The 144,179-nt window shown below is 39.2% G+C and overlaps 1 protein-coding gene across 1 annotated transcript; it reads right to left on the reverse strand.

Moving 5' to 3' along the window:
• Window positions 1-29,160: 29,160 nt before the first annotated feature.
• Window positions 29,161-82,718, reverse strand: STMN2 (stathmin 2). Its single transcript, XM_022554993.3, has 5 exons — window positions 82,557-82,718; window positions 53,734-53,829; window positions 49,807-49,979; window positions 39,173-39,364; window positions 29,161-30,928 (listed from the first exon to the last, which is right to left on the reverse strand). The coding sequence occupies exons 1-5, from the start codon at window positions 82,573-82,575 to the stop codon at window positions 30,869-30,871; spliced, it is 540 nt and encodes a 179-aa protein (XP_022410701.1). The 5' UTR covers window positions 82,576-82,718; the 3' UTR covers window positions 29,161-30,868.
• Window positions 82,719-144,179: the final 61,461 nt, after the last annotated feature.

Consider the following 144,179-nt stretch of genomic DNA (forward strand, 5'->3'; position numbering starts at 1 on the left):
AAAATCAATCCTCTTATTTACAGGAAGTTGGCATGAATGTCATCACGCCACAGGAGTGGATGTCCTCAGCCATTTGGGTCAGTGCTGCAAGCTGGCAGCTCCTAACAGAGGGCACCTGTCATGTCTGTGCTCCATTTCTCTTTTACTCATCTGTCTGTGCCTCTGTCTGCCTGCTTACCTGTCATTCAATTTACTTATGTACATTATTTTTCCAACAGTTTTAAAAGGGAGCCCTAGGAAAATATTGTTATACATCTTTATAAGTAGAAGACATGAACAATTGGTTGCTTAGGGTCCTGTCCTGCTGGATTCACTCACCTGATCCCTTATTCTGGAATTGCCTTACCTGTGCACTTTCTTTTTAAAATTTTTTTTTAATTTTAATTTTTTAAATTGAAGTATAGTTGATTTAAAATGTGTTAGTTTCAGGTATACAGCAAAGCGATTCAGTTTTTTATATATATAAAATATTGAGTAGAATTACAAAATATTACAAAATATTGAGGTTATTACAAAATATTGAGTAGAATTCCCTGTGCTATACAGTAGGTCCTTGTTGGCCTGTGCACTTTCTTGTGTCTCAGGACTTACTTACTGGTCTCTCACTGGAACCCCCTTAACCACATATCCCAGTTTACATACCACTGGCATGCTTCATGGCCCACTACCAATGTTGCCTTCTCGGCGCACCCCTGCCATCAGAAATGTAATCTTTTGCATTTTTGAACTGCTGTAACACTTGCCCACTGTGTCTTAAAGCACTGATCGCTTTGCACAGCAAGCAGGTGGATGTCTGAAGATATGTCTGATCTCCTGGTCGTGGATGTTATTGGTGGCCTATCAACCTCCCATTCACTTTGTGACAGACTGCGTTTTCCAAAATAAGTCGCAACAATCATTCCGGTCTCATGTATTTTTCCAGAATCCTGCCGTGGAACCAGCAAGATGTGGAATTTATGTTCCTTCCCCTTGAATCTGGGTGGGCTCTTGTGACTTCTTGTACAAATAGAATGAGACGAAAGTGAGGCTAAGTTAGAAAAGGCTGCACAGCATCTCCCTGACTCTCTCTTATCTTGGGATAGGTGTCTTCAGAGCCCTGAGCTGCTCTGAAGAAATCCAGTGACTTGGAAACTACCGTGCCGGGGAAACGATGCAGTGGCTACATGGAGATAGAGAGAGATCCTGAGGGGCCCTTAGTGATCTTCAAGCAGCCCCTTCCCCCCAGATGTTGCTACATGGCCCAGATAAGAGCTGTCCCCACTGATTCCTGCCCAAATTGCAGATCTGTAAGCTAAGTAAGATTGTTTTTAGTCACAAGTTTGGGGTGGTTTGCTCTGCTCATACATAGCCAGGACGTTACTTTTCTTACTTCCTCTCAGTTTCAGTTTTGTTCAGCTCGCTCCCACCAGCTCTTGCACCCAGCCTAGAGAAAGCTTGGCACATCCTCAGTTCTAGGGGGTGGTTCTATTTGGTCTAAGAGCATAGGAGCAGGTCCACTTGCCAATGATTGTTTCAGGTTCAATTCAGACCCAAATACAAGAGGAGACGTTTGTTGGGGGCTTCTTGTTATGTTCTTTTTCTCTCTTTGGGGAAAACTTCTGGAAGCTACTTTCTCCCTCCCTCTGTAGATTTTTGTCATGTGCAGATGTGAGCTTCAGAACCACTACACCTGTATCATCACCAGCTCAAGATGAGTCTCCATCATGGAGGAGAGCAGAGGCCAAGGGTATCACAGAGGAATAAAGCCAGAACCACTAGATCACACCACTCCTGAAGCTCATCCTACTGCAGGACTTCCCGTTATAGGAGTATATCATTTGGGTCAGGTTTTACTGTGCATCGTGCAGACCTGAAATAACAATGACTTAAACAGGATGGATGCTTAATCCTTTTTCATGGAAAAGTGTAGGAAAGCAGATCAGGGCTGGTGTGGCAACCACCATTCTTTGAAGTCCTCAGTGGCTCAGGATTCTTCCAGGTCATCACTCCACTATCTCTAGGATATGGACCTTGTCCTTAAGGTCTAAGATAATGGCATCCGTTTTCTAGGAGGCTAGAATGAGGAAGGCATAAGGAAGAAGAGGTCGAAGTGTATGTATCATCTGCCTCTTGGGGAAGATTCTTAGAAGCTGCCAAATAGACTTTGGCTTCTATCTTGCTGCTAAAACTTAGCGTGAGGGAGGCTGAGAAAGTAGTTTTTATTCTGGGTGGGCGTATGCTCAAGTAATCGTGGGAGTTATATGGCTATGGGATATAGGGGGACAATTCAGTCTCTGACGCAGTGAGGCAATAAACTTCTTCACCATTTAAAATGAGTTTATACTGGATTTTCTGTTAACTTGTAGCCAAAGGAATCTTGACCAATACACCCTATTTCTAGTGTATAATCTAGAATACTCTTCTTTCACCAGTCTCTTTGGCCAGAAGTTCAAGTCCTGGGCACCTCGAATCAACAGAGAGAAAGAGTAGTTGTGTCTGTTTCCCTCATTCATCTTACATCTTTTTAAGGGAGAAGATGGAACGGCTTGTGGATAGTCTAAGTCAAGGATGGAAATATCTTTCGAATTAAATGCCAGCCTCATCATACTGCCCTTGCAAGAGGGCAGGGACCATATCCTATATTGTTCACTGTGATAGCCTAGCATGTATTACAATGCCTGGCACATAGTAGGTGCTCAATGAATATTTGTTGAATAAATGAGTGACTAGTTGAGTTGTGACATATTGATATAGATTTGCCTGAGGAGCTGTGTGGGGGATTCCAGGGCTTTGTCTTGGCTGAGCAGCAGATATCACCAATATGCTGTGGCTGGTGATTGATGGAGAAATACCTCAGATGATTCTTTATAGCAAGTGTCTGTTATTATGCATCTTACACATACTATGCATACTTATTTTCAATTAAAAACCATCTTTTCCTATAAAATGACATGTTTTTCCACATAAGAAATCCTGCCCCAGAAACTTGCCCGTGGCAGGAATCAATCAATATTTGTTAAGTATCAGTTATGTTTTTCCACAACAGTGACATGCACTCAGTGTGCAATCAATCAACCGCCACTGACTGATGTGTTTGAATTAAATATTTCTACATATGCCTTCATGTGTATTTATCCAAACAAACATCTTTTGAACCTAAAAAATATAACCAGCACCTCACAACTTGGAGGTAATGCTAAATTGAAGGAGTAGCAAATATCGGTGAAGGACTTGAATCAATTAAAAAAAAAACCTATGTGAAGATGTTTTTTTTTTTTAGTTTCAAGGAAAATAATTCAAAGTATATATTAAGCTCTAGGAGCAATGACAAGGACACAACTGTTGAAGTAGTCACGGTGACAATGGGAAGCCAGTGAGATCCATGTGTGTAACATGATCTCCTAGTGGGAGAGAGCAGGGGTCTTTGGATGCAATGCCTTATGGAGGAGAAAGGGCCAGTCCCCCTTCTCAGCATCTTTTAGGTGCCAATGCATTTAGAATGCCACGTCTGGTCTTTACATCCATGTGTCCCATCTTTAAAGAGGCTCATATGAGTCGAATAAAAAGAGAAATGCACATGAATAATAATGGTTCACAAAAGCCAATATTGATCAAGGTCTTTCTATGTGCTGGGCCATACTCTAGTGATATATTTATGTTTAATTTAGTTCTTATAAAAAGCCCATGAGGTGGCTACTAATACTTTAAGGAACTAGGGATTGATTTATGAGTAAAAATATAAGGAGAGCGTCATGCATAGCTCAGTTGAGAAGGATCAAGAAAGAAGTCAGGGTTGTTGACTCAAGAATACACTGCAATTATTTAAGACCAAACGAGGGTCACACGTATTTGATATAGAACATGGAGAAGAGATGTGCTTCAGAAAAGGAACTCAGGCTGCATGCTGTAGATGGCATTATAACGGCAGTAGGATGGTCCAGATTGGTCCTCAGGGTCGTGCCGTTTTGAGATGAGATGCTGGACTCTATTAGCATGGATGGAATGGGCAGCGTCTGAAGGTGTTGAGTTTCCCTTCGGTAGCATCGCACATAGGATATGCCCCTCCTCCCAGCCCTCTGCCAGAAAAATGGTAGAAGAGACGTAGGTACAGAGAGGTTTCTTTGAGGTGATATTCTATGATCTTTCTAACCCTTAGAAGTTATACAATAGAATATCTCCAATTCTATTTTATTTAAATAAACGTTTCCATTTCTTCTTCTATCTCTCATTGTCTTCTGTGTCATCTGGTTTAAAGGCAAGGATGGTGCTTGAAGCCCAGTTCCCTTCCTCAGGGAAGCTCTGGGTTACTCCGGGCCAGTGTCTGAAAGTCTTTAGAGAATGTCTAACTCGATGCTGTCCATGAGCTATTAGCTTGTGGAGGAGACTCTGAAGAGTGATTTCAGTGACGGAAGAAAAGAGGGCACACGTGATCAGGAGTAGAGGAAGTCACTTAACACCTAGGAGGTAGAACGTGGGCTAAGAATTTAAATCCTGCTGTCATCCTTGGACAGTTTCTCTCCAGTGTCCCAGCATCTGCCAATTAACTGACCAAATAAGGGCTGTGACTCCCTCTCATGGTTAGAGCTCGTGATATTCTCTCGTGAACTTATAAGAGAAATGAACATAAGGTGGTATCTGTTCCACACGTTCAGAGGTTTTTGAACTAAAATTGCTGTAAAATAAGAGTGATTGAACAAATGTATGAGATTCCTAAATGACTAAAGGGATAGACTTGACACTAACAGGAACTGAGTAACACAGAGGGGATGGAAGTGGAAGCAGAGAGTTGCCTCCTGCCAAGTGATGTGAAATAGGAATCCAGTACGAAGACAACTGGCAAAGAAATTATTTTGGAAACAACTTACCAGCCACCAAGCACATTTTGGGATCTCTTCCCTTCTGCCATTTGGACCTCTAATCATTTGAGATCAACACCTCCAAAGAAATTTTTTAAAATGTTGATTGACTTTCAGGACTCTCTGGCTGCTGGTGGAGAGACTAAGGTGTGACCTTGGGCTATTTGTCAAGGCTTTGATGTCTTCCTATTCTCAGGTGCCAACTGCAAACATTCCTGCTCTGAAGGAGAGATTTCTGTATGAAGAGTCAGAATAGTTAAGGGACTCAGTTTTGGCAATAAAATAAAAATGCAATAAAATAAAAATGTAATAAAATAAAATGCTTCCATTCTTGGAGTCTTTCCTCTGGAGTTCTTGTACGTTTTAGGAGCACTCTAATGACTTAAACATTAGGAATAAAATCAGATCTTCTTGAGGTCTGCAGTGTTATCCCCAGTGATCTCAGTCCTATGCCTGAGCCCTTCTGCTTTTTCTTTCCTTTATCTGTGGGCTGAACGTGACTTGGACATTTTCATTTTAGGAAAACGGAGCCTGTCTATACCAGGGCGGGGTGGGTGTGCACAGTGTCAGGGCTTCTGGGGGCAGAGCTAAGCGCTCATTGATCGCCCCCAGAAGCCCTGACACTGCATGCCCGTCTGCTGCAGGACTGGCCCTGCAACAGTTGCATTTTAACAGAAGCTGTTTGAAGAGCTCTCTGTACTCACTTGCTGATTGTTCTTTAGGCCTAGCTGTGGTTCTTCAGAGTCTAAACTCAGTGTGCGGGGGCAGTTCCGCATTTCCCCCAGCCTCTGTTTTTTTTTATTTTTTAAATTTTTTTAACATCTTTATTGGGGTATAATTGCTTTACAATGGTGTGTTAGTTCCTGCTTTATAACAAAGTGAATCAGTTATACATATACATATGTTCCCATATCTCTTCCCTCTTGCGTCTCCCTCCCTCCCAACCCTCCCTATCCCACCTCTCTAGGTGGTCACAAAGCACCAAGCTGATCTCCCTGTGCTATGCGGCTGCTTCCCACTAGCTATCTACCTTACTGTTTGGTAGTGTATATATGTCCATGCCTCTCTCTCGCTTTGTCACAGCTCACCCTTACCCCTCCCCATATCCTCAAGTCCGTTCTCTAGTAGGTCTGTGTCTTTATTCCTGTCTTACCCCTAAGGAAAAAAAAATGTCATGAAGAACCTAGGGGTAAGACAGCCTCTGTCTTTTCTCTGGCACGAGAGAGTCCCCACAGCCCCCATTCAACCAGGAATCTAGATTCTTTGTTTTTCTTCTTTCTCCCCTCCCTTCCACCCTTCCTCCCTTCTCCCTTTCCCCCCTTCCCCCCTTCCTTCCTTCCTTCCTTCTTTCCCTTCCTCCTTCCCTGTCCTCTCCCTCCCCCCTCCCTCCCCCTCCCTCCCCCTTCCTTTCCTCCTTCCTTCCTTCCCTCCCTCTCTTTCTCTATTTCTTTCTTTATTATAGCCAGCATGTTTTACATGAGATCCTCAGACCGTATTCATCTTAGAGATGAAAATCTGTGCCCTTTAACCAATGTCTCCCTATTTCCCCCCAGATAAGAATCTAGTTTCTTATCCTATTTTTAGTTGTTAAGTGGGTAAGTTTCAAACTAGATTAATGTCTCCTGCAGCCTCTAAATTTAACCAGGTTTCCAAGTTGAAACCTGACACTGATTCTATGATACAGGTAACCAAGAGGCAATTGTTAGGGGTGGGAAGCAGCTTCTGTGGCAAGAATTCAGAGGCTGAGAAGAATAATAATGAGTTTGACACCTGGAGACTCCTCTAAGGTGAGGAAGGAGCTTGGGATTCTCGAAAATAAACCATTGATTCCCTCCCCTTCCAAATCAGAGGGGTGATCAGTGACTTCATTCCTGCTGGGAGTCAATAGAATTTTTTTTAAAGAATTTATTAAATTTTCAAAACAATGGAAAGATTTCCTTCTGTTTGTTTCTTTTCTTTTTTCTTTCATCTTCCTCTCTCCTTCCCTCCCTTCCTTCTTTCTCTTTTTTTCTCTTGTGCCAATATTTCCTAATGTGAAGAATCCAAGGAAAGTTATTTCTTCATTGAAAAGTAGAGGATCTGGGCTTCCCTGGTGGCACAGTGGTTGGGAGTCCGCCTGCCGATGCAGGGGACGCGGGTTCGTGCCCCGCTCCGGGAAGATCCCACATGCCACAGAGCGGCTGGGCCCGTGAGCCATGGCCGCTGAGCCTGCGCGTCCGGAGCCTGTGCTCCACAACGGGAGAGGCCACAACAGCGAGAAGCCCGTGTATCGCAAAAAAAAAAGTAGAGGATCTGCACAAATTATCCATTACATTTTACGATGCCCTGGGTGCTCTAGTTAAACCACATTGCTATATTATGATGCCTACCAAGGATTGTGGGTACAGGCATTAGGAAAAATTGCCTTTTACGTTTATTCATTTCATAGTTCCTCCACCTACTGCCTTGACTTCCACATATAATAGGCAAGAAATAGAACCTGGAAAGATATGGCATACCAGGCATTTAAAACTCAATGTAGCCACTCAAGGGGACTCTAAGGCTGTCCCTGACAGCAGAGGCCTTGCCTTATACACTCTGGTGCCCTGGAGAATCCAGCCTGGCATCTTACACAGAGTGACATTCATTGAACTTTGTAGAAATGGAGGATATTAGTCTGAACTGGCCGTCTCCCTCACTCTACTGTGATTTTCTGGAAGGAAGGAACTGCGCCTTCAAAAAGAAGAAAAAAACCACAAAACTTTAGGCCCCCCCCACTAGATATTATGTAGCACAATAGTTAAACTATAGTACATGATTTGCGCACGATAAGTTATGAGAGAGTTGATTTTTAGGTGTATAAGCAACTCCTGGATTGCTTATACACCTAAAAATTGCTTTTGAGAATACACACACACACACACACACACACACACACACACACACAGAGTGTTAGGTAATGTTTATTCTGCTATGATTTTAGAAAAGGGATAAAAGGACACCAAGATAGTTATAGCTTGGGCTGTAACAATCTAAATGTGCATGACCAGCTTGGGTATTATTTTAGTTATAATCCCATGTTTTAGAATTCAGTGACGGTTGCTTATTGGCTTTTCCCTGTAGAATCCCCCAGAAATCTCCAGCCGTGAATAACTAGCATGAGAGCTTCAGCAATGCGTGAGCTGTGTGTGCAGAGCCCTGCACGGATGCCGTGTATGAAGGGTGAGCAGGGCAGGAGGAAGAGCAGACACCAGATAGACCGTCACAAGACAGCTCTTTGGCTTCTGGAAATTACAATCTTGCTGGGTGAATAGAAAACGCAGGCAAACCCATCACTGCTCACCACCTGCCCATGCATATATGGCTGTCGACTAACCTCATCAATAACCACAAAGAAGGGCTTCCGTGGCGGCGCAGTGGTTGACAGTCCACCTGCCGATGCAGGGGACACGGGTTCGTGTCCTGGTCTGGGAAGATCCCACATGCCGCGGAGCGGCTGGGCCCGTGAGCCATGGCTGCTGAGCCTGCGCGCCCAGACTCTGTGCTCCGCAACGGGAGAAGCCACAACAGTGAGAGGCCAGAGTACCGCAAAAAACAAAACCCACAAAGAAGCTGTTTTGAGGCTGTTGGAATGTGGTTTCTTGAAGCAATGAGAGACAAACTCAGTTTTTCCAGATGGAATTGGTATTTGCAGGTTCTGGCTGTGTGGCTGAATTTTACAGATGCACACACACTTGTGGTTTTCTTTAGTTAGGGTGGGTCCCTTTTGGCCTTGCCTGAGGTTTGTCACATTCTTTCACACACACAGTGACTACTAAAGATATCAGGTTTTCCTCACAGCTCCTGGCAGCCCCTCAGCTCTCAGCAGGTGTGGTTTCAATTTATATTTAGTCTCTTACATACTCTAAGCAGGATCATTCTCACCTTGAGGCAAACGACGTGGGAGGACCATACTATAAATCTCCTTCCTGAGCGTGTTCTCAGGGAACCACTTCTAAGGAAGAGGGTAAGGGCAACGGGTGGAGTATTTTCTGCCATCAAGTTCAAAGCGATTGTAGACAAAGCCCCATTGATCTCAGCACACCTTTTCTTCAGAGGAAGGTGGGGTATCCTATTTAAAGGGAGGGAAGCTGAGACACAGGGGTGAAGTTACTTTCTTGAGGCTGTGGAGAGCTTGTGACAGGAACAGATGCCTCCAGCCGAGTGTCTTCTTATTTCCAGCCTCCTGCCGTAAGCTTGGGTCCGGCAAGACTGATTTTGATTCAGAGTGGGTTCCCTTCCCTGATTCTCCATCCAAAAATGGGAGTGAGGGGACTTCCCTGGCGGTCCAGTGGTTAAGACTCCATGCTTCCACTGCAGGGGGTGTGGTGGGTTCATCCCTGGCCGGGGAACTAAGATCCCGCATGCCACGCTGTGCGGCTAAAAAAAAAACCCAACAAAACAAACAAAAAAGACAAAACCAAAAATGGAAGTGATCTCTCCGGAGCCAGCCTACTTCCCTTGAAGTCCAGGAAGAACTTTCACACTTCGGGGCTTTGGCCGATCAAAATACAGGGGTTTGATACAGGAGATCTGATTGCCCAGCTAGTGGGACCTCTTAATAGCTGTGTGGTCTTGGGAAAGTCACTTTACTATCTGAGATTCAGCATTTTATGTGTCAAATGGGGATGCAATATTGATGACAGGACAGAATTTCTGTGAGGGCCAAATGGGATAATGCACCAGAAAGTGTTTTCATTAAAAAAAAAAATTATTTTGTGTGTTTATTTATTTTATTTATTTACTTTTTTTGCAGTACGCGGCCCTCTCACTGTTGTGGCCTCTCCCGTTGCGGAGCACAGGCTCCGGACGCGCAGGCCCAGCGGCCATGGCTCACGGGCCCAGCCGCTCCGCGGCATGTGGGATCTTCCCGGACCGGGGCATGAACCCGTGTCCCCTGCATCGGCAGGTGGACCCTCAACCACTGCGCCACCAGGGAAGCCCTGTGTGTGTTTATTTTTAAAATGGAAAACTTTATACCAACAGAAATATGCACATATTAAATATTCGCCCCCTTGGGAGCATGAACATTCTGTAGGAATCTATTTATTTACCACTCACTTTCTTTGGCATTTCTTGGAATCAGGATTCTTTTCTTCTGTGTCACCCACTGACCTTCACTCTCCTGAGGTCTTTCCCAAAGAACTTGTCTAGTGGTTTGTGTCTCCACGTTAAGTCTTCTAGAATAATGTGGCTTCTGACACTTTTCAGGTCTTCACGGTTACAATTATTTATTTGTATTTTACCAAAAAAAAATCCCTTAAAATATATGCATGTCGTAACAGATCAACCTGTGCCCAGAAGTATATAAAGAAAAAATTAATCAATTTCCCTCCCTTTGCTCTCATCCCACTCCAGTAACCAAAATTAACAATTTGATGTTTATGCTTCCCCTCTGATATCTGTACTTATGCAAATGCATTTAACTCTATATGCATAAACAGGCATTTAATACAGAAAGGGAATCATACAATAAATATGGCTTTGCAACTTGTATTTTGCTTTAAATTATAATATATCTTTTAAATGGATATATTCATTTTAATGGATACACAATATTTCATGGTATGAATATGCCATAATTTATTCGATTATTTTCTGATTTACCTGGATTCAATTTTTCAAGTCCCCCCAACGACCAAAAAATGATGCAAAAAACAATCGAATACAAGGATCTTTAGATATATCGGTGCTTTTACTTCTATGAGATAGATTTTCAAAAGAGGTGTCATCGGGTCAAAGGTATGTGCATTTGAAAATTTATTAATGCTGTTAGATGATTATCAAAAAGATAGTACCAAATTACACCTCCACCGACAATAAATGAAAAAGCCTTACTTCATGTTGGACTCCTGGCCAGCACGGATGCCATCAACATTTCTGATGGGTTTTCTTTTGCATTTCCTTGGTTATTGATGAATATGAGTATTTTTTCATACATAAACTGGCCATTTTCAGTTCCATTTCTGTGAAATTACTATTCATCCTTTTTCTATGGAAGATTCTTTTCATATCAATATCAACTCACTGCCATATGTAGCTCAGATGTTTTCTTGTAGTATATTGTTTGCTTTCTGCTCTTATTTATGGCATCTCTTGCCACATGAGAATTTTTAAGTAATTCGCTCTGTTTTCAGAAACCTTTCTCTTATCTTCTGTGGTTCTGTGGTGCTGCAGTATCTCTGGTTTCTCCCTTTTTCCCGGAATGATTCCTTTTCCACTTATCTCTTTGTTTCCTCTTCTTTTTCTTCATTTCTCCCATAGCTATGAATTCTTCCCACTTGGTCTTCTTTGTTTTTCCTCCCTCAAATTTAGGAACATCTATCAATTCTTTGTCATTTCTCACCTTTATGTTGATGACATCCTTGTCTACATCTCTAGCCTTAGGTGTTCAGTTGCCCATCAGACATCTCCACTTGGATCTTTCTCCCTCAGAAAGATCAGCTTGGGTAAGAACAAATTCTTTGTTTTAACCCCCTAAACCAGTTCTTCACACCAACTTCCCTGAATGTCTCAATACAACTAGTTCTCTGTCACCTGGACTTGAAACTTTGGGTTCACCTTCAACTCTTTTTTTTTTTTTTAAATCAATTGTTATTTATTTATTTATTAAATATTTATTTATTTTTTGGCTGCATCGGGTCTTAGTTGTGGCACATGGGATCTTTCATTGTGGCGGGCTCTTCATTGCGGTGCATGGGCTTCTCTCTAGTTGTGGCTCACGGGCTCCAGAACGCGTGGGCTCGTTAGCTGTGTCGTGCGGGCTCTCTAGTTGTGGTGCCTGGGCTCCACAGCACGTGGGCTCTGTAGTTGGGGCACATGGGCTCTCTAGCTGTGGCTTGGGCTTAGCTGCCCCGTGGCATGTGGGATCTTAGTTCTCTGACCAGTGATGGAACTGGCATCCCCTGCATTGCAAGACGGATTCTTAACCACTGGACCACCAGGGAAGTCCCACCTTCAACTCTTATAGCAAAACACTTATTCCAGTTGTGTTAAGGCCAATCTTTTTCTTTCTGTGTCCAATGCCCCCTCCCTGTCACCTTGTGAGTAAATACTCTCAGTTTTACAGGCAGGTAATTCCTCCCATCTGGAAACAGTGTTTGGTATAGTGTATCAGGAAATGCTCTTGTACTTGGAAGAGTGAAGACACACTTCAGGGTGAAGGTTAGGGGCACAGGGATTCTGGACAGGAAATCTCACTGGTAGAATGAAATCGTGTGATGTCAACACCTGGGGAACAGGTGGACACTCATATAAATCTGTGGAAATGAGGAAGGAGGTCTTCTCTGAGTTAGATGTCTAGGTAGTTGCTGTGTATCACATGTTTTTTTTAAATTAGGTTTTACTGGAGTATAGTTGCTTTACAATATTCTGTTAGTTTCTGCTGTACAGCAAAGTGAATCAGCTGTATGTATACATATATCCCCTCTTTTTTGGATTTCCTTCCCATTTAGGTCACCACAGAGCACTGAGTAGAGTTCCCTGTGCTACACAGTAGGTTCTCATTAGTTATCTATTTTATACATAGAAGTGTATATATGTCAATCCCAATCTCCCACTTCATCCCACCCTTTCCCCCTTGGGATCCATGATTTAAAGATAGTTTTACCACATGGAACAAGCTAAAAGGTGAGGATCTCAGGCAAGAAGCATGCAGAGATATCAGCCCTTGGGGCGAGTATAGTATTCAGAGGAAATCATGTAGAACAGGGCAAGTTAGCTAGAAAAGGATTAAAGGCTTGTGCTTCACAAGTCAGATTTCTTTTCTGAGTACTCTTCCTGTGTTTCCATTTTGTTCTCCTGTATGATTTAGTAAAGAGTCTTACAGGGGTTGGCTTGTGTCAGCACTGCAAAGAGACAGAGCCGACCTCCCCTAGAATCAGCATGGTGGCTGTGGGTGAGCTCAAAGGGAAGGTACCAAGTCAGAGCAGCCACAGTACTTGGGAGGCAATGTCGTGAAGTGACTGAAGGTGTGGCTGCATAGTCAGACTCCTGTCCCACCACCACCTGGCCGTAAGAACTTCATCGAGTTGCTGAACTCTTCCTTGTCTGCTTCCTCATCCATAAAATGACAACATATACTCAGCAGGTTGCTGGGAAGATTTAATATATTGATGTTTGTAATGTGCAGAGAACAGTGCCTAGCATATAATACATATTATATCAACCTTTCTTTTCACCAGGAAACTCTACTTTGGGTACTAAATTTTGGCGGTTCCGCATTTTACTTTCTTAAGGGAAATGACATTATCCTACACGCTTCATGACTTGAAAAATTTACTAACCTCCCATTTGCCACTCTGATCCAGATTTTCTAGTCTCTAAACCATGTGTTGCATCTTATCACCAGGATACTCTTCCTTGGAGCCCATTTTCACCATAACCTTGGATTCATTCTGTCTGTGGAGCATCACCTTTTTTTTCTTCCCGTTTGCTTTGTTCAGGGTGGTCTCATATACTGTCCTTGTTCCTACCTCTTTGTTCTCATTCAGAATATTTCTTTACCTGGAATGTCCTTCATTCCCAATTCTTTCCGCCTTCCCTACCTCCCCTCAACTAACTCTACCTATTCTTTTAGATCTAAATTAGTCCAAATTTTTTCCAGGAAGTATTCTATGGCCACCTTAGCTTTCAACTATTTATAGGTCATCTCCATTAGATGGTTCGCATGTACTTTGAATTCAACATATTTAGACCTGAGTTCTTTATCCTCCACTCTTCCTATTTATTTTCTTATAGTTTTTCTTTTATTGCTGCCAGCCAGGGTGTGTGAGCTGAGGACACCAAATTATGACCCAGTAGAAATTAAGAACATCCAATAAAAATGCATCATCATTGATCCTGATCATATTTTATCCTCAGTATCAATTGGCTACCATGTTGTCTTGGTTCTCCATCCTACGTAATTCTTTATTCCATACCTCTCATTAGCTTTTGTCTTAACTACTGAGATAGACTCCTAATCATTTCCTTGCCTCTAATCTTGTCTTAGTCCAAACCATCTTCCACGCAGCAATTAAGATAATCTTTCTAATACACAATACAATTGCCCTAGTCTCCTCTTCTGATATTTTAAAGGCTTTCTATTGGGTAAAGTTGAAATCTCCATCCCTATTGCCACCTGGTTTCTGCCTCTCTACCATTCTCATATCCCATCATTGCTCAATTTTTTTTTTTTTTTTTGCTGTACGCGGCCTCTCACTGTTGTGGCCTCTCCCGTTGCGGAGCACAGGCTCCGGACGCGCGGGCTCAGCGGCCATGGCTCACGGGCCCAGCCGCTCCGCGGCACGTGGGATCTTCCCGGACCAGGGCACCAACCCGCGTCCCCTGCATCGGCAGGCGGGCTCTCAACCACTGCGCCACCAGGGAAGCCCCATTGCTCAATTTTTACTCTGACTTCAGCCCATTAATGAGCCACCATGCCATTTCCTGACTCAGTGCCTTTGCACACTCAGTTCTTTCTACCTGGAAGATCCTTCACTCATGAGTCTACTTAGAAAACACCTTCAAGACTCTCCTCAAATGCCACCTTTTTTGTGATGTTTCTTCTAGTTCTCATGCTCATCTTAAGCATTATCTATCTATCTATCATCAATGTAAATTTTCTATCTATAGATAGATAATTATAGGTATTTGTAGTATCTATGTACAAATAGTTCAATCCTCAAAGTAATAAAAAATATATATTACTACACACATGCACACATGCACACATACACACACACACACACACACACACACACACACACACTACAGTAAAAGTAAACAATTTGTTTACAGTCTGTCTCCCCTACCAGCCTGAGTTCCTTGTGGATGGGATTGTGGGTTATTCATATCCCTCTTGTTTAGCAAGATGCTTCATATGTTACAGGTGGTCCATTAATCTTCATTGAACAAATTAATAAACAGAATAAATCATACTCTTTACAGCGAGAGTTTAAAGTCTGCAAGGGAGAGCACAGTGCCTTTTACATACACTCTTGCAGCTCATTCATGTTTGGAACTTCGTAGGCGATCAACAAATATGTATCGAACATCTCAGTTGAACTCCGCCACACAGAAGTAGAATCTGTTTTATATTATTATTAACAAATATTTTTATGCATATATGCCATGCTCTCATAATTAAAGTTCCTTTAGGGTAAGGACAATATTTTACACACTGCTTTCCCCGCAGTGATTCATGCAGTGCTGTTTAATGAATGTCCATTAATTGAATAACCAGGTAGCAGAGCCTAGATTATTTCTTTCCAACTCTTATGGCTTTTTGTTTCCTGGAACAGTATTTGGTCTCTCCCATTAACGGTTCCTAGTGAAGAAGTTGCTGAGGCCTCTGGGGACAGCTTCGTTGGGCCAAGCAGGGGCTCTAAGCTCTTTATGAGTGTTCTGATGTGCTCTGACAGGAATAATGTCTCTAGGTGTCTCAGATGACACACTCTTGAAAGCACCTGGTCATTGACTTTCGTCAGGAAATGGCAGTGCTCCAGGGCCTGTTCATTCTGGCTAGCAGCGAGTTGAGTGAATTCTGGGCAGCCTGTCAAACGTGGGTGGCCATTTTCAATTCTGCCCGCACCAGCAGAGCGCTCCTCTGCATTTCCTTATCTGCCAAGCAAAAATGATAATTGCCTCTCATCTATCTCAATGAGTTATGATGAGGCTAAACCAGACTATTCAATGTGAAGGAAGCACCCGTTGGAAGTGCTTGAACAGCATCAATGCTGAGTAGAAACCGGAAAATTCCTTCTCACCCGATATTAATACCTGCTGTGACCTATAGCTGAGTGATGAAAATTATAAATGATTAGGAAGTAGAGATTTGTTCCATTAGATAAGGATAATTATAGAATTATGAATATGGAAACGCCTCTTTTTTTCTTCCTTTTTAATACATTTTAATCCAATTACTATATTTGTAATCTGTGAGGATTATGTATTTTATTAGTCATGTAAAAAGAATGAATAGCGTTTTACGCCCATTTTTAACAGACGGGGCAGGCAGGAGTGGCTCCCATACAAAATGATTGCCAGGGTCAGAAAAGTTGTTGTCACACGTGGTTAGACACTGCCCCCTGGTGGTCCAAAATGATCTCACATTTCCTCCAGGAAGGAAAACCCGCAATACAAAGGCAGCACATCCTTAGGGGGTCTGAGGGTCTCTCTCTCTCTCTCTCTCTCTCTCTCTCTCCTCCTCACACACATAAAACTTCTTTCCCTACTGTTCTCCCTACTCCACCATGTTATTTACACCATCATAGCTGCCATGTTATAATTTTATTTTTAAGAAATTTATTTATTTTTGGCTGCGTCGGGTCTTCCTTGCTGCGCCTGGGTTTTTCTTTAGTTGCGGAGAGCAGGGGCTACTCTTCGTTGCGGTGCGCGGGCTTCTCATTGCGGTGGCTTCTTTTGTTGCAGAGCACGGGCTTTAGGCGCGCGGGCTTCAGTAGTTGTGTCTTGAGGGCTCAATAGTTGTGGCACGTGGGCTTAGTTGCTCAGTGACATGTGGGATCTTCCCCGGACCAGGGATCGAACACGTGTCTCCTGCATTGGCAGGCGAATTCTTACCCACTGCGCCACCAGGGAAATCCCCATGTTATAATTTTTATACATAAAAGTTTATGTATAAAAATCTAAGTCTAATTCCAATGTAGGCTTGCTGAGCACAGTTTTGAAAGTTAAGGAAACAATTACTCAGCACCTCCTATGTGCCAGGACTTTGCCTCCACCTCAGATAAGAATCTTTGGACAACTTTATCTTCTGTATCCCTTTAATCTAACAGAGTATGAATCTCATCATTTTCATGGCCATTTCCCCCAAGTTGTATGAATGTATCTATATGACTTATTTGTTGTCAATCTCCCCTCACAACCACGTAAGATCCATGAAAGCAGGAATCACATCTGTTTTACTCAGTATTGTATAGTTAACAGCTAGTCAAATATTTGGCACATAATAGTCCATCAATAGTGTTTGTGGAGTGAATGGGTAAGACTGGGAGAAATTATTTCAATTGCAATGTGATAATTGTTGACACAAGCAAACACAGGGAGCTACAGAAGCAGAGGGAAGAGTCAGCCAATGGGGGGAAGCGGGAAGGGATGGATACGTGTTCAAGATAGGTTCCTAAAGGAACCAGTGGGTGTGTGAGCTGTAGAAGAAGGCAGGTAAGCAAGGAGATAGAACAGCACAAGCAAAAGCATGAGCCTGAAAATGAGCATGGCGTGTATGAACTGTGCTTATCAGGAGGGCACGTGCTTAAGACCAGCCAGTGGGCAACGGGCAGCTATTGTAAGAATGTGAGATAGCTACCTTTGTTTTTTAGGCAGATCACCATTTGAATGGCCTCACAGCTGAGGATCGGGTTCTATTCACTTACATATGCAGGGCTTGGTGTGCACGAATCACTCTCTAAATGTTAAATGCAAACATGAATCAGTAAGGACAGGAGTAAGAGAAGGACAAGCATGAGGATGGTTGATGCAAGTAGAAAATAAGTGAAGAGAATGGGCACAGGTCTGTGTGTAGAAGAAAGAGCAAAAGATGGCGAATGCATGTGATAGTTTTCTCGATTGTGTAAACTCCATGCTGGATCCTCAATGAATGTTTGCTGAATGACTCAGTGAACTGGAGGGCTTGTTACCAGAGAAATAGTGAGCTGAATGTGTTGCAACACAATTCTACAGACTGTGCAGTTTCAATCCCCGTTTACCATGTGCCAGGCATTGGGCCAATTGAATTAATCAAGTTCTACCTTTGTTCTCGGTTTGGTGTTGTAGTGCTCATTCCGTGGTGCCTTGGTTGTATATGCCATTTAAAGAGCAAGACCCTTGATTTGCTTAGATGTAACTTACTTTTCATAAGGTTTCAACTGTGAAGTGAGTGAGGAAAGCCCCCTGAAATCTGGGTTTCACTTCTGGAAATTGATCCCTACTTAAAAGTTTAGAAGCTTTGTTCTGAGTGTGCTGCCATGAAAATTACGTTTTGGCTTATTCATAGGGTAGGATCTTACCTTAAACCTATACATAGAACAAAATCTACTTTGGAGTAGTTTTTCGTACATGTTTTTCTCTTTGTGGAATCTAGCTGAAATTCATGGGTCTCTTAATAAATATATTACTTGAGAGTGAATTCCACCGCATGGCAAGCCCTTTCTAGAATTTATTGCAGTTTCTGGAGAATCTGAAAATTTAAGAATCAAGCACAACAATTTACAAGTGTTCTGGATTTTGTGACTTTTTAAGGAATCATCTGTTTTTACTGAGGCTTCCTGTATTCTTAAATTTACTGAACTCTTTAGTGATAAGATAGTGTGGAAGGAGTCTGATAAGAGTCTTGAAAAGAAGCTCGATTTGAACTGCAGAGAGTTTCTCTTTATAAATAACACTTTTTTTGGATAACATTTTCTGAAAAGTTCCAAATTGTTATTACTTTTGAAAAGACCATGACTGGTAAAAAGTCAATCAGAAACTATTTTAATTATGTCAAACTGAAAGAGATTTAAGGGAATTTGGTGTTTTCCAGAACTTTGTAAGTGCTGCGAGAGTGAAAGTCAGAGGCACTGTAGCTGTGTGGTCCAGAAAATCAGGAAGTGGTTGTTGCCATGTAGGAGTCTGGAGACAGCAGGAAAGGCCAGTGTCCATGGTCACAGTTGTCCTGAAGTAAGGCATTGTCAGAGAAATGTGACTGCTACAAAAGATCATCTTTGCTTTTCCCCCCAATTCCAGGGGGGAAAGAATGACTTTTATTTCCCTTCCACCTTCCAAACCTAATGCAAGCACATATCATTGGCAGAATCTATAGAGTACCAGGAACTCTGCTGGCAAAGAAGACAGGAAGTGTAGTTCACAGGCTTGTAGTCCTTGAGGAGAGTGTAGAGGGATGAGAACGATACCGAATGATGTTAGACAATATCAAACATATTCATCAACAATAATTAGAAGACATATAAATCTTACTGGCTCCTTATATTGACAGAGTATATCCTTGAGTAATTTTCTCAGAAATTGGGCAATACCTTTTATGAGCTCTTATATGTATGAAAATATCTTTATTTTGCCTTTGCATTTGATTGATCATTTGATGGATGTAGAGCCCTACCTTATTTCCTCAAGACTTTAAAGATATTTCTCCTTTATCTTTTAGCATTCAGAGTTGCCAATAGGGACTCAGAATCGATCTGATTTTCACTCCTCTGTAGGTAAATTATTTTTAACTCTGTTGGCAATTTAAAGGTTTGGATGTTTCCAAATTTCAGCATTTGTGTGGGTGCAGTCTTTTTGCATTTGCTCTGTTTAGCACTTAGTTGGTTATTTCTATCTGCTGATTCATGTTGCTCTGTAGTGTTAGGAAATTTTTTTCTGTTATGTCTTTATCTCCTACACCAACTGCTCCCCCTCTCACCCAAGTAATCTAGAAGAGCTCTGAGATGAATGTTGGAACCCTCAATCCATCTTTCTTCTGTTCTTTCTTTTGGTGTCAAATCCAAAATAATCATTGCGAAGATTGATGTCAAGGAGCTTACCTTTGATATTTTTTTCTAGTAGTTTTATGTTCAAGTCTTTAATCTATTTTGAGTTGATTTTTGTGTATGGTGTAAGTTAGGGGTCCAGTTTCATTCTGTTGCATGTAGTTGTCCAGTTTTCCCAATACCTTTTATTGACGAGACTATGCTTTCCTCATTTATATTATTGACTCCTTTTCCATAAATTAATTGAGTATATAATACATGGGTTTGTTTCTGGACTCTTTATTTGGTTCCTTTGATTTGTTTTTATGCCAATAGCATACTGTTTTGATTACTATAGCTTTGCAATATAATTTGAAATCAGGAAGCATGATGCCTTCAGCTTTGTTCTTTTATTTCAAGATTACTTTGTCTGGTCAGGGTCTTTTGTGGTTCCATACAAATTTTAAAACTATTTGCTCTATTTCTGGAAAAATGTCATTGGAATATTGATAGGAATTGCATTGAATCTGTAAATTGCTTTAGAGAGTAAAATGCGTTTGAGTGTGTTCCCTCTTCTTCAATTTTTTTGGGGGAAGAGATTGAATAGAATTTTCATTAATTCTTCTTTAGATGTTTGGTAGAATTCATCAGTGAAGCCATCTGGTTCTGGGCTTTTCTTTGTAGGGAGGTTTTGATTATTGAGTCAATCCTTACTTGTTATTGATCTGCTCAGATTTTCTTTTTCTTCACAGTTCAGACTTGGTAGGTTGTATGTTTCTCAAAATTTATCCATTTTTTCTAGGTTGTCCAATTTGTTAGTATATAAATTGTTCATAGTAGTCTCTTATGATCCTTTGTATTTACTGGCTATCAGTTGTAATGTTTTCTCTTTCATTTATAATTTTATTTCGTTGAATCCTCCCTCTTTTTTTCTTGGTAAGTTTAGATAAAGGTTTGTCAGTTCTGTAAACTTCTCTCTTAGAAATACTCCTGTCAACCGATAAGTTTTGGTATGTTGTGTTTCCACTTTCATTTACTCTAATTTTTTTTTTTTTGCCTCTATGTCCTTAGGGCTCACACTCATTGTTTTAGTTTGAATACAAAGATAGCGTTGTCTATCTCTCACTAAAGCCTGGAAAGTGGAAAGGAGTCAGCTGGCCTACATACTCAAGATATACGCTCTCAGTTAAACACTCTGATACCTGGTTGCCGCCCCACACCTGTTACCTCTTGACTCTGGACTTAGAACTGCCCCCAGCTGCATCTACCTCTGAAGTACATGCCTTCCTCGAGCTGGATTTCTCTACAGATCTGAGTCCAACTGGTCTCCATTTTTCAAAGTTTGCTCAAAACTTCTGGCTTATTTACAGCACTTCTATTTTCTATTATTGCAATGGAATTACTCTGTCTTAAATATATTTTATGCTATTTCACGGATTTGGGGCAAAAAATGAGAAATGAATGTATCTAACCCTCCATCTTGATCTAACTGGTGACTTCTCAATTATGTTTTCCTAAAGAAATAGTTCCTTAAACCATTTATGGTGTTGCTCAAATAAGAGGAAATCACCCTTTGCTTTCAGAATTTTAATTAAAAAATTGATTTTCAAAATACGTATTCAAAATTATTATCTCGCATTTACAACACAACAACTAAAAAGTTATTGTTCTATCTGTTCTGATACATTTTGTGTAGACCTACTCAATGACGGAGAAATCAATTTGTTAATCCTTTGAGATTACTTTTGATTCTGAATTTTTGTTTTGTTTTTTTTACTCTCCGTACTGTTAAAATGTTGTCATCAGCCATGTTTGTGGGCTGAGCCGTGAAAGGAGGGAATGAATCAAATCATTAAAAAAATGGAGATGTTCCCTTTGCTTCATTCATTTGTTTTCGATTTTTTTTTTTTTTTTTTACACTCCACAAATGTTTTCAGGCACTCTGTTAAATGTTGGGAGGAGACGATCACGGTATTTTCCAGAAACTAAAGAAAGTAAGGTTGTTACATAGATTATAGGGCTATGATGATAAGAGATGAAAGCAGTGAGACCACAAGTCTGTAAATTACACTAAGGAATTTAGAATAACTTCAGGGCAATGAGAAGCCACCAAAATATTTTAAGTGGAGAAGTGACCCAATCAGATATCAATTTTATGGGCTCCCACCTTGGCTGTAGTATGTAGAACAGACTAGAAGTGGGTAAGATTTTTTCTTTGCAAAAGAGTGTCCTATTCTTACACGTTTCTCTTGCTCTTCTCTTCCATTTACTGTTAGATTCATTTTACAAAAATGAAAATCTAGCCAAGAGAATACAAACCAGTTTAATAAGAAGTTTGCATGTGATTCTGTAATCGATCTTCTATAATGGACATTCTATAATTGCTAAAGTCTAATAGATTTTTCCCATCCTTTTTGTGATAATATATAACTAGGCTTAGTTTATAGCTCTGGACTAGAAATGATGTGTCTTTCTTCTGTAACTGTCAATTTCATATTGAATGTATGAAACATTAAAAGTTTCCCAAAGAGGTATTACTCAAAATGTTAATCTCTAGGGGAAACTTTGATGTACTCTGTTGCTTCTCATTATTTCTTTTCAGTATGTAATTTGGTAATTAACTGTCCATCTCCCAGTAGTAACGAAAAAGACATATAGGCAAAATATTGTGGTTACACAAGTGCTTGTTAATGAGTAAACAAATAAATTACATATAGAAAGTTGCTGACAACTTCTTAAATTTATAAGTGATTCTTATTGTTGTGTTAAATGTTGTGTTCCTTCAGCAGAATAAGTATATTTTACTAATATGTTTGGGCTTTGTGGCTACAATAACTGTGAGTGGAAATATATTTATTTAATGCCCTACTCTGTTCCAAAAATCATCTGAGATATTTATATGTGTACATATAAGCTCTCATTGCAGGCAGAGAAGTGTTTGAAAGCTAAATCTGTAATAAAACTTGTATGAAAATCAAAGTGGCCTGGGTGTAATTATAAAATGTCTTTCAAATAGCTGTTCGTGACGAGTTTAATATAAAGTTCAGGACAGAAAAGTTTGCATTTCAGTTCCTTCTAGATAAAAAATAACCAAATAACTAATACTTTATAAATAGTAAATACTACTTCCTAGAGGTTAGGCTTTTCTTTTTAGCGCTTAAAGTTGCGAATTCATTTAATTTTCACTATAACTTTATGAGGTCGGTACTATTATCATCCTCCATTATATCTGAAGAAATAGAGGCAGAGGCGTTAAGTTATTTGTTTACTGACACCTGACTGATAAGTAACCAAGGTGGGATTTGAACCCACACACTTTGGCCCCATGTTATTGGCCAGCACACCGTGTTTCTACATTGTTAGAAGGCTATCTCAGTAATCCCAACAAATGATGAAGGTAGATTAGACGAAGGTGATAAAGTATCTATCTATCTACCATCAATCATCTATTTATCTATCTATCTATTGATTCTGAGAATAGAGTCAACAAAATTTTCTGATGTTTGCCTATGGAGTATGAGAGAAAGAAGGGGATCAAAGGTGACTACACAGGGGGCTTCCCTGGTGGCACAGTGGTTGAGAGTCCGCCTGCTGATGCAGGGGACACGGGTTCGTGCCCCGGTCCAGGAAGATCCCACATGCCGCGGAGCGGCTTGGCCCGTGAGCCATGGCCGCTGAGCCTGCGCGTCCGGAGCCTGTGCTCCGCAACGGGAGAGGCCACAACAGTGAGAGGCCCGCGTACAGCAAACAAACAAACAAAAAAACAAACAAATGAATGTGGGAGCTTCATCTATGTGGATATTATCATTAACACAGAAATAGAGTTGAAGAGAGTAACAGTGATCCAATATCTAAAAATCATAGAGAAATGTGGGACCGTGACCTGGGGGTTTGTAGTGAACCCCAACAATGAAGAAAAGAGGTTGAATAGTCTGGTGACATGAGATGCAAGAGTGGGTATTTTAGGGAGGAGTTAGAATGATCTGAATGTGGAAAACAAGAACACACTCCTTGAGAAGCCTACAGAGGAAGCAGAATCCCCAGGGGAGAGAGGGAAAGACATTGTTTCCATTGGGAATTTCCATTGGGAAAGACATTGTTTACCTGGGAAATTTAAGGCTTAAAGGAGACAATGCACGTACAGTATTCAGCACATAAATGCCAGGAATTTTTTTGTCACCAGACCCTGAAAAATGTGCCCTTGCTGTACTTTCCCATTTTGGAAGAGAGTTCAGTTTAATTAGACTCCATTTCCTCAGGAACAAATGGAACTTCAGGCTTCAGAGCCCTGGACTCGCTGCTGCTTTAAGTGGCATGACTTGCGGGCAGAGTCAGCAGCCCATGTGGTGTGACCTGCTGGGACCAGTGTTGGTTTCATGGTATGTTGCTGAAAGTGTTACCATTAAATTCCTAATTAAAGAGTTGCCTCCAAGTGATTTTATTGTTTTTCTCTATGGTTAGATGTTAAAAAAGTTTTCCCTTTTTTGCGGAGGTTTATTTTCCTGATCATCTAAAATGGTGTTGTATACCTAAAGCTTAATTTCAAGCTCAAATAATTTGAAACCAAGAAGACACTATTAGACTATAGAGGAAGGAAAGAAGATGGGAACTCATATTAAGCGTTGAATATGCCAAGCACTGTGGTAAGCATTCTTCTCATTTGAATTCATCGATTCATTTTGTTCATTCATTCATTAACTCACCAAAAGTATGTCTCTGTGTGTGCGTGTGTGTATTGAACCCTTGCTAAATACTAGGGATTCAACCATAAATTAGAAGAGGACTCTCTGCTTTGGAGGAGCTTATGGTTAAATGAGAGAAACAGCTAAGCAAACAAATTATAATATAGTGGGATATATGTTAATGATAATTATGGAATATTTACTATGCACCGGGTGCTGTGTAAAGATCCTTTACATTAGCTCATTGAATCTTGTCAGCAGTCTTCTCAGACACTACATTAATCATCTCATAACAATGCTGTGTTTCAAACCATTTCAAACCTCAGTGGCTCATGACCATAAATATTTACTTTTCTTGCATATATATATATATATTTTTCTGTTTCAGACTGTTGGTCAGCTGGGCTTGGCTCCAGGCTTTTGACTGCGTTCGGGTCTGCTCACGTGCCTCCACATTCTCCTTGTTTACGACAGCTCCTCCAGGACATGTTTCCATGACGGATCATAGGAGTATAAGCTGGCAAGCCCCTGCTCGGTTAAAGCCTTGACTCATAGCAAATCCAGTATTATTCCATTGGCCAAGGTCTGATGTGTAGTCAGGCCCAACATCAGTGGGTGGGGAAATGTACTCTGTCTTCTCCAGTGAGAGGTCCTGCAGTCGAGTGAAGAGCTGAGACAATGATTCAGTCAAATGTAGGTGTTGACTATGAGATCATCCCCAGCTTCCCGGTAAGGACATTGAAAGAAGATAAACAACTTGCTCAGGGTCAGAGAGCTAGGGACCTTAATCTCCAGAGCCCATGCCCTTGACCACTACCCTATTTTGCACAGGGTGCTTTGGGAGCACATAGGCGATGTGGCTCACCAGCCTATTGGGGCGTCAGTAGGGAAGGAAGGGACTGGAGCTGATCCTGAGTAGTATTTGGCCAGACTGGGAGTTTAGTAGCAAAGGGGCCGTTGGCAATGGTGAAAGCAGTTTCACTGGAGAGGTGAGAGCAGAAGGCAGATGGTGGTAGGTTGAAAGGTGCTTGGGAGGTGAAAGAAGAGAAACAGGTTCTAGAAGCTTGACTAAGATGGGTAGAAAAAAAAAATGACGATAGGATTGGAATAGGATAGAAGATAGCATTTTTTTTTTTTTCTTCAGAGACCTGAGTGCTTAATGCTAACCTGACAGTTAGTAGAGAGGCCCCGTTGGATTGAAGTTTGGCTTCCAACACATCTTTGCCCCTCCATACGAGATGACCCCGCTGGTGGAAGGTGAGGGACAGAGAAGAGATGAATGTGACTCAAAAAAGAGGGAGGGGGGACTTCCCTGGTGGTACAGTGGTTAGGACTCCACGCTTACATTGCAGGGGGCACAGGTTTGATCCCTGGTTGGGGAACTAAAATCCCACATGCCGTGAAGTGTGGCCAAAAAAAAAAAGAGAGAGAAAGAGGATCATTTCAATGATTGTATGTGCCATTGCATATAACATGTAGTCTAGCTCAGTGTCTGTCATGTAGCCTACAGAATTGAATTGATACATTTATTTAACTAGTATTTAGGAAACATCACAAGCAGGTTTTAAAAGACTTTCTGGGAGTCCCCATTAATTGAAATGGAATCCTTCACAATATTCCATGCTGTGTCAGGTTAGTCAAACGTATTACTTCCTTTCATACACAAAAGTGTCTACTGAAGCCTCAGTCATGGGAATATGTGTGTTAGGAAAACAACTTTTAGAGGTAGTTGGCACAAGTATGTATGTGAAGATTTTTGTATGCTAGAATTTGTATAAGGTTTTAAACGTTTTTTCTCTTATCTTTTAAAACACGGGTGACTATAGTTCAAAATAAACCAATGAAAAAATTCAATTTGCCTTTTCATATTTGAGATAAATAGCTCAGTTGGTTAGGTCAGGCCCCCTTCCCAATATCATAGTGTTAAATGGTTTCTTTGCCATTTAAGACTCAAATGAACTGAAAATACGTAAGCCACTTGAAAGCTGTTGAAACATTCAATTTCAGACTGGGGATGATGTGGCTGGCTAAAAGTTACGGTGTGTGATGGTAAAAAGAATTTCAATTCATTAATAGTTATTAGTGAATAACAATCTCAGAGCTCACGGGCATAAAACAAAAAGAGTTTACCCCATTCCTGATACATGTCTCTCACAGATGGGGGCTGAGCTCTGTTTTCTTCTTCCAGGTCATGGTAGCAGGGGGGAATCGGGCCTGGTGAATTGTGCATTTCCTCTTAAGTTTTCCACCTGGAAGGGGCAGAGGTTACTCCCGCACAACGTGCACTGAGCAAAGGGAATTACACAACCACGCCTAACTAGAAGTGTCAGGGAAGCAATCAATCCCAGAAAAAAAGAAGTCAGAAATATTTAGTGAATAGCACTAATGACAAAAAAATGGAAGGTATCCTAGTTGTCATGAGCACTGTTCTCTAATTCTGTCGGCGGTCTGTACTACAGGTTGCCATATACTCTGTCCTTCCAGATTCTCTTTCTGCCTTTCTTCATCCTACTCAGCCCCAGAGACTGACTTCTACACACTGCCTCACCTGGGCTCCCTTGCCATCTGGTTTCTTGTTGGATTTGGCCACTGCGAGTCCTGGGCTACAGATGGAAGAGTAAGAGAAGAAAGCTGCTCTATTCTGTGGATCCCTCCTTGCCGGGTTGCATCTGTTAGAGGCTGAATTCCTCTCTTTAAGGTCATAGCCCCTGATCAGACAGCCTTCTTCTACAGCTACAACTTTCTCTTGGATCTATAGGCCACAGGTGGAAATGGCTTCTCTCTGGGTGGTACACACTAGGTCCTTCACCATCGTTTGTTGGTTTCTTTTAATCTGTCCACATCCTCATAAAAGAATCTTCATTAAATATACTTCATTTACCCCTTTATAATATGCCATCTATTTCTTGCCAGGTTGAGGACTAATATGTGAGGGTATGATAGTAAAAACATAATGAGTCTTGGATCTACAAGTTTGGTGGGCAGCAAGATGGCAAGGGGCTGCTAAGGTTCCATGGAGGGCATATTCTCCAATGCCCCAAGGAGAATAAAGGAACAGGAAGATCTGCTTAGTTGACAGAGCCAAGAGCCATGGAGCGGGGAGTCCCTCTCTGGGAGTAGAATAGAGACAGAAGCAAGGAACGTTCCCTATCCCAAAGGAGGACCCTCATAATCACTGGCCAATGGGTCACCAGAATTTCTATCTTCAGTGAATGCCATGTATTCCCTATTGTTCCCCTTTAGAACAAGCTTGTTTATTGTGATTTATCTGTCCTCATTTCACCACCGTATATTGAATATGTTAGGGAAGATAACTTGCATTTTAAATTTATTTGTCTCTTGTCAGGAGGACTCACATCCACATCTGTCGGAAAGAGTACTGTGTACCACCGAGATCCTGGACATTGAGCTCGATGTCATGGACAAGTGGCACTTGGGGATTTTATATCTTAGGAACAGTGTGAGTGTACTTTACACATAGGGAGGAGAGTCAGCCTGCTATTTGGTGACCAGTAGGGTGGTAGTCATCGGTGCTGCTTACCAAATATTTCTGGCTTTCCTCCTTCTGGGCTTATGATGGGATGGAACTTTTCCTGATCGTTTGGAATCAAATGTGGTTGTACCACTTTCTTTGACCAATGAAATATAACTTGTGCTACTTCTGGGAGGAAGCTTTAAGAGAGCCAGCACGTGATTGGCCATGTTTACATTTTTCCTCTTCTACGGTGGCCAGCGATGTTCCAGATAGAGGCAGTCCTTGTAGGCCTTTGGCCCCAGAGTGAGCAGTGAAACAGAGCAGCGTCCACTGTGACTCATGTTGGACATGTACAGCAGGAGAAGGAAATAAACTTTTGTGGTTTTATTTCACTGAGATTTTGGGGGGTTTTATTACAGAGCAAGCTAGGCTCTTGTGACTGACATTGTAGTGAAGATAATTCTAGACAGAGAGTACAGCATATGCATGGAGGCCAGACATTTCATGTCATTGGTATGTCAGGATGCATGGTTTGGTGTCTAAGGAAAATGACATTCTTGAGAAAAGAGAGGTGTGTTGGGGACAATTTAATGTCATGTAAAGAAGTGCAGATTTTATTCTGCTGGTAAAGGGGAGGTGGTAGTAGAATGTGGGAGGGACCCGATCAGTGCGTAGAGGAGGCTGTAGACTGGCACGGAAGAGACTTCTCAGTTGGCTCCGGTAAGAGTCTGATAGCATCCAAATTAGGGCAGTGGTTATGAAAGCAGAAAAGCAAGGAATGAGGGGCAACTTGGAAGTCAAATCAGTGCTGCCTGATGGTCACTTGGAGGTGGGCAGTGGGGACAGAGGGGAATCTAAGATGATCTGGGATAATTTGGGGGAGCTTGAGGATGTTAGTTTTGCTTTAGGCTCTGTGTTTGCCTTAGCAGTTTTCAGCAAATTGCCTGATTAGAAGTCAAGGACCGTTGTCCTGTCCAGCCTGGGAGTGCAAGAGGTGATTGCTTGCTAAAGTCAAGGGTGCCGTGTCTCCCTTCTCATTCTCTCCCTCAGTGGGAGGGCTGATGGGAGGGTTAGAGTACAGCTATCAGTGCAAGTGTTGTAAAGTCTGGTGCCTGATCCAGGGAGGAGGATAACATTTATCAGTCCTCCACTGTTTCACACATTTTTGAGAGTAGAAGAGATGAGAGGAGGGTGAATCTTCAAATCAATGGGATTATGTGAGTTTTCTTTAAAGAACATTTCAAAGTCATATACGCAATTTAAACGTAATCCTGAGGAAATCCAGGGCTTAATCACAGGTTCTGGCCCAGTGGAAGCCCTTCAAGTAATGTTTACTGAATTAAGCAACATAAAAAGCAGTGTGAAAGTATAGTTTATTTTATGCTAATCAGAAGCTCTGATTGACTTCTGAAAGGAAGATCATGGAATTCATGTTTTTAAGGATGTGTATCAATGGTTGCAGTGTTAGATGCCCACAAATAAAGGATATTCAAGATAGGGACCAGGTGGCCTCCACCTTAAACTTGGCTTGTTAGCACTCCTATGGACAATAGCTCAGTTTGTTTATTCATAAGTCTGTGTGGTTTCAATTATTTATGGTTTTCTGCTAAAACTGGATGTGGTTCCTTTGGTCCTGCAGTATCCATCTGGGTCATTGACACACCCCCGCTGTGTCCGTGTGTGCAGTGTGTTTATTGGCAGTGCAAAATTCGGCAGTATGGCAGGGAAATCACATTTTAACAGGCTGGGGAAGGTGTCCTGTGGCCGCGTGGGAGAACGTGAGGCGGTGCCAGGAAGCTTCCAAGCTCTTTGAGAAGGGCTCTCTCTCCTGCAGAATTATCAGTCTAAACCTGTGGTATCTCCTTCAATTTTGAATGTTTTTTAAGGGGAACAGATTGAAGCCCTCTCCCGCTGTGTTGGACTGTCAGAGGGAGAGAGAAAAGTGATGCTTCCTGCTGCTCCAGAAGGGAAGTGAATCAGCAGGGCCCTGGTTTCCTTCAAACTCTAATTACTGTCTTTGCTTCTGAGACTGCCTAATGCAACGGCTACCCTTTTAAAATCTGAACTCCAGGGTCTGACACACGGAGGGGCAAGAGAACAGACCAAACCTGTATTAGTTCACAGAACTCCAATTCTTTATTAATCACAGCTTGCTCACAATGACATACAGGAAAATAGCACTAATGAAGAGTAAATATGCAGGCAGCAACCTTCGGGAGTTGGGAGTTGGGGGAGAAACGACTTCAAAACTGCGATAGGTACTTATGGTGGGTATCTGTTGATTCTCTCAGTTGGCACAAACGCCCTGCCTAGCCCCCTTGACTGCGTCAGCCCTCATAGATGGAGTAATATATATAAATATTTTTTTAAATAGGCAGGATTGCCTCACACTGGGGAAGAAAGACCAGCTTAAGTGAAAGTCCGCAGTGTTTTTGATTTTGTTTGCGTGTGTGTTTGAATGCAACAATCAGCTCACAGTTTCCAAGTGGAAAAATATTCAGTAGCATCATGTACTTGTACTATAGGTAAGAGCTTAAAATGAACATCATCAATCATGGCATCCACAAATAAGCCACCTGACACATTAATTCATTCCATCAAAAGAACTTAAACTAGAGAATAAGCCCACTTCATGAAAAGCGATTTCACGGCTGCTTGAACCATCTGGGTTAGGATCTGTGTTCAGCACTTTAAAAGGTTCAGCTTTTTGCTTCTACCCAGATTGATCTCAGATCTGTCTTTTTCATCCATCCCTTTCTAAAGCCAAAGCACATTTGTAGCACATAATCCAGTAGAAGCAGAAGTAAATGCTACGAGTAGTGGTTTTTCTTAGCCTGGTTTTGTAGTTCTTAGGCAGTTAGTAGATTATGAGCGGACAAATGTGGTGATTTGTGTGGAGTTGTAATACCTGTGATCCAGGTATGGTCTCAGTCAAGTTCAGAGATTACCAAGCTGTCTAGGTCAGTAGGCAATGGTGGGTTTCTAGCACCAAAGACTGTCTATTGACCTCATTTTTCTGTTGGAATGAAAAGGGCAGGGAATGGAGTCAGACATGGGGAGCTTCAAAAAGAACAGACCTAGCAAATTCATTTGAGTGGAAAGACACAACATCAAAAGCCTGTTACAGGACATGTAAGATTATGAAATAACTTGCATAATGCAATACTTGTATTTTTTAACAAAAATGTAAGTATTTACAAAATAAGATCCAAGGTATTTTTTAAACATCAAGCAAAACATTCTGCAAAGAGACCGCATTGATTTTTTTTTTTTATTTTTGATTCTGTTTTTTGTTTTTTATAATGAGTTCTTTTTAAACCATGTCATACATTTCCCATACTGATATCGCATGATCCATTATAATATAGGCAGGGGGATTTACTAATGGTGGGGCGTGCCATACCCTCCGTCGCTTCAGCCAGACAGTTCGACCTGGAGTTCCTTGTTCCTGCGCACCTCCGCAGCATGCCTCTCCTGAAAAACACCGAAGGGAGACGAGACATCAGGAGCCTCGCCTGGTCCACAGGGAATTAGGAGGGCCCGCCCACTAATTTGGCTACTATGCGCTTGACTGGAAGTAACCCCCTTTAGCGCCTACCTTTAGGAAATGTTCTCATTTCAAAGAAAGGAAAACGTGGAATGCAATAAGGGTCACATTACAGAAGATCATAGAAGACTAAAAGTGTCTAAAAAAATTTTATCACTGTATTTGATTAAAATGATGAACAAAAGATCATATGATTAAGAGAATTTAAAAAAAATTTTTTTGATTAAGAGAATTTTGACTATTAGGACTACTGTATAAATCCAGAGAATAGCAATAAAGTATCATCCTGTCTTCTCTATCATTTTGAACGGTGTTTTTCCTTTTCCCTAACATTTTAAGGGATTTATAATTGCCAGTGGACACTTTGGGAGGATGAGATGCAGGAACAAGACTTTTTGTATACTTCCTAAATTCTTCACCCCTTAGTCAAGGGCTTTCAAAACTTGAGTCCAAATGACCTCTCCAGTCTTACCCTCCACCCTTCTCCTACGCCTGCTTGATTTCTCGGTTTAACGGAATTGTCTTTTTTTTGTTTTTTTTTTTTTGCGGTACGCGGGCCTCTCACTGTTGTGGCCTCTCCCGTTGCGGAGCACAGGATCCGGACGCGCAGGCTCAGCGGCCATGGCTCACGGGCCCAGCCACTCCGCGGCATGTGGGATCTTCCCAGACCGGGGCACGAACCTGTGTCCCCTGCATCGGCAGGCGGACTCTCAACCACTGCGCCACCAGGGAAGCCCCGGAATTGTCTTTTCCTGCACTTTTCAATGCTGGAGATTCCAAGCCTTCCAGTTCCAACCACCAGGATAGTAAACAGACTCTTTAATCCCTGTAGCGGTTGTCTCTTTCTCCGTGAAGACTTTCATGAGACTGAAAACTATCTCACTTTCCATTTGAAAACCTGCATTAATCTTCCCTTTTTATGTGGCAGCCGTTTTATTCTAGCTTGTGCTTTGGTCATTTCTGTTCTTATCTCATCAGCTCTCTTAGGCAGATGCTTACTCAGAAGCTCGCTGAGGGCCAGGGCTGCATTTTCTCACTTTTGTTGCACTTGCAGGGCCCAGCAGGTTCTCTTGCACATAGTGCATGATCAATAGATGTTTATTTACATGAGGATCTGGGGCACTAAACTTGATTTGGGAACTAAACTCTCTGAGAAGGGAACTGATAGGAAAGGTGGAATTCTATTTTTAGTACACAGTTCTGCCTTGGATGATTATAAGCACATGGTCTTGCCTATCACAGGTGATAAATAAGTGGGTGTTAAATTGAAATTGAATTTTTAAAATATTAATTGTTATTAGTATTATTTATTTTTCTATTTAGAATATTATTTATATTGCTACTTTACTCCCCTGCAGCTCCAGAAATTTCTTGTGGCTCTATAGCAGGGGTCCCCAACCCCCAGGCCACAGACAAGTACTGGTCCGTGGCCTGTTAGGAACCGGGCTGCACAGCAGGAAGTGAGCGGCGAGCGAGCGAGCGAGCGAGCGAGCGAAGCTTCATCTGTATTTACAGCCGCTCCCCATGGCTTGAGTTACCGCCTGAGCTCTGCCTTCTGTCACATCAGCGACAGCATTAAATTCTCACAGGAGCGCGAACCCTACTGTGAACTGCGCATGCGAGGGATCTAGGTTGTGCGCTCCATATGAGAATCTAATGCCTGATGATCTGAGTTGGAGCTGAGGCGGTGATGCTAGCACTCGGCAGCTACTGCAAATACAGATTATCATTAGCAGAGAGGTTTAACTGCACAGAGACCATAATAAATCAACTGCTTGCAGACTCATATCAAAACCCTATGAGTGAGTGGCAAGTGACAATTAAGCCGCATCTTACAGAGTAGACTGGACATAAGCAACACACTTCGGGTGTCACTGTCTCCCATCACCCCCAGATGGAACCATCTAGTTGCAGGAAAACAAGTTCAGGGCTCCCACTGATTCTGCATTATGGTGAGTTGTATAATTATTTCATTATATATTACAATGTAATAATAATAGAAATAAAGTGCACAATAAATGTAATGCACTCGAATCATCCCAAAACCATTCTCCACCCGCCCCGGGTCCATGGAAAAATTGTGTTCCACGAAACCAGTCCCTGGTGCCAAAATGTTGGGGACTGCTGCTCTATAGATTCCTTTAGTTCAGAGGCAATGATCTTGACCAGCTATAAAGTAAATCTTATCATTAAGCTCTATTAATCTCAAGTAGTCTCTGCTTATAGATTCCTTATAATACTAAGCATTTATTAGGCACTTAATATGTACCAGTTCTGCATAGGTACAGATTTTACCTGTATTAATTCCCTTGATCCTCGAAACAATCCTGTGATGGAGGCTCTATTCTGGTGCCCATTTTACAGATGAAGAAACTGAGGCACAGAAAGGCTAAGTCACTTGCCCAAGATCACAAAACTAAGAAGCAGCAAATCTGAGACTCCAACCCAGGGAGTCTGGCTATACAGCCCCCATTCAACCACTGCTATATAGCCTCAATGTGAACGTGAGGAGAAAATTTTATAGTTGTATGGAAAAATATGTCTTTTCAAATGTAGGTTCTGGGAGAGAAAGGCATGTACAGCCCTACATTTCCTTCAAAGATACAGAGTTAGAGTAAACAGGAAGTTGATTCTAGAGAAAGAGTTTAAAAGCAATTTTATTTAATTGGTTTAAATGAGCTTTTTGTCTGTATTCAAAAGCCATGAAGAGAAGAGGGAAAAAGCATGTATAGAGAAATCATGTCCTGTCTGGAAATGTCACAGGGGAACTAGGATGAATGCAGCTGACTCTTCTTTCTTTTTGTTCTGTTATGGTGAGGAAAAAGATGCCATAAAATCTTTTTCTCATACAGAAAGAAACTAATTAGTAAGACCTGAGCTCTGACAAAAATTGAGAGGGAGCCCAGACCATCACTATGTTAGGAAGAAAACCAGCCTCAAGTCTAAAGATTCATATAAACTCAAATTTATAATATAACAGGAAAGATTATAATCAGTATTATTAGGCTACTTTGGAGCACACTTCTTATTCAGCTCAAAATTAGTTGCAAAGAAATGGATTTTGCCATAGGAAAGAAGAAATATAATCTGTGAGCTTGAGATAACATGAAAAAAAAAAGGAAATTTAAATAAATGCTGAGCTTCTGGGAAAAATATTGTTTATTTTCAGGCATTCTAGTAAATCTATTATTTGAAAACCTTACATTCAAATCTTCAAATATATACTCAAAATTGTAATGTGATTTCGTATAAAAATGTGGGAGAATCAAAGGCAGATAGGCAGGGGGCGTGTAATTTTCAACATAGTCTGTTTTTTTTTTAATCAGCAAAATGTTGGCAATTGTCAGACCTTGAGTAAGAGGTTACTGAGGAAGTTGTGATGCTCTGAGAAAGTGCATCAAGAGGTCAAGTCTATTCTTTGATAATATTCATTTCATTATTGAGCTTCTAATATTTGCCAGGCACTGTCAGACATGCCGGGTTAGACAGAGTGAAGCAGATCTAAATTTACAGTGTTCTCTACAACTTACCCCCTCGCTCCCATCAATATAATAGTGCTTAAGCACTTGTATGCAACTATTCTTTTGATATGCAAAAATGTGTAAGAGATGGTTTTAGGAAAAAATTCTGATTCTTGGAGAAAATCTGATTAGAGAGATTTCTGTACTGGAAGCGAAGAAATATGAGGTCTTTCTTTTACTTTACCTTTAAATATCCCCTTCACCTCACTAGGTATCAAATCTAAACAAAAGACTTGAACTAGATGACCTAGGGTATCAATTCCAATCCATGAAATCCTATTATATGAGTATTTAAATGCAAGATGAGATTCAACGTCATCAGAATCCTTCTTTTTGCTAATAACTATGAGCTTGCAATGCAAAAGAGGGGTCAGGAGTGAGTCAGGAGTGCAGGAAAGCACATTTTCATACATGAAGAGGATGTTGGTCATGGGAGCATTATCAACATCCAATGCCACTGCCAAGTCTGCTTACTGTGCAGTGTTTTAGGATGGCCAAAGTTACAACTTTAGCTTAGTATAAAAGTTTGGAGTCAAAAAGACATGGGTTCAAACCGAGACTCTGCGATCTGCTTAGCTTTGTGATCTTGGCCAAATGGCTTAACCTCTCTAAGGACCAGGTTCCTTAGATGCGAAATGGGAATGATAACAGTATTTCCTTCTAGGGCTGTAGTTTGGATTAAATTCCATAGTATGTGTCAAATGCCTGGCCTACAGTGAGAAATCAGTGAAACCTAGTTTAATCCTCTTTTCCCTTTCATTTTTCATTTATCAGACATATTCCATAGGAAATAGTTACACAAGTAGCATTCGTGAATCAGAATGATAAAGAAAAAAAAGTCAGATGAGAAGCATGAAAGGTTACAACAGACGGAAATTGATAATGGTTGAAATCTCTGTCTAAAGGGTTATATATCATCAAAATCATCTCTTAGAAAAAGAATCACAGAATGTTACTCCCTGAAGAAAAAACATTTTTTATCCTTTCTATATCCAGATTATTTTGCCTATGTCTTTAGCCTTCACGCAATTAAAAAAAAAAGGAAACTGTAAATCATAGCTAATGTGATATAGGTGTGGCTAACACAAGGAAAAAGAAGGACATGGAACTTCAATTTACTGAGCCATTTCTCAGACAGGTCCTGGTCCACATTCAAAGGGTGTAATTAGAAGTACATTTAAATGTTTGATGTTAAAGTTATATGTTTAATGAATGTATCTATGGTCAAAATGATTATACATGCTTTAACTGATTTTTCAAAACTAGCTATTCACTACAGTTCCTGGTTGGGTTTGACAAGAGAGCTGCTACGACCCAGGGTTCCAAATGGGTCAGGTGGTGGATTTTCTGTGGGATACTGTCTAGTGGGTTAGGGGAAGAAGCACACGTGGGGGAAGGAGAACGTGTCTCTTATCCTTTCTGTATGGCGAGAATAGGTGTTGCCTCTCTCTCTGTCTGTCTCTTTCTATTTTTTAGAAATAGAAACTCCAAGAATAGAACATTTTTAATTTTACTGCAGGGTCAGTCATAATCCGCAGTGTAGTCATAGACTACAATTTTGAGCCCTGAGCATGACTATTCATGTCACTCAATTTGAGTGACTGAAACAGGTCAGACTAATGCAGGTCTTTGTGGCACAGGCATCTTTTTGCTCACACCCTCTTCATTTGATTCTTTTCTATATAAGTTGGAGTGTTGAGATGAAGTGCTAAGGAAACAGAAACGGAAATTTAGAAACAGTGTAACATTCAAAATTGTACTGAGCACAAAGCTAATATGTGTCATGTGTTCAGTAAATGTATCATCATCACAACTACATTTATTACCATTAATAATTATTAACCGAATGATTAATAAACTAATAATCATAGGATATGTTCTCATATAGGAGATAGCAGAAATTGTGAGAGGCATGAGGAATCCTGGGAATAGAATAGAGAGAAAAGAGAGATCATGAGCTGAAGTATGTATGTATGTATGTATGTATTCAAAAATATTTGTTGAGTTCTTCCACATTCTAGGCACTGTGTGTTCAGTGGTGAACAATATAGACACAGTACCTGCCCACATACTACCCACATGTTAGTGTTTTTATATTTTTATAGGTGCTCATTTATTCAAGAAATGAATAGTAATATATGTTAAAAAAAAGAGTGTAACATTATTGTTGAAGGAAGAAAGAACATGTTTACAGAACAAAAAATCAAAAAGATTTAAATATCATTTATGACAACATAACAAAACATATTTAAGAAGGCTTTAGCTCAGTGCTTTTCAACCCTGGCTAAATATGAGTGCTTATGGGTAAGCTTTAAAAATGCTGATCTCTGGGTTCCGCCCCAGACAGCTACATCAGAAGCTCTCATTTTAAAGAGCTCTTCAGTAAGTTCTAAAGTGCAAACGGGATTGATTTTGCTTTAGGCTTTCAGTCTTATCTAAAGGCTTTGTACTAACATGGCTGGGACTCTGAGAGGTCTGTGGGAATTCATCAGTGAATTACACTGAGGATACCATCGTAGCCACCATCGAGGGACATGCTCTGCTCAAATGCTCAATTCGATTAATTGAGAAGGAGGGAGACTGAGGGCTGGGTGGTAGGCAGATTGCTGCAAAAGCTCACGTGGAATTGTATCACATCTCTTGGCTAATCGGTAGGGCCAGTGAGGGCTGTCAAAATGGTGGGCACTTAGTGTGGTCGCCTCATGACTATCTCACTAATAGATGTCATTTCAGTAATAACCATCTTTTGACGTGGGAGATTCCAGAAAAGCTTATGTTATATCGGCAGTTTCATGCACTTTCAGCATAATGATTATTATTGATCCTCTTTTTAATTTATAACTTCATTGCAGTAATTTCATTCAGAAAAAATCAAAATAAAAAACTAACTTTGTCTTATTTTAGGAAGAAGCATAGTAGTTTTAGTACATACAAACACATATACCATATGTCAACAAAAAACTACAATGTACTTAAAATACATCAAATGGAAGTAAAGTTAGTATGCTCTAAGGAGTATCTCCACTTTACTGAGAAGATAACAGATCTTGGCTGTCACTGGTCAAAGATTCTATTAGATTTGAAAAGTGTCTCTTTAGCTATGGAATACCAGGGAAAATGTGGCCCTAAAAATGATGTGGGCTGCATCACTCAGCACAGGATAAAATGCTGTCAGCTGAGATTTACATCAGAAAAAGCTACAAACCGCTAGTTCTCAAACCTGACTGCATACTGGAATCATCCAGAGAGTTAAAAAAATATATGGATGCCTGGGTCCCACCCCTGGAGATTCTGCAGCTTGATGCCAGGAATATTAAGCATTCCACAGGTTGATTATTTCCAGGACAAACTGTATGTATGCATGTATGTACGTATGTATGCATGTATGTAGACATGCAAGTGTGTATGCAAGTATGTATGCATGGAGGGAGGAGACCAATTCTTGGTGAGAGTGAGAAGAGAGAAAAAAGGAGCTGGCCAGAGGGGTGGGTGAAGAAAAATACACAGAGAGAAATAAATTGCCCGTTAAAATCCAGCACTTCTAGAAATAATAGTTAAATATGCAAATTTTATGAACTATTTTACAACTGAAATCAAGAAGGATCTGCTGTGTGTTTGACTATGTGTAATTTTAAAAAACAGTAATGCTCCTGGATAGCCTTGGATTGATATGTCTTTTTTAAATTTAATTTAATTTTTTTAAAATTTTATTTTATTTTTTTATAAGCAGGTTCTAATTAGTTATCTATTTTATACATATCAGTGTACATATGTCAATCCCAATCTCCCAATTCATCCCACCACTTGGATTGATATAAATCTTGCACTGGATATTAAAGGTCTAATTGCCAATCCTGGAATAAAATCAGCATGCCCCATTCCTAGCAATGCCATTTGCTTTTATTTTTTTAGGGCCTAGGATGAGAGATGAAGGTTGATTCACAATTATCCTGAGTAAAAGATACAGTGGTTCTGAGAGAACAATTTCTAGAGGATTTCCGGGGCTGTTCATCCTGACTGATGGGAATAGTTATATGTTCAGGTTGGTGAGAAGAAAGGCACCAGGAAATTGAGTAAATGAAGTTCCCCTACTAGCTTTTAGTGTAGATTTTCCTACATGGAGAGAATGGGTTTTCCGCTGTTCGTAAATATTCTGTCCTTTTCTGACGAATATGTTTTTCCAAGTGTATGGAAATATGTCCAAATATATTTTGACAAAACCTTTACATATTTAATATTAATTATTAGGCTACATATTAAATTTATTATTTTACTATATATTATTGTCTTTTATTACTGATTGTATGAAATATTTAATATTTCCAATTTAATATTTTTCCAGTAGATGGGTTCCTAAGATTTGTACCGAAGTCTGTTATACATTTGAAAAGCAGGAATCAGCCTCCCTCAAACTATTCACCACTGGAAAATCTGACAGAATTCCAGCTTTAAGTCCTACTCTCATTCTTCAGCCATGTTGCAGTGCCCACTAAGGCCATGCTACCCCGGGAAACCCTGCCCAGGGGGTTAGGTGCCTTAGCACCTAATTAGCAGAGACTGATTAAGTCTCTGGTGCCTGGGCATTTGAGAGTTCATCTGGCTGTGTTGCATACGAATGTGTGCATCTGCTCAGGACTCTGCTATGATTACCTTTTCCTGCAGACGTTCAATAATAGCAGCTAGATTAGCCTCACGGTTTTCCTTAATTTGTTCCATCTTCAGGATCAGCTTCTCCTCTGCCATTTTGCTGAAGTTGTTGTTCTCCTCCAAAGCCTTCTGGAGGACCTCTCGCTCGTGTTCCCGCTTCTCTGCCAATTGTTTCAGCACCTGAGCCTCCTGAGACTGGGGAAGAAAAACATATCCATCTTAGAATCACCCAGACACAAACCTGGTGGAATAATGGTCCACTGATTCAAGACAGCATTCTTTTCAAATGAATAGTACTTCTAGCCTTGAGCACTGTTGTCAATTCCCTGCTTATCTGCATGCCTTAGAATTCTCTATAGAATGTGCTGAGTGGGGAAATGTAGTGAGCTGAATTTTCAGCTGTGAGTTTTTCAGACAGATTGTTTTAGAAGAAGAAGCATTTTACCCTCCTGGAAGAGTTTTTGTTTTCATAGGTTGCTGCTAAGCATTTATGCCACAGGGAATGCTGTAATTAATCACCTGATGGCAACATCCATGGAAGCCTGAGGAAAATAGGTGAGGATTGGGGCACGTTCCCATCTTTTTCCTGCCTCATTGTTTTTGATCAGTTGTAGGCTGGGCTGTGCAATGAGCCTTTCAACTTTCCCCAAATTGTTAAATCCACTTTCTCATTTTATTCCATGCCCACCTCTGCTCTTCTTTTTTTCCATGCACCAAATTCTCTTAGGAGACTTTGGGAACAGTGCAAACTCCATCTCCATATGGCCACAGACAACAGAAAGTCCTTTTCCGGCCCCATCTTGAATATGCCAAGGCCACCTGGGTCACCTGTGAAAACCTGTGATTGCTCAGTGATTACAGAAGAAACGTCAGAAACCTGTGTACCCCACTCCTGCACGTCCCACACATTTTTGCACACCGTAATTCTCCTGCAGCATCAGGAGGCTATACGGTTCTTTATGTTAACAGTCAGAGGGGTGCTTGATAATTATGCCGAGGCCCGGTATCCACCCACGGGATTCTGACTCTGCAGTTCTTTGGTAAGACCAGGAAGCTATATTTTTGATAAGCAGCCCTAGTGATTGTAATGCAGGCAGTTCACAGCCTACTTTTTGAAAAATACACTGGCATGCGCTTTGGCGTCAGGTCTGTGTTTAAGTGCTAACTGTGTCAATGACCCTGGATATATTAACATCTTTCCACATTCACCTTCTCCTCCAATTATGCAGCTAAGAGCAGTCTTACCCAATACTGAACTATCTAGGTTTAAGACTAAATTATTACACATCCATAGTTCCTGGGTAATTCCTTGGGATCAGCTGGTCCTCCGAGGTGAGGCTTCAGAGGATTCATTGTAAATGTGAATATCTAAACAATGGTAGATCAAACAAACATTTCATGGGCTAAATATTGGTTACCATTAAAAACATTAATAGGAAGATATTTCAGTTGATGGCAGTGGTCGTGGGCCCTTACTGGAGAGATTGTGATGTATAAACAATACGAAGTCTGACAGGGAAAGAAACTTTTCTTTAGATAAAATTCTACAGGAATGGTAAAATCAGACAGCCTTAAGAGTCTTTGTTGATGTGGTTATTCTGAAGTTTATCAGGAATATGTCTAGTGACTCACTGGAGATTAAACAGACAGTTCTGGGAACCAGCCCCACTTCTTGTTTTAACCCCGTAATCGTTTCACTGACATCTTTAATGGACCCATTTCATTCTTGCTTTGTTATAGCTTGCAAAAAATCTACTATGAAAAATGATAAAATGTTAACACAAAGTAAGTTCAAGATCAAATGGAGCCTTTCTGGAAAAAACATGAAAAAATATTTTCTAGTTTATTCATCCTCCTGCCTCTAGGTGGGGCTATTGGTAAAACATCCTACATGGATTTTGCTTATCTACTGCTACCGGGACTACTGAATCGTGACACAGGGAAAGAGAGACTGACAAAAGGTGTGTGAGTGTTTAAAGTTTCTCTCTGAGCAAAGTCTTCACGAAATTATTTTTTTGGCATATGCATAAAGATAGTAGCTATCTCATAGGACTATTTGTCAGCATCAAATGAAATAATGTTTGCTAGGGATTCAGCACAGTGTCTAATATGGAGGAAGTTAGTACTGAGCAAACGGCAGCCATTATTATTGAAAGGAAAACTCGAAACACTTGTGACAGGAGAGGACGGCAATTGAACCTCCTGCTACACCTAAGCTCAGATGTAGAATCTTGGTTATCTCACGAGTGCAGGATATCTGTTCACATTCCTTTTGGTATTGACGGTGAGTAGATTCAGGTGTCCTCGTGGTTGGTGACAGTCAGCCCTTCCTTAACTCCGTCCTCTCCACCGGCACACGTACACTGAATGGGGCTGTACGGCTAAGAATTTTCACGGTTAAGGAAGCACCACAAAGAAGTAAGAGGAAATGACTTTGATCTTTCATTTCAGAAAGTTCAATTCAATTTACGTAACCTAAGTCCAGAAAACTTTTTGAGGGAGAGAAGTCTGGGTTATCACAAAACAAGGGTGCAATGTGTCCAAGAATTATGGATAAGATTGGGGCCTTAGGTACCTCTTGTAATGGGCAGAAAACGATGGGGCAGCTTCAGGAAACCAAAGAACACCAAATCAATCAAAATAAAGCAAAACAAAATTTTTCAAAATCCTCTATAGCAGTGCTTTTAGACTGTATTCCTCTGTACGACATGGTCCATCAGCCAAGGCTGCTGAAGCTAGTAGATACATGAACTTTCTGCTCCGTATGTTAGTAAGTCCCTTTCCCCTCCTCTTTCTCCCATAGATCAGTGCTTCCAGCGCTGCCCTGGATAGGATCTACCTGGATTTTTCTGTGGCCCTTTCTCGCAGAGTTACCGTGGATAGTTATCCAGAAGCAACTGCGTCGTTTTTAATTTTCAGATGCTCAAATTAACTTTGGCACTTTGTGAAATCGTGTTGTAACTTGATGTTTATATTTGTGCTCTTAATTTTCTTTTGTGAAAGAGCCGAAACCAGTCGGGAGACAGCAGGGGAATAGGATTGAGAAGGGAAGGCCTTGGCATTGAAAGGGTAATAGAGCAATACATTCCTTTTCAGATCTCTTGCCTTGGTGGGACACATTTGGTCTGTGTGAACACAGACTCCCTCGGGGGCCCATAATCACGAAAGGAGGGAGGCCTATTGCATTTGTGGAGTGTGGCATTTGGCTCAGTTCGAAATGCCTCAATTAATGGCATTAGTACTTTTGCAGCCACTGGGGCTAAATGAGATTACCCAGCCTAGGTGTCAAGTGCATTCCTTTAGCACAATTAATGGGGTGAAACAGAAACAGAAGGCAGTACAGAACGTTCTCACGTGAGGCCGCGGCTCAATGATGAAGACCTGCCTAACTGGGCCAGGCCACCCTTCAGGGCCACTCCATGGAGCCTTTCCTTACGCACTGGTAGGGATTGTTATAACCACCATTGCCTCAACTCATGCATTAGTAGGATCTAATAATTATATATGTTTCAAATATTTAAAGCTCAAGTCCATGGAAAAAAAATACAGGATGAGAAGTTGATTATGGAAAGAATTCCTCACCAAGAAAATACGTCTGCCTCCCTGTTTTGATTCTTCCTCATACGTACTCAACTCTTAAATTCTTCCATGGAGCTAACAGCCCTGAGGGCTTTGACCTCAGTTCCTAGGATCTCTGGAACTCCACTGAGGCAGAGAGTCATAATTCTTCTTCTTCCTTCTTACATAGCCTGGCCTCCAGATATCACCACCTATAACCTCTAACTTTGTTCCTGGGGAGAAATTGATTCTATGAATACAGCTTTAATCCCCCCAGTCACAGCCTCACTGGTCCTGATTCTAATATTTCTATCAATAAGCAAATAAGTATTTTGTCCAGAAAACTGCCTTAAAACAGAAAATGAGTGTGAGGATGTGATATATAAAAGTAGAAGCATTTTCCTTCATTTCAATCGGAGTAAAGTTTTTGCTACGTGGTCGAATAGGTATTCTTACTTTATTCCTTGTTTGGGCAGATTAGCAGAAAGGAATCTTGATTGACTTATAGGGAGGCTGGAGAGGTGGGATTTGCTAAACGTTGTTAAAACTAAATTGTTTAAGGGAAAAGGATCTGACCATGGAGGAGCATTTCTGAATAGCATGTACCTAATGTTGAAGGTCACTGAAATGCGGAAATAGAAAATGAGGGCATGATGCAGGTATAATGCGAATGTCAAGGCAAAGTATTTATAGAGCTAAGACATCCAGCATGATGTTCTGGAAGATGAAGATCATCTCCATCTTGCTATCGTAATAGCGGAGCCACAAGGATGGTGAACACCTATTCTAGGCATAAATTTCCTCACACTGAACTCAGTATCACTGAAATAATTACAAGAGACATACGTGAAGGGAAAAATAATGAGATGGTGAGAAGAATTATTGTACATTTAGGAACACTTTATATAATTTTCCAAAGAGGTTCATTACCATTTCTTATATTACTGAGTATAAGCATTTAATTACTGTATAATGAAATGGAAGATAAATTTGAGTTAAGTGGTATAATAAAACTCATTTTACTTTGTGTACACAGAGGAGATTTAAGACTATATTTTAGATAGTGCTAGTTTTTATTTCTATGTGTTCTGAAGTATACACGTTTCTACCTCTATTTTCTTTTAAAGTATTTTTTTGGATATGGACCATTTTTAAAGTCTTTATTGAATTTGTTACAATATTGCTTCTGTTTTACGTTTTGGTTTTTTGGCCGCGAGGCATGTGGGATCTTAGCTCCCTGACCAGGGGTCGAACCCGCACCCTGCGTTGGAAGGTGAAGTCTTAACCACTAGACTGCCGGGAGGTCCCCATACCTCTCTATTTCTTGTCCCTTTTCATCATTTGGATACATTTCTTGTCTTCTAGAACCATTTATCTGACGCTAGATCTCCTAGTACCTAAGTGCTTTTACGGTAGTAGGTTAGATGATGTGTCTCTAATTATTTGCTTTACTGTTAACAATGAAAATACATTATTAATCCAGCTAAAGTCACAAATAAAGCCTTGTTAAATATGATGATTGGGTATAATTATGTAAAACAAAAGGGTTTAAAATTCACTTTGTGTTGAAGAATCAGAAGTATAATAAGAAATTTAAAATGAGTGAAATCTAAACACCTTTAGAATGAGTCCTTCTGCCAGAGTCTGTAGTGCATTTACTGTGGTTAACTCCTAGAAAAAGAATCACGGGGGTGCTCTTCACACACGGGAAGAGTCTGTGGACCATATGTCACATTCTCTAAGGAGCAGAACGCTTCCTGAATGTTGAATTGTGAATAATCCAGCACTTTAGCTCATAATCACTGCTATACAAACCACCCCTCTTTTACTGGATTCGACTTTAGTTGCCATCTACAATGTGAGATGCTGACAAATGGAAAAGGTAAGTCTATCATGTTTGGTGACAAATGGTCCACTTCGAGGCCATATTATTAAAAATAAGCAACACAGATTTCTTTCGGAGGTTCGATGACTTTGGAGTTGATTGTGCCAGTATTGTCAGTATGCCAATTATAGTTTACTGGAGTGGTTTGAATAACTTTCTTTTTAATTTAATTGATTTTAGCATGAGATTTTATCAATATCATTCAATTCCTTAAGTTTTCATCATTTTTTTTATAATACTAATTTTTTCAAGCCACTTTTAGTTGGGCTGAACTATTTATATATCTGTTACCTATCAAACCACCTTTGTAATTTGATAACTAATATTTTATAATGTTTAAAAATATTTATGAAATGTATTATACAGTAACATTTCAGCATCTGTGTTAATGAGAAGCTTTCTTTATAAAATCATGAGTTTGCTAGATCATCATCTCTGTGAGGTTGGAATTGGATGTGTTTTTACACAATAATAGCTGACACTTTCACAGTGCTTGTGATATGGAATAACTCTTTTAATTCTCACCATAACTCCAGGATGTAGGTCCTATTGTTAGTCTCATTTTACAGATGGATAAAATAAGACATAGTGAGATTAGGGACTTGCCCAAGGTCACACAGCTATTAAGTGGCGAAACCAGACTTTGATCACAGGCATTCTCTTAACCATGTGTTCTTAACCACTATGCTTTTAAAGATGCTCTTAAACACTGTGCTTGTCTTGCCATATCACATAATTTATTGTCCAAACTGGGATACTTATGAGATTGAGATAATAATGATAACCAAACAGTAGGAATAAGCTGGGGTTGTCCTGGGCCAACTGGAATGTATGGTTAGCTTAGTTCTGCTGCCTCTCACTAAATAAATGTTTGTTGAATGAATAAGTGGATAGATGGATAGATGGATGGATAACCGAAGAGTTCATATCATTTCATCCACATGGGTAAGCTGCTGTATGGAAACTTTAATTTCAAATAATGAGCTTCAAATCTGACCTCATGAGGTAATGTGGTCTCATGGAGGTGAATACTGATTCTCAGAGATAATCAAAGAAGGAAGAAAAACATCAGGAAAAGGACTTATTCCTTTTATAATAATCTTCTACCAACTGATCAATGGAGCATTAATTCTGGTTCAAAGGAGCCTAAGGGAGGAGCATTTAACGTAGTGATCAGATGGTCAGTGCTGCAATAGTATCAACAGATGGAGTGAGGAATTGGGGAAACTGCCAAAACATCGAACACAAAGTGAATTGGAGTCCACACGGAGATGAGTCAGTGGCAGCCCTCCAGCTCTAGATCCAGCAGGCTCCAGCAGCACGGCCGAGGTAGGTCACTGTTTCCCAGACATGATCTCTAAATTCAGGTCCCAGAAGCAAGTCTTTCAAGGGTACTAATGGACGGGAGGGGTCTCGTAACCTTTTTGTTTTAAAAGCCCTATCAGGAGTCATATTTCACCTCTGTGAAATACCTCTGTGTCTATCTTAACCCTTACTTTGAGTTAGAATTATGTTAATTCAGTGAGAGAATGCTTATTTTATGATAATCAGAAATAGTAATTGGCAGTTATAGATGCTTTGATTATAACCATGACAAAAGGAATTGATTAATATGTATTTAAATGTATTATGTTTGGTAGGCGGAATCTTTACAAACTTTTAGCTTGTAGGAAAGGAAATGGAACCAGGGCAATATAAATGCTGCCGGTCACTCGGCTAGGTTGGACATCTGAGTATTTTTGAAAGCCTTTAGTCACTCCTCATTTCTTAGATAAAATGGAGTTTGAATACCTAACCTGGCATTGAAGGCCCTCCACAATCTCACCTCACTACTCTCCAACTCCCTACCCAAGGCCACTAGCCCAAACTACTGGTCTACCCACTGCCCTGAAAACACACTTTCTGCGCTCTCACCTCTGGGTATCCTTAGTTCTGGGACCATTCTCTACATCTAGCACACTTTCATGTCTTCTCTATTTATCTAACACTATTATTTTTCTAGTCACCCAGCTTTTTAAAGCAGATATTTCTTTGAACAGAGGCTGTGATTCACAAGGAGTGAAATGGTTTCATCTTCCCAATGAACTTCTTTTTCATTTGAAGTTAGTGTCCTTAAAAATGCTACCTCTAACCTCAGTTCCTACCTCAGTCTCCCCTTGCTCCTTCTGCTCCCACCATACTGCCCTCTGTGTTATCTCTCGAGTAGTCCTAGCATACTCCTACCTCAGGGCCTTTGCACTTGCTATTCTCTTTACTTCAAACTCTGTCCCCCAGAGAAGAGTCCCATGGCTCACTCCTTACCTTCTTGCCTTTTTTTCAAATGTTTTCCCTCACTATCTTCATGCTTCTTTTCAAATGTTCTCATATTCAAGAGGGCTTTTCTGACCACCCCATATGAATAGCACTTTTCGCCCCAGAACTACCAATTCTCTTTGTCCTACTTTATTTATTACCATCTTACTGGGTTGAGCATGTGACCTGGACAGGTCACTGAGACTCAATTCTAAGACTTCTGTTAGAACTATTAGGAAAGAGAAGCTCTCTTTCTGCTGGAGTTGCTAATTTGTGAGAAAAATAATTTGGGACTGACTGAAACAAAAAATCCTTGGTATTGAGACCAATTAGTTGCAGAAATAAATGATAAATGTAAAAAGAAATATTGAGCTCCTGGATCAAGCTGTGTTTGAAGCTGTAACCACTCTGAGGATTTTAGTCCCATACCCTCTTTTTGCTTCATTTAGTTGAGTTGGGTTTTGGTTATATGCATGTCCTCACTTAGATAGTTACTGAGATATATGCACTTGCTAAAGGCTCTTTAAAGAGAATTAAAGAATTTAAAGAATTCTCTTTAAAGAGAATTAACAGTTCTTCAAATGAGTGCTAATTAAGTCAGTACAACCCAATAGAAAAAATCAATTAATGATTTCTTAAGCTGTCACTTTGTGTTAATCAGTTGTATTTTCTTCTAATTAAAACCCTAGTACCTGGACATAATCTATATAATGATTTTTTTGAAAATCATTTTTTTGAAAATTTTAGTAAGAGCAGAAATGTGGTGGAATACTGATTTTAAAGGGCTCCAAAGAATATTTTTCCTGGGTGTCGCAATGCTGGATGATTACATTTGTAAATGTCTTTTAGCCACGTGGCCAATTTCTAGTTAAATTCAATGGTTTAAATGTGTAATTGTTGATAACTTGTTGTTGTCAGAGTACATGAATTTTACCAGAATCAGTAATTAGTTAACTCAGGGAATTTTATGAGAACATCCAGTTAATTTTGATCATCTCTGTGTTCTTTTTCTTTTAATAATTTCCTTCAAATTAAATATACCAGCAACATTCTGAACTATGATGTTGAATTTTCATCTTTAATTTTCAATTTCAGGTCAGTTACTGACTTCTAATCAAGTCATGGCATCTCTATATGTCAACCTATGACCTCTACTTACAACTGTTAGCTATAAGATGCCAATGCTTCAGTGAGAACTTAAATTACCTTGACTGTAACATGCTCTCTACTATTGTAGTTAGTTATTCATATTTGTTGGCGACAGTCTCAAAGGACTGTAACTCTGAATATGTTAATTCAGTTTTACTATAAGAAGAAAGCTATAAATGACAACAAAAAAAATGATAAATATTTCTAAAGCAACTTCCTGTATGTCTGCTTGGGTTAGTAGCTTAGTTTCCTTCCTTTGAAATCCAAATTTATAACAACAGTAATTGGTCAAATACAATAAATAATATGTAAAGAAATACTCACTGGATGCAAAGAGAACTTCACCTGAGTAAAAATTGAAATTGTGATCAGAAAGTTACACAACATAAGAAGATTTTCCAACCACAAAGATGAAAACAAAAAGCATTTTTGGTTCAGAAGACTTAATCTAGGATTTATAATCTCTGAGCCTTGTTATTTGATGCTATAGTTATGTATGTACATATGTGTGAGTGTGTTTGTGTGTGTGTGTGCATGTAGGTATATATAAACACATATACATACACACACATTTGGGTTTGTTCTGCACTCCCTGTTAGAGAATTCAGTCTTTAGGAGAAGGACTATTTTCCTTTTCTTTGTAAGTATCCAACATAGAAGTGTTTAATGTATTGGCTAACTTTTTATAAACATCTAAATAAAACTTAAAAATTATTATAAATGCAGAGTTTCCATTTAAATCATGAGACCATGCGTGGAGCATATTCTTAGGGACTACATGATTCTAAAAATATATCATGATAAAGTCAGTGGAAAATACAACATAGGAATGGATTACCTGCAGTAATCCATTTGGGTTAATCAAGAGCGTCTCAATGGGATGTACCCCCATAATCACACAGCTGATACGCACATATTCAGACATAACTTCTGTCTCTATGTATACAGTCTTAGGGATTTCTGTATGCCCTCCATTTTTAATACCCTTGGCTTTTCTTATTCAACTGATTGTGGAAAATTAAAGATTTAGCTCTGTAAGAAAAAGCTCTTTAATACAAACAAGGACCAATGGAAAAAAGAAAAAAATGCCATCAAGGCTTAGAAATGGGTAGAGGAAGATACTCATATATTCCCGAGAGGGTTCTGATCTTGGAAGAACCAACTTCAAGGACAGGGAGTGAGGCCTTGGGGACAGGGGCAAGCTTCTGGCCCTTACCCTCGGGTGAACAGCGTTTCTGGGCAGGAAATATCTCAGAGGGAGTATCTGGTGCTTTCTAGTTCCGAGGAAAACCATGTACTATGCTTTGGGGCAGGACGCAGAGTCTGAGAGCAAGGACTCACCACTTGGGCACCTCTTTCCACCACAACCCCTGGAGTTACGGTACCTAAGGCTGTGCTTTCTTGATAGCAAGGATAGGCTAAGGCAGGGAGGCTTTTATCAAAATGGGTCCAAGATGGAGGGAGGGCACTAGGGCACTGAAGTTCTTTCAGTGCCTGAGATCTTTGGTTTTAACTAGCCTCAAAGCAGCAGTTTTTACTTGAAGTAGCCTGGATCTATGTCTAGAAGACCTACATGTGCAGGTTCAGGCATCATTGTCTCCTGGAACTTCTGATGGAAGTGTGTGTGTGTGTGTGTGTGTGTGTGTGTGTGTGTGTGAAAGCAGAGGGGTTGGGGAGGGGAAGGGAGAGAAGAGGAGAGAGAGAAGGCAGGGAAAAGAGAGAGCAGAATTTAAAAACCTATGAAAAAAGTTACCTTTCTTCTTTCCTCTGCAGCCTCCAGTTTCTTCTGGATCTCCTCCAGGGACAGATCTTTCTTCTTGGGAGAAGCTAAAGTTCGTGGGGCTTCTGAGATAGGAGATGGTGGCTTTAAGATCAGCTCAAAAGCCTGGCCGGAGGCACGTTTGTTGATTTGCTTCACTTCCATATCTGAGAGATGAATATTTGAGAAGGTTAAGCACACAGAACACAGGCATGGGTTTACTAAAATAATTTGAATTCTGGCAATTAAAAGTAGCCTTGTTATTCTGGCAAAGATGAGTAAAATGCTGCATATGATCATATACTCTACATTGTTTGAACATATAAGACCTCTTTTTTTCGTATAATTATAGATATATTTTAACTGGATAAATATTTACAGTGTGGGGAAATTCAATAATGTCCATAGGGAGTTGAATCATGGTAGGCGTGCCCAGAAAAAAATAGCCTGAATCGATTTTAAACTAACTTTATTTTCCTTTTGAATAAATATGAGCTTCATATGAAAACCAAGGAGCACAGATTTAGATTTATTTATTGTTTTGGAAACTAGCATAGCTGGAAACACTTTCAGATTACATAATGAGGAAAATAACAAAGTCCTCCAGTTCTCACACCTAATCCTGTGGTTAGAAATCACAGGAGCTGTGTTGGAACCGTTGTAGCTCCCTGAATGGTTGGAAATACCTGCTGCAGTCAAGGCTCATGTGCAAAGCATCCTGCTGGTTCCTGTTTTGCCCTTCAGTGTGTCTGTTGATCTGAGTCATCAAGCAGTGTAATGTCCACTCTGGGGAGGACACTGTGATGGGGGTCCCTGTCTTCAAGGTGCTTATAGTCTAATGAAGACAATAAGACAGGGTACCATGGTAATCTCTTTGCTTCTACTTTGTTGCTACTTAGAATGTCCTTCTTCATCATCCCTCAGCTGTAGACAGGAACCGGGGGAAGAGGCATTGTAGTAGGGGAGGGAGGGGGCAACATCTGCTTATCTAATTTATACACTCTGTACATTTTAAAACTATTTAAACTCAATAGCTGTATAATATGCATAGTAATTAAATGGGCAGAAACCTGAAAATGCATAATATAATTTATAATGTAATAAATTATAATGTAAAATAATAATTTATAATGTAAAGTAATATCATTTATAATATAAAATAGAGTGATAGCTAGCACCTGCTAGGATATTAGTGTAATTACACAACTTACAGCTTAGTAAAATATACTGATTTTTAAAAGTTCATTGGACAGCTCTAACTTTTAGATGAGTGTTTTTTATTTTGAACCCCAGACTACACCCCTCTCATTTCGGCCCCCCAGTCCTTGTTTTGTCCTCTGAACCCACCCAAAGTCAGGCCAGTCTCTGTTGTGCATCACAATAGTATTTGAAAATAGTTATGATTTTCCATTTCAAATTTTTTCCCCAATCTAAAGCATCCTAAGTGTCCTAAAGTGATACGGTTTCTAGATATTTGTTACTGCATCACTCCCTAACCTCACAGGGCTCACTAATTTATTAATGTCTCTTAAAAGTTGTGGCAACCAAGCTGGCCAGGTCTCCAGGCTAGCTCTGACTAGAGCAGAGCAGAGAAGAATTATAAATTAGCTTCCATTAATGTTTTTTTAGCAGCCTGGTTAGTGTACTTTCAGTTTGTGGTCAGGTAAGACACCAGGTGAACAGGAACTGACCTTACTTACTTAGATCTGTGAATGCTAACAGATCATATAGACAAAATCAATTCAGTAAGTATGTTAAAAATGATGTGGCTTTTTTCACAAATATAAAAATATTTTAAATCTTCCTGAAGGCATCCAAATTTGTACTTATATCTTAAGTACAATTCTATAAAAAGTGTGTAAATTTATGGAAAAGGATTTCAAGAGAACAGAGGCAGATAAAAATCGCTTATTTGATGAGGTGATGGGATTTTAAATGGATAGAGTTAGAGACACTGAAATCAGAACTGCCTGTATTTGCATCCAAATAGTAAGCCCTGCTTACTAGGGTGTGATACTGGGAAGGTTAATTCACTTCTTTAAGCTTTCATTTCCTCAACTAAAAGATGGAGATAAAAGGCACCTTTCTCATAAGACTGTTGTGAAGATTAAAAGATGAAGGATACTTGTCCAAATTAATCAAATTATATACATTAAATATGTGCAGTGATTTGTAAGTTACCTCAATACAGCTGTTAAAAAAATTAAATTGTAAAGGTGTTCCAAAAAAAAAGATATAAAGGATACTACATGTAAAGCACGGGCCATAGCACTTAGTGTTCATAAATGTAAATAATAATGATTAATTCTTGTGATAATATTTGTCTACAATAAACACTTCACATTATTACCTAATATAGAAAGAGAAGACAAGGTTACAGACGTTGGGAATTTGAAATTCTCTACCAGTTCTTTTAGGAAGCAGTTAATGAGCTATGTTGAATTGTCTATTTGACTTCTAAGACTCAGCTTATATATAACCTTTGATTTTCGTTTCCTTCTCTCCAGTCCCTAAGAGGGCAGAAACCATCCCTGTCTTCTGTGTCCTACCAGTAAATGCTGCCTTAGCAAATAATCACACTGAGTTCCACTTACTGGTTATCGGTATGTTGTAATTCTCTTCTACTAGGCCATGAGTGCCTTGAAGAAGAGGCCTGAGCTGCATTCTTCACTGGAGCCTCAGTGACAACACATGGTGAGATACAGTCTCAGAAGAAACATAGCTGGATTGCTAGTCACAGCCACATTTAGCAGATGAAGGAAGGACCAGTGTGTTTGTTGACTGAATGAACTTATAAGAAGTAGGCGTGGGACCTGCATTCTAATGAGAGTTTTGGTTGGAAACCAAAATCTTTTTGCATGAAAGACATTTCCTTGTGAAACAGCTAATTCATATTTATGATGCTTGTGCCATGACAGAATCAGTTTGAAAGAAAAACGTCTTTGAGTCCTGGAATATTTTAAAGGCATAGAAGGAGTTAACTGCCATAGATCCTTTCACCTTACCTTTAATGTATTTCCTTATACATGTGGAAAAGAAAATCGTTGTGAGCCAAACAGGTAGCCAGATATGCCTCAGCTTTATCTACTACATATGTAACTGCACCAAACATTTTGATTAAATGGACTGAATTACGTAAAAATGGTATTTTTGATAATGTCAGCTACCATTTTGAATGCTTACAAGAGGCCAGGCTCTATGCTAAACATGAAACCATTTAAACCCAGCAACACCATTGGGAGGAAGATATTAGAGTTAAATTGGGCTCAAAGAATCTAAGTTACTTGCCCGAGGTCATGCAGATACTGGCAGAACCAGGAAGGTAATAAAATTAAGTAGTATAAATCAGGATAAATCAAATCAAAAGGGTTTTACTGCAAAATAAGGTTCATAGCTATGCCAGTTCTTCAGGATTTTCTTTTAAAATCCTCTTTATCTGGGGCTTCATAGGTCGGTTTTACTACTGGAACTTATTAGGTTGTTGACAGCACACACAAAATATGGGGATTTTATAAAGATTACACTAAAAAACTGTGATGGTGGTTGATTTTCTCTCCTGAGTTTTCTAACTACAAAGCATTTTCTTGCAAACTGTGATCTCTAATTACAGCTTAGCATATCATGTTATTCGCAAAGAAAAGCCTCGGACACATTGTGGTTGTTGACATGCTGGATGCGATGGCTAATAAGCACTCAGCCATGTTTCTTAAGAGACATTAATGTGCTGTTATTAACATCAAACTCATACTGTTTTGAGCAAACGGCAATCAATAAGACCCATTAGCTAGACCCGGCAGGCCAACAGTAATATCCACAAAATATTGGTTTAATTATATCAGGAACTTTGAGACAGAAACAAATATATCCAAGCTTTGCCAACTGATCCAGCCAGCAGGGGCATTTCTACTGTAGGCATCTTACCATCGTAAGTATAGATGTTGATGTTGCGAGGTTCCGGGTAGAAGCAAGAGCAGATCAGTGACAGCATGGACAGCTCCTTCATTTTTTCCTTGTAGGCTGAAACAAAAGGCTCAAGATTAGTATCTATCATTTTCTGAATTTCCTCTGAACGTTTCTTTTAACCTGAGTAATAATTGTAGCCTCCTGCAGAATGAATGTTGCCAGGGACACTGCTCTCTTTCACAAAACATAAATGAACGAAAGATGGAAACGGACTCTGGGGTGCATATTCCTTACTACAGAGGACATAAAACACAAATTGTTGCAGGTTAGATAAGAAGTGAGAGAAAGGGAGCTAGAGAAAGAAAGGAAGGTAGAAGGAAATGAGATCCAGCAGGGTAGGAGGGAGAGACAGGAAGATACAGAGGAAGCAGAAACAGACAAAATGGGCAAAGAGAAAGGTCCATTCCAGTACATTTGCACGCAGGTCTGTTGTATATAAATCAGCTTCAGGAGGTGTCCTTTGCTGGTTGACCCTGAATGGCCACATACACATTTGGAGAGAGTCAGAGAACTCATCAGGATAGTTATTAAGCAAATATCGATATATCTTGCAGGGGCCAATGTTGCTTATTTCTCTTCATCCCAAGTGCACTTTTTTTTATCTCCCTCTTTCCACACACACCAAAAACCTGGACCTGAGATCCGATAAGGATGTCTCTTCCTCTCTGCACACTCAGTTTGGATGCCAAGCAGCTGCTGGAGTTCAGACCTTCCTCCCCCTTCACTCCCCCCACCCCCCCATTTCATCTTCCCCTTTGTCCTTCAAGAGGCCTCCTGTCTAGGAAACCTTAGCGGGCCTCTTATCACGTTGGTCATCACCGGGACAAGTGACCAGATGGGGATAAAGAGATGGGATCCTCTCACCTTTGTTGGTTATATAATTAGCAAAATTAATAAATTAAGGAAAATGGAAGAAAAATAATAGAGATAATGTGCACTGACTTGTGAGAAAGTATAAACAAATGGTGATGTCCTAACATATTGAACCTCACAGGGGGCATGTACCTCTTGGCAGGGTCTTCTGATCGTTATGTAACCCATGGAAGAGGAGTACCTTGGCAAGGCGAGAATCTGCAGAAGATGGTTTGGGCATTATTGCCAGGTGCATCTTTGGTTAGCCAGTAGGAAACAGATTCAGTATCTGGATGTTTTAGAGCTACAGAAATTTAGGTTGGGAAGATTCTAAGCGATCATTTAGTCAACTGTCCACCCATTGTACCATCAATTTTGCAAATGAAATGGCCCACAGAGGCTGAAGTCATATATGGCCAGTGACAAAGTTGGGATCTCTGGATAAAATGTAGTAAATCAATCCATCTTAAGATTGCCAAGAGGCTTTCTTCTAGCTCTACTTTCAGAATGAGATTCAATGTGCCAAGAGGGCTAGGCATGCTTGCACACCGTTGAACCATACACAAAGACCAATAGTGTCATACTGCATATGGTTCAACCTAATACATCCAGAGCATCTCTCTAAAAGAATCTCCATCCCTATTTAGCTTATTTCCTTAAAATAAGCAACACAATTTGCCTTGTGCCAGAATAGTCCTGCCAACACCCATTCTGAGAGATTTTTACTGGATGCCTTTGGAATTTTAGAAGGCTGAAACCATATTTCTTTGTCCTATGTGTCTATTTAGTTAATAAAATTATGTCACTTATAAAGGTCCAAGCCTATCTTCACATGGATGTTCAGCGTGAATCACAATATCTGTCACATAAAAGCATTTTGTGGTTCAATGCATTTAATTCCATGAACTGATTAAAACCAAAACAGCAAGCTTTGTAGGCTTGTACCTTTTTCTGGTAAGAGGATGCCAAATGCTACCCAAAATATTTTGCAAAGTTAAGCACATATTAGAAGCACATGTTAAAGACATCAACTTTATTAGAGAAGGGCAATCCAAAAGCAAAATAAAAGATATTCTGTCTCATAGAAAAGGGAACCTTTCTATACTGTTGGTAGGGATGTAAATTGGTGCAGCCACTATGGAAAACAGTATGGAGTTTCCTTAAAAAAACTGAAATAGAACTACCGTATGATCCAGCAATCCCATTCCTGGATATCCAGAAAAGATGAAAACTCTAATTTGGAAAGATACATGCACCCCAATGTTCATAGCGGCACTATTTACAATAGCCAAGACATGGAAGCAACCCAAGTTCCCATCCACCAGTGATCGGTTTAAGAAGATGTAGGGAGTGTATATATATATATATATATATATATATATATATATATATAATGGAAAATTACTCAGCCATAAAAAAGAAATATTGCCATTTGCAGCAACCTGGATGGACATAGAGAATATCATACTAAATGAAGTAAGTCAGAAAAAGATAAATATTATATGATGTCTCTTATGTGTGGAATCTAAAGAATAATACAAAAGAATCTATATCAGAAATCTAATCTAATCTAAAACAGAAACAGACTATCTAATCTAAAACAGAAACAGACTCACAGACATAGAAAACAAACTTATGGTTACCAAAGGGGAAAGGGAGGGGGCAGGGATAAATTAGGAGTATGGGATTAACAGATTAAAAACTACTAGGCATAAAATAGATAAGCAACAAGGATTTACTGTATAGCACAGGGAAGAATATTCAATATCTTGTAATAACCTATAATGGAAAATAATCAGAAAAATATATAAAACAGAATCACTTTTCTGTACACCTGAAACTAACACAATATTGTAAATCAACTATACTTCAATAAAAAAAGATTTTCCATTTTATAGAGAGGTAACAGATTAAAGCTGTAATAGAAAATGAATTCCTACTGAAGAAATCATTCCTCAACATGTCCTCAGTTTCCTGGAAATGAAGTTCACCAATTTTCAGTAAGGTCACTGATCTAATTAAGATTGATAAAGGTGTAAACGTTGTCAGGAACCAACACATTTAGAGCCCATGTGTAATATATAACTGTGACTGATAAAAATGTTTGTTCTTTCCTCTCTTAAGTGGTCTGGGGACAAACCCCAGCTCGTCTCCGTGGGTGCCTTCTTTAATGGCATCCTTACTTTGATTATGTTTTTTAAACATCATGGCCTGTGGCTCTACATGGCACGACTCTATCCAGTAGCAGCCATTGCATGGATTTTCGCTGATATAGTTGCTCTGAATCCTATGGAACCCCGTAAAACCAGTTGCAACCACAGCGCAAGCAAATTCTGATTGTTTCCATGCAGCAAAGGCATACTGTGAAGATAGGTCTCCTTTCCACTTGCTGCAGTTGCCCAAGACTTTCCCCAGACGGCATTACCCTTCCTAATCGTTTCCACTCATCTACATCCTTCCCAAGATCTGAATCCCAATTCAGATCACCCCTCTTCAGCGTTTCCCTCTCTTTGGGATACTCCCACATTGATCCCCTGTTGTCCTTAGTAGGCTATACTACATAATCACGATTATACACTGTTCTACTTGATTATATACTGTTTCAGGTCATTCACTACTGGTTTCTGATGCTTAAGTTTTGTTTACTAAACTAAACTCTTTGAAGGCAAATGTTGCATCTTACTCATTTATGAAATAATTTACAGCATGGTTCTGAATGGAACAGAAAGCAGTTGCTTAATAAATAGTTGTTGGCTATTTTGCTCACTGATCTCCCGTTGTGGAGCACAGGCTCCGGACGCGCAGGCTCAGCGGCCATGGCTCACGGGCCCAGCCGCTCCGCGGCATGTGGGACCTTCCCGGACCGGGGCACGAACCCGTGTCCCCTGCATCGGCAGGCGGACTCTCAACCACTGCGCCACCAGGGAAGTCCTGATTTTAAATCAATCTCTCAATTGACAAGTATCAATATTTATGATCACCACCCATGGTCAAGAGTTTCTGTGAGGCATTATGAAATTAAAAAGATATATATGTGTCCTCATTCTTAAGGAGCTTTCAAGTCAGGGAAATGAAGTATATGGATATAAAAAGCGATAGAAACACATGCAAAATAGGGTAAGTGTCAAATAGAGGTAGGTGATTTGTACTAGAAATTCAGAAGAACCTCAAAGCCCTGGGGCTGTAGGGAGGGTGGTCAGCAATGGCTTTACAGTTAGAGTTGCCAGATTTAGCAAATAAAAATACCAACACCTAGTTCAGTTTTAATCCAAATATTGCACGGGACATACTGAAAACCATTCCTTGCTCTTGCAAAATTCAAATTTAACTGGGTACCTTTTATTTTATATGGCAACCAGAGCAAATGGACCAGGGTCATAAGACTGAGTAGGGTTGAGGAAAGCAAAGAAGAGAGGAGGTATATTTGTTATTGTTGACATGGAAATGGGTTTATAAAGAGACCATATGGAAAACTTTTGTGAGTGGAACAGTGAGTTTACATAAGGGTGGATGACTCAACTCAACTTCAGGGAGCATAATTCAATTCCAGGTCTTTGCGAATGGCCTTCTCTGTTTCAGGAGACAGCTTTTTCATAGACTACACTACAAAGGGTTTTTAGAAGTTGTGTCCTGATAGTAAGTCTTCTTTGAGGTCAATTTGGCTCCAAGATTTTGGGTAAGATGTTCTGCTCATGTAAAAGGGTTGCTGGGACTTAAAAACATTATGTGTACATTAAAACATGGATATATACAAGAATGTTAGAATTTCAAGAATTTTAAATGTGTAAACTTAAAAGAAATTTGAATTTGAGAGTTTAGTTTTGAGTCCACCCTTAGGAATATTTAGGTGAGAAAGTTTGAAAAGCACAGAGTTGGCAATGGGTTGGTTCACTGTTAAGTCCTGGCTTGCCTGCATCGTTCTGGTTTGAGCCCATTAGTAACATTAATGACATCCCCATTCACGGTTGAAACGTTTGGCTATTACGAGTCATCCTAGGAACAGGAAGCCATTGAACGTTTTGAAAGTGGAATTACCTGATAAAAGCTCTTCTTAGACCTATTTGGCCGTTTTATGCAGGAAAGGTCCATCGCTAGGAGACACAGTTAAGAAACAGTTGAATAAAGTTCAGCAGGTAATGCAGTGTGGTTTGGGGAAAGGGTAGTGCAGAGGAAAAGGAAAGGGGAGATGCAGGGGACTTTATGAAAGATGAATTGATAGAAAAGAATACCTAAATTTGGAGTCAAGGGCAGATGGAAGAGAGTGAGAGATCCTAATGGATGGGTAGCCAAGGGAAGCTTTCCAGAAAAAGGGTTGCTAAAACTGAGTCCAGCTCATCTAGGATGAGCTGGCCTTGCAGAAAATAGACCATGGGTTGAGGTACGGAAATATATATAACTTGAATAAACTTTTTTATTGACAATAAAACAAATCCCAAGCAAATGTGAGTGCTATTAGAAACATGTTATTAAGATTTCAGTATTGAAATTTCATACTTTGAATTGACAATCATTTTCTTCATTGGTTTTTGGAAATCAGCATATATTCATCTTTTCACTATACCCAACACCAAGCAGAGCGTGCATGTTTGTAAGGATGTGGGAGGAGATAGGTAATTCCATATAATGTTTTTCATTGTTACTTGCATTTGCTATTTACTATTAATGTCTACAGGTAAGTGTATTTCTCTAGTAAATTCATTTAAAATTCAATCCACATGATGCATAATGATTTTATAGCAATATCCACTTAACCTAATGGTGTATGAATGCTGATATTTTTTCCACTCTTCTAAATGGCTACAATGAACTATGAATAATGGCAACAGCTGCGATTCGTTGAGAACAAACAATGTACCAGGCATGGTGCTAGCTGGTTGCATGTATTTTCTCATTTAATCATCTCAACAATACGATAAGAGGTACTATAATTAGTCCAGATTTACAGATGAAATTAAAAGACTCAGAGAGGTGGTGTAGCTTGCCCAATGTGCAGTAGATGATAAAGTGTGGAGTTTAGTTTGAATGTAGGTCTGCCTGACTCTAAACGCTTTGCTGCTAACGTTATTCACTTCCCCAAGAATTTGCTCAGGTGTATTACACTTACCTTCACCATCTACATATTGTCTCTAACTAGAAAATAATGCATATTATTACTGACTTTTAAAATGATGAGTTCAAGACTTTTTTCTTTCCCATTTTTTCTTTGGCATTTGTTGTTTAACTTTATTGACTGCATGGCTATAGGTAAGTGTAGGGGTTTATAGAAAGAAAATGTAACTTTTTTTTTACTTGTGGATTTTACTTGGTACAGAGATGGCTAGAAAACGCAGGAACAGTTTCTCAAAGGGAACTTTGAGTATATGTATATTTTATTATATGAGTAAATATATCCTTACACACTCATATTCCAGCTAATGAGGTAAAAAGAGAAAGTGGTAATTATCTAGGTATTTTAGGAAACAAATACTTTTGCATCAGTTATTTGGATTATTATTTTAAGGATGATATATTTTGGCAGGCAATCACCTAAATTTTCTTAATTTTTTTTTGGCTTTTTCCTGTGTGTGTGTGAATCTGGAGATTGTACTTCTCCCTCGAGGAACAAAGAGTGGTTGAGGAGAACAATACAATCCGTACTAGAGATTTAATTATCAGATTAGATCTTGGCATAGATTAAAATAGCAGAGATTTTGTTTACTTAGTAAAATATGAAATAGACACACACACATATGTATGTATATACATATAAAATTATTTCTCCCATTCTTCTAAATATATATCACAAGCTCTAAGCCCTTTGCTCAAAATTTCAAATACATCTTAATTTTATACACTTTGTGTTTCAACAAGACAATAATCTATATTATTCATGACAATATACTCCATTACTTTTGAAAGGCTTGAATAATTAAAAATAAGTGTTTTAAAAATGTTCATTTTTTTTTTCACCTGGCTTGTGTGGGAACAACCATCAATATGAGTTCTCATACTTACTGTGTTGTTATTTGATTTAAAATCAGTAGTATCACAAAAATATCTTCCATTTATTCATTCTGGGAAAAATTTTATTTGACTCAGTTTTGGCTAATGCAGAGTATAAAAAAGAAATAATATGTATTAGACTTCCTGCTAACATGTGAAAGACAGTTAAGGAATGCTCTGAAAATGTCATTAATATACTACTTTGGAAGAAAATGTCTCATAATCTCTGGATGCGCTACTGGTCTGTGTTCCCACATAGCAGTGTTAACCATAAGAACAGAGTCATTCAAGGCACTCGTTGCCTGACCATGGATTTGTGTTTTGGGGGCTCCGATGAGGGATGCTCAGGGTCTGTTAGCACATTGATTTTCCTCCTTGCCTTTCTCATGTTTTACCTGCAATTATTGATCATTTTAGTCCAGTAGGGGGTAGGGGTGGGGTTTCTTGGCAAGTCCTAAGATACTCAGTTTGGAGTCAACCTAAATTTCTTCTTTTGAAAGGTCTCTGGGGAGAAAGTAAAGGACACAGTTAGGTGATATACAGAATGCAGGATATAAGTTCCTTGCAATGATTTTACAGCAAGTAGATTTGCATTGGTTTCTAAGAGATTTCATTGACAACATTTTTTTATTTGAAGCTTTCCAATTTATATAAACAGTGAATTAAAAGCACCTCTTTCGGGCTTCCCTGGTGGCGCAGTGGTTGAGAGTCTGCCTGCCGATGCAGGGGACACGGGTTCGTGCCCCGGTCCGGGAAGATCCTACATGCCGCGGAGCGGCTGGGCCCGTGAGCCATGGCCGCTGAGCCTGCGCGTACGGGAGAGGCCACAACAGTGAGAGGCCTGTGTACCGCAAAAAAAAAAAAAAAAAGCAGCGCCTCTTTCTTTGGGAAAAATCGCTGTCATTTCCAGGTAGGGGCATCTTTAGGATCTGGCAAGCTGGGGGCGATAGTTGTGGACATTCCTGGCAGTCCTCGTTGCTGTTGCCAGGGTTTAAATGACAGATAATGGGAGAAACAGGGTACTCTGCTAATTGATTCTAAAAAGACTCAAGACTTACACCCAGAGTCATTAAACACTGAACTCACACTCTACCACTGATCTCCTAGATCTGACTTCTCTCTGTGCCTCCTATTATGTGTCTTTAAATAGATGGGAATCTGTTACCTATAAGCTCTTTTTTTGATGCCTTCTTTATCCATGTCATAAATTAAGCTCCCGCAGCTCATCTTAACTTGATTTTGGCCGTATTGTGTTATTGTGTGTGTGTGTGTGTGTGTGTGTGTGTGTATTGTGTTTGGTAGTCTGATTGCTTTGAGGTCCTAGAGCCTGAGGTCAGATTATCTTCTAAAAGTCAAATCTATCATCCCGTTTAGAAATACTTTCAGGAGTTCCATCACTGTGATTTTCTTCTTGAAAGATGAAATAGACTAAAATGATTCTATTTAAAACATTTGCATACTATACTGGCTTCAATTTGGACCCTAAAAAAAACTTAGCTTGATGAATATGTAATTGAGAATTCAACATTTACATGAAAAATAAATCTCAAATTTTTCAAGATCTATTTTAACATCCCAGAAGATCACTGATATGAAGTAATGTTCTAGATATTTCTGCCATGATGATGTAATGCTAATCCAAATAAATATGGATTCGGTTTGTATTTATTCCACTCACATCTCCCCACAAGGATTATGATCTCCTAAGCTATAATAACCAGGGAGGTTCTGAAAGATTAATATTTTGATCAGCCAGAGCAGCATACTTTTTCTGTAGGAATAGATATCAAATCAAATAAAGGAACATTTAAGAAGGTCAAAGCTGTACAACCCATCATTGGATTTTACAGAAACATATGAGGCTCTTAAATTTCAATTCCATTGATTCTTGGAAAAACAATTGTGACAAGGAAAAGAAATTGGGTGACATGAATCAGTCCTTGTGATCAAAATTGTAATAAAAGCAGTAAATTGTATCAATTTGGGACCTCACCTTACTCTTGATTCCAGGTCAAGCACCTGTTGAGTTTAATGAGAATTCCGCTGTTATCATGCAGGGTCTTGTTCTTTTATCTTTCCCCTGGTAAAGAAATTCTTGTAGTTCTACATGGAGACCAAACTATGCTGTGGTTTACAGGGGTAATGGGAGCACTTTATTCTGTCTGCAATTCAAGTTTTATTGGCAAGCCTAATTCTGGGTACCGAGGGATGTGTTTTTCTTAAGTCACCAGTAGTAGTCACAAGCCTAGGATGATAGCTAAATTGGTTGGAACTTAAATGAGACAAAGCCAGAGTGAAAGAACAGAGAGACCATGCATCTGGCTGAGTGGAGTTCTCGTAGAGGAATGACTCTTTTCTCCCCTTCCCTTCAGTCTCCTGATGGGGAGGCAACCTCCATTTGAGGGCTGCCATGATGTTCTCTGAATTGTGTCTCCACAATGGCTGAATGTGACACCCAAGTGATTTAAATCTCTTCCCATTATTTTTTAAGTTTTTGGTTGAAGAGTAAAAAAATACTTTGCATCCATTCTTAATTCAGCAAAACATACTTCTTATGCAGACTGACTGTTGCATTTGTGGTATAAATTCTAGAATCAAAAATGTTTTGGTCATCGATGATGAGGATGTTGGCTTCCTTTTTCACTTTGTTGTAACATGTAGCCTTTCTCTAGAAAATAAGCCCTGGCTTCTCCTTCACATGGATTTTAGAATTAAGTCTGACTATGATTCATGTTTTTGTGTTGCATAAGGAAGTATAAAACTGCATATATGGTGAATTCCTTATTATGTTCTCAGTGAAGGCAGGAACTTCCAGAAATGAAAAATGCAAGACTCTTATTACAAGTACAAAACAAAAAACCTGTAATATAAGATTCACATGACTTTATCTCACTTACTAGGTCAGCTGAATTTCCCCATTAATTAACCAGCGGTTTAGATGCTGGGAATACAAACAATGATTTCAAAGAAAATCCTCTCTATCATTACAAGATGGGGTTGCCTGTATTCAGATAATGGAATATGCTAATTAATACAGAACACTGAGAAGAAACACAGTCCGATTAAGCGGGGACTCTGCAGTAATTTGTGTGATAAGCCTTATCAGTTATATGCTGATTTAATTCCTCTACCGATCTGAAAATTTGCCAAAAGTCGAAAGCATAGTTCTTGAAGTTTGCCCATAAACCTCAACTCCCTTGGAACGGTGTAAAGCTTCTACACATTTAAAGAGCCCCATGCTGTTGTTTTAGTTCTAAGTGCGTCTTACAAAATCCTTACTACTTGTAATAGTTACTAGCATCAACTGCGAATAAAAGAAGTACTTAACTCGCTGTTATTGCCAAATAATACTTATTAAGTTTCCATTGAATAGAATCCTTATCTGGGTAGTATACAAATTGTCCTTAGAGCAGTTTTTCTAAATTCTTTCTTAGGAAATGAACGGCATATAAATGACTAATAGACAATATTTCAGGAAAAGGCCACAAAAGCCTCATGTAGGAGCCAGCATTTTGCTTGCTTCCCAAAACCTAAGAATTCTAGAGTCTTAAATGAAACTTTGTAAACTGCAACAGTATGTAACATTTACTCAATAGTGTTCTAAAAGTTGGATTTTTAAATCATATTTATTAGAGCTTGGTTTTAGTCATCCATTCAAAACCTGTGTATTAAAAGCTTAGGTAACTGGCTTAGTGAACAAAAACTGAGCAGTCAGGCAAATTTTTTCCCCTGAATGAAAACAAGTCTTGTGACCTTGTTAGTCACACTTAAGTAATGTGTCCTACAGTCACTTTGTGTCAAAGAGAATAGAATGAACAAATATATATTTAAAAATATAGGAAATGTAAATATTGTCAAAGTTTAGAATTGCCACTGATATTAAAAAAATTGAGCGATACCATTGATTATCTCTGCGAGTATGTGAGAGTACTGGAGCCTTTGAGATGAGTGTGAAACCTCTTCATATTACGGCTTCCACTGTGTAATTATTTTCAGCGTCCATTCTTGAGGCAGCTAAATAGCGTGGAAGAAATCCTCAGGTTAATGTAGATATGCCATGAAAATTGCTTTTTTGTTTTGGAAATCAAATGCTACTTCCTCAAGCTTTGCCATGTAAAGACTCATTTTCTGAAATAGGATTCATCCCATCATATACTAGAACTTGAATTTGTATAATTTTCTGCCAGGAATGAGAAGCAGTGTAAAAAGAAAGTAAGAAAAACATCGGGAGCTTCTGAATTCCACAGTCCCTTTTGTGTCATCACTGTTACAAACAAGATTAAAATATAAAAGACAACTTGGCCCAAGAAAAGTATTTCTAAATTTTCTTTCTTTCACATGCGTTTTGTTTCTTCTGGAAATAAAAGCTCTTCTAAGAAACGGTAATTTTCAGTGATGCAAAAGTTTTGTATGCTCATGCTACGATAAATGTAGTTTTGTTAAGTTATTGTTCTTTGCATGCCAAAGTATCATTTTGCCTTTTTTGTAATAAAGTAAATGGCTACAGAAAGGATAAAGAGATTGAAATTTGGGTTTTGATTTATTTGAAATAAGCAATACACATCACAAAAAAACCCAGAAAGATTAAAAAAGTAACTGTATGTTCTCTTACAGGTGGATTTCATAATACGCTTAACCTATAAGATACAAATAAAAATACCTGAGTGATCAGGAGTGTTTGTTCATACTTTGAGGAAATATATTATGAGGTTTTTAGTTTGTTTTGGTTATGCATTTTGTTTTTCTACTTTAGTGAAATCTGGTTGACCTGGATTGGTGAACAGTTTCTCAAAAAGAGTTACTTTAAGGTCATCAATATAAATATGTTTAGATTATTAATAAGCCTGCACTTTGTCTAATGTAATTGGAATCACTAGCCTTAGCATTGTAGAACTGGAAGGAACAGCAGAAATAATCTAAATAATCTAATGATAGTCTCATTTTATACATGAAGAAATCAAACTTAATAACCTTAGTTTTTTAAAGGCCTTCCCCCACTTTGGGGATGGTAGATGGTGTGGTGGTGGTGATGACAGGGACAGAGGGGAAAACAGCAATGGGAGAAAGGTGTAATGAGTGGAAGTGATGAAAGGCTTTTAAAAAAATCATCTTTCTTCGATATTTGACTCTTTCTCCTGCTTCTAGATCTGGTTGTGCATTTTTGATGTTGGGTGATACAAAGCAATTTATTTGCATTGTGGCAGTTTTTTTTTTTCCTTTCCTAAAACCTAAGGATCATTGATCTCCTCTTCCAGAGCACTTGGAACAGCCTTTCGGAGGGCTTCACACACTTTCATCCTTGTTGGGAAGCAAATTCATCTGCATGTGAAGACCAGTGCCTCACGTATACATACAAAATTCTTGGAATGCACCCAGAATGGTGGTACTTGCTGCTTCTGCTGACCAAGGCAATATATACGTACCATGTATTACTTGTAGAATTCCTCCATTTACAAAATTTTCATGAAGAATGGCATTTCTCTTTTACTTTACAAAATTATGTAATGTGTTGCGATTAAACTACGCTCTTGGATAGTAGCTCAAGCCTTAATTAACCCCATGTTTCAGGTAGGAAAATAAGTATTAGATGGTGACTAGATTATATGACCTTTGAGGTCTTCTCAAAACTCAAGATTTTTCTGTTAAGAACTTGAGCAAGTCATTTAATTTTTCTGGACCATTTTTTCATTGAGAGTTGGTATTTCCAAGCTCTGGAATTCTATGATTCTACAAATTTAGCAAATATTGTCTATAAATGAATTAACTTCCTCATTACATGCAGATTCATTTTTTTTGTGTTTTCTGCACTAAGGGCTTTCTTTACCTACCTTCTTTTAAACAAATTATTTTAAGGCATTACATTTTTAAAGAAAAGGAAAACTTACTCTTCATATTTCTGCTTTGTAAATTGTTTCCTCTTTCCAAATCTTGGTATTTCACAATAAATATTTACATGATAGACACAAAATGTTATATATAATGTGATTCATAAAGCAACTCATCATTTGAATTTCAAATTGTCAAACTATTTGAGCAAACTTAGCTTTTCCCCATACTACAAGGAAGATCTATTTTAAATATATATAAATAATATACATTTTATGATTAGGCAGAATAGGTGATTCATAAAATATGAGCTTTCTGGATGCCATCCGGAGCCCCTTTTGAATTCATGATACTCATTCCTAAGATATGAGAAAGATTACATGTTGGTATAACTGGTTGAGTGAGATCAGAATAACCTATGCTTCTTACTTGCTTTGTGGCAGCAAGTACTACAAGACTTGGTCATAAACACTCCCAGTAAAAAACTGAAGGTAAAATGGTATCAAGTGTTTGACCTGCATAGATAAATATGAATCTGAATTTGGCATAATAAATTGCTGATATTATTTTAAAAATCATAACTTGGTAATACATAATACTTAAAGGCACAATATGGGCTTTCCTTCACATTCTGTTTTCTCTAGATTTATTCAGCCTAAATACATTCATAAAAAAGTGTACTTGTGGTTTGGGATATTGCTCACAATTTCAAAAAGTTGGCCAAGTAATAACGTGTAGAGCAGGACAGAGGATCTGTGTACGAGGATGTGGTGACAATTCAGAAATGTCTCCAGTGGTTGACTCATGGAATTCCGTAAGGCTGAGTTCGCATCTCCCTAAAAACAGAAGTGACTCAAACTTAATGGTTTCCATCGCAAAGGGCTTTGAGTCTCTTCTCCTTTCAAAGACAGTCATGTTCCTGGCTTGTTTCACAAAGCTTAGCCCTTATTTCTCTACTGTTGGGTTCGCTGCTAATCATTTCTTCCCAACTATATTTAAGTTTTTTGAGGGCGAGAGAAGGTGTCTCATTTAATGCATGCATGTAGTTATATGTAGCCATTAGTGTTCTATAAATGCTTATCTTCTGGTGGCTGAGCAGGGAGGAGCTGTCACCAGCTCCAAATGATACCCCCTGGATCTGTCAGTGGCTCAGCTGGCTTCCCATTGAGACTAGCTTAAGAGTGGGGATTAAGAGTCCAGATGTTGGAGCCAGATTGAGCTCACGGATTATCTTCACTAAATTTACTAACTTCCTTTTATGCTACAGACTGGTACTTCCGGGTGCTTTGAAGTGGCCTACTTATCTCACTTAGCCCTTATCCCATAGCTGTAGCTATGGTGATAGTTTCAAAATGGCACTAGTTAGTGGCACAGCTGTAATTGCTTGGATCCCAGGCAAAATTTAAGCAGCCCCACCTACCTCTATGCTGCATAAAGTCAACTTCATGAAAACAGGTAATCACCTCTCTCTATGCAAGGAGAAAAAGGAGGCAGGTGAATGTTTCCTCTGCATTCATTTATATGTTCTGTTGCTTTTTTGGCCACAATACTGACTTAAGATGAGTAGATATTACCTTGGGATAATGGAAAAAACTATGAGTAAGAGCTGAAAACTTACTTAGGCTCTAGCTCAGGATCTATCCAAACGTAACAATTTATTAAACCTTCTAAACATGAGTTTATTTATCCACAAAATGGGTATATTATTGTAAAGATTGAATTAAATAATGTATTGCGAAACTTAAGTGCTAACTCATGTAAGATCTTGTTAGCAAAGATTAATCTTCTCTGATTTGCTCTTTATTCTTTGAGTGACTTTTGAAGTCTACAGGCCGTGGCTATAGTGAAATGCTGTGGCATCTTTCTTCTTGTAATGCTGTGGCTTCTCTTCATCCTTAGCTCATCAAATTACCGAACACAATCAGAGCCCCTACTTATGTCCAAGGGAGACTGTAGGTATAGTGGTTGCCTAAGAGGGCTCCAGGGACTGATTTGTTTCAAATCCTGGCCTTAGCACCTACTGGCTGCATGTGGCTTTCCTTCCCTGCCTTCCTTTCCCAGCTGTGGAAATGGGGGTGATAATCTTCTCAAGGTGCTTGGGACAGCTGTCACTGCACTCGGCACACTACACTCAATACACGTTACCCAGTAGTATCATTACTGCCGGCCACACGATGCTGTGAGGGCGACAAAGTACATGAAACATGGTTCTGGCCTAAAAGAAGCCCTCAGTATAGTTGCATATAAGATAAAGAAATGTCTGTACCAAAACACAGTTAACAACTGTTCCCAGTGAGGCAGCTGGAGTGAAGAGAGAGGGCTTGAGATCTGAAACCCACCTTTGCCGTGAACAAGGTGTGTGACTTCGACAGTCACTTAACTTCCCTTGGCTTCTCCTATCCTTCTTTGTCCAGTGGGAATAATGAAACCTAAGAGTTGCCATAAAAATGAAATGGGAAGGGCTTCCCTGTTGGCGCAGTGGTTGAGAGTCCGCCTGCCGATGCAGGGGACACGGGCTCGTGCCCCGGTCCGGGAAGATCCCACATGCCGCGGAGCGGCTGGGGCCGTGAGCCATGGCCGCTGAGCCTGCGCGTCCCGAGCCTGTGCTCCGCAACGGGAGAGGCCACAACAGTGAGAGGCCCACGTACCGCAAAAAAAAAAAAAAAAAAAGAAACGGGAAAAAGGGCATAGGGACACGTGACATGTGACTGGTTCATGCATAGTAGGGGACAATAAATGATGGGAAATATGATGACCACAAAAAGGTGCTGCAAGTAGGTATGTGGCTAATCCCCAAGCTCATTGTTAAACAGTAAACCTGTAGAGTTCACAGGAAGAAAGATCATGCAAAGCTAGATTTGAGGCTGCCTTGCAAAGCCTGCTACTCTTTTTCTCAAGCAGAACAAAGCTTTTTCAGAAGCAATTCTGAGAAACCCTATTTGACTTTTTAGCTGACCGTCCTCACCCTATGTATTCACCATTCACGTCTAAAATTTATCAAAAGTGATAAAATGTTGGCTATTTGTTGTCAGCAGCATCGTCCCTTTGCAAAAGTGGGTAGGCATTTATTCTGTTCAGCTATGCAAGCAGGTCATAGAGTTCATCATTCTCTCCCAAGTTATATTTTTCTGCAATTCTTCTCTTGCATAAGTTGGAATACAGTTTCCTGCAACTCATAACAAATACAGACTGCTACTGTACACGCTCGAAAAAAATTCATTTTAAGAAAAATTTCAGCACGTGGAATCCAGTTCTTTCAAAGCAGCATAATTCAATATTTCTTCAACGTTAATGCTGAATTTAGAAAAAATTCTCATCCTAGATACTGAATTTCATTTTCTTTTATTTGTTCTACTACTAAGCTTTTTTTTTTTTAAACCAACTTTTTGGTTGATAGAAGAGACACAGTTCTTTTCTTTCTACCATTGTGTTTTGGTTAGGCATTTTGGAAGCTTGTTCAGTTTTTTTAAAATGAAAGAATGTCTACATTTTCTTTAAAGCTGAACTCTTCTACCCACTGCAATATCTTATGACCTCCTGAGGATTTAAACTGTATTGGGTGCTTTCATATAAAGCTCCTCCTTTGTCATTATTTCACGTTTATGAGAAAGTAGGAGTATATCTTATCCTCTGCATTTTACGGCCTATAAATATGAGCAATATTGAGTATTTTTATATGTAGATTGTTATTATCAACAGTATCTAATTTGCAAAAGGACTATACTTGTAAATGTAAACATATTTCTATTAATATGCCTGTAATTATGTCATAAATATAATTCCAACTTTATGTACCATGTGTTTATATGAAATGATATTTTGAAGGCAAAACAAAATAGTTGTAATGCTCTTTTATAGCAGAATTACGCTCCCTTAAGCCTTTGTCAAGTCAGATGTCAGATGAATGCTAATTGGATTTCTCAGGATATCTTTATTATTTTAATAATGACATTCCAGTAACATTTTAGTGTTTTACTGATTGGTACCTGGAACACTACTGATTGAAAACATATTATTTTCATGAGTACTGGGAGAATAATACTAAACTCTAAGTATCTATATCCTTTTCCTTACTACAGTCATCTAAGGAATATTCTGTTTGTAATGTTTGGCTCTAGTATTTTTGTTGTACTTATCTACTAATGGGTGGAGAGTAGCAAGGCTAAATGGACCCAGGTAAGAAATACCTGAAGTTATCCCTGAAAGAAAAGATCTAGCTGAAGGATAGGTGTTGAAAATGGAAGTAGGAGAGCAGGAGAGTTCCAGGCAGGGAGGAGGCTGGAGAAACAGAAATGAGAGATTATGAAACGGTCAAGTGATGTGAGATTTGGGTGAAATTGATGGGTTAAGAGGATTTTAGGAACAAGAGACTCTGTGTGCGTGCGTGCGTGCGTGTTTGTGTGTGGTATGTGATATAATTTCCCCTTTCCTGCTCTCCAAGAAACATCAGGGAAGACTTTTACATTTTAATGTTTCTGGAATCAGTTTTTATTTCTACTGAATGTGACATTTTATGTTGATGAGCCTTACTGGGTAGGCAAGAAGGGTTAGTTTTGTTGAAGCTATATACGTATTTGAAGGAGGATGAGATATGAAGTATAACGGGGAAACATGAGATGAGAAATAAATGCAAAAGAAATGTATTTTTAATTCTAGCATTGCCTGGAATGGATTTATCTTGGAGGTGTTCTATATTGGCCGCTGTGTCATAAATATCACGTCAGTTCTCCCTCTACCACGAAGAATTATTGAGTGATGCTTATTTCCTGAATTCCAAGTAATTCCAGTAGATTTGTTATTATATGTAGAAATTTACAAAGTATAAGAATTTAGTTATTTACTTTAAATTAATATTTTTATTTAGTGTTTTCGTAATCCATCTAGGGTGTCAGGGAAGGGGATTACTCTTTTGGATTACAACGTGCTTAACAATTACTTACTTAATCCCCTCCACAACCATGTGATGTTTTAAAAAACTGAAGTATAGTTGATTTACAATATTATAATAGTTTCAAGTGCGCAGCATAGTGATTTAGTATTTTTGCAGGTTATACTCCATCATAGGTTACTAGGAGAAAGGCTATAATTCCTTGTGCTATACAGTATATCCTTATTGCTTATCTATTTTATACATAGTGGTTTGTATTTGTTAATCCCATACACCTAATTTGCTCCTTCCCTCTTCCCTTTGGTAACCACAAATTTATCTTCTATGTCTTTGAGTCTGTTTCTGTTTCACATATACGTTCATTTGTATTCTTTTTAGATTCCACATGTAAGTAATATTATACAGTATTTCTTTCTCTGACAACAACCATGTAATTTAGGTGGTCTTATTTCCCCGAGATATAACTGAGCTATACCTGAGATATACTGTGAGATATAACCAAGAAAACAGTAGTATAGAAATAATAATTCACTCAAGGATGATCAACTAGTGAATAGGTGGAGCAAGATTTAAAATTACATCCATCCGGCTTCCCTGGTGGCGCAGTGGTTGAGAGTCCGCCTGCCGATGCAGGGGACACGGGTTCGTGCCCCGCTCCGGGAAGATCCCGCGTGCGGCGGAGCGGCTGGGCCCGTGAGCCATGGCCGCTGAGCCTGCACGTCCAGAGCCTGTGCTCCGCAACGGGAGAGGCCACAACAGTGAGAGGCCCGCGTACCGCAAAAAAAAAAAATAATAATAATAAAAATAAAATTACATCCATCTAATTCCCATACCCACCTCTTATCTGCAAGAGGTCTCTTAGAGCACGAGTGGCTCTCTGTACTTCCTAATTGATGGTCTTAGTGTATCATTATATGCTGCCTCATAATATTGTAGGGTAGTGTAATAAGATTGTTAAGATGGTGGAGACTTCTATTTATAGTTACAAGCTACAATTACTGGTTATTAATTTTGTTTGTATGTACAGGGTCCTGTTTTCTTCAAAAGAATAAATTCTCCAAGGGTAAGGACCATGATTATTTACAGTTTTACAATACCTAGCATAGGCTTCAGAGCAAAGCTGGTATTTGAATCTATTTTACTGCAGTTAATGCCATTAACTATTTTTTTAACATCTTTATTGGAGTATAATTGCTTTACAATGGTGTGTGAGCTTCTGCTTTATAACAAAGTGAATCAGCTATACATATACCCCCATATCTCTTCCCTCTTGCGTCTCCCTCCCTCCCACCCCTCTAGGTGGTCACAGAGCACCGAGCTGATCTCCCTGTGCTATGCGAATGCCATTAACTATTAATAAATTTAGACTGAAGGTAAACCCACTTAGTGTGTGCCTTTCCTCACTTGTGCATATTGTTACTGGACAGGAGAAAGTGCTACATTTTATTAGTTTTGTTTTTATTATATATTATCATATCTAATATAGATGTAATATATATTAGATATATTCATATATATATCTAATCTAATCCTATCTAATACATATATATTAATATATATTAGATATCTATATCTTTTTATTGAAGTATAATTGACTTCAATATTGTATTAGTGTCAGGTGCACAGCATATTGATTCAATATATATATATATATATATTTTTAGGTACGCGGGCCTCTCACTGTTGTGGCCTCTCCCGTTGCGGAGCACAGGCTCCGGACGCGCAGACTCCGCGGCACGTGGAATCTTCCCGGACCAGGGCACCAACCCGTGTTCCCTGCATCGGCAGGCGGACTCTCAACCACTGCGCCACCAGGGAAGCCCTGATTCAATATTTTCATACATTATAAAATGATTCCCACAATAAGTCTAATTACCATCTGTCATCATACAAAGTTATTACAATATTATTGATTATATTCCCTATGCTATACATTACATCCCTGTGACTTATTTATTTTATAACTGAAAGTTTGTACCTTTTAGTCTCCCTCACCTATTTTGCCCAACCCCCCCTTTCTGCCCCCTGGCAACCACCAGTTTGTTCTCTGTATCTATGACTCTGTTTCTATTTTGTTTTGTTTGTTCATTTGTTTTGTAGATTCCACATATCAGTAAAATTACACACACACACACACATATATATTGTATGTATACATAGATACATATATCTTTGTTAGACCTGTGTTCTGGCTCTAGCTCTAAAACTTACCACATGTGAACTTTACTAAATTCTTTGAGCTTAAATTTGCTCATTTTTAAACAGAGTGACATGTATACTATGCCCATCTCATAAGAATTATAGGAAGGTTACAAAGTGTAGCACAGGTGAGTATTTTCTGAGAACTACAAGGTCCCACATTGATAGATCATGCTATCCAATTTTTCTTTTGAATGTTTTCAGTCTTCTGTGTTTATCTGCTCCTTTTTTTTTTTTATTCTAAAAGTAAAGATTAGGTCAGAAATAGAATGAAAAGATGATTTTAAAAGCGACAGGAGTCTTGGATCATGTAATCTGTGCATGAAAAGGCTAGAATCAACTCTGGTAATTTGTCACGTGTTTGAACAATGAGACAGATGCTAACTGGCACTGCTCAGATAAAGCTGTAAGACTTAAAAAACAGCAGTAGATATTAGTGTGTCAGGAACAAAAAAGAAACACGCAGTAGTAAAGACAATTATGTTCTGAAGCAGGGTTCCAAGGCAGGCTGCAGTAACTCTAGCTGCTGTTCAGTTGCCTGAGATGGTTGGTGCCCCTCCCCATTAGAGTCTGGAAGTGGTAACAAGTGACATCTTGATGTGATTTTCTGGTCTCAGTTTTTGCAACAGTCAAATGTTTTATACCGTTGAGCTTTATCATGAGAGTTAGGTTTCTGTTTACTAGGAAGCCCAAACTGAAAGACTGTTATTAGGTTTACTGTAAGCAGTTTTGTTGAATGGAAATTAAATTTTATGGCTGCCATTAATAGAAAAAAAAAAATCTTCCGAAACAGGGAGTAGAATGAAAATTTAAACTTGAAAATGCTTTCTTGTACAAGTATTTGTGGAACTAAGTTTAGATGAATTTCATCCATTTCTTTTCCGGATATAAAGGCATACAACTAAAAGGTTGACCGATTCATATTACTGATCATCTATTGTGATACTAAGTACTTGTGCTAATGGATGATGTACAAATTCTGACATCCAAAGTACAATTATTCCAGAAGAATAACTGCTAAATAAGCACACTTATAGTCATTGCTTTACAATTAAAAAAAATCAATTCCAGATAATACTACATTTAATGGAGTATACAAGAACTGTAATTATTTTTGATCACAAAAACAAATTTTTTAAATCTTAAAATTGTTCAAAGTATTAAATATTTTAATCTGGAGGTCAACAAAATTGCAAATGAGGAAAAGCCTTAAAATTTTGTTATGGTTTTACAGTATAACGTGTGGCTTCTTTTCTTAAGTACAATTCCTAGAGAAGCTATATTTCTAGATGACTAGCAAAATGACTGCTGAAATGCATTAATTAACCTTTACATTCACATAAAAGTGTTTTGTGAGAACAAATGTACACAAAATGTTATCTCAATCATGACTAATAAAAATGGGTTATATAAACACAGGTTTTACTACTGCAAATGTCTCCTTGACAAATGACAGGACCTGATTCCTTTATTAAAAGATAATTAGAAATGTTTTGCAAGGGAGTCAGAGCCTTCCCACAGATCTCTCTTGCCTGAGTGTCTGCTTTTGAGGTAACAAGATGGAGAAAGTCTTGAAGTAATATCTAATGATTATGTTAAATGTGGATGCCATGGCTGTATCTCTCTTTTAGCTCTAGATTTATTTCATAAAACAAAATATTAAGGTTAAACATCTAGGGTCTACGGAACCAGCTAAGAGCCCATTTTGAAATGTGTCAACCGGAAGATACTGATTAGATTAAGTCAAGAACTCTTTTTTTCCAGAAAAAAAATCACTGTGTCCACAAGAGAAGTCCCTGCTGTGTTCTTAGTTGAGCCTTCAGAGAGCAAAGTGATCCCATACATTAGAGCCCCCAAGGTCTTATAGCTCTCTTTCACCAAAAGCCTAAATCACAGCTATTATTTTAATAAGCCCCAGGTTAGCTATTAAAATAGTCATTAATTTGAAGATATTTCATCTTCAAGGTGGATCTGTGCTCAGAAAGGATAAGACCATCTGGCTTGTTAAACAAAATAGTAGCATCACTGGTTCAAACCCCATGATGGGAACACCTCTGAAGTCTAAGGGTACTGGTTAAAGGCAAAGATTCTGGAGCCAGAAGGCCTGGGTTCAAATTTTGGATCTGAATAACTGTGTGACCTTGGGCAAATCATTCCTCTTTTCTGCACCTCAGTTTCCTCATCTGTAATAGTACATACTTTTTAGGATTACTGGATGATGAACATGTTATAACATGTTATAAATGAACATAGCTAATATGTGTAAAGTGCTTAGTGCCTAGCATGTTATATACACTATGTAAGGATGAAAGCAATAAATTAAAGTAACTTCTTATAGACACTCTGAAATTTACTTCTATGCCAGAGAAATGATCCTTGAAAATAAGCAATGTCACAGGAAAATTGTTGATTGAAGGACCAGTCAGGAAATTTTTTGCCTCATTCTTCAGGGTCCACTAGTTTAAATTTCTGTTATCTCCAAATGAAGTATACACACAGCTACAGCAGACTGCTAGGATTAAACATTTAAAACACACATTACTTTTATAATGCTGTCTTAGCATGTCTTCTTCCTTTTTAAATGTACCAGGAGTTGCAAAATTGAAAGTTCCCTAGCTTTTGAGAGACCCTGAACTGAACAACAGGAACAAAGGGATGGATAAGCTTTAGGCTTAATCCAACTTCATGGGGAAAAAGTACATCTTATAATCTCTATGGCCAGTTTTATTTGGGACCATGTTTTTAGTACCCTATTTGGGAAACGGTAAATTTCTAATTTGAGATATTTCATGCACAGTATCATTTTTGCAGGAGAGCATTTCCCGAGATGTGGTGATGTTTGCAGGGTCAGCCACCCACTGCATGCCAGGACTGACATAGTACATCTTTGATGATATTCCCTGAAGACCCATTTTTTACCTCTAGGTTGACTTTCTTAGAAAGTTAGTATAGAATAATGGAGTTCCTTTATTGGCTTAAGTAAGCAGAAAACACACACGTAATGTTTTCAAATATACAGCCATACTCAATAAATTACTAATAATTTGCCCATGTGGTATCCAGGAAGAAATGCTCTGTTAGATTAATTTGGTAAGTAATAAGTATGGGATATGCTGAGAGACAACTTTAGAGCTGCTCAATCCTCTGTGTTAATTTCCTTAGTATGTAGAGTATTTGCAATGAATTAGCCATATGGTAAATGGGGTTACAGACTTTTGCACTATATTCCATAACTAAAAGTTTCCGAATTGAACTTTTTGTTCTGCGCATTGTTTTGTAAACGACAGTAAACTAGCAGTATTGATTTATCGTCCTTCTCAACTGTGCTGCAAGCCACATTCATTTTTTTCTTACACACACACACCGCCCCCCCACCCAGAGTCAAATTCTTATTTCCACATTTCTCTTGAAGGTCTTTTGCTGAATCCTGCAATATGAATATATTTTAAAAATCCAATTAAAAGAGAATGATGGCACAGAACACATAACTCCCAGAGGAATAAAATCCTTAAGTATATGAATTTGGAGGTGAAATATTTTGTAAAGATTGCCATAGGCTTGAATGTTAAGACGTAATGCCAGAGCTTACTGTGGGAGGAACGTATATATCACAATTTTATATTGCTTAAACTGATGTGTTTGGTGGCTAGAATTGGCATCTTCTGGAAACTTGTTAGGAATGCAGAATATCTGGCTTCAACCAGACCTACTGTATTCGAATTTGCATTTTAATGAAAATCCAGGGTAATTCGCATGCACATTAAAGTCTGGGGAGCATAGTAATATGAACCTATTAAATATTTCACGGTTGGATTATAGTACATGACATATAAGAGAAAAAGAATTTCCTACCATTGCAAACATTAAAAAATCCACTTTTGATAATCCTAAAAATTAGTTTATGCTTCTCTATTTCTTCTTATTTCATGAAAATTAACATCAATTTTCTACTAAATAATAAAACTACAAGGAGGTACTCAATAATTATTGAAAGCTGACATAACGTTAGATTTAAATATTCAAGCTGAAATCACACTGGATTTGGTTTAAAAGGTATCCTTTAAATGGAAAAAAAAAAAACAAAAACAGGAAGTGGGAAAAAGCGTAACAGCCAGTTTGGGGGGCCCCCTCTCAGTATCACATTGTATCTACCTGCTTTATCTACTAACTTGACATCTCTCTGGAAGTGGTGAGTGACATTCAGGTGTGTCCTCAACACTGAGCACATTTTAAATAAATGAATAACTAAACAATGTTTTTGTTTAATTATTCCTTTATTTAAACATTGAAACATTCTGTTCCTATATAATCTTGATATTACTACTGACCACCGTATACTATTTATCCACTACAAACCCCCTAATAACATAAATGATGTTACAGTAACAATGTAATGATACTAGAAAGTAAAATCATCAGAGAATACTTAACCAGGACCTACACCTACTTCCAGATTATGAACATGGCTCATTTCATCTCGTCTCCTTGAAAAAGTGTACAAACTCTTTTCATTCACTAGGCTAAGCGTGGCATAAACTTATCCAATAAGCAATTGAATGCTCCAGATAAAAGACATTCTTAAATAGCAAGCATTTGCAACAGGGTTTAAATCAATCTACTTCTTTGGAGAACCTGAGTGCCCTCTAGTGGGATGAAAAGTTAATGCAGATTCCAAGCCTTGGTTCTGGAAACATCTGGGTCACTGGCTAATTCCGTTTTTTTTTTTTTTTTGGTCCGGAAAATTTCTTGCATTCTTCACATAAGGTCACAGGTTCTGTGACAACAGAATAATGTGTGTTTTTCTAAGACCGCGGAGGAAAACTGGTGTGCGCTGGAGTTAGATATAACAGCTTGGGGTGGCCACACCCAAAGCAGGCGGCCACTACCTCTGAGGCCAGCTTCATCCAGCCTGTGTGAGCAGTGAGCTATTGGGGTGGGTGTATAGTCGGTTGGAATAAAAAACACGAGTGACCGATAAGTCAGGGATTTTCCTAAAGATGGTCTGGATTTATCAATGACAAAAATCCTCAATTAATTATGTAATTGACTTATCCTCCATTTCATTTTTAATTGTACAGATTTAACTTTAAAACTCTGCTTAATGGCTACTACTAAATATTCACAGAATTGAGTAACTATTTTGATTCTAAATTACAGGGAGGAAAGCTATTTTATTGCATGAACCGGCTTTATGACACTCTGAGAGGACATTTCTTGAATCTGAGGAAAATGTAGCCTCCTGCAGCATTTCACCATTGAGAACAAGTTATTTGAAGGTAAATATATTGTGCCAAATAATTAAATGCTTATTCCATGATCTAGCCATTGACAATTAAAAGAATATGAAAGTAAGTAAAAGTATTTTTAATGCAACAGATACAATTCTGCTAAAACTGTTAATGATTAAGGGCAGAGACAATTGCTCTGACAATAAAAACACTCCCTTCCCCCTTAGAATAATTTAGTACAATTATTCGGTAAGTCACATCACAAAACCATGGTTAATTTTAATTAACTTTAAAGTTGTGTATTTTAATATGACAAACCATCCAATCCAATAATCATTGATAATTATCATTGAAAAATTTATTTTCTTTCAGAGAATTTTACCATGCGTAGGTAGACAACCACCACCCGGTGTATTAATTTATATCATTAAAGCAGCTACCTGCCTTGAGCTACACTGGGTCAGTAATGCTGCTACACTGGGTCAGTAATGCTTACTGCAGGCTCAGCTTACTCTCCTGGTACGAACTATGCATATAAGATTAAGTGATAAACTACTGCTATTTCTCTTTCAATTTTATCCTGAAAATTTGACAAAATCCTCCTCTTTACACTTCTAGTTATTTATATATCCATTTATAAGGTGCCCACTTCATTAGAGAAGATAACAGGGAATATTATATGCACCTAGTACAATCTTGCTGAATACAATAATTGTTTAATGAATCAGGAAAAATCTCCCGCCCTGGTGATTAACTAATTATGCTTTGCAACTGGAATGACTTCAAAATCCATTATTTTAATAATGCAGAGGTTGTTCTTCTTTTCATGATTTGCTTACTCATGGCAGAAAGGGCCCTTACGTTTGTCATTATTTGGGGTGGGATTTTTATTAATGGGATGGTGGCTATTTCACCATCCATGTTTCTGTGCAGAATCGAGTCGGTATCAAGAATCAGCAATTGGAAGAAGAGTTTAGCAATAAAAACAAAAAGTTAAAATTTTGTGCATAACCTATATTTATATATTTATAGATAGGGTCTATGGACTACAAGGTGAAGATCAAAATATTTCAATTATATACGGATATTTTCATCCATTGCGGCCACAAACAATTCTCCGCGGAGAATTTTCCAGCAATCTTTGGCACACAAGCCTTGCCCTAAGCAAGCACCTGCACTTGTATCTGACCCACATGAACGTACAAAGTCCCTACAGGAACCGAACATGTATTTGTTTTATAACGTAAAATGAAAGGGGGAATGCATTCTTCTTTATGGGAGGGGGGGTTGGGAACAGGAGGAAGAAAAGAAAAGTGAGCACAACAAGGGTTAATCCTTATTCAAATGCAGTCATTCAAACCTTTTGAACAAATATGGCCAGTGAGTCAGGAAACAATAATAGTAATTTAAAACAATAGCAATAATGCTGCTGCTGCTGAGTTTGCAGACGCCCTCCTGCAGCAGAAACCTCTCGGTGGGGGTGCAGAGCGCAGAGCGAGAGAGCCCCCACCTCCCATTCTCAGAACCTTGCCGGACTGCCAGGCGAACCGCGAACCGCGGGAGGCCGGGGTAGTTCAGGACACTGCGCAGAAACCCGTCTCCCGGCTGCACCCACGCGGGCGAGCGCCCAGCCCTGGGGAGGGGAGCGCAGGGCGCGGCGCGGGGCTCTGCAGGGCTGGCTGCGCTCCACTCGCCGGCTCGCCACGTGCGCCCCCATCCGGCCAGCGGCTGTCGGGCCTGGGCCCCAGCTGGGAAGGGTGGGGCCGAGGCCCTCGCTCAAGGAGCAAGGGTCTGTCCTACCGAGACCATCCAAGGGGTCTCCACCCAGGAAAGCATGGAGAACAGGGCGTGGGCCGTGGGCTTCGGCTACGGGAAACAGCCCCATGCTCCACGGGCTGTGGGAGGGCGAGAAGAGACCCTCCCCGCGCTCCTAGGAAGGGGTCACCTCTGCGGTCCCGCGGCCGGCTGGGGTGGGGCGGCGCCTTTGTGTGGCCGGGCGGGGCTCGAGCCGGCCTTTCCGCAGAGCCACGCACTTGGCTGGGAGGGGCTCGGCGCTGCGACTCCGAGCAACGCCCGCTGTCTGCGCACATCGAGGGGCCCCCGTACTGTTCTGGACTGCGGGGCTGGAAAAAAGGACTCTAGGACGGCAGACCGCTCAAGGGCCCCTCCCCAGCCCCCTTTCCTTGCCCAGTATCTGAGCCTGAGGTCTTTCCGGCTCCGCCTGGGAGGGTAGGGCAGGGCGGAGCTGACCAGAGCAAGCCCTTTTGGCCTCTTTCCCCCTTCTCCGCATCCCGCACCGGGTCCCGCGGAAGGGGTGCTTCCAGCCGCCACCCGACCTCCGGGTCCCCCCCTGCCTGTTTCTCCCGGGGCCACCGAGCGCCGAACCGAGGGGTACTGGAGGCGCAAGACCCGTTGGGGATGGCGGCCCTGGATCCGGAACCTCGTTTGGTCTCTGCGTCTCGACCGTCTCTCCGATACAGGCTGAGCCTATGAAAATTGCCGATATTTGGCCCTGTCTGACCTACAAAACATGTTTCACTTGGCTCAGTTTAAGACCTTGACCTCTTTTGTGTCTGTATTATTATGTATACTCGTATCTAGGTTCCAGAAGCTTTTCCCCCAAACGATCAAATGAGTTCAAAGAAGGCTTTATCGCGTTTATGTCTAATAACCCTATGCAATGCGGTTTTGAAAAGAAAAATGTTAACCCACTTTTCCCCCCTTCCCTCTGTAAAACGGAACAATATGGCCAGGGTGGGGAAGGCGGGGGCAATGGTCAGGTCTCACTCGGAAGCCGAGGCTGGGAGTCGGGAGCGCGAGGCTCCGGGCGTGGCGCTGCTGTCTCCCCAGGGCTGGGCTCCTGGGCGTCTAGCTGCGCTCCGCACCCGGCCCCCTTTCCGCGGCACCGGGTTGGGGGGAGGGGAGGGGGAGGGCACCAGCGCGGCTCCGCAAAGGGTGGGGCCATCCGCATTGTGTGCCCAGCGCTGCAGGTGCCTCCCCCCCGGGACGGCTCGTCCTCACACAAAGAAACCCCACCCGAGAGCCTGTGAAACCGCTGTCCCTCCACCCCTCCCCAACCGCGCGCTTCCCCGCCCCTGCAGCTGCCCACCCGCGCCCTCCGTGCCCTCCCGACTTCCTGTCTCCTTCCCCTCCCTTTCCCTAAAACAAAAGAGTGTAGGTCTCCCCCCCACTGCCAACCCCGCCCCGCGCCCTCACCTCTCCGCACCGCGCCCCAGGACTATCAGTTTTTCCGACCAGACAATGCGATACATTTGCCCGGTTCTCCCGCCTCCCTCGTCTCCACCCATCTTTCAAACAGCCTAGATGGGACCGCTTTGACTTTGCATTTTTCTTTTTCCTTTCTCCCGCCCCCTTTTCTCTCCCCTATTTTCTTTCTTTTTTCTTTCTTTTCTTTTCTTTTTTTAACTAGGGAAGAAATAAAGGATGTTACAAAGCACTTTCCAAAATGTCCCTTAACCCCATTTAAGGCATACAGTTCGAGTAGACCCCTCCCCCCCACGACTGAGCCCTAATTTTAAATATGGTAACAGAATAAATTCGCTACCCATGGGACGGCAACTTACCTTCTTCCACCTTTAAAAAAAAATCCTTAGCTTTAGATTTTCAAGGATCCCCTTTTTGCCCTCCCTCAAACCCCAGAGCGGCCTCCATCCTTCCCGATTGCTATGTTAACAGTAATGTCTTTTTCTCTATAAAATATCTCCGAATGTCTTCCAAGCTGTAAGAGAGAGGGTGAGAGGTGGGCTCCAGGTCGAGCCGAGGAAGAACGAGGCGCGATGCCTTACCCATTGCTGTTTTAGCCATTGTAGGGATGTGAAGATGCTGAGCGTTGGCGAAGGCGGAGGGTCCAGCTACAGCAGCGGAGAGAGCGAGAGAGAAGACTGAATAAGGCACTGAGTCTGCAGAGTGGGACCGTGCGAGAGAAAGAGCAAGAGGCAGGAGCCCATGAATAATTATCACTCAGAAGCTCAAGCAGATTGGCTCCCAAGGTCCCCTGACATGACTCCCGCAGAGTCAGAATCTCCAGGCATTAAATATTGATCGGCCAATGGTGCTGGAGTACAAAGTACCAGAATGCAGTTTGAAATGGAAATCAGTCCTTCCCTGCCAGCTCCCCCCGTTTTGGGGGCCTGATAGTACAGTCCAAGTAGAGCGGAGCCTTAGCCCAGAATCCTTCTAGGAGCTAAGAACTGGGCTGTACCTACCTGGGAGCCAGGAGGCTTGACTTGATCTGCACGTGTTTCATTGAACAAATAGACATAAAGCAAGGAAAGGGATTCAGAGGCCTGAGAAGTCTTCATGCCATGCTGACTGTCAGAAACATTTGTTTCAACACTGTTTTTACTCGTTCATGTTTCCTCTTTCACCTTTGGCCATGTCTCTGGTAGATTCTAGTCTCTCAGGGTGACCTCATGTCTGGCTACGGTGGTAACTCAGAGGAGAACAGCACTATTGTCCTTTGTCTCCTAGCACATCTGAACTAAGATGTCGCTGGACTCTTGAGGATCTCTCAGTAGAGCAAGGCCTGATATTTTCTACTTTTGGCACAGAAGGAAGGGGCTGCCTGGGTTGCTTGGGAATAAGGACAAGTAGTCATGGTCTACCTGGGGACTTTGTGGAAGAAGATGAGAGTTAGCCTCCTGTGACTGGGTCCTGTCTGACTGGTAACAGGGCAGAACCAGCTTGACTGGTTGGCCTGAGCATTGGACGAGCCACAGGTGGGTGGATGCCATGCTACCCTGGAGATGTAGGGTTACATGGATAGAAACCTCAGTGACCCTTCCAGGCTCTAAGGAGAACCCTTTACACTGAAAACTTAGTGGAGCTGAGAGGCATGATCTGGGGCATGATTTTTTCTGAGATCCAGAGCACCATTGATACAGGGCAAAGCAAGATGTGTCCATGTTTCAGGCTGAGCAATGTGAGGATCTCTGAGACCAGTTGCAGAAAGTGCTTCATTACAAACAAGGTATTCCTTAATTCCTTCCTACTCACTTAATGAATGCCATTCATTAATTCATTCTTTCTCACTTGACTCACATGAATATTCATTGAGCATTTACCATGAGCCAAGCTCTGAGGATAGAGCAGTGAGAAAGATTTTAGGACTTGTTCTCATGGAGCTTTTTTTTTTTAATTTATTTTTTATTGAAGTATAGTTGAATTACGATGTTGTGTTAATTACTGCTGCACCTCAAAGTGACTCAGTTATATATATATATATATATACACACACACACATTCTTTTTCATATTCTTTTCCTTTATGGTTTATCACAGGAGATATATATATATATATTTAAACATTTTTATTGAAGTATAATTGCTTTACAATGGTGTGTTAGTTTCTGCTTTATAATTAAGTGAATCAGTTATACATATACATCTATCCCGATATGTCTTCCGTCTTGCTTCTCCCTCCCTCCCACCCTCCCTATCCCACCCCTCTGGTGGTCACAGAGCACCGAGCTGATCTGCCTGTGCTATGCGGCTGCTTCCCACTAGATATCTGTTTTACGTTTGGGAGTGTATATATGTCCATGACACTCTCTCACTTTGTCCCAGCTTACCCTTCCCCCTCCCTGTAACCTCAAGTCCATTCTCTAGTAGTTCTGCATCTTTATTCCCGTCTTGCCCTTAGGTTCTTCATGACTTTTTTTTTTTTTTTAAGATTCCATATATATGTGTTAGCATACGGTATTTGTTTTTCTCTTTCTGACTTACTTCACTCTGTATGACAGACTCTAGGTCCATCCACCTCAGTACAAATAACTCAATTTCGTTTCTTTTTATGGCTGAGTAATATTCCATTGTATATATGTGCCACATCTTCTTTATCCATTCATCTGTTGATGGACACTTAGATTGCTTCCATGTCCTGGCTATTGTAAATAGAGCTGCAATGAACATTGTGGTATATGACTCTTTTTGAATTATGGTTTTCTCAGGATATATGCCCAGGAGTGGGATTGCTGGGTTGTATGGTAGTTCTATTTTTAGTTTTTTAAGGAACCTCCATACTGTTCTCCATAGTGGCTGTATCAATTTACATTCCCACCAACAGTGCAAGAAGGTTCCCTTTTCTCCACACCCTGTTCAGCATTTATTGCTTGTAGGTTGTTTGATGATGGCCATTCTGACCAGTGTATCACAGGATATCGAATATAGTTCCCTGTGCTATACAATAGGACCTTGTTGTTTATCTGTTCTATATATACCAGTTTTCATCTTCTAATCCCAAACTCCCACTCCTACCCTCTCCCATGACCCTCCGCCTTGGCAACCACGAGTCTATTCTCTATGTCCCCGATTTTGTTTCTGTTTCATAGATAGGTTCATTTGTGTCATATTTTAGATTCCATATATGTGATGTCATATTGTATTTGTCTTTTGGACTTACTTCATTTAGCATGATAATCTCTAGCTGCATCATGGAACATCACTGTTAATTTAACTCTTCTGTGACTTCACTGAAACTTCCTGCAATCTAAGTCCATCCAGAATCTGTGGTTTTGTCATTTGAAAAATAGACAAATAATCTCTAATCCCATTGCATTTTGAAGCTAAAAGAATAGTGCATTGTTGAAATCATGTACAGGTACAAAACTGGCAAGTTTTTAATTTTATAGAAATGATTAGAATTTTTCTCATGAATGAAATAAGTTCTTAGCAGCTTTCTGTCAAACCACCTTTCAAAATTTCTTTCTAGCCTCGTGAGTAATATGTAGTTTTGAATGCATAAAACCATTTGAAAATAACAGGGTACTCTCCTTGGTGCTGAAATAAATTTCTTCACCTCCTATTAACTTGTAAGAGATTTTAACTCCATGGACATCTTGCTGAATGATAGAAAGCTACAGGAGCTGGAGCAGTTCTAACCTGCTGAATCATAGGAAAAATAAAAGATAAAGTGGAGATCAATAAAATCATTTCTTGAACAGGAAGATTAGAAATTATCTTTCCTGTCATTGTACAGGTCTGTGACTATGACACAGCAAGAGAGCAATATGGAAGTTGGCAGCGTCTGGAAATAAACAGTCCTTTTCTCCCTCTCTATAGTCACTTCCCACTTTAAATGTGAGAGCTAATTCCCTCTCAGTGGAGTAGTTTCCAATCGTGAGATGAGGGATCTTCAGTATGTCTGTGTGATTAATATCTTTAAAGTATTCCTCTTCTCCCCACCACACCCTTTCCCCTCAGGCTATGTGTCATTACTACCCGTTCTTTAGCTTCCTTGGAGAAAAAGGTCCCTAAGTCATGGCATTAATGTCTTTAACAACCACCATTAACAGTTGAACAAGATCTATTGCACTTTTGATCACTGTGAGTAAAACAAAACAAAACACACATTTTACGGTCTAATCTCTCACTCCCTGGGAACATTACTTACTGATGTATAGGAATGTGAGATGGAGGTCAGTATTCACAGGGGCAAGTGTTAGATGGGTGACTCTTATCTATTTCTGACTTTCTAGGTGCTAGCTACTTAACCCCCCTTATGTATGATTTTCAAATAATGTCAAGCTGGGGCTATCATCAACTGCCTAAGAAAAACTAAATAAATTCAAAGAGCTGAGTTACATCAATTATTGTTATATATTTATGTTCTTTTAACATAACAATGTCAATCATGCATCTTAGCCTGATGGGGTAGGGGCAAAATAGGGACAGAGAAATTATCTCATATTCAATAGTTTAATCATCATTCATTCATTTGTTCAGTTCATTCATCCAGCAAATATTTATTTAATGACATTTCAGGTTTTTATATTATGAAATCAGCTAAGCTTCTCCTTAGTGTCTAAAAAATTATAAAATAAAGGAAGCTATAACCCCCACCTTCTTAAGAAAATGTTATTAATTTTGAAGGATGAATATTATCCTGTGTATCAGTTAGAGTGCTTTTGGTTGCAAAGAATAGAAAAAACAATGCAAACTAGCTTTGATAATAGAAGGGGATTTGTCAGCTCATCTAACTATAGAGATTGAGCAGGTCCCAGAGGTCTGAAGATGAGAATCAGCTTTCCATGAAGCAAGTGTTTTTTTTTGTTGTTTTTTTTTTAAACATCTTTATTGGAGTATAATTGCTTTACAATGGTGTGTCAGTTTCTGCTTTATAACAAAGTGAATCAGTTATACATATACATATGTTCCCATATCTCCTCCCTCTTGCGTCTCCCTCCCTCCCACCCTCCCTATCCCACCCCTCTAGGTGGTCACAAAGCACTGAGCTGATCTCCCTGTGCCATGCGGATGCTCGTGAAGCAAATGGTTTTGATGAGGGTGGGTGGATGCCAAAATGAAAGAATAGGTACTAGATCTGTACGATGTAAATAAGGACAACAATTCCTATATTACAGAATTTGGGATAGGCTGAAGGGTTACCATGTGTAAACTGCCTAAATCACCATGAATGTTTAATAAATTATGGCTACGATGTTTATGGTTTTTAATACAATTAACATTTTTACAGGTAGGGACTGGGTAGTGTATATCTTTATATCCCTTTTAGTGCTTGGCTTCATGATTCACATGGTAGATAGTCAATAAATGCGTGTGAAATAATAACAACAACAACAATTTTCAACACTGTTGAAAATAAATCAAGATGACTGAACCCAGTGAAACCATAGTGATGCTTCTAACAGCCCTTCTTTGCTTAGCTCATCTTGGGAGCAGGTACTAAGCTGTTTACTATTGTTTCTTTATTTATATCCTGCCCCATTCCCAAAAGGACTTAAGGGGATAAAGCTCATGTCAGTAGAAGATCCCTGGTAGTTTTAAAAATCTTTAACAGCAGTAAGAGCAAGTTGTGGAAATCAAAGGCGTGCTAACAGAGATTTTAATTACTGTGGCTTTCCGTGGTGTATTGTGTATTATCTCTGCAAGGAGGCATGAGGTGTTGGTTTCTTTCCAAACTGTAGAGGAGCAGTTGCTTTGGAGGATTAGCTGATGTCATCTAATACAGTCATATGATTTTCTGCTAATAATAATCAAGGGTCTGGGAAGGAATCTTAAAGTAATTATTAAGAGTTAGTGAGATATGAAAAATATTGTTAGAATTGAATTAATTGTTTTGATCTGACCTCAGTTGATTACAAAAGAAGTTTATGAAAAAGAAAAAAAAGCCATAGAATTTTTTTAGGGGATTGGAAATGCAGTAAAAGCTGAAAATATCTAGAGATGCACCTAAAATAGTAACACATGAAAAAAGTTAACGGATTAACATTTTAATCATTTTGCCACATTTAAACCCTTATAGGTTAATGAAAAATAAAAGGACCCAATGTCCTTTATCATGTATTTATTTTTTGTTTTTGTTTTATTTAAAATTTTTATTTGATATTGGAGTATAGTTGACTTACAATGTTGTGTTAGTTTGAGGCGTACAGCAAAATGATTCAGTTATACATATACATGTATCTATTATTTTGAATTTCTTTTCCCATTTAGTTTATTACAAAATATTGAGCAGAGTTCCCCTGTGCTATACAGTAGGTCATTGTTGGTTATCTATTTTAAAAATAGCAGTGTGTATATGTCAATGTCAAACTCCCAATCTATCCCTCCCCCCAGCTTTCCCCCCGGTAACCATCAATTCATTCTCTACATCTGTGAGTTTGTTTCTATTTTGTAAATAAGTTTATTTGTATCGATTATCCTAGATTCCACATATAAGCGATATCATATGATATTTGACTTTCTCTGTCTGACTTACTTCACTTAGTATGATAATCTCCATGTCCATCCATGTTGCTGCAAATGGCATTATTTTGTTCTTTTTTATGGCTGAGTAATATTCCATTGGATATATGTACCTCATCTTTATCCATTCATTTGTCGATAGGCATTTAGGTTGCTTCCATATTTTGGCTATTGTAAATAGTGCTGCAATGAGCTCTGGGGTGCACGTATCCTTTTGAACCATGTTTTTCTCAGGATGTATGCCCAGTAGTGGGATTGCTGGGTCATATGGTAGTTCTATTTTTAGTTTTTTAAGGAATCTCCATAGTGGCTGTACCAATTTACATTCCCGCCAACAGTGTAGGACGGCTCCCTTTTCTCCACATCCTCTCCAGCATTTATTGTTTGTAGTGATGTTCTTTAATAGAACCATCCAATATGGTTTATTTAAAAGGAAAATCATTCCAAGGAGGGAGTTAGTGTTCTCTATTAACAATGAAATCTACATCGTTCAGTAAGTTCTGGTTGATTCTGCAGTGGTGAATGAACATATCATTATTTTCCTCTTAGGTTAGTTATTAAAAATGAAGAATGCTTAGTTAATTATTATCTCCTTTCTTATCCCTGGGGTTTTCTTTATGTCCAAATGGGACTTGCACATATTAGTAATAAGAATAATTTACCCAGAAGCAAAATGACTTATTGAAATTCACAAGTGTTATTGACGATTTTATAATTGAACTTTTCTGGAAATGAACTTGCACTAATCATAAGAAAGACTTAATGTACATTTAATAAGTTGAATCCCTACATTAAATTGGTAATGTTGAAAAACTATTTGCTATCTTGACAGCAACTACTGTAATGTTTTCCTTCTTTCTGTGTGTTGACTTACAACTTCAGGCCAAGGAGAACATTAGGTGGACACCACTGAAGCTGGGAAGCTGATTCCCCTTGGGATTCCACTCATCATTTTAGCTTTCAACACTCGAGTGAGAATACAACAGAGACAATATTGAAGTGCTTGGAAGAGAAACCTAGAAGTATGACTCACTCCATTTATCCCACAGGGCTTATTCTATTTTATTTTTTAAACAGAAGCCCCACCATAAGCATTGCACTATACACACAGTTAACATTAGTTGCCTAAGAACTTTGTTTTACTTAAGTCGCATCTGGAAGGACGAGGAGGGGGGATTAGGAAAGAGAAAAGCAAAAGCAATTTATTGTACAGCCTTCCAAAGATACTTTTCCACTAATCATTTATTAACACATTCTCTAACCCTCTGAACTTCCCCCACCCCATCCTGCTTTATTATGAGATGGAATTGAATTAATAGATGTAGGTAGAATTTTTAAAAAGTGATTTCATAAAAAATTCAGTTTGACAGTAACATTAGCCTTGAGCTCTGCTATAGACAGTAGAACCATGGCTCACGGGCCCAGCCGCTCCGCGGCATGTGGGATCTTTCCAGAACGGGGCACGAACCTGCATCCCCTGCATTGGCAGGCGGACTCTCAACCACTGCGCCACCAGGGAAGCCCATCTTTTCACACCTTCATGGACTCTTCCTTCTTCCTCTTTTTTTCTTCAGTTGCTTCCTTAATCATAGGGTGACTAATTACAGCTAACTTTTCAGGAATTCAGGTCAGCGACAAGGGAGAAATGTACAGATTAGGTAGCAAATGGTGCCTACAGTTTTCCTCTTTGGGTTTATTTAGAATATGCAGGAAATGTCCTCTTTTGGAAAAACCGTTTCAAAAACTTGTGCACACATCTTATATTACCAAAATTAAGAATACTTACTAAGAATATTTTTGTGATGAACAATTTGAAATGGATCCAAAGGAAGAGAGAACAATTAATGAACTCATATCAATCAAGTTAAAAAACTATCAAGATTTCCTTGCTTCTATTTTTAAATTTTTCTTTATTTTTTCCACCTTTGTTGAAATCTTTAAGAGGAAATAGACATTATTTAAATTTGCTCTTACATACTTAAGTAAGTATCTCTAAAACATATGCACCTTTTCTTACATAAATACAATTCTATTTTCACACTTAACAATTTTAATTATTCATTGGTAACATCTAATACCTGGCTCATAATCACATTTTCACGATGGTTTTGAAAATGCCTTTTTACAGTTTATTTTTTTGAAATGGTACCTAAATATGGTGCACACATTCTATTCAGTTTTATGTTTCTCAAATCTCTTTTAATCTGGAGCAGACATCCCTTCATTTAAAAAATTCCTGCCATTGAGTTATTGCAGATACTGGGTCAATTTTCCTATGAACTATTTTACATTCTGCAGGTAAGTTGGTCACTTAACTTTTTACTGAGTTTCCTGTAAATGGAAGTCAAATTTCAAGTCTTGATTAGACACAGGATCATCTTGTCAAAGAATAACTCGGATGTATTCAGTTTAATTAAAAGCATAGCTGATATTTATTCACATGTGATGAAGATCAGTCATGGAACTGAGGCAAGGAATGGTTTATAAAAGCAAAAACCACAGCATCACAGGAACAGTGAAATATTATTTTCGGTCCATGGGCAAGGCGGTTAGTTAAAATTTATTAGTTAAAATTTATCAGGGGGAACAATTTCCTTGAAGCAAGGTGGCATTCATCAGGGACTGGCAGTTATCAGGGAAGGCAACTTTAGTTATTTATGAGTTTTCTGAGAAATCATGTGACTGAAAGTGATTGTCTTATTTCGGGGTATGGCTTTTGCTGAACTCTTGGCTGGACTTCTGCTGAACTCCGCTCCTTCATTAAGGTAAGACTGTAACATTTCTCTATTAGAATAACTTTGTTCTCATTTTGGTCAAAGTCAGCTGAGTGAGCCATAATGGCTTCAGTCTTCTTCTTTTTTTTTTTTTTTTTTTTTTTGCGGTACGCGGGCCTCTCACTGTTGTGGCCTCTCCCATTGCGGAGCACAGGCTCTGGATGCGCAGGCTCAGCGGCCATGGCTCACGGGCCCAGCCACTCCGCAGCATGTGGGATCTCCCAGACCGGGGCACGAACCCGTGTCCCTTGCATCGGCAGGCGGACTCTCAACCACTGCGCCACCAGGGAAGCCCATTCTTTTTGATGTAGTAACATCAGCTGAGCGTCAGCCTGGCATATTGGCACTGTGGTAATTTTTAAGCACCTGCATATCTTTCAGTAGAAAAGGCAAGATGAATCATAAATATCAAAAGAAATATTTGGAATCCCACTATTTGTACCTAGTTTTTTTAAAATATAAATTTATTTATTTATTTATACAGCAGGTTCTTATTAGTCAACCATTTTATACATATTAGTGTATACATGTCAATCCCAATCTCCCAATTCACCACCCTACCCCACTCCCTGCCGCTTTCCCCCTTGGTGTCCATACATTTGTTCTCTATATCTGTGTCTCAATTTCTGCCCTGCAAACTGGTTCATCTGTACCAATTTTCTAGGTTCCACATATATGCATTAATATATGATATTTGTTTTTCTCTTTCTGACTTACTTCACTCTGTATGACAGTCTCTAGATCCATCCACGTCTCTACAAATGACCCAATCTCACTCCTTTTTATGGCTGAGTAATATTCCATTGTATATATGTGCCACATCTTCTTTATCCATTTGTCTGTCGATGGGCATTTAGGTTGCTTCCATGACCTGGCTATTGTAAATAGTGCTTCAGTGAACATTGGGGTGCATGGGTCTTTTAGAATTATGGTTTTCTCTGGGTATATGCCCAGTAGTGGGATTGCTAGGTCATATGGTAATTCTATTTTTAGTTTATTAAGGACCCTCCATACTGTTCTCCATAGTGGCTGTATCAATTTACATTTCCACCAACAGTGCAAGAGGGTTCCCTTTTCTCCACACCCTCTCCAGCATTTATTGTTTGTAGATTTTTTGATGATGGCCATTCTGACTGGTGTGAGGTGATACCTCGTTGTAGTTTTGATTTGCATTTCTCTAACAGTTAGTGATGTTGAACATCTTTTCATGTGCCTCTTGGGCACCTGTATGTCTTCTTTGGAGAAATGTCTATTTAAGTCTTCTCCCCGTTTTTGGATAGAGTTGTTTGTTTTTTTAATATTGAGCTGCATGAGCTGTTTATATATTTTGGAGATTAGTCCTTTGTCCGTTGATTTGTTTGCAAATATTTTCTCCCATTCTGTGGGTTGTCTTTTTGTCTTGTTTATGGCTTCCTTTGCTGTGCAAAAGCTTTGAAGTTTCATTAGATCCCATTTGTTTATTTTTGTTTTTATTTCCATTACTCTAGGAGTTGGATCAAAAAAGATCTTACTGTGATTTATGTCAAAGAGTGTTCTTCCTATGTTTTCCTCTAAGAGTTTTAAAGCATCCAGTCTTACATTTAGATCTTCAATCCATTTTGAGTTTATTTTTGTGTATGGTGTTAGGGAATGTTCTAACTTTATTCTTTTACATGTAGCTGTCCAGTTTTCCCAACACAATTTTTTGAAGAGACTGTCTTTTCTCCATTGTATATCCTTGCCTCCTTTGTCATAGATCAGTTGACCATAGGTGTGTGGGTTTATCTCTGGGCTTTCTCTCTTGTTCCATTGATCTATATTTCTGTTTTTGTGCCAGTACCATATTGTCTTGATTACTGTAGCTTTGTAGTATAGTCTGAAATCAGGGAGTCTGATTCCTCCACTCCGTTGTTTTCTCTGAAGACTGTTTTGGCTATTCGGGGTCTTTTGTGTCTCCATACAAATTCTAAGATTTTTGTTCTAGTTCTGTAAAAAATGCCATTGGTAATTTGATAGGGATTGCATTGAATCTGTAGATTGCTTTGGGTAGTATAGTCATTTTCACAATATTGATTCTTCCAATTCAAGGACATGGTATATCTTTCCATCTTGGTATCATCTTTAATTTCTTTCATCAGTGTCTTATACTTTTCTGCATACAGGTCTTTTGTCTCCCTAGGTAGGTTTATTCCTAGGTATTTTATTCTTTTTGTTGCAGTGGTAATTGGGAGTGTTTCCTTAATTTCTCTTTCAGATTTTTCATCATTAGTTTATAGGAATGCAAGAGATTTCTGTGCATGAACTTTGTATCCTGCAACTTTACCAAATTCATTGGTTAGCTCTAGTAGTTTTCTGGTGGCGTCTTTAGGATTCTCTATGTATAGTATCATGTCATCTGCAAACAGTGACAATTTTCCTTCTTCTTTCCCGATTTGTATTACTTTTATTTCTTTTTCTTCTCTGATTGCCATGGCTAGAACTTCCAAAACTATGTTGAATAATAGTGGTGAGAGTGGACATCCTTTTCTTGTTCCTGATCTTAGAGGAAACGGTTTCAGTTTTTCACCATTGAGAGTGATGTTTGCTGTGGGTTTGTTGTATATGGCCTTTATTATGTTGAGGTAGGTTCCCTCTATGCCCACTTTCTGAAGAGTTTTTTTCATAAATGGGTGTTGAGTTTTCTCAAAGGCTTTTTCTGCATCTATTGTGAAGGTCATATGTTTTTCTTCTTCAATTTTTAAATATGGTTTATCACGTTGATTGATTTGTGTATATTGAAGAATCCTTGCCTCCCTGGGATAAATCTCACTTGATTATGGGGTATGAGCCTTTTAATGTGTTGTCGGATTCTGTTTGCTAGTATTGTTGAGGATTTTTGCATCTATATTCATCAGTGATATTGGTCTGTAATTTTCTTTTTTTGTGGTATCTTTTTCTGGTTTTGGTATCAGGGTGATGGTGGCCTGATAGAATGAGTTTGGGAGTGTTCCTTCCTCTGAATTTTTTGGAAAAGTTTGAGAAAGATGGGTGTTAGCTGTTCTCTAAATATTTGATAGAACTCACCTGTGAAGCCATCTGGTCCTGGACTTTTGTTTGTTGGAAGATTTTTAACCACAGTTTCAATCTCGTTACTTGTGATTGGTCTATTCATATTTTCTATTTCTTCCTGGTTCAGTCTTGGAAGGTTATACCTTTCTAAGAATTTGTCCATTTCTTCCAGGTTGTCCATTTTATTGGCATAGACTTGCTTGTAGTAGTCTCTTAGGATGCTTTGTATTTCTGTGGTGTTTGTTGTAACTTCTCCTTTTTCATTTCTAATTTTATTGATTTGAGTCCTCTCCCTCTTTTTCTTGATGAGTATGGCTAATGGGTTATCAATTTTGTTTATCTTCTCAAAGAACCAGCTTTTAATTTTATTGGTATTTGCCATTGTTTCTTTGTTTCTATTTCATTTATTTCTGCTCTGATCTTTATGATTTCTTTCCTTCTGCTGACTTTGGGTTTTGTTTGTTCTTCTTTCTCTAGTTCCTTTAGGTGTAAGGTTAAATTGTTTATTTGAGATTTTCCTTCTTTCTTGAGGTAGGCTTGTATAGCTATAAACTTCCCTCTTAGAACTGCTTTTGCTGCATCCCATAAGTTTTGGATCATCATGTTTTCATTGTCGTTTGTCTCTAGGTATTTTTTTATTTCATCTTTGATTTCTTCAGTGATCTCTTCATTATTTAGTAACATATTGTTTAGCCTCCATGTGTTTGTGCTTTTTACGTTTTGTTCCCTGTAATTCATTTCTAATCTGATAGCATTGTGGTGAGAAAAGATGCTTGTTATAATTTCAATTTTCTTAAATTTACTGAGGCTTGATTTGTGACCCAAGATGTGATCTATCTGGGAGAATGTTCTGTGCGTGCTTGAGAAGAAAGTGTAATCTGCTGTTTTTGGATGGAATATCCTATAAATATCAATTAAATCTCTCTGGTCTATTGTGTCATTTAAAGCTTGTGTTTCCTTATTAATTTTCTGTTTGGATGATCTGTCCGTTGGTGTAAGTGAGGTGTTAAAGTCCCCAACTATTATTGTGTTACTGTTGATTTCCTCTTTTATAGCTGTTAGGAGTTGCCTTATGTATTGAGGTACTCCTATGTTGGGTGCATATATATTTATAATTGTTATATCTTCTTCTTGGATTGATCCCTTGATCGTCACATAGTGTCCTTCCTTGTCTCTTGTAACATTCTTTATTTTAAAGTCTATTTTTTCTGATATGAGTATTGCTACTCCAGCTTTCTTTTGATTTCCATTTGCATGGAGTATCTTTTTCCATCCTCTCACTTTCAGTCTGTATGTGTCCCTGGATCTGAAGTGGGTCTCTTTTAGACAGCATATAGATGTGTCTTGTTTTTGTATCCATTCAGCAAGCCCATGTCTTTTGGTTGGAGCATTTAATCCATTCATGTTTAAGGTAATTATTGATATGTATGTTCCTATTACCATTTTCTTAATTGTTTTGGGTTTGTTTCTGTAGGTCCTTTTTTTCTCTTGTGTTTGCCACTTAGAGAAGTTCCTTTAGCATTTGTTGTAGAGATGGTTTGGTGGTGCTGAATTCTCTTAGCTTTTGCTTGTCTGTAAAGCTTTTGATTTCTCCATCTAATTTGAATGAGATCCTTGCTGGATAGAGTAAGTTTGGTTGTAGGTTCTTCTCTTTCATCACTGTAAGTATATCATGCTACTCCCTTTTGGCTTGTAGAATTTCTGCTGAGAAATCAGCTGTTAACCTTATGGGAGTTTCCCTGTATGTTATTTGTCAGTTTTCCCTTGCTGCTTTCAAAAATTTTTCTTTGTCTTTAACTTTTGCCAATTTGATTACTATGTGTCTCAGCATGTTTCTCCTTGGGTTTATCCTGTATGGGACTCTCTGCACTTCCTTGACTTGGGTGGCTATTTCCTTTCCCATGTTAGGGAAATTTTTTGACTATAATCTCTTCAAATATTTTCTCGGGTCCTTTCTCTCTCTCTTCTCCTTCTGGGACCCCTATAATGTGAATGTTGTTGCTTTTAATGTTGTCTCAGAGGTCTCTTAGGCTGTCTTCATTTCTTTTCATTGTTTTTTCTTTATTCTGTTCCATCGCAGTGAATTCCATCATTCTGTCTTCCAGGTCACTTATCCTTTCTTCTGCCTCAGTTATTCTGCTATTGATTCCTTCTAGTGTATTTTTCATTTCAGTTACTGTATTGTTCATCTCTGTTTGTTTGTTCTTTAATTCTTCTAGGTCTTTGTTAAACGTTTCTTGCATCTTCTTGATCTTTGCCTCCATTCTTTTTCCAAGGTCCTGGATCATCTTCACTATCATTATTCTGAATTCTTTTTTCTAGATGGTTGCCTATCTCCACTTCATTTAGTTGTTTTTCTGGGGTTTTATCTTGTTCCTTCATCTGGTACATAGCTCTCTGCCTTTTCATCTTGTATATCTTTCTGTGAATGTGGATTTTGTTCTACAGGCTGCAGGACTGTAGTTCTTCTTGTTTCTGCTTTCTGCCCTTTTGTGGATGAGGTCTCTAAGAGGCTTGTGCAAGTTTCCTAATGGGAGGGACTGGTGGTGGGTAGAGCTGGCTGTTGCTCTAGCGGGCAGAGCTCACTTAAAGTTTATTCTGCTTGTCTGCTGATGGGTGGTGCTGGGTTCCCTCCCTCTTGGTTGTTTGGCCTGAGGCGACCCAGTACTGGAACATACCCAGGCTCCTTGGTGGTGCTAATGGCAGACTCCGGGAGGGCTCACACCAAGGAGTAGTTCCCAGAACTTCTGCTGCCAGTGTTCTTGCCCTCCTGGTGAAACAGAGTCACCCCCTGCCTCTGCAGGAGATCCTCCAACACCAGCAGGTAGGTCTGGTTCAGTCCTATGTGGTCACTGCTCCTTCCCCTGAGCCCCGAAGCACACACTACTTTGTGTGTGCCCTCCAAGAATGGGGTCTCTGTTTCTCCTAGTCCTGTTGAAGTCCTGCAATCAAATCCTGCTAGCCTTCAAAGTCTGGTTCTCTAGGAATTCCTCCTCCCGTTGCTGGGCCCCCATATTGGGAAGCCTGACGTGGGACTCAGAACCTTCACGCCAGTGGGTGGACTTCTGTGGTATAAGTGTTCTCCAGTTTGTGAGTCACCCCCTCAGCAGTTATGGGATTTGATCTTATTGTGAATGTGCCCCTCCTACCATTCATTGTGGCTTCTCCTTTGTCTTTAGATGTGGGATATCTTATTTGGTGAGTTCCAATGTATTCCTGTCGATGATCGTTCAGCAGTTAGTTGTCATTCCAGTGTTCTAGAAGAGGGCATGAGAGCACGTCCTTCTACTCCACCATTGAACTAATCTCTTGTACCTAGTTCTTAATTGGCCTAGAATCAACCAGGAGTATAAGTCCAATGGATCAGTTTGCTCAACCTTAAAAACTATGTGCCTATTTCCACCCCTTTTAAAAAATTAATGATTCCACTTCCATGGATCACATATTTCAGTCTGAGGAAGAAATCCTCATGATTTCTGGTGTCTTGAATCATTTCTGATAAGTTACCATGAAAGGCTCCCCATCAAAATTATGAGAAGAGGGATTTGTTATGAATCCTAAGAAAGGTAGTATGATTTTCTCAAAGTGTAGGTCATTTTTGATGTCATTAGCATAGTATGTCCATCTAATTATACAGGAAAAGTAATCCCTTGTGTGTATATCAAGAGGACATAAAGATAAAAGGAACTAAAAAGAACTAGGGCAGGATGATGTAGTCAGTATGGGAGTATGATCTAGATACATAGGAAGAAAGATCCCCTAAGGGTACATGTTGTACCCTTTTCATGTAGCCGGCATGGGAGTACAATATAGATACATAGGAAGAAAGATCCCCTAAGCATACATGTTGAGGGTACATAAATTTATAGATATAATTGTAGAGAACAAACACTCTAGGTAGACTTAAACCATGTAGTGGTTTCTGAAGAGCTTGGAGATATGGTTGATTCCACAGCTGGGACAGAAAAAAATTCAAGGTGAGTCTGAAGCACTTCATTGTGTCAAAAAGTAAGGAAGTTCTAAAAAAAAATGACATTGTAAAAATGACACAGGAGCCAGTTTGAAGGGCTCTCAATCGGACAATGTTATCATCAACACAAATATAGCAGTAATGGATGAGAACTCATTAAATAAAAAGCTCCTCTTTATCATAGAATGTTATATAATAAATGTAGAAGGGAAGAGAGCTGGGAAAAAAAATTCACCATTCTGCAACCACCATAGTGGTAAGTGACTTAGGCAAGAATCATTAATAAATGCTAACACCATTAGGTGAAAGTTTGATGAGGAACAGATAATTAAACTGTCTCAGAGTATTTCCCCACACATTACTTAATCCCCCCCCCCGAGATTACTTATTAATTACAAAGGGTATATTGATAATTTTACATGGAGAAAACTTGTGGGAGCCATCTAAACCAAGTGATTGAAGCTAACATCACTAGTACTGTGATAAACTAATGTCATGTGCTTCTTGATGTGTTGCACTAAGGACACAACATCGGTTACTTGGTATTCCTGACAAACATGCAAAAACTAACTGTGACAGAACATCAAAAAGCCCGTGTTGATGGAGAGTTCATAAAACAACTAGCCTGTGTTCTTAAAAAATATCAATGTCACAAAGGCAAAGACAGGTGAGAAACTGCTCTAGATAAACTAAAGAGACATTACAACTAATTGCAATGGGTGATCCTGGATTGAATTCTGGATCAAGAAAAAAAGTATATAAAGGACATTAGGAGGTAATTAATAGACTATACTATGATATTATAAGAATATTGGGTTTTCTGAATTCAGCGACTATACTGTGGTTTTGTAAGAGAATGTTTCTATTCTTAGGGGATAAACAGAAATATTTAGGAATAAAGGGTCATGATATCTGCAGCTAAATTTCAAATAGTTTAGCATTAGTAATAATAATTATTTCATTATTTATATGAATATATAATATATATAAAGAGAGGGAAAGAAAGAAGGAGAGAGATATAAAGCAAATGTGTAAAATGTTAAGAATTAGTGAATGTAGGTAAAGTGTATACAGGAGTTAATTTAACTGTTCTTTGCTATAATTTAGGATTTTTAAAAAATAAAAATGTAAAAAATTAAAAATGTCATTAATTCATTTTACCTATCCAGGGCTTTGAGTCTTATAGGTAAGTGACAGTTTTGTTTTAAAGGAAGACTCTTATATAGCTTCTTGAGCAGTTCACCTGTGAAGAGGAGAATAAAAAAATACACAACTTCCTCCCTGCCAAAAGTTAAAATGTTAGACTTTCATCAAGGAAAACTTCAATCTAACCAGAAAACTTAAAATTATTACTAAAACTTACTTAAAGCTTTGTGATTTGGGCAACTAAATGAAATCCATTTGTAAATGCTCAAATTATCCTTGAGGTGTAGTTGTAAGTCATGCCCTACCTTTATAGTTTTTTCTGGGTTATGATAATTATAGAAAAGGCAATATTTGGTCACCTATTAAGTCTCTCATGGGAAATTTCCCTGCTAATATTTTTGAACAGTTTGGACCAGTTTGCCTTTGTTACTACGGGTGATTTATGTAGCATGTGCACTAAAGTGCTGGACATTCACTTGGGTGCCACTGAGTAAACATCCTGGGAATGTACAGATCCCTTGCTGTGTTGAGACAGTGCTGAGGTACCTTTTCTTTCCTATAGGGACAGATTATTATAATTGAATAAGTACTTCTTATTTAAGTATGGATTCATGAAACCATAGGGGAAACTTTCTTTTGACACCAAGAGTAACAAAATCAATAAAGGGTACTTTTGTGCATAGTGGTTTCTGGATGGAGTAACCCCCTTTAGCTTCAGAAGTGCATAACTAGGATTCCCTTTGTATGTTGGACTGCCTCTAAAACATTATTTGTTTCTTCCTCATGTTGGGGCATCTCAGGAAGTTAAAAAACTTCTCTGTTTTCATACCATGCCTGTAGTGGAAATTGACATGATGCCTGCATCCCCTTCAGGACTGATGGACTTGGTCCCCCAGTCATCAGTTCTTCTTGGAAATTTTTCTCTCCAACTGTTTCACCCAAGTTTATGCTCTCTCCTCAGGGGAGGTCTACATCCAGTGACTGATTGATTCAGAGTAAAATGCCCTACCTTCTTGATGTAATGGAAGACAATTCTGACAGGCCGTTCCAGCTTTAGAGTCTGTATAGAGTCACCAGAGCCCTTGGTTGAGACTGTACCACAGCCCAACCTTATTCTCTGTCCAATTCTGCTTCAAAGGTGTTGAGCCCAAGTATACACCCTAATAAATGCTCTACACAAACAAATTTCAGTCTTAGATGTTGTTTCTTGGAACTCAACAAAGCTGCAGTCATGACCAATTTCTAAGTCATATCTATTATCAGCAAAGATGTTCACTTAAAACTTTAAATAAATAGGTTCTGTAAAGAGAATGTCCAGCACAAAATATATATTGATTATTTTTAAGATATGTGTCATCAACAAATATGTTGGGGCTTCTAGGAGAACATGAATTGAGTCAGGATGGGGCATTATAGACAACTGCTAATTTTGATTTCTTATTTTCCCCCAGCTTTGTTGAGATATAATTGACGTATAAAACTGTGTAATTTTAAAGTGTACAACGTGCTGATTTGATACACTTATATATTACAAAATGATTACCACCATAGTGTTAGGGAACACCTCCATCACAACACAAAATTTAATAACCATTTCTTTTTTGTGGTGTCAAAAACCAAACTCTGCATACTGACTAAAATAAAGTGGAAATGAAAGGGAGCAGGACCCTATGGTCCTTGCCTCCCATGTCCTCCACCTGCCTTTTGTCTGTGGAAAAACTTTAGCCAAAAGTAATTTTAATCAGAGAAGTTAGAAAATGCAGAAACACAGGAAAGCAGTCCAACAAGACTAAATAATAATAGTTTAGTCATTAAGCAAAGTCAAAGACCTTTAGCTCCTTAACTAATATTCTGGGCCATATCCTGTGAGCTGTCTTATAGGTAATGAAATCCCCACCACATGGAAGAAGTTAACCACATGATGCCCAGATTATAGCCATGACATTAGCTGTCACAATTCCAAGAACTGGCCTCAAGGAAATGGAAACAAACTGACCCTGGAACTGAAGATTAATTGTACTTAAAACAATCAAGATGTTGCTGATTAGACCCCCGATGACCAACTTCAAGATGACTGTCAGAGCTGACTGTGCCGTTTCTGCATGTAGCCCCCTACCTCCTTCTACAAGAGCTCTTGCCCACTGATTGACAGTGTGGGGGGTTGGCATTTGGACAGAAGCCTGCCCCTCCCCCACTGTTGTTGGCATCCAAAACAAAGGAAACTTTCCACCAACCTGGCCTCTTCATTGGCTTTTGAGTGGTGAGCAGCAGAACCCCACTTTTGGTTTCAGAAAGATGAGTTTATTGCAAGGCTTTTGACCTGCAAGCCAGGAAACTCAAGGCTGTGGTACCAATGAGTTTCAAGTTGCTCACAGATGCAGGGTTTTTTGTGAGGTAAATGTAAAAGTTATTTGGCTTTTTCAGCTGATTTTCTTCCCTATTTGGATCAGCGTTGCTGAGTCATGGGAACAAAGAAGTTCTGAGATTGGTGTGAACAGATTTGGTGTTTGGGGATTGGTTGGTGTCCTCTGATGATTTCTGAGAAGAACTATAAATTTCTGTGAAGTTTGGTTAATATTCCTTTATGTTCCTGTGTTGACTGTCTCCATTTTGTCCTTGACATAAGTGGTTGTCATTTTCGTTTTGTTCTACAGTGGTGAGGACATTTAACATCTACTCTCTTAGCAACTTTCGAGTATATAATAAAGTATTGGACAATGGTTAAATAGTCATGGAATTCATCTTTACCAGGAAGGGAAAGTAAGGTAGCTGGATTTGGACTGGAACAGCATTTGACTATTCTATGGGAATCAGACAAGGTAGAATTTTGTAGGTGGTAATAAAGCTGGTTGAGAAGTGCTGGGTATTAATTTGGAGTAATGAGGCTTGCAATCTATTAAAAGTTTATAGTGGGACAGGACAGGCCAGAACACTCTTTGTTGTGACTTTAACTCGTAAAGCCACTGCCATGCCCACACCTAAACACGATGATCAAGAAAAATGCCAATACAGATTAGGAATCAAGATGGAGCAGCAGAAGGACGTGCTCTCACTCCATCTTGAAAGAACACCAGATTCACAACTAGCTGCCAGACAGTCATCGACAGGCAGACGCTGGAACTCACCGAAAGTGATACCCCACATCCAGAGACAAAGGAGAAGCCACAATGAGACGGTAGGAGGGGTGCAATCACAGTAAAGTCAAATCCCATAACTGCTGGGTGGGTGACTCACAGACTGGAGAACACTTATACCACAGAAGTCCACCCACTGGAGTGAAGGTTCTGAGCCACACATCAGGTTCCCAACCTGGGGGTCCGGCAATGGGAGGAGGAATTCCTAGAGAATCAAACTTTGAAGGCTAGTGGGATTTGATTGCAGGACTTTGACAGGACTGGGGGAAACAGAGACTCCACTCTTGGAGGGCACACACAAAGTATTGTACGCATCGGGACCCAGGGGAAGGAGCAGTGACCTCAGGGGAGACTGAACCAGACCTACCTGCTAGTGTTGGAGGATCTCCTGCAGAGGCAGGTGGTGGCTGTGGCTCACTGTGGGAACAAGGACACTGGCAGCAGAGGTTCTGGGAAGTACTCCTTGGCATGAGCCCTCCCAGAGTCTGCCATTAGCCCCAGCAAAGAGCCCAGGCAGGCTTCAGTGTTGGGTCGCCTCAGGCCAAACAACCAACAGGGAGGGAACCCAGCCCCACCCATCAGCAGTCAAGCAGATTAAGTTTTACTGAGCTCTGTCCACCAGAGCAACAGTCAGCTCTACCCACCACCAGTCCCTCCCATCAGGGAACATGCACAAGCCTCTTAGATAGCCTCATTCACCAGAGGACAGACAGCAGAAGCAAGAAGAACTACAATCCTACAGCCTGTGGAACAAAAACTACATTAACAGAAAGATATACAAGATGAAAAGGCAGAGGGATATGTACCAGATGAAGGAACAAGATAAAAACCCAGAAAAACAACTAAATGCTCTAGGCACGCGGGCTCAGTAGTTGTGGCACACGGGCTCTAGAGTGCAGGCTCATTAGCTGTGGTGCACAGGCTTAGTTGCTCCTCGGCATGTAGGATCTTCCCAGATCAGGGCTCGAACCTGTGTCCCCTGCATTGGCAGGCGGATTCTTAACCACTGCGCCACCAGGAAAGCCCCTCAAATAATATAATTTTAAGGGTCAAAAGTTTATGCAAATATTTCTGGTATCATTTCAAATAATGTCAACTCGAACTCATCCTTGAATTTGGCTATAGATATTTTATGCCAGGTCTTATTTAAATGCAAATTGATTTAAAACAGAAGCAAAATTTCCAAGACAATATTCTATGCCATACAAAGATATATAAGGCATAGACTTTGTAAGTAGGAGCTTATAGTTAAATGAAAGATGGATATGCAAAAAGACTATTTCAGTATATTTTTCAATATAAAGCATTTGCAAAGATATATATGTGGACTTGGATTGTTCAAAAACAAGATATAAAGAAACGATGAAGGCAAAACAATTGTATTTATTTTATGTCTACTTCCTGATTATTATTGGCCTTGTTTGTTCTAATTCCTATTTTCAAAGTAGCCCTAGAAGACTAGCAAATCAAGCTGAGCACATTAAGAATAATATGCAAATAAGAAGAAAAAATTAGTGGTGTGAAAGGCAGAACACAGGGCTGATAAATATTTTGGGTTCTGGTGAAGAAGAAACTCTGCATTTTATATTTAAGGCCAGGGAACTTTATGAAAACAGGGAACTTTGAATTCTCTTCGTATCTGTATGTTTTCCCACTTAAACAGAGGTTTCTTTTCTTTTTTTTTTTTTTTTTTTTTTTGCGGTATGCGGGCCTCTCACTGTTGTGGCCTCTTCCGCCGCGGAGCACAGAAGGCCCAGCGGCCATGGCTCCGGACGCGCAGGCCCAGCGGCCATGGCTCACAGGCCCAGCCGCTCCGCGGCACGCGGGATCCTCCCGGACCGGGGCACGAACCCGTGTCCCCTGCACCGGCAGGCGGACCCTCAACCAGTGCGCCACCAGGGAAGCCCAAACAGAGATTTCTTCCGTTTGGTGAATTGTCATCCCCAGGGCCGGCAACACCGGATTAGATGGAATACTTTGCAACCATGTGGTCACCTGGACTTGCTTTCTGCCTGAGGTTTTTAAAGTTTTAATTGACTCCCCCCTCCCTTTTTGAAAGTTTAAGAAGGACTTTCATTATTGGGAAAGGGAGTTCTAATTTTCCACTAAGAAGGTCAATTAAAGATCAATTTTATTCCTTCATGCTTGGCATTTGAGTGATTGGAAAACTTTCCCTTATCTTTCAGACGCTGAGGAAGCTAACTGAAGCATGGATTCCTGGGTAAAAGGCATATGTGCCTGCTTCCTCACTCGAGACCCTGTTCAGGAAGAGCTGCAGGTAAGTGAATTTCCCTTTCAGAACAAATGTCAATTCCAGACTAGTATTGTATATTGAAATGCTGCCCTGGGGAGAGAGGAGAATGAAAGGAATGTTAAAGAGGTGTCTTAGCTAATAGCCTTATGTGAGAAATAGCATGCCATTTCTCAATCAAAGTCATTTCCAAGTCCTGCAAGAAGATTATTTATGGGGAGTGGTTATCTGGCAATTCTTATATCATGTGGATCCATATCTGTCCCCTAGGTTTGTTCAGATGGATTTAGAGATTTAATTTTTAAAATATCACCTTCAACTGCTCCTTTGCAGTTTGGTTGATCTCCCAGGCTGAGGTTGTATTTGTATTCAGGGAATTACTGCATTTGCTTCCTTAAAGCATGGTAGAGGAGAATATTTGAACACATACCATGGGACATAATAAAATCATGAGAATTAGAGATGAAAAGAAAAATGAAATTGACCACCTAGCTACAAAATAGGACTTGTGTACTTTCACCTTCCAATATACTCTCCACAGAAGAGGACACAGAAGCCTATTGTTTCTCAATGGCTTCCAGGTCAACTAATTCTTTTTGATGTTTTGCTCATTAAATAGATAAAATATAACCATTTCATAGTAATAAGTTTCTGAGTACTCACCTTGTGCTAGATATGATGGGCTTAATCTATACATTACTTAATTTGATTTAATCCTCATGTCAACACTATACTATAGATACTATTATCCTCATTTTAGAGATGTGGAATCTAAGGGCTAAGAGAGTTTAATAATTTGTGCAAAGTAACAAAACTACTAAGATTTAGACTCAGATCTATCTGATTCCAGAGCACATGTCCTTAGTAACTATGCTTTATCTGTATGGAAACCTAAAAAGTATTTTGGATTTAGAACTTTACTTTAGATTTAAAATATATGTCAGAAATCTGATGTAATATCTTGTGGAATAATGAGACGAGATCATGACCAAGGATTTGAGTCTGAACACCAGTTTCTATGGTATAGTATGTGAATTCTAACCATCTATACTTATTTAGCTATGTGTGTATGAATGAATAAATGGGGTATTAAGTGTTTGACTGAGAAATTAATATTTATATATGCACGGTTACTGACATATATAGAGATTCCTTAATTGACTGATGGGATTGTTGCATGCTGTAAATTGGTTATCAGGAACTTAGCACACAATTTCCTGTGGCATTGATGTTATTCATTATGCTTATGTATTAAGACCAATCCATAGAAAGGTCCATAATTTTATTTGTTTTTTGTAGTAACATCCCCAGACTCATGAATGGTGCCTGGAATATAATAGACAATAAAGCAATATTTTATTGAATAAATGAGTGAAAGAAACTGAAGAATACTACTAATCCCATTAAAGATGTAATTGTTATTTATATTACTGGTTCCATTGGAGGATACATTCAGAATTCTAACTTGGGATGTCAGTAATTTACCTCTCTTCCCTCCTTTCCTGAATACACAAAGGTATGAATGGAGACCCTTCATCAGGTTACTAATTTATTTTTCACTGTTTGGGAAGACATCTCCAGCAGGCCTGGAATCACTGTTTTAGGATGAAAGCACGAGGAAGAGGATAATGAAGAGGTGTATGAGGGTGTGGTGGGGATGTGAGAACAGGTTAGTGTGTGGCAGGAAGTGAGGAAGGAAAATCTTCACTGATGGTGAGGTAGAAAGAAGAATTTCTCCTGTCGCCTGGCTGGGGTGACCCTCAGCATGGAAGCATTGTGTGTATCAGGATGTGTGTGTGTGTGTGTGTGTGTGTGTGTGTGATGGGAAAATATAATTTTTATTGTAGATTCATAATAGAAATCAGTCATTTTGTAGCCATGGCACAAGCATGTGCATTCAAACTTCACATCCTAAACCATTCATAAGGAGCAATCTTCAAAAGAGACAGGAGATTCAGCTACACTAGACTGACAGGATTTGGAAGTCAGGCAACTGCATTTAGCATAAAACTGAGGAAAATGTAGCTCTTAGACCACTTTTGATTCATTCATATTTCTTGAGAAGAGCTCCTTGCAAGCCAATGATGGTTTGTGAGGCAAAAAATGTCCACAGAGACAAACAGAATACCCGCATGGAAGTGCTTGGAGGTAAGCTCACATTTCTTTTTGCATTATCAGTAATTTATTGAGACCAAAACCTATTAGCAACTCTGGAAGAAGTGAAAGGTATTTGATTTCTTTCCCAGTCCACATGTGTTTTCAGAAGACCTGAGTTCTCTGAAATTTATGTTAACACTGACTACTGTTGTGTCAACAATATCTGGGTATTGCAGTTTTTGTTAGAATTCTCTATTCTGGCCAATCCTGAAGTCACTTCTTAGCAAAAAATCTTGTTGAAAAAGAAAGCTTTTTAATCCTTTCACTCCACCAAGATACAACTTCATGCCTTACAGTAGCACTGCTTACAGAAAAATATTCCAGAAAGCCATAAGAAAGTTCACAGGTGTAAATCTCAAAGTACTAAAGCATATTCACAATGGCTGTCAAAGTCGAACCATTTCTGCATAGAGCTTCATAAGATCAACTTGTATCTAAAGTTACTCTTGTGGTTTCTTCTGAAGTACATGAATTAGAACGTGGGTCTTGGGGTTTCTCTTAAGTTTCCTTAGCCAGCCTTTATTTTGTAATATATTTCTGTTGTAATCAGTGATCATTTGCTGCTTACCAAAACCGACTCAAATTATTTTAAGCAAAAATGGAAATATGTTAGAAAGATACAGTGATCCAATAAGAGGAAGTGAAGTGAGACACCACAGAGAGCTAGGCCGGAAGTGGAAAGCCCTCCAGATCCACTGCAGCCTCGTTCTCTGTCTCCCTCCCTTGGGTATCTCTGCTCTTTCTCTTTCTCTCCCTGGGTACCCTCATTTCTCTCTCTCTTAGCAGATTGATTCACTTGTGCACATAGGAGAAAATGTGTGTGTGTGCCCGTGCGTGCGCATGGGAAAGAGAAAGAGAGGGAGAGAGAAATGATTTTTTTACAATCACTGTTCAAAATTGCAAAGTTGAGGCTTCTATTTATGATCACTCATCATCTGAGGTTGTCTCTATTTGATTTTTAATAGAAATTCAACAGTCTTCTTCCAAATATTCATACTTTAGAGCATGAAAATGAAATTATCGATTTATTTTCTCTTAAGTTTATGGCAAAACCTTTTGCAGTGTTGTCTATTTATTCCTTAATCTCCTATTAGAAACTGCCTCCATAGCTTCCTCTTTCCAGTGTCTTGAATTCCTCTCTTCTAGTGGCTTGGGATGTATGAAAGTTCCTTCACTGTGAGGTGTATATTCTCATCTATTTTTATTCCTTTGGGCAATTTCACTTTTAACTCTTTAAAAATGCCTAATTATTTACCCAATTTATATAATCCATCTCATCTACCAGCAAAGTGGGAGTTTAAAACATCTCAAACTTGTATTTCTGAAATTAGGAAATTTAGATACAGAAATAGGACACGGAAATAATGAAATTATGCCACGCTAATTATGGCGACACAGTGAGCTCACATGTAAAAGTCCTCACTGCGGTGATTGGCATGTGGAAATCACATTGTGTGTGTGTGTGTGTGTGTGTGTGTGTGTGTTGCCTTATACAATGAGGAGTAGGATGGTCTAGTGGTTAGGAGTCTGGCCTCTGGAGCTATACCTACTTGGTTCACATCCAGGCAACATCACATATTAACTGTGACTTTGAGCCACCTTCCTAACCACTTTGTGTCCAGTTTTGTCATCTACAAAATTGGGATCATAGTACCTATCTCAAGGGGTGAGAATTAAATGTGATAATTCAGAGTAGAACTCATAGAGCTGTAGTACCTGATACTCATAACTACTTGGTAGATATTTAGTTATTATTATCATTTAACAGACAACTTTCCTTCTCCATCCTTCACAGTATAATACAGAAAGGCATAGACTGGGCTGTTGTTTCTCCCGTGATATTCCATGGCCTCTGTACACACACTCTGATTTTTCACCAGCTCTGCCTGAGGGGTTTGGTCAGCTTTGTATTCTTCTGGTCAACTTCTGTGGGAAGGAGCCCTTGGTGCTGAGTCTCCCCAATTTGAAGGACTTCAGGAAGACTAGATGAGGGGGAAAAAAAAAGAGTTTCAGCCCACTTTTGTGTGTCCTCAAGAATGTATTTTGATATAAAAATTTCCAACTTAGAGAAGAGGTAACCAACTGAACATTCTTGAAAAGGATTCAGTACTTTCAGGACCAGTTTTACCCAGAGATAACCTCAATTTTCTCAGCCACTCTAAGGATAGCAGCAATTTATCTCACCTCCATGCTCTTTCCCTATTTTAATATAAGTAACTTCTATACCAATCTGCACTTTACCCATGCCTATAAATCTGGATGTCTCTGAAATTCTTTTATGGTAATAAGGAGGTCCACACGTGATAGACATTAAAAAGCCTAGCAAGAAGATTGCAAAGGACTATGATGTGGTTTGAATGTGTCTCCTGACCCTCCACCTCCGAATTTATATGTTGAATCCTAGCCCCCAAAGGCCAAGATATTAGGAGGTGGCACTTTGGGGAGGTGATTAAGTCATGAGGTGGAGCCCTTATGAATGGAGTCAGTGCAAGCTTCAGAAAGAACCCTCTCCCCTTCCACCCAGTGAGGATGCGCTGAGAAGGTGCTGTGTGTAAGAACCAGAGAGAGAAACTTCAGCACAACGTGATCATGCTGGTGCCTTGATCGGGGACTTCCCAGCCTCCAGAACTGTGATAATACATTTCTATTGTTTATAAGCCACCCAGTCTGTGGTATTCTGTTATAGCAGCCTGAACAGACTAAGACAGACTATAAATTGCGTCCTTACTGTAAGCGCCAACTCGGCTGTCCCTTGGAAGTCAGCTTTTCTTTTTTGAATAAAGCTTCCATAGCAAAAGATTAAAAAAATTCAGAATATAACATAGTTTCCTCAGAGGATAGAAACATACTGAAAACTAAAACAGATAACAAGTTTTGAGCATGGGACACTTGAGCGAGGAACATTGAACTCAGGGTCAGGAGATCTGAGCTATAGTCACTCTGACTATAGTCACTCCCTGTGTCTGACGTGAGCTTGTCACTGCCTAATGGGCATCATAACTGCTCTGTTTCAAGCATAAAATAATTTGAAATATGAAAAATACCTCACAAGTTATTGGCTAAGTCATCCAGAGTTACGTAGGTTATTTGATTCTTGAATATTTACCATGTACTCACAGAAGAGTCACTTAGCCTTTTAATATATACCTGAAATGGAAATATTTACAAATACTTATTGTAAAATATTTGACAGCTTTGGCAATGTATAGCTCCAGGCTTAGATGCAAATGAGTTTAGAGTTTGCCATTACTCTCTTGAAAAGAAAGGTCTTTAAAGAAAATGGGATAAGTGACACCAGAAGCATCCTGTTTTAAAATCTTATCCTTTGGAAAAACATTGCATCTCTCTGCAAAAGACAATAGCTCTAATTTGTTGGATCAAATAAATGTAATTTGTGCCTTTCACCATCAGGGGTTATAGCCTATAGGCATATGTATAGCATCATTAAAGGAAAATGACACCCTTATGATACCTGAAAAACAAATGAGAGTGAGGTCAAAGCAAAGAAAGGCTGTTTCCTCTGCAGTAGAAAAGAGGACTAATCACAGAATTGGAAGAGAATCTAAAGGAGCCTTTGAAGAAACTGACTCCTTGATAAGAAGTCAAGTCAGAGAACTGAGTAGGTCTTAGGAGAGGCCCCCAAAGCAAGACAGCACACATCTGGCTGTGCACCTTTGTCAGGACTGCTTCACTTCTTTTTTTTGTGTGTGTGTGTTTTAAGAAGTGTATTTAGGAGTCAGGATGTATTTAGGAATCAGTACAGGGTACGGCATTCAGTGGTCTTGGGCCCAGAGGTGTCCAGGGGATTCAGGAATGCACAGCTACAGGCCAAGTAAGATGGACCCAAAGGTGCTAAGGGTTCAGGAGGGTGCACCTGTTGACCAGGTGTGCTGACACAAAAATGCTAGTGCATTAAGGCTGTCAAAGAGGACAGGCTGAGGCAGGCACAAGGAAAAGGGGGGGGGCAGCCAGGAGGAGCAATGATAGGGTTGGGGACTCTGGGTTGGAGAATTACAGAATGAGCGTCCCGCCGGTGCCCACTCCTCCCACTCTGTCTCCACCCAAGACCCCAAGGGAATCAAACAGAGGTGAAAGGGCACAGGCATCAAGGATCAAGGGCATGATCAGATCCCTGGCATTGCAGCGCTGCTATTGCTCGTCCTGCTACTGGTGCTAACCAGGCGGGCTTGGGGTGCACTGGGTACCCAGACACCAGCCCCCCACGCCCACCCCGCGGACCCGCTCTGCTCCCGCTTCTGGGGAACTTGTGGCAGCTAGTCTGGACGCCTGGACCATGCACTTGTGGAGGTAGCCCCGACAATGGGTCAGGGGGCGGGGAGCGGACGGAATTCTGGATTCGTGGAGGTGGGCCTGGGGGCTGTAATTCCTGGTTCTCTGACTGTAGACGGAGCTGATGGCTCAGCACCCATGCATCCTGAGAGAGGCTGATGGGCCTGGGGTCCTGCCTTCCAGGAAAGAAGGAGACAGTGGGTGGGATGATTCCGTTCAGGACATTTGGTGGTGAGGGAAGAGGAGACTGGGGTGGGAAGTCAGATCTGGAGGGAAAAGGGGTGGTGGGCCCGAGCTCCTGGTTCAGGGCAGAGTCGCCCTGCCACCCCCTTCTCCCCAGCTCCTGGGTCCCGAGGGAGGAGGACCCTGGTGAGGGGTGGAGCAGTCTGCTTCCAAGGAAAGGGGAGCAGAGAGGTCTGTTCTAGCTCAAGGAGGGGAGGCACTGAGGGCCCAGACACCTAGTTCTGAAGGTGCAGCAGGCTGGGGACCTGGCCTTCTAGATCTGGAGGGAAGGCAGGTAGTGGGGGCAGGGGTGTGGATGCCTGGGTCTGGAGGAGAAGGGAGCTGGGGGCGGGGCTCTGGGGCCTCGGTGGCTGGTGGTCAGGAGCCCAGACCGGGATGCACTGAGCACCGGCTGCTTGTAGTTCTTTGACCGCTGGGGACTGGTGTTCACGGTGTGCCTGGGCTCTGGCCCTGTGCTGATGCTGTGTGGCTACCCAGCGCTGTGCGGACACATCTGTGCTGCAAGCAGGTACCTTCTGTGGGCGGTGGGTCCGAGGCCGTCTTCCAACGCTTCACATGCGGAAATTGTAAGGCCTGGGTGGGCAGGACTGCTTCATTTTTAAAGCAAGTTCATTGCTTAGAACAAAGATTGAAGCTGAATCTGGCCTCTGTACCCCAACTCTGGACTAAATCTCGGAGACAGAGTGTTTTGGGTGAAGAAGAAAAGAATAGCTTTATTACTTTGCCAGGCAAAGGGGGCCACAGCGGTAATGCCCTCAAAACTGTGTCCCCACCTGCAGGGGGTAGTGAGAAGTTTTATAGTAATTGTTCAAAGAGGGCGTGATCAACTTGTGGTCATTCTTCTGATTGGTTGGTGGTGAGGTAGGTGGGAGTTGGCATCATCTACCTCTGGTTCCAAGTGGTGTGGGCTCATGAGTACCTTAGCCTCTGGGGTCATTTCTGTTTCCAGTAGGGTGTGGGGGGGTGGGAGGGGGACTTTACGAAATTCTTGGGCTGAAGACCAACTTTGCTTTCACCTTCCCAATGCGCAGGCCCTCCCTGATCTGTTCCTAGTAACCATGCTTTTGCCTACTTCCTGTGGGCAGGTCACTGCCTTATTTCAGTAACCAAATTCCAGTCATAGCCCCATCTATCTTGGTTCTCTTCTAATACTGCAGCCTTGCCTCAGGCCATCTCAACCCTCCCAGGGATTGGAGTGCAGGCCCTGAATCACAACCAACTTGGCCATGTACTTGCTTTCTACTGGTCGGCTTGCTGACTGCAAGATTTCCTTGGCACCGTGCTCCACTGTGCAGGGGCCACCTCTGAAGTCTGCCATGTTCTGGACTGTAAGACCCATGAGGGCAGAGATTGTTTCTATCTTGTTCAGTATTATATCTCTAGGGTCCCAAATGGTGCCTGGCACATACTAGGTGTCTAAAAAGTTGCTTGTTTTTTTGCTGCTAATATCTGCTCTAGTCATCTATGTTGACCTGACTAATCCATCTCATCTAATTCTGGATGTCGGAGCTCTCACCCTCCCTCTCCGATTGATTCCCAATACTGACACAATAATTTAGTTGGAGTCCAACACTAATTATTATTCATCGGAATACTTAGCACTTTTCATCATAAAATGTCTTCCAATTTTAGTTAATTAATCAACCACAGATTTGTATGGAGGTGACTATAAAATCTTATGTGTGATGATAGATCATTGTAAAGTAGCATGACAGTTTATATGGAAAGAGATCAATGTGAAGTTACTTTCAGATTAACCATGGTAGGGAAGTCAGCCTGAGGAGTGTGTGGTACCCCCAGTAGAGCCTCAGATTGCCTTTGCTCAATGAGTCAGGGATACCTGGGTTTAATCTTGAATCCATCAATTCCTGCCTGAGTATTGTGAGCAGGATTATTCACCTGCCATCTCAGTATCCTTGTGTGTGAAATGAGGATAATGCTAGAACCTACATCAGAAAGCTGTGAAGATTAAGTGGACATGACGTGCAGAACACCAAATACTGTGCTTGGTACATAGGGAGGGCTCAGTAAATACCTAATAACTATGTAACTCCGTAAACTGCTACTCAAGTCACAGTTGTAAAATTTCCTAAAATTTTGAAGCAATGGAAATTTACTTTTTGGTGTGGTACAAAAGAGTGGGGGCCCCGGGGCTTCCTCTTCTGGTTAGATGGGTGGACGTGGGCAAGTTACTTCACACAGCCAGTTTGTACAGCTCCTGGGAAGAATGATTCACAAAGAATGCAATGGAATGGAGCCCCTTGGAGCTTGATCTTGTATCCTGACATCTTCATTTCCTTATCTATAAAATATTCATATTAATTATTACTTTTCAGGGCTGGAAGGATTAACTGAGACAATGTTTGTAAAACTCATGGCGTAGCCTATAGTATGTACTTGAGAGGTAATTATTATTTTGGAAAAATATAAAATATATTTAGTGCTTAACACCATGTACAGAGTTAGATCTAAAGTCATTTGAGTTAATGAATATTGAAATACATTATATCTAACTCTTAATTAATTAATTAAGTTTTGCCTGCGTTGGGTCTTCGTTGCTGTGCGCGGGCTTTCTCTAGTTGCGGCGCACGGTCTTCTCATTGTGGTGGCTTCTCTGGTTGGGGAGCATGGGCTCTAGACATGTGGGCTTCAGTAGTTGTGGCGCGTGGGCTCAGTAGTTGTGGCTCACAGGCTTTAGAGCGCAGGCTCAGTAGTTGCGGTGCATGGGCTTGGTTGCTCCCTGGCATGTGGGATCTTCCTGGACCAGAGCTTGAACCCATGTCCCCTGCATTGGCAGGTGGATTCTTAACAACTGTGCCACCAGGGAAGCCCCTCTAACTTGGTTTTGATATAAAACTATAATGTTTAGAACCATGAAAGTCTGAGGAAAATTTCTACTTTATAAAAAAAGCAAAATAATCTTCAGAAAAAGGACTTTTTCCCCAGTTTTCTCTCTCTCTCTCTCTCTCTCTTTTTTTTCTTCTCTGAGCCTTTTGAAGTCTACTTCATGTGAGTCTCTCACTGTATTGATATATAGATTAGTTTTCTTTATTCTATTTTGGATTTTTCCAATGCAAAACTCCTTTCTTTGGTAAAATCCCATTATCCTTGAACTTGGATTATTTTCTCTTTACATCTGTATTTCTTCTAGACAACACTATAATCCTCTTCTATAATTTAATTTTCAGTTCACTTTCCTTCTGTTTGTATTCACATTCTGCATCTCCTTTGCCATCTTTTTCTCTGATTGGATCTGCCAGATTTGAAATCTGCCCTAGCATCAGCTCAGGCTCAGAGCAGACCAATGCCATCACATGGGTGACTGCAGAAAGCTTAGAAGGAGCTGCATTAAAGTTCCAGAGGGGTCTATGGTCAGGCAGTTGGGGCAGATTATACATGAGAGACCTAGCACCATGCTACCCCCTACCCAAATTCGTCTACAGTCCTTCCTTCAAGGCCACTGCATACAATTATTGTGTAGCCTGTTCACTGTAGCCTCTTCTATTCTTATTCTATTCTATTCTATTCCTGGACGAGGGCACTGGCTGAAGGAGTGGGACATGAAATCCAGCCTGCACGCCATCTACAGAGCTGTGCTCTATTTGTGATGGTGTACATACTGGCAGGAAGGTTGTCTCTATCTAACTCACACAAAGACTTCCATCTGAGTTAGCAGAAGATCTGCCTTCTTTTGGGGAATTCCTAGAAATTCACATAAGGTGGAGAGAACAGAGGTCCTTTTACTTCATTGTGTGGACTAAGTACTCTTTCAGAATGTGTTTTGTACTTTCTCCCTCTGCTCTGTTGCTCATGCTTTTCTCCTTGGTTGGAAAGTCTTTGCCTCATCTCTTTCCCCACTCCCCACTTCAGCTGTCCAATCAAAGGCAACCTCCGAAGCTTATCTCAGACAACATATTTATGAATATTTTTGTGTCATCTTGTGGCAGATGCACCCTGAGGTGACTCCCAAATGAGTCTTCATATAATTTTTTCCTTTTAAGTGCAGGCAGAACTTGTGATTTTCTTCTAGCCAATAAAAGAGGGCAGAGGTAATGGGATGGTTACTCCTGGGGTTACCTTAAGTTATATAAGACTCTGTCTTAGCAGACTGGAGAGACAGATTCTTTTGCTGGCCTTGGAGAAACAAACTGCCATGCGTGAGAAGGCTTGTGAGAGGGCTATGTGGCAAAGAACCACGGGTGGCCTCTAGGAACTGACGGCCAGGAGGAAAGCAGGGACGTCAGTCCTACAGCTGCAAGGAACTGATCCTGCCAACAGTCACATGAGCTTGGAAGAGCATTCTGAGCTCTAGATGAGAATGCAGCTCAGTCTGCACCTGGGTTTCACCCTGGTAAGACACTGGGCAGAGGACCCAGCTAAGTCAAACCAGGACTTTGACACGTAGAAACCATGAGATAATCAATAGTTGTTTTAATGTGCACCTCCTTCATTGGACATAGTATACAACAGGTCTCTGACTGCTTTCATGATGTGTTATGATATTGTTTCACTTTCATAACACTTTTGCTACAGTATCTATCGAATTACATTGTTATTGATGGTTAACTTTGTTTATTGTGCTTGGTTTAATGATCCCAGGTTAGGTACAAACACCTAGGCAAAGAAACAAGGCATAAAAAACAATGCACATTTGTAGAACATGTCCAAAAGGGAAGAAAATGACTGGGCTAGGTGACATCTCGAAATCTCAGCCTTTATCTAACTAAGAAGAGCTGGAATGCTATCAGGTGTCTTTTACTATTGCCCACAAGAGCATCACATGAGAAAAGGAATTTATGCCATTGTGTCCATTTGTAGGAAAGGAGAGAGATGATAAAAAGGTATATTTTGGTGGTTTACAGGGCAAAGAAATGTATGGAGAAAAAAATACATCTTCACAAAATTAGTAAACAACTTTTATTTATTTGAAAAGTGTTTAGAATTGCTATGAAGTTCTTGGAAGAAAAAATATAATCTTTGTCTTTTATATTAAGAAAATACAGAATTATCATATTTTCCCCAAATCAACATCTCATTTTAAAAATTTAAACCAAATTCACAGATTAAGATGGTGACATATGTGATTTCCAGCTTCAGCCTCCCTCACAAGAAGACCAGCTAGCCACTATCCATAGGCAAAGCACCACTGTGAAAATCCCAGAAGCCCACGGGTGAGGCTGAAGCATTCCCATGGACCACAGAGATCCCGAAGGACCAAATTAGAAGTGTAAAGGGAGTGGCTATATTGCCCCTCACCCAGGACCGCATAGCAACACACTAAGAGGCTCCTCTGGGTCTATGGTTTCTCCAGTGGAGGGAAAAAGAGCCCAAGGTGGACATCCAGCTTCCTCATCATTGCTTGGCGCTTCCCAAGAAGCCCACTTAGGTATCCTCACAGGGATCGCTGGGGAAATCTCTGGGGCTTGATCACTAAGAATCAGATAGAAATGGAGCAGGGTGGCAGGGCTTATAGCAACCAGCACTGTACCTGTTAGAATGGCTACTATCAAAAAGACAAGCAGTAACAAGTGCTGGGGAGGACATGGAGAAAAGGGAACTCTTGTGCACTGCTGGTGGGAATTTAAATTGGTGCAGCCACTACAGGCAACAGTATGGAGGTTCCTCAAAAAATTAAAAATAGAACTACCATATGATTCAGTAATTCCACTGGAGTATATATCCCAAGGAAATAAAATCACTGTCTTGAAGAGATATCTATACCTCCAGGTTGATTGCAGCATTATTTACAATATGCAAGTCATGAAAACAACCTGTGTCCCTTGACAGAGGAATGGATAGAGAAAACGTGAATGGAAAGAAAATAAAGAATATAATATTATTCAGCCATAGAAAGGAAGGAAATCCTGCCATTTGTAATAACATGGATGAACCTTGAGGACATTATGTTAAATGAAATAAGCCAGGCGGAGAAAGAAAAGTACTATATGATCTCCCTTATACCTGGAATCAAAAAAACTGAGCTCATAAAATCAGAACAGATTAGTGGTTGCCAGGGGCTGGGAGTGAGAAGTGAGAGGGGAAAAGGGTAAGATAGTCAAAGGATAAAAACTCCCAGTTATAAGATGAGCAAGTTCTGGGGATGTAATGTACAGCATGGTGGCTCTAGTTAACTATAGTGTATTGTATATTTGAAAGTTGCTAAGAGAGAAGATTTAAAGTTTTCACCACACACAAAATTTTGTAACTCTGTGAGGTGCTGAATCTGTTAACTAATCTTTTTGTGGCAATCATTTTGCAGTATGTAAATATATCAAATCATTATGTTATAGACGTTAAACATACAATGTTTTAATATAATGTTATAATGTCAATTATATTTCAGTAAAGCTGGAAGAAAATAACATTTCCATAGTAATGTTGAATGACAAAATGTTATATAAATTGATGTGAATAGTGAAAGAGTATCATTGATTATGAAGCACGTCCTCCTTCCTATCTGCTCTAGTGCTTCTTTGACCAAAGTTCCATTAAAGCAGTTACTTACTGTATTGTATTGAAATTATATGTTCATTATCATGTGGGCTAAGGTGTGCAAGGGTCTGGTGAGCACAAAGAGAGAGCCTGTGCTGTGGCTGACAGCTCAGAGGAAAGAAAGCTTGGGCCAGTGGCTTTTAACATCTGACCCTTCCACCAGAAGCGAGAGACCCATTGGGTGTCAGATCCCCACCCACTGGATGGAGGGGAGTGGGTGATCGTGGTGAAGGCAGCAGGAAGTGTTCACAGCTATGCTCTATGGAAATGAAAAGAGGGATGGATTAGGGATTTTATCTTCCCACCCACAGCCCTTTGACTAAAAACCCTCCTCCTTTAAAATATTTGTTAATTTTTTAAAGTCTTCACCCTTGTGGCTCAGATCTAGAGCAGTGTTCTTGACAAAGAATAAAGTTCACGCAAACTTAAATATTTAAAAATATTTACAACTGCCAAGACATGGAAGCAACCTAAGTGTCCATCAACAGATGAATGGATAAAGAAGATGTGGGGTACACACACACACACACACACACACACACACACACACACACACAATGCAATATTACTCAGACATAAAAAATGATGAAATTTTGCCATTTGCAGAAACATGGATGGACTTGGAGGACATTATGCTAAGTGAAATGTCATACAGAGAAAGACAAATACTGTATGATATCACTTATACATAGCTGTGTAGCTTTTGAGCACTTGAAATGTGGCTCAGCCACAAGTGTATACATACTGAATTTCAAAGGTCAAATATGAAAAAAGAATGTAAAATATCTCAATAATTTTTCTATTGACTGCACATTGAAATGATATTTTGAATATATTGAGTTAAATAAAATATATTATCAAAATTAAAAAAAAACAAACAATCCAAATGCACAGGATTCACCTTCATATAACATTTTCAGAAGCTTGAAGTGAGAAAAACTTTGCTTTTGTGGTTCAGTATTTTACATATTCAAACTCTTTTTACTTCTAGTGCATGAGCCCATCACTTTTCAAGTTCTCATTTTGATCATTATAGCCTCAGTAAATGAACCTATTTTATTGCCATCAAAAGCAAAAAACCCTCTTATTGCACTACAGAATCAAAAAAGATTATGAATAATTATTCATATAAGCTAAGTCTGCAAAGCAATTTGAAGAGCAATTCACTTTTATTTTTTTATTGTATCTGCAAAATTCCTCCTCTGCCTCTGTTATTAGAGGTGTATGCTTTCAAATATGAGAAATGGCGATAACTTGGTTTTCAAATGGAAAACGGTAAAGAGAAGCCTACAAAAATCAAACATCCGACCAAGCGCTTTATTCCGAGGTATATCTTATTTTATTCTTTCTCTCGCTAACCGGTCCCATTATTTAAGAATAAAATGAGCCCATTGAACTATTTTGATTTAGGGCCATTTGTTGAGCTGATTTCAGGCTAAATTAGGAAGTAGGCAATGCTCGCACTTGGCGTCCTTTTTGAGCCACCTTACTCTGTCCCATTCATCTGTATTGTCCTCAGGCCACTTGGGGAGGGTCCCCCATTGAGGCGAAACAGTTGGTTCTCCCTTCCCAGAACTATCTCACATCAGAGTTTCCTCCCTCCCAATCCAAAGTTACTTGTGCCTAGTCTCTTTGCCTCATCATTTTATTAGGTAATAAGTTAGCAATTCAAGTAAGTTTGTTCAGAGAAGTTAATGGCTTTTTCCTACAGAAGGGTAATAATTCTTTATTTTAGATGGCGTTTTAAAGTTTGCCAAATACGTTCCCCTGCATCTCATTTGACATTCATAGAAGCCTAGGGAGCATAGATTTCTTTCCCTGTGTTGCAGAGGAAGAAACTGAGAGGTTGAATGACTTCCTCAAAGTTAGGTGAATAATTAGGAGAGAACCTAGGTCTCTTGATTCTAGGCCTTTCCTTTCTACCGTTAAGTTCCCTGACCATGGATAATACATTTTCAGCCAAAGAAGAGACAGTGTAACTTCAGGCACTATATTTGACCAGTGGGGGGTTGTATTATTAAAAAAAATTATCTTGTTACCCCTCAAATCACATCACATTGTTAATGTCCTCCTTTGCTTTTACTGGTTATTCTTATTTAGCAGTGTATAGGCAATTTCTTGTGATGTTAAAACAAAGCAGATGTTGGCACTCCATCTCAGACTGAATGAATTAAATTTCCGGTAGGTGGGGGATAAATTGTAGTTTAAAAAAGTCCACTGGTGATTATTATGCCTGTTCCAGGTTAAAAACCATTAGCCCAGATCCTGACCAGTAATTAATTTTTGGCTCGTCTTATATTTCTGGTCTTGGTGGCAATCTTGGCCCAACCTCAGTCTAACTCATGATGGAACCATGTTTCCTGGCAGCCTTTCCTATTCGTGATATAAAGTGAATGATAGTGGGGCAGGTATCTTGTGATCAATCTAGTCATGCAGTCATGAACTAATCTCATACTGAGACTGCTTCCCAGCATCCACTATTAACAAGTTAGGAGATGGGGTTTGCTATATGGATTACTTGGATAGTAGAATAGTTTGAATTGAAACCATTTGGAAGTTACATATTTCTATAATTTTAGAACACTGTAAGCCAATTTAGAAGACTAGAATTAGACAGGGTTAGTGGTGATATAAATTGCAATTGGATGAGACTGAGAATTAACATAACTCTCATACTTTAATTTCCTCATTTTCTTCCAATTAAAGCATTGCTTTGCTTACCAGCACTCTTCTTTACCAATCTCTTTAAATGGATGTTGCCTATTTCAGAGGATAATAGGTCTTAGCATGTCATTATCTATCGCTGTGTAACAAATTCTAAAAAAATTATTAGCTTAAAACAGCAACAATTTTATTTGCTAATGATGCCACGAGCTGTCAATTTGGGCAGTTTTTGAGCTCGGCTGTGTTGTTCTCATTGTCTTTCCTGGGCCATTCACTTGGCCGTAGACTTCTAGTGGCTTAACTGGGACTGGATTGTCTAAGATGGCCTCACTCACAAGCGAAGTGTTTAGTAGACTGTCCAGCTGGGGTGCTCTGCTCTACTCCAAGCGGCCTATTCAGTAGGTCAGTTCAGGATCATTCACATTGTCGTCTTAAGGTCCCAACTGGAGTTGAAAGAGAGCAAGCCCTGATGTGCAAGTACTTTTTAGTCTTTGTTCATCTCATGCTTGCTAGTATCTCATTGGCCAAAGCAAGTCAAATGGCCAAGCTTAGATTCAAAGTGTGGAGAAAAAAACTGCCTCTTGATAGTGCATGATAATCTTTGCAAATGACCCACAACAGATAGAAAAAAACTGGTATATGATTATTTAAAACACAGAGAAATCCAAATGACAAATAACCTAAGAATAAAAGAAAAATAACACAGAGGAACAGAGTAGAAGGTTATAAAATAAATTGAAGCATTTATTCTAAGCATTAAGCAAATATAGATTTAAGTAAAACATTTTCTTAATATCATTCAAATCTTGCTTTTTTTTTTCCCAAAATGATTTTATCTATTGGGAAAGATTATATTAAACATCATTTAAATATTTAATCCCTGAGGCATACCAGGTCATTAATTGTGTTAATTTGCACAAAATGAAAGTTTGCATAAATGACCAAACATAATTTCCATCCTAGAATATTTTACCATAAATATGAAATATCATATTAAAGTGTGAGTGCATTGTCTGAGTAAACTAGAAATATGTCATCAGTTCAGTGCTCTGACTATGAAATGAACAGTGTTTACTCTTGAAAACTTCACTCAAGTAATGAGGCACATTAATTCTGAGCAGGGTTTCAGTTATCGCTCTGAATTTAATGATCTTTTAATTCTTCTCTGCCTATAAAAAATTCATGGACTGGGTTTGATGTATCCCATGTTTCTGGTAAGCACACACACCTTGCTTCTAATTTGAGATGTATTTAAGAACAAGACAGGCAGGGGAAAATGCTTGATCTTGCTATAAAGTACAAAGTACATGACCAAAGAGAGCTCATTAAAGTCAAAAAAACACCTTATGTGAAATTTTATGGGAGTCTCTGCCTAACTCTACTCTTGTGACAGTCTACTTATTTTGGAATGAAAATACTGCAAAAATACTCCTTTTTTATCTCTACAGTTCCCAGGCTCTGACATCACCCATTTCTGTCCCTCTAGTTTATCTTCCTTTTTCTTGCTTTTACACCTCAAAACTCATTTCAGTTCAGCTTATCCTTTAATTCCACTCATGGGCTATCCATGTCTGTCCCTTAACTATCATCTCCCGTGCTTTTTTTATGTGAGCTTTAGTTCATTGCTAGAAACTTTCCTTCATCTTCACTCTTTATTCCTTCAGTGGAAATGCGGTTTCCTCAAATAACACTATAGATATAGAAATAGATATAGATATGTATATAGATGATAGATAGACTGTTGCCTTCTTTTGTGATTCTTGTGAACTCAGAAAGGCTCAACCCGTTCTCTGCATTTCAGCAACTTTTGCATTTCAACTCTTCCCTGCCATTGCTTCACTTGGACATTGTGTCTGTGCTACTGCTCACGTTACTCTCTTCATATTTCTCATCTCCCACTAAATAGTGACTTTAATATCCACATTGAATATAAGATGCTGAATCAAAGTTCCTTACTCATACTACCAGTGACCTTAACTTCCACTTCCTAACACTACTATTATTGCTCTCATATCCTGGGTTTTGCCATTACCAACCCAGCTCCATCTCAGATTGCTGACTTGTTTTTATCTGACACTTAGCTAACATTTCTTAACATTCACTAAATCTTACCCTTACTTTTCTTTTTTATGAATAAGCATTTCTCTCTCCTTCTTTGCACACTTTGCATAAGTTGGTGCAGTAGAAAGAGTAAGAGGCAGAAGGTCTGAGTCTCAATCTTCTTCCACCATGTGATACCTGAATGACCTTAGCTAACTTTGGATTTCAGCTTCTTTTTTTTGTACGGAGGAGCTTCTTTTTTGTACAATGGAAATAAAATAAGATGAAGTGAATTCTTGAAGGACTGAGTTGAAGATTATTGAACATGTAAATCTTCTTGAAGCTATTGTTTGCTGTTATAAGAACAAAAGAAATATTTTTAACAAAATACCATAATGAGTAGCCATCAAGCATGCCCAATCATATTGTAACTAAAAAATGATGACATGTTTGTAGGCATGTGTTAGGAAAGGTCATCAAGAAGACGTGACCACTGGTTTGACCTCTAAGCTGGAAGGCTGCTCACCCCCTCCCCTGACCTTGGAATGTGTACTCCACTTACCTTCCCCTCCCTAGAAGCTACCCAAGGATACAGTTTTGAGATAGTAATGTGGTATTGTAAACATTTAGACGGTGTATATGACTAAACCCTTAAAGCCTCTATATAAACTTACAAGATTTGGTGGGGAGTGTGGAAACCTTGTTTTGAGGTTGCCCAAGGCAAACTGCACAACGAAGGTCCCTTGCTTATAAAACCTGCCACCTACCAATATGGAGTGACCTGCCTCCCTCTTTGGTTTCTCCCTGCTCTCCATGTACAGGGGCAGACTTCAGCTGATGACCTGAAAACTCCTGAGGATGTTGCAAACAAATTGTGTATGGAAAGTTTTAGGAGGTCTGACTAATGTAGGTCTGACCAGGGTCTACTATACAGTCTTCAGCAAGTATTAATTGAGGTGCTATTTGTAAAACATTTGGGCCCAGAGATTTATTTACCTCTTTGCCATTTCTGTGGTACCATTTCTCAGTAGTACACCTTCTGTTTTACTTGCTTTTGCATCTGGATCACAGAATGTTGCTGAAAAAGTCATTTAAAGTGAAATGATTTATTACACTGAAGATTCATGGTATTTAATTTAAACTGGACTTTTACCAGTACTCCTTTCTTCTCTTGTTTGTTTCATAGATCACTCTCCCTGGGCTGTCATCTTTCTTTTTGTGTGTGTGTGTGTGTGTGTGTGTTTTCTTGTGGTACGCAGGTCTCTCACTGTTGTGGCCTCTCCCGCTGCGGAGCACAGGCTCCGGACATGCAGGCTCAGTGGCCATGGCTCACGGGCCCAGCCGCTCCGCGGCATGTGGGATCTTCCCGGACTGGGGCACGAACCCGTGTCCCCTGCATCGGCAGGTGGACTCTCAACCACTGCACCACCAGGGAATCCCTGTCATCTTTCTTTCTCTAGCCTCCCAGTGTCACCCTCCTTCTTCATTCAGGCCAACTCATCTCACGAATTAGACTTATGTCTTTTAACTGGACTTAGTATCTGTGAGGCCTCTATTTTTAATTAATGAAGTATCATTACTATTCCTTCCAAGGTGAATCATAGAGGCAAATTTGAGTCCTTTGCCTGTTAATTATTTGTACATTCAATTACTTACCAAATCCTATTTTATCTCATATTTTTCTCCTCATTAGAATTTGTGATGTGCAGTTGCCCTGGGTCAGTTCTCGTAACCTCAATCTGAGTGTCCTCTGAGAGTTCTAGCTATTTTTTATCCAGGTTGTCCTGCACATTTCTCTCAACCTGGACTTTCCACCAGAGCCAGGCCGCTGGGCAACACACCCTACCCTGGGCCCAAATTTTTCTTTTTTTTTGGCAGACCAGTAATATTTTTTTTAAAATATATTTATTTATTTTTGGCTGCATTGGGTCTTCATTACTGCGTGCGGGCTTTCTCTAGTTGTAGTGCTACTGTTCGTTGCGATGCATGGGCTTCTCATTGTGGTAGCTCCTCTTGTTGTGGAGCACGGGCTCTAGGTGCACAGGCTTCAGTAGTTGTGGCACGTGGGCTCAGTAGTTGTGGCTCACAGGCTCTAGAGCTCAGGCTCAGTAGTTGTGGCGCATGGGCTTAGTTGCTCCACGTCATGTGGGATCTTCCTGGACCAGGGCTCAAACCCGTGTCCCCTGCATTGGCAGGCGGATTCTTAACCACTGCGCCTCCAGGGAAGTCCCTGGGCCCAAATATTAAATGCACTGCTCAGCCTCCATTATTGCATGGAAATATGGAAAAATCACCAATGTTTTACAAAACATTAGACCTATTGTGTAAATCTGCCCGAGAAAACAACTTGCTTTGCTTAAAGGAGGGAAAGCATTCTTCCAAGGAATGAGAAGCATGGAATAGTTTCCAAATTTATATGTTGGATGTGAAAATCATGGGATGAGTGAAGGAAGGAGGTATTTGGATACAAAATTCACTTTTCAAGTTCTGAATACTTGATTTTAAGATGGTTTAAAGGAGTCTTTTGCTTTCATCATCTGAGAGTTCTCCATGAAACAGTTGCTTTTAATGAATCTGATATCAAGAAATATTGAATATATTGGCACTGAAAATGGCCCACATCCTGAGATGTTGTTGCCATTAGTAACACATATGATGATTAGAAAAACTTAAATATTTCTTTCTTCACTAATTCTTTATTAATCAAAATACTTAATGCATGTCTATTACATATCAAGCACAGAGCCAGTAAGTGGCAAAATCAAAATTTGTAGTAAATCTCATACACCAAAGCCCATGTTTGCTATACCACAAAATGACAGTTTTTCCAAAACCCTAAGCACATGCTCCAAAGTAAAAATATTTTGCTTGTTTCCATTGTACAGTAATAGAATTATCCCTAATCCCTAGTAATTGTAACTTTAAATGAAAGCAGTCAGATTCATAAAGCCCACACACTTCAACAGAGCAACTAATACTTCTGATTCTTGGGCCATTATGAGAACAGAACAAAGGACAATAGATCATCTAACTCTATGATTAGCTGAGGTGGTTCCAGAGATATTTCCAGGGTTCAACGTGTAGCAAACATCTGAAAGCTTCTTCATAAACATAGATTCTTATGAAATTCTGAGACCAGGTTCAGACAAATGCAATTTAGTTCCATTAATGTGTAAGATTGTTTTGAGGGTTTTGAGGATACACACACAAACAGGCACAAATATAAGTTCTAGTCTTTGATTTCAAGGAGGTGAGAATCTGGTTGGGCATAAAGGGTATATACGACTGAAACAATTAGAATGCAATCCTGCCAGATTCTATTAATTAAAATAGTGTGGTGATGACACAGGAGGAGATAGACCAATAGAGCTAAATAGGCTACAGAAGTAGAACAAAGTATGTCAGATAATTTAGTATAGAATAAGTTGAAGTCTCAACCCCTAAGAAAAAATGGGCTTTTGCTATTAACTTATGTTGGGGTACAAATTAATTATTTGGAAAAGGAAGGACAAATTTGTTCTCCTTTTAACTATGCACAATAAATTACAGGTGAACTAAGACATAAAATTAAAATAGTGAAATGATAAAAATATTAAAAGAAAATATGGAAGAATTAGAAAAAAAATTATAGAGTATGTTAGGACAGACTGAATAGAGCTCTGCCCCATGTATGTGCATGTACACACACACACACACACACACACACACAGAGCAAAACCCACTGAAACTAAAGACAAGATAGAAAATATTTGTATCATCTATGACAAAAATTTAATATTTTTAACAAACAGCAAAGTTCATAAATAAAAGAAAAAGATGAGTATACTGTTAGAAATAAAATCATATGATTAGGTAAGGTAGAAAAGAAAAAAAATATAAATGGCATATAAGTATATATAAAGATGTTCAACCTAACAAGTAAGCAAAGAAGCAAATAGAAACAGTAGAATGTTATTTTTAACTTCTTAGATTGGAAACTCTGAACAAATATTTAAGATATTAATGGATATTTAGAGTGTGACAAATTCATTTAAACTAATGAGAGGCAGTATGTTAATATGTTAATATGTATCAATATTTCAAATATGTATGCTTCTGACTCAGTGAGTTCACTTGTGGGAATATTTTCTTAATAAGTTCTTAAAAAATGAATAATTATATTTTTTATATATAATATACATATAATTGTATATAAAATATATATACAAAAAAGGCTTGTGGCAGTATTATTTACAATTGGGAAAAAAACCCAACAAGAGGTAGTGAAGAGTTGTTAACACTGTCAACATTTTAGTCAAATTGCATGAATTTGAATTCTGGCTCCATGACTTCTGAGTGACGTTAGACAAATTATTTAAGCTCTCTTGGTATCAGTTTTACCATTTACAAAATGGAGATATCAAAAGTGCCTGCCTTGTATATTTGCGAGAGTTGTAAATAGTATAATACAATTAAGGCTCTTAAAACAGAGTCTGGGACTTCGTAAGCACTCAAAAATGTAGGCTGTTATTATTAAGAGATTGGCTAAAAATTATTGTTTCCATTTGCTGTAATGATAGACTGGGTAATTTTCACCAACATTTCCCCTGAGAACAGCTAGAAAAGTTGGACAAAAATATAGAAATCTTATATATTTGAAGTCATGGAAGACCTACGAAGGTAATGAAAAATTATAGGGCCAAAAACTAGGAGAAGAAAGAAACCTAGAAGAGTGGGTATGTATTTGGGCCATTCTCCCCTTCAGTGAGGGGCAAAAATTGGAGCTCAGGGCCTGTGAAGGAAGATTTGGTGAACACACCAGGTTTTGGGTTGAGAATCAGAAGGAGTCTTCCCTAGAAGTAAGTGAAAACCTTGATAGAAGAGCACCCAGGGTGACTAAAGCTCAGGTTTAATAACCTTAAATGCTAATTGAACATTGCATTCACCAACTGACATATACATATTCTCTTCAAGTACATATGAAACAATTAACCAAAAATTTACATGCTGTCCACAAAGCAAGTTATAACAAATTTCAAAAATTTTTACTTACACAGAACATGTTCTTGTACCTCAGTGGAATTAACTAGAAATACATAACAAAAGATAATTTAGAAAATCTCCTTGTATTTGGAATTTAATCAATACACTTCTAAATAAATGATAGGTCAAAGAAGAGATCACAATGGATTTTACAAAATATTTTGGACTGATAAAAGAAAACACAACGTATCAAAATTTGTGATGCTGCTAAAGTGGTACTTAAAGGAAAATGTGAGGCCGTAAATGCATATATTAGAGAATAAAAGCTATTAAGTGTCAGTTACCAAAACCTGAGACACTACAGAAAAACAGCAATATAAATGCGTAAATTATGGTGCATTGTAAAATTGTATATACCTGATATGCTATGTTGTGGAAGGATGCAGCTTGTAGGGGTTTTAGAGTTTTTTCCTGTTTATGTAACATTATATATGCCTTGCAATATGTATGAAAATACACATAGCAAACTCTAAAATAATGATTGTGTATGGTGATCGTATTTTGGGTAATTTTTCATTTTTTCTTTATATGCTTCATATTTGAAGAATTTAATTCATAAAAAGTAACTTTAAAAAACCAAATCAAACACAATAATAAAGCTTTTATATTCTAAAAAACAAAATATTGGCATAAGATTATGAAAGAATAATCTGTGACTAACCTGTGAAATGTGTGGATTTAGCCATCAGGTAATTGGTTTGGTCAGGGTAAGGAGAGATCAAAGAAGTCTTAGAAGTGGTGATGGTCAGGAAAGCCTTCAATGAAAAAGTCAAGACATAAGCTGAGCCCTGAAAAATGGGTACCACTTGGATAGATGGAAAGTAGTAGTTCTGGTATGCCAAAGGTGAGCATACTCTGTCTACAAACCTACATTTCACTAAAGATTAGGTTTTCTCTTTGTGTGTGTGTGTGTGTGTGTGTGTTTGTGCATGCACAGATGCATTGGGGGGTTGTCAATGGGAGATAAAGCAAGTGTGGTTGATTCTAATCTCACTTAATGGCATTAGGCTTAGTTAAGACAGAATCCTGTCTTAGACTTTTAGACTCTTTCCTCTCTCTTCATGCCTGTATCCAATCAATTTTCAAGCTCTACAGATTTTAGATTTCAAATACTTCGCATCTGTAACATTCTCCCTACTTTTCTTTGAGGTCCTAATTATTTCTTGAATATAGTGTGCTATTTCCTACCTCTGTGCTTATGCTCTTTATGTTTTCTCTAGCTGGAATGACTTCCTCACATTTTTTTCCTCCTGGATGAGTTTTTTCATTTTTTAGACTTAGGTGAGGCATCATCTCTTCAAGGATATTTTCCTTGAGGGATAAATATTTCTCTTCTAAGTCTTCTATGTTATTTTTATTTACTTTTATCCTAGTGGTTACAATATTATATTAAAATTATCTCTTTAGATACTTATATGTCCTACTGGACTATAAAGTTTTCAAGGGTAAAGGGTGTATCTCATTCAATTTTGTAACCACAGGTACATAGTAGGTGTTCAATAAAATGTTTGATAATTTAGGTCATTGTAAAATGATGAGGAGTTTAGACCTCAGTCTACAGGCTTTATTGACTCCTATTGGGTCCCAGGATAAGTTCACACAATAAGCTAGGTGGAAATATTTTTAATTCTCTTCTGGAATAATATTTTCTTTGTTAAATTGTTTTTAATGATATATTATCTTACTGAAGTTATAATTTAACTCTAAACAAATATGTTTTTGAATTCTTCCGTACATGATCAAGAACCATTAGTCATCAAGTTTGCTAAGTTATGATGTCTATGATTGTTTCTCATTGATACTATTCTAAAAAGCATAATTTGTAATTTGGAGATTACATTATAGAGACATATCTGTATTTGTATGGGGCTTAAGGTGATGCTGAAAGTGTCAAAGCAAAGAATGTATAATTTAGCTGATGAATTCATTGGTTTTACTTTTATCACTGCCTATGATGAGACACAAAAGCTAAAGTACTTCTTTTATGGAAAGACTCATGCAAGGGAAACATAAAGCCTTTGGAACCAATGAGGCCTTTATACTGGTCAGTCGAAAACACAGATATAAAATGTGTTTTGAAGAGGCCTCAATTTAAAGTCTGGAATTTTACCAAGACTAAAGTTTTCTCCAATCCACAGTCTTCTTGATCTATCCTACAAAATTGCTTTTTATAATAAGTAAAAGAAGCCTTACATAGTGGATGACTTCGGTGAATCCATTTGTCTTGGAAATGGTGGAGTTTATTTGTAATTTGGAGCAGAATGAGAACAGAATTAGTCTCTTTAAATGATGTCATATACTTCAGAATTGCTGATATTATTCTAATAATCTGAAATGGCTAATGAAGGTGATGACATTTTCTTTCAACATGCAGTTGGGTGAAACTACATATGTCTTAGTGACCTCATTTTTGGATTTTCACATACGCATGTGCTGATATCATTTTGTGGGTTTATTTTTTGGAAATTGCAAAGTTGACTTTAAAATGGTTAAAATTACTTTGCTAAGAAAAAATTCAATTGAGAATGAATTAAAAAAGAGAATGTCATCTACTCTGCCTATAGAGGGAGTGTTTGTAATGTTTGACAATGCGTCTGGTTTTATTGATTTGTTGAAGAATGCTGTCCGCACTTCAGGCTCCATTAGTCATTCTCCATTAGCATACATGGCATCAGAGATTCTGAGAAGAATCCCAAAGAAGTGTACGTGCCATGAAAGTCCTCCACTTTAGGAGAGCCAGAATCTCGAATTAACATATCTTCAATTAGTTTGTTAGGAAATAGTAGCAGAATAGAAATATGCCTTTAAAAATAACCAGGTAATATGCAAACTCATATATATAATAAAAATATTATGTATACACAATAAATAAATATGGTTTTAATGTTTATTCTTTAAAACACATATGTAAATAATAAATAATATATAACATACATTTATCTGCATGCTATAAATATATGCATGTCTTTAAATATGTATATAACACATATACCTTTTAAAATATATAGCTTTACATATATATATATAAACTGATATATATATGTCATATAAATATATATTGTCTTCTAAGAAGAGCAATTTAATTGTGACCAGCAACATATGAGAATGCTTTGCTTCCTAAACCCTTGCAAAATTGGGTATTATTAATATCATTGGAAAATATTTTCCACTTTGATAAGTGAGAAAAGCACATTATTATTATCATTTCAATTTTAATTCTTTATTGTTGTGATTAAATTTCTTTTTAGTATCATTGTTTTTTCTTTTGAGGTTGATTGTCCATATACATTACCTATTTTAATATAGGAGTGTTTATCTTTTGCTTAATGTGCCTGTACTCTTTATGTATTATGGATATCTAGCCTTTCTCAATCACATATATTGTGAATTTGCTTTTCATTAGTCTCTTGTCTTTCAACTTTGTTTTAAGATGATTTTTTGAATGCTTCCTCTCCTTTAAAATGTGTAGGACATTCAGTTCAATAAGCCAGTGGAAAAGTCCTAGTTCCATTTTGAAATGAACTGATCCTTAGGGAAGAGCTCTTAGAGAATTTGGTTCTTGAATGCATATTAGTGTTTCCAGCTGCTTATCTCCCCAACTCCCTAATTTATAACGAGTCATTCTTTCTGGTACCTATGGAAAATAGTCTGGGGGTTTCTAGTGTCCATGTATAAATAGTGAAATAAAAGCACAGAGCCCCAACTTTTTAGAAGTATAATTTCTCCTTTGTGTGGACTGCTTTTGCTGAAACTCTCACCATTAGAACTTAGTTGAGCGAACTGTATTCACTGGCTTTAGCAAGCAATAAATGACAGACTCCATCCAGTTGTTTAGAGAGCATCTTGATATTTTTCAATTATACCAAGTTATCAAATACTCTGTATTACATTGATGAATGACTCATTTCAAGATAATCCATACATGGAAAAATATAACTTGGAGTCTAGTTCTTATTTTTGAGTATTACTCATGTTCACAGCATGGCACAGAAACTGAAGGAATAGGAAAGGGAGATTTTCCAGGCTAGTAAAATAAAGGGAAGACTGTAATTCAACTTACAAGTTTGCTTAAGGAAAGAGAGTAGGGACTTTTCAGTGGGGTGTAAATTGTTCCTGGTGAGTGGGTCATCAAGTTTGACAATGTAAATATCCTCTGCAAGACAGCTTCTGCATTGTAGGAAAAAAATGGAAGGATTGCATACAAAATTTGCATCCTTTCACTTTTCTTTAAGAAAGTAACATTCTCTTTGGCGTTTCTCTTTTAAAGAAAGCTGCTGCTGCCGCCAGTATTTAAAAGAGCTTAGGTCAGTGTCACAATAAACAAACATCCTTTAAAAAGTGGCAGCAAAGGGGTACTGGGCAAGAGCTGACAAGGAAAGGGGCAATTACAGATGGAAAATTTACAGGTATTTTGTGTCAGATCCCTATCTGATGTAAGAGTTGTTGGGATCTTTTATATTTTCCTAGGATTGTGGGTCCTGACAGAGGAATAGGGGCTCTTCCTATACCCCAGCAGGAGTGACAGTTTGGTGTTGATTTCTACTTAGATCATCATCTCTCGGTCTTCCTACTCAGGCTTCTGGAATAATGAAAAGGCAAATTTCTTGGTTCTTTTGCCTTTTTCTTTTCTTCAAGACATAAGCATGAGTATTATTCTTCCCTCTAATTACAGGGCATTAAGTTAGAGCTAGCAGTTTACACATTACAAATGAATCTTATGTAGCACATTTATCACCTAGTTAATATCTCAAGTCAAAGTTTTATTATACTACATCACATTCCAGAGATTTTGTAAATTGAGATTTGGTAAGATTGCTATCGTAAAATCTACCATATAAATCAAATGGGAGGACCCAAGGTACAACTTACTAAAATTATTTTTTATTAAAGAAACTAGGCTTGAATAAGTATAACTGTAATAAGATGACAGCTAGTATATGGACACTAGCTGATTTATAAAATCTTTTGGCTTATTAATAGATGCTCAGGGAAGGAAGTGTAGCTTTAACTTTTTAAAAATGATAGGCTATTCGAATAAAATAAAAGATGAGGTTTCACTGAACCTTCAGAAGGATTTTAAGATGACCAATTGAAATTGATACTGTGTTGCTAATGTATATGCTAAAGAAATACTGGAATGGGGGCTGGGGATAGGTGCGGGGGGAAGAGAGGAAAGTACTCATTTTGGGTTAGTGGAATAAGGCTAAACTGTAAGAAGTAAAATTTTTAGAAACTGACTTGTTAAATGTTCATTTGACAGAAAAGGAACTATATAAATTTTGATTTCCTCAGGGAAAAAGAACATCTAGTTTAAAAGAATAGTAATAACAGTGATAATAACAATAAAGCAACTAAGCATATAATGCAGGTTATGGATTATAGAGACGTATTTTTAAAATGTTAAATAAATCAAATTATATTAGCAATGTCACCTAGTAGGACTCTTTAGAGAAACTATTTTAATAAACAGATACAAATCAATTATATTTATCAGGTAATTTTTGTGTAAGTGGTGCTTTTGGAAACTGAAGTTATATTGTCTTATACTTTCCTTTATACTATGTACCTGTACAGACTAGTAAATGCTTAATAAATGCATGATTTTTGAGGGTAGTTAAAATATTTCCTCATAGTATTTAATTAGGATTCTTTTCAGTCATCAAGTTTACAGTGAGTACTTTCTGTGTATCTGGCTTTGTGCTAGGTACTTTGTAGATATATGAAAAATATAATGCTGTTTCAAGTGAGTCAGAGGATTTTCTTTTATAGCTTTATTGAGGTATAGGTGACATGAAATAGACTGAACTTCTTTAAAGTGTTCATTTTGATAAATTTTTACATAGATGCATCCATGCAAAATTATCACCACAATCCAGATAATGAACAATGTTCATCACCTTCAAAAGTTTCCTTGTCTCCTTTTGTAATCCTTCTTCCGTCCCTCTTCCTCCTGTCCTCAGCCAGCCACTGATTTGGGTTGTCCCCCCTGTAGACTAGTTGGCATTTTTTAGAATTGTACACAAATGAGATAACATAGTCTGCACTACTTTTTGTATCGCTTCTTTTACTCAGCATGACTATTTTGATACCCGTTCAAGTTGTCATGTATCAGTAGGAATTTCCTTCTATAGCTGAGTAGTATTCCATTGTATGGATATACCACAGTGTTTTATCCATTTAGCCGTTGTTGGACATGAATTGTTTCTAGTTTTACTAGTATGACTAAAGCTATAGTGAATATTTTTTGTACATCTTTGCATGGGCACATGTTGTCATTTGTTTTGAGTAAATACCTAGTGAAGGAATAGCTAGGTCATATGGTAGAAACATGTGTAACTTTTTAAGAAACTTCCCATCTGTTTTCCCAAGTTGTACAATTTACATTCCCAGCAACAGTGTATGAGAATTCCAATCATTCCCCACACTCTCCAGCACTTGGCGTAGTCAGTTGTTTTTAATGTTGGTCTTTATTTTTTAGTGAGAATGAGCTTGTGTTTATTAGTCTCACCCACTGATTAAACAGAATTATCTGAGTGATAAACTCCAAAATTGGGAAGCTACTAAGAGATGATGAGATTTAAACATTCATCAACTAAAAAGATATATCAAAGAAGAGTTGAAAATTTGGTAACAGAGAGGCTTTATACGATTAGATATACTTTTAAAAATCATCATGTCAACAGTTATCACTACTGGAATTTTTAATCATCTATTGCAATCTGGACTGACTAAAATAAATAAAAGTTCCTTGTAAACTCATGCCAAACATTTAATTAAATGTACCAAATGTAAATGGCATACTTCTTAATCCAGTCCTCTAAGCAAAAATGTCAGAAAAGTCCTTTTACTCTTTATTAATTTAAAAAAACAAGATGTCTAGGAGAACAGAGGATTTTGGCTATTCTAATAGGTGCTGTTATGGATTGAATTGTTTCTTCCTACCAAAGTCCTAAGTACCTCAGAATGTGACCTTATTTGGAAATAGGGTTGTTATAGATGTAATTTTTTTTTTTTTTTTTTTTTTGCGTTACGCGGGCCTCTCACTGTAGTGGCCTCTCCCGTTGCGGAGCACAGGCTCCGGACGCGCAGGCTCAGCGGCCATGGCTCACGGGCCCAGCCGCTCCGCGGCATGTGGGATCTTCCCGCACCGGGGCACGAACCCGCGTCCCCTGCATCGGCAGGCGGACTCTCAACCACTGCGCCACCAGGGAAGCCCCCTAGATGTAATTATTAAGATGAGGTCATATTGAAGTAGCATGGGCGCCTAACCTAGTGTGACTTATATCCTTATAAATAGCGGAAATTTTGGCATAGAGGTTCACACAAAGTGAGAACAAAATGTGAGGATTTAAATTATGCTGCCACAAGCCAGGGGACCAGCAGAAGCTAGGAGAGAGGCCTGGAAGAGAGCCTTCCCTGGTGTGTACGTTTAATTTTTAAGGAAATGCCAAGTGTTTTCTAAAGCAACAGTGCCATTTTACATTCCCATCAGCACTACACGAGAGTTCCAGCTGCTCTGCATTTCCACCAGCGCTTGATATTGTCATTTAAAAATTTATTTTAGCCATTTTAATAGCTTTGTAGCGGTACCTCACCATGGTTAAATCTACATTTTCCTAATGACAAATAAGGCTGAGCATACTTTCATATGCTTATTTGTCTTTGGTGAAGAGTCCATTCAAACCTTTTACTGGCATAATTTTTTTGTGTCCATTTATCTGTTAACGGACACTTGGATTGTTTCCACCTGTATACTATTGCGAATAATGCTGCTATGAACACTGGTGTACAAGTATCTATTTGAGTCCCTGCTTTGAATACTTCTGGGTATATAGCTAGAAATGGAATTGCTGGGTCGTATGTTAATTCTATGTTTAACTTTTTGCATTTTTATATTTAAAGTGGGTCTCTTGTAGGTAACATGTAGTTGGAACTTGCTTTTTTTTTTATCAATTTAGCATTCTTTGTTTTATAATTGAGTTGCTGTATTAGTTTTCTAGGGATGGCACAATCTTGGTGGCTTACAACCACAGAAATTTATTCTCTCACAGTCTGGAGAGTAGAAGTCCGAAATCAAGATATTATCAGGGCCATGATCCATCTTCTGTCTCTGCAGGAGGATCCTTCTTTGCCTCCTCCAGCTTCTGGTAACCCCAGGTATTCCTTAGCTTGTGCCTGCATAACTCCAGTCTCTGCCACTGTCTTTACATGACTTTCTACTTGTGTGTCTGCATCTTCACTTCATCTTCCTCCTTCTTATAAGGATATTAGTCATGTTGGATTAAGGGCTCAATCTACTTCAGTATGACCTCATCTTGACTACTAATTACATTGGCAGTGATCATATTTCCAGATAAGTTCACCTTCTGCACTGCCGGGGGTTAGAACTTCGATATAGCTGTAGACGTTTTTGCCCATGTACATTTAATATTAATGTTACTATTTTGGGGTTTAAAATCTAACATTCTTCTATTTCTCCCATCTGTTCTTTTTTCCTTATTTCCTTTACTTTTGCCTTATTTTGAGCTAAGCATTTTTTATTTTCCTTTTTGGCATATTTTTACTAACCTTTTTTTAAAAATTGATTTTTATGTATTACAGTATACTTCTTTAATTTAACACAAGCTGTCTTTAAGTAATATTATATTATGTCATGTGTGGTATAGCGCTTAAAACAATACATTCCCATTTCCTCCTTTCTAGTCTTTGGGGTTTTTAAATGTACATTTGATATGCAACTCATGTCACATATCTCACAATAGATTGTTATTATTTTTCCTTTAGGCAGTCAGTTATTTAAAGATATGCAAATATAAGAAATACATCTAAAATGGACACATATTCTATTTCTGGGGCTTGTCATTCCTTTGTGCAGATCTAGATTTCCATCTAGCATGGTTTTCTTTCTGTTAAATGATTTTCTTTGCTTGATAGTGCATTTCTGTTGATTTTGAATTCTTTTAGTTTTTGTATATTCTCTTATTTTTTTAAACATTTTTATTTTGAAATAACTACAAACTGCAGAAAGTTGCAAAGAACAGTACAAAGCCATTCCATATACCCTTCACCCAGGTTCACTTAAAGATAACATTGTGCATAACTGTAGTACAATATTAAAATCAGGAACTTGGCATTGATACAATCCATATACCTTATTAATATTTTCACTAGTTTTGCATGCACCTGTGTGAGTGTATTATTCAATGCAGTTTTATCACATGTATCCCATGTAACCACAAATACCCCTCTTGTTATCCCTTTATAGCCACACACATGCCTCTGATCTGTCCTGTCCTTAGCCCCAGTGAACCATTAATCTTTTCTCCATCTCTATAAGTGTTGCTTTCTTTTAATGTTATTTTCAGAATTCAGTACTTTAAAAATATTTCTCCACATCTGCTGGCTTGCATAGTTTCTGAAAAGTCTGTGATTATCCTTTGTTCATTGTAGGTAACGGTGTCTTTCTTTCCTCTGGCTGCTTTTAAGATGTTTCTCTTTGTCATAATTTTAAGTGTTTTGATTTCGATGTCCCTTGTAGTTTTATTCATGCTTTAGATTCTTGGATATGTGAGTTTATAATTTTCATCAAATTACAAAAAAAAAATCATCAGTCATTATTTCTTCAAATACCTCAGTCAGCTGAGGTAATCATAGGGCTCACATCATTTGTTTCCCTTAATTTGAAGTGGTCCACATCTCTGGAGCTTTGTTTATTTATTTTTTCTCTCTTTGTTTCATTTTGAATTGTTTTTATTGCTGTGTTTTCAGGTTCACTGATCTTTTCTTAACATGCTGTTAATCCATCCACTGTAATTTTTATCTCAGGCATAGTTTTCATCTTCACAAGTTTGATATGGGTCATTATTAGATCATCTATTTCCCTATTTAACATGATCAATCATTCCTCTGTTTCTTTGAATGCATGGGATACAGTTATAATTGTTTTAAGGTCCTTTCCTGTTAATTTCATCATCTGTTTTATTTCTAGATCAATTGAAGAATCATATTGTGTGGCTTCTTTGCATGCCTTGTCATTTTTATATTAAATGTCAGAATGTGCCTTTCATTGAATGTAAATTTTACCTTGTTATATGCTGCATAGTTTTGTAGCCCATGAATACCTTTGAGCTTTCTGGGACAAAATGAAGTTCCTTGGAAACAGTTTGATCCTTTTAAGTCTTGCATTTACATTTTTTTTAGATGAAGCCATGCAGCTTTTATTTTATGTTTTTTTTTTAAGTATTGGGACAATTGCTTCTGACTCTCCTACCTGCTGCATCATGTACTATGAAGTTTTCTACCCTAGGTGGTGAGAGCATACAGCATTCCCAGCCTTGGGTGAGTCACAGGGGTTCTTCCTTCCACAGACCTCATACAGACGTACTGATTAGTGCTACCTGAAGACCCAAAGAGGAGAGTCCTGGAATCCACTTATATTCCCAGCTCCCTCCACCACTGCTTGGAAGTCTCTGAGCTTGATATCTGAAAAGGAGACAGCACAAAATCAGATGAGAGGTCCTAGTAGAAACTGTGAAGGAGGGCAAGCCAGCTAAGAGAGAGAGGAAGGAAGTGCATAGTCGCAGGAGCTGGAAGAACAGAGACGGAGAGAGCAGTTCAGTCTTATTCACTGCTATGATCTATGGTAAAAAGGATCAATAAATACTTTCTGCTTTCTGGTAGGATAACCCTTTTGCTGCAGCTGTGTTGGATTCTGAGTAACTGTTCACTTCCTACAATGGGGTCTGGTTCTTTGTATAAAATCTGGTAGTCAGATCTGCAGCAACATAGATGGACCTAGAGATTATCATACTAAGTGAAGTAAGTCAGACTGAGAAAGACAAATATCATACAATATCACTTATACGTGGAATCTAAAATGTGACACAAATGAACTTATTTACAGAACAGGAACAGATTCACAGACAGAGAAAACAAACTTATGGTTACCAAAGGAGAAAGGAGGGGGAGGGATAAATCGGGAGTTTAGGATTAGCAGATACAAATTACCATATATAAAATAGATAAACAACAAGGATTTACTGAATAGCACAGGGAGCTATATTCAATATCTTATAATAAACTTTAATGGAAAAAAATCTGAAAAAGAATATACACATACACATGTATAACTGAATCACTTTGCTCTACACCAGAAACTAGCACAACATTGTAAATTAACTTTACTTCAATAAAAAAAAAAAAGAAAAAAGATCAGGTGGTCAGACTTTTCAATGATAACATAAGGCTGGCTATGTGACTGGCATTTCTGTATTATTTCCGTGTGATGTTACTGCTTGCTGCAGGTAAGCACTCTACTTCTTATAAACAGAGTCTAGCACTTTTTTCCACAATTATCCCCCCTTCTGACTTTGAAAACAGGTTAGTTTTGAAATTTGGCAGCTCACCTTTATACTTACTTACTATAACTGTGTTTAGAGAGTGCAGGGATGTGGGTCATATGAATGAAAGAATCAGATTTATGTCCAGATTATCTCTGAATGAAAATCAACAATACTTTTATAAAAAGCAAAACTAATTCTCCCACTTGTACTTTCCCAGTTGTATCCCTCTTCACCAAATCTATACCCCTCTTTATCCTTTTTTTTTATTTTTACTATAATGTATAAAGAATTACTTTCCACTCCTCCAGGGATCTTTCCCATAAATGAAAACCAGACCTAAATATACTAGGAAGTGAGTCTTTATACTTGAATTGGTATTAAATGGAATGGGATTTTAGCTTATCTTGTTGACATTAAGTAACACATTGGAGCTAAAGAAAACAAGTCCTTCTGTTTTTTCTTTTTCTTTAACCCTGGTGTGCAGAAGAATCCTTGGATGAAATAGTTTTATTCACATTTTATTGGAGAACTTTATTGTAATGGGGATAGTGGCCAGGGAAATGAATGTTCTTAAGAACACAGAAATTCACTCATACTGCATAGGCAGTGTGTGAAGCTCTGAAAAAACTGACCTTCAGCTGGATGTCACCAGGTTTGCATTTTTCTAGTGAATACTTGATCACTATGTTCAGAATTCTTTTATTAAGCTTAGATTTTTAGGAAGCCTGACAGAACAAAGAGCAATACTTCAACTACTTATTTATCTACTTATGCCAAAAGAATACTCAAAAATGTCTTTGAAGATTACCCCCAAGCCTCTATCCAAGGCTATAAACAACTAGGGAAACACTTTTGGTGACCCCCTTTGATGTGAGATGTGTCAGGAACAGTGGAATAAGTGCAGACGTTTCCATGGAAATGAAAATCTAACACCATGACCTATGGACACATCTCTTCTTGTTCTTCTGAATTTTTATTTTGTATTTATTACAAATTTTTCTCAGACTTCTAATTTTGACATACTTTAAATACAGAAAGAGTAAGGTATTGCTAGAAGAAATTGGTTAAGATTTCTATGAAATGACAACTACATCTCTTAAGATCCTCCTGATTTCAGAAATGTCAAAACATGACAATACTTAAAAAATATTTGAATACCTGCCACCTTTTCTATGAGGGAGAACAATTCCCAACACTATTAAAACACTTGTGTATACAACTCTGAGTACATCTCCCTCCTTTCTAGAGATAATTGTGTTCCTTTAATTTTGCCAAGTATATACTGTAAATAATTTGGTCTTGCTTTTGAACTATTCTATAAAAGGAACTATAACACGTGTTCTTGCATGACTTGCTTTTAATACTCAACAGTGAGATTCATCCATGCCAGTGTAGCTGCCATTATTGTATGGTACCCCACTGTATGTTATAATTCATCAATTTTACAGTTGATGGACAATTGATGTTATTTCCAGTGTTTTGCTCTTATAAGTTATTTGGCTACAAACATTCTTATAGTTGTCTCCTAAAGAGCATGTGTGAGAGTTAGTATTATATATTCCTAAAACTATACTTTATCCTCCAGGGTATATACCTAAAAGTGAAGTTGCTGCATCTAGACGGTAGCCTTTCTGATTGCCAACAAATGCTGCCATGCCCCCTCCTCCCATCCCTGAATATCCAGAGAGGACATGAATCCTATTTTTGCTTAATTGCTGGACTGGATTTAATTTTATGTTTGGGCACATTCAGAGGGAAGAAGAGGAATTGAAGAAGGAAGTGGTGATGCCTCCTAGCCCACAAGATAACTTTCAGTCATGGCCTAGGGGAAACAAAGGCCAACAGTGGTTGAGGCAGCTCTGTGGACCTTGGGTGTGAGGTGGGTCTCTGCTTTCCTGGAGAAGAGTGTCAGGTTGCAACACAGGTGATATCACAGAACCCTCTGTGAGGTTACCACTGTGCTATGGAATATGTAAATTTAAAAAGGGAGCGTTTCATTCTGAGGCTGTATGGCTTGATTTATTTCAAACTAAAAAAGCTGAGCTGGAAATAGCTTGGTCCCCATGCTCTGGTTCCTTCTGATGGGCCTCAAAGTTTACTGTCTTCTTGGTCTCAGTTATATGGTACCAGCCATCTCTGTACCTTGTCATGCTCTGTTGGCTGCATGTGACCTCTGTGCTGCTTCCACAATCTTAGACATGATGTCCACCTCTGACTCATATACAGTATGGCAGCTCTGATGTTCTCTAATAAAAAGCTAATCCCCTGAGTTTCCTATTTTCAGAACCTGGGGATAATGTGGTTAAATGGGCTTTGAGGATCTTCTGGGGCTCTTGGAAGACTCTGAACCAGTCTTAGATGATCTCCTCTCCAGTTTTTGAGATAACTGCTAGGTGCCTCTGCCTCAAACACAGGTATGTCCACTATGTCCCCAGATGGGATGGCCTGGGTACTGGCGTACTGCCATTGCTGGGCTCAGGAGGTAAACAAGTTTTGTTTTCAATAAATGAAAAGACCTCTTGCCTCTAAAGGGATGAACAGCCAAAGGTAAAAAAGAAGCCAGTGACAAGCTTGAGGCGGAGCCGTTTTTCACGGCCACGAATGGCTGTCTTTACAGACTTCCAGAGAAGCAGCCTGGGCCTTCCTAGGGCCTTCTCAGGCTTGCAGGCTTTCCCTGGGTGCTCTTTCCCAGCTCGCAGCTGGTAGACCAGTAGCATGACTTCTGGGAATGGGAGGCAGGGCAGGTGCCTGTGACAGCCACAGTCACCATTCACACTCGGTGGTGCACATTGCTCACTTCTCTTTCGCTGATCTGGATAAAGTGGCTCTCAAACCTTGGTGCTACTTGAATATAGCATACTCTCCCTTGTAGGGTGGTCACGGTTTCCCCATGGAGATAATCATGCCCCGTGCTGTTCATGGCTCTTATCAAGACAACCCCTGAGGCTCCTCTACACCTTTTAAAACGGCTTGCAGGGCATCTCCATTGCTCTGGGCCGGCAGGTGTGGAATGTGGTCTTTCCGCAGGTCCTCTTTCTGCCTCAGGAGCCCCCAGGAGGGAGAGGTGACCCAGAGCGACTAAAGACAGGTTGGGGGACCCCAATTACAAACCACTCAGCTTTTTGTGTCAGGGACACTCTGGTTGCCTGGACCCAGAAGCGGTGTGCCCAGGGTGTGAGATGGGGTGGGCTGGGGACTGCCCTCCCCTGGGGGATGCACACACCTGCTCACCACTGTTTCTGCATTCTGATCTCACAGGGCAAGTTGCCAACTGCAAACCTGAAACTGCTTATTTCCCTCCGGAACCTCCAACTCTGCCTAAACCACCTTACGTGGCTGCTTTTATCCTTTCCTGCCCACTGTGACCTGTTGCCATCACCCGTCCCTTTGTCCTTGTCCCCACTCAGCTGACCCCCTTGGGGACACTGTCCTCCCTCCTTCCAACAAGCCTCAAACCAGGAGACCCTGCCCTTAGCTCCGTCTAGGTCTGGATCCTTGTTTTTTTTTGAATGATCTCTTGCCTCTTAGAAATACTGTGTGGAATAAAAACGAAATCAAACTCTAAAGACTTTGGCTTCCTTTCAGAAAGCCTGAAACTCTTAGTTGATATATCAACCAATTGCTAGTTGGTAATTGGGCATTTGAGCTGTTAATAATGGGACATGAATCTAAGGATAAAGAGTGGATAATAAGCAGATTTTATGAATGGACAAATTTGACAATGTGAAAATATATTATCTTCTCCCCAGGGTCGGATTCACTGTGAAGCTTACTAAGCTCAGTCTCTAAGACCCTCACTTGTTTCCAAGATCCTGGGAGGAGTCCTAGCAATGTGGTATGTAATTGTATGTTCTTTCTTCATTTGCAAAAGTATTCTATTTTAATCACAAAGATAGCTGCTGTCCAGTTCCACTAAACTTCCCTTCAGGCCTGCCTCCCCTTATGATGGGTGGAAGTAGAATGGCCAAAGCATTTTGGGGATCTATTGAGAAATTTAGTGGGGCATAGATTTGAGTTTAGTGGGATTATTTTGGTGGTTTTCATTCTTCTCCACGTGTAACAGTTATCAGTAAGTTTTCTGGTTTGGTGCAACTTCCAGGAGTACTCCCAGGACCTTTTGGGCCAATTCACCTGGATCATCAGAAATTGTGGGACCAGAAGTTGCATCACGATCTGTGATATGTGATGCATTCCCTACTGTGTCTGGGAATGGGATGTTTAGAGGAGAAATAAGGTTTGAAATATATGGGGCTAGAAGTTAGTCTAGAAAAATGTCTTCTGATCATCAGATGTATACAATTAGAGGTGGAGGGTTTAGTGCTCAGATATGCCTAGGAAAAACGGAAACCCACTCGTCAGCAATTTTATCTGTATAAAGTATCTTTTATTTCTCTCCTTTCTTTGACAGGAATCATGTGAAGTAGAATCTACCAGAATTCTTGTTCCTAAGGCACAAACTTGTATGACCACAGTGTATAAAGTTGCATGTCTCATGCATCCTAATGCATTGGACTGAGTCTTAAGTGTATTTATGTATCTTTTCCAGATGAAGCCTGGCAGTTCTAGATGAAACCACACTCAGCAAAATGGCCTAAAGGAACAAGTGTTCCAGTGACAAAACTCCTATGCATATTTGTTGACAAAGTAATATCAATATCTAAATTTGTATTTGGAATTTTTGTTTTGTTTTTTTTCTGTAACTGGAGCCTCCAAAATTCTATAAGCTCTAAACGTGGAAAGGTGGATCTGCTCCTGACTCTCCCTTCTTTGGAGATGGAGACAGTGTAAGTAGACTAGAGCTGCTTGGGAAAGGAATTGATGCAGGAGCCATACAGAATGTCATATTACATGTATTTGAATACAAACATATATAAACATTTATAAAATATAACATATTATATAATATAAAAGGCATCACCTGGATGACTAACATTTAAGTTGTTGATGTCACAAATCAATGTTGCATTATGTATTAATGCTTTTATTTCAGTAGTATACATTCATAAATGTAGGATTGTTGGGTCAAATGGTATATACATTAAAATATTGATTTCTTTAACCAGATTACTTTTATCAACAATGTAAGCAAATATTCTTTAAATTATGTTCTTAATATTCTGGATGTTATCAGTTATTTTAAATTTTGCCAAAT

Source organism: Delphinapterus leucas, chromosome 17 (genome assembly GCF_059928025.1).
Source record: "Delphinapterus leucas isolate spDelLeu-1000000601 "Yukka" chromosome 17, BTC_Dleu_Yukka2, whole genome shotgun sequence".
NCBI lineage: Eukaryota > Metazoa > Chordata > Mammalia > Artiodactyla > Monodontidae > Delphinapterus > Delphinapterus leucas.

What these genes read in the sequence shown, in the direction of transcription:
- STMN2 (XM_022554993.3), bottom strand. An exon ending in CAACATCTATACTTACGATG is followed by an intron (nt 49,980 to 53,733) that starts GTAAGATGCCTA and finishes TTCATCTCTCAG; the next exon opens with ATATGGAAGTGAAGCAAATC. An exon ending in CTGCAGAGGAAAGAAGAAAG is followed by an intron (nt 39,365 to 49,806) that starts GTAACTTTTTTC and finishes TTTCTTCCCCAG; the next exon opens with TCTCAGGAGGCTCAGGTGCT.